General features: G+C 34.2%; 26 protein-coding genes, 1 non-coding gene and 1 pseudogene across 32 annotated transcripts; 19 read left to right on the top strand and 9 right to left on the bottom strand.

Moving 5' to 3' along the window:
* Window positions 1-30530: 30530 nt before the first annotated feature.
* LOC106434297 (E3 ubiquitin-protein ligase RGLG1) lies at window positions 30531-33840 on the bottom strand. 3 transcript variants are annotated; one of them, XM_013875136.3, is made up of 11 exons: window positions 33588-33840; window positions 32626-32993; window positions 32421-32505; window positions 32179-32319; window positions 31961-32074; window positions 31758-31855; window positions 31591-31670; window positions 31393-31498; window positions 31180-31307; window positions 30932-31088; window positions 30531-30845 (listed from the first exon to the last, which is right to left on the bottom strand). In XM_013875136.3, exons 2-11 carry the CDS (start codon window positions 32947-32949, stop codon window positions 30708-30710), a joined length of 1371 nt encoding a protein of 456 aa, XP_013730590.2. In that variant the 5' UTR covers window positions 32950-32993; window positions 33588-33840; the 3' UTR covers window positions 30531-30707. The 3 variants fall into 3 exon arrangements, with proteins under 3 accessions (XP_013730590.2, XP_013730592.2, XP_013730591.2); XM_013875138.3 differs by lacking the exon at window positions 33588-33840 and adding an exon at window positions 33324-33564; XM_013875137.3 differs by lacking the exon at window positions 33588-33840 and adding an exon at window positions 33090-33268.
* A 726-nt stretch (window positions 33841-34566) lies between these two features.
* On the bottom strand, window positions 34567-36387 carry LOC106434304 (protein NUCLEAR FUSION DEFECTIVE 4). Its single transcript, XM_022719976.2, has one exon. It carries the CDS (start codon window positions 36324-36326, stop codon window positions 34653-34655), a length of 1674 nt encoding a protein of 557 aa, XP_022575697.2. The 5' UTR covers window positions 36327-36387; the 3' UTR covers window positions 34567-34652.
* Window positions 36388-36761: 374 nt separating this feature from the next.
* LOC106434305 lies at window positions 36762-37886 on the top strand. Its single transcript, XM_013875144.3, has one exon. The coding sequence runs from the start codon at window positions 36778-36780 to the stop codon at window positions 37855-37857; it is 1080 nt and encodes a 359-aa protein (XP_013730598.2). The 5' UTR covers window positions 36762-36777; the 3' UTR covers window positions 37858-37886.
* A 2663-nt stretch (window positions 37887-40549) lies between these two features.
* Window positions 40550-42258, top strand: LOC106434310 (transcription factor MYB57-like). Its single transcript, XM_013875148.3, has 3 exons — window positions 40550-40793; window positions 41549-41678; window positions 41788-42258. The coding sequence occupies exons 1-3, from the start codon at window positions 40628-40630 to the stop codon at window positions 42095-42097; spliced, it is 606 nt and encodes a 201-aa protein (XP_013730602.2). The 5' UTR covers window positions 40550-40627; the 3' UTR covers window positions 42098-42258.
* A 202-nt stretch (window positions 42259-42460) lies between these two features.
* On the bottom strand, window positions 42461-43776 carry LOC106434294 (universal stress protein A-like protein). Its single transcript, XM_013875131.3, has 3 exons — window positions 43355-43776; window positions 43097-43215; window positions 42461-42788 (listed from the first exon to the last, which is right to left on the bottom strand). Exons 1-3 carry the CDS (start codon window positions 43643-43645, stop codon window positions 42680-42682), a joined length of 519 nt encoding a protein of 172 aa, XP_013730585.1. The 5' UTR covers window positions 43646-43776; the 3' UTR covers window positions 42461-42679.
* Window positions 43777-44055: 279 nt separating this feature from the next.
* BNAA05G33790D lies at window positions 44056-46056 on the bottom strand. Its single transcript, XM_013875134.3, has 2 exons — window positions 45789-46056; window positions 44056-44724 (listed from the first exon to the last, which is right to left on the bottom strand). Exon 2 carries the CDS (start codon window positions 44702-44704, stop codon window positions 44156-44158), a length of 549 nt encoding a protein of 182 aa, XP_013730588.1. The 5' UTR covers window positions 44705-44724; window positions 45789-46056; the 3' UTR covers window positions 44056-44155.
* A 3114-nt stretch (window positions 46057-49170) lies between these two features.
* On the top strand, window positions 49171-50063 carry LOC106434308. Its single transcript, XM_048780310.1, has one exon. It carries the CDS (start codon window positions 49305-49307, stop codon window positions 49659-49661), a length of 357 nt encoding a protein of 118 aa, XP_048636267.1. The 5' UTR covers window positions 49171-49304; the 3' UTR covers window positions 49662-50063.
* Window positions 50064-51916: 1853 nt separating this feature from the next.
* On the top strand, window positions 51917-55534 carry LOC106434319 (beta carbonic anhydrase 1, chloroplastic; the record flags this gene model as incomplete). The annotated part of the gene is given in 9 exon segments (NM_001315587.1): window positions 51917-52132; window positions 53506-53567; window positions 53735-53884; window positions 53978-54026; window positions 54118-54234; window positions 54352-54405; window positions 55032-55117; window positions 55209-55314; window positions 55416-55534. Coding segments are annotated over 9 exon segments (959 nt in total), but the record flags the coding sequence as incomplete, so codon positions are not given.
* A 3648-nt stretch (window positions 55535-59182) lies between these two features.
* LOC125609197 (serine/threonine-protein kinase STY13-like) lies at window positions 59183-61703 on the top strand. Its single transcript, XM_048780309.1, has 6 exons — window positions 59183-59848; window positions 60099-60220; window positions 60546-60742; window positions 60834-61008; window positions 61106-61240; window positions 61318-61703. Exons 1-6 carry the CDS (start codon window positions 59458-59460, stop codon window positions 61522-61524), a joined length of 1227 nt encoding a protein of 408 aa, XP_048636266.1. The 5' UTR covers window positions 59183-59457; the 3' UTR covers window positions 61525-61703.
* Window positions 61704-61736: 33 nt separating this feature from the next.
* On the bottom strand, window positions 61737-63893 carry LOC125609196 (peptidyl-prolyl cis-trans isomerase CYP38, chloroplastic-like). Its single transcript, XM_048780308.1, has 7 exons — window positions 63582-63893; window positions 63236-63514; window positions 62964-63163; window positions 62600-62835; window positions 62386-62528; window positions 62235-62306; window positions 61737-62158 (listed from the first exon to the last, which is right to left on the bottom strand). Exons 1-7 carry the CDS (start codon window positions 63708-63710, stop codon window positions 61931-61933), a joined length of 1287 nt encoding a protein of 428 aa, XP_048636265.1. The 5' UTR covers window positions 63711-63893; the 3' UTR covers window positions 61737-61930.
* Window positions 63894-69466: 5573 nt separating this feature from the next.
* Window positions 69467-71258, top strand: LOC106434312 (homeobox-leucine zipper protein HAT5-like). The gene is made up of 3 exons (XM_013875150.3): window positions 69467-69982; window positions 70059-70435; window positions 70783-71258. The coding sequence occupies exons 1-3, from the start codon at window positions 69898-69900 to the stop codon at window positions 71101-71103; spliced, it is 783 nt and encodes a 260-aa protein (XP_013730604.1). The 5' UTR covers window positions 69467-69897; the 3' UTR covers window positions 71104-71258.
* Window positions 71259-71311: 53 nt separating this feature from the next.
* On the bottom strand, window positions 71312-80704 carry LOC106434311 (methyl-CpG-binding domain-containing protein 9). Of its 3 annotated transcripts, none has more exons than XM_022719974.2 (11): window positions 80029-80704; window positions 79030-79717; window positions 77856-78956; window positions 77260-77756; window positions 77106-77134; window positions 76300-76592; window positions 75776-76111; window positions 75229-75327; window positions 74501-74932; window positions 72128-74140; window positions 71312-72030 (listed from the first exon to the last, which is right to left on the bottom strand). In XM_022719974.2, exons 1-11 carry the CDS (start codon window positions 80532-80534, stop codon window positions 71728-71730), a joined length of 6297 nt encoding a protein of 2098 aa, XP_022575695.2. In that variant the 5' UTR covers window positions 80535-80704; the 3' UTR covers window positions 71312-71727. The 3 variants fall into 3 exon arrangements, with proteins under 3 accessions (XP_022575695.2, XP_022575696.2, XP_013730603.2); XM_022719975.2 differs by having other exon boundaries at window positions 76300-76532; XM_013875149.3 differs by having other exon boundaries at window positions 76300-76602; window positions 77106-77756.
* Window positions 80705-81399: 695 nt separating this feature from the next.
* On the bottom strand, window positions 81400-82447 carry LOC106434320 (photosynthetic NDH subunit of lumenal location 3, chloroplastic). Its single transcript, XM_013875158.3, has 3 exons — window positions 82106-82447; window positions 81734-82020; window positions 81400-81638 (listed from the first exon to the last, which is right to left on the bottom strand). Exons 1-3 carry the CDS (start codon window positions 82389-82391, stop codon window positions 81540-81542), a joined length of 672 nt encoding a protein of 223 aa, XP_013730612.1. The 5' UTR covers window positions 82392-82447; the 3' UTR covers window positions 81400-81539.
* A 29-nt stretch (window positions 82448-82476) lies between these two features.
* LOC106434321 (mediator of RNA polymerase II transcription subunit 11) lies at window positions 82477-84029 on the top strand. Its single transcript, XM_013875159.3, has 3 exons — window positions 82477-82688; window positions 82790-82906; window positions 83620-84029. Exons 1-3 carry the CDS (start codon window positions 82635-82637, stop codon window positions 83794-83796), a joined length of 348 nt encoding a protein of 115 aa, XP_013730613.2. The 5' UTR covers window positions 82477-82634; the 3' UTR covers window positions 83797-84029.
* A 3226-nt stretch (window positions 84030-87255) lies between these two features.
* Window positions 87256-92033, top strand: LOC106434296 (alpha-dioxygenase 1-like). The gene is made up of 10 exons (XM_048780307.1): window positions 87256-87513; window positions 87781-88044; window positions 88447-88596; window positions 89489-89622; window positions 89925-90141; window positions 90255-90400; window positions 90507-90734; window positions 90865-91067; window positions 91172-91415; window positions 91552-92033. The coding sequence occupies exons 1-10, from the start codon at window positions 87406-87408 to the stop codon at window positions 91778-91780; spliced, it is 1923 nt and encodes a 640-aa protein (XP_048636264.1). The 5' UTR covers window positions 87256-87405; the 3' UTR covers window positions 91781-92033.
* A 418-nt stretch (window positions 92034-92451) lies between these two features.
* On the top strand, window positions 92452-93880 carry LOC106345436 (V-type proton ATPase subunit G1-like). 2 transcript variants are annotated; one of them, XM_013784636.3, is made up of 4 exons: window positions 92452-92597; window positions 93036-93137; window positions 93283-93383; window positions 93492-93880. In XM_013784636.3, the coding sequence occupies exons 2-4, from the start codon at window positions 93050-93052 to the stop codon at window positions 93633-93635; spliced, it is 333 nt and encodes a 110-aa protein (XP_013640090.1). In that variant the 5' UTR covers window positions 92452-92597; window positions 93036-93049; the 3' UTR covers window positions 93636-93880. The 2 variants fall into 2 exon arrangements, with proteins under 2 accessions (XP_013640090.1, XP_022576085.1); XM_022720364.2 differs by having other exon boundaries at window positions 92593-92706.
* Window positions 93881-93926: 46 nt separating this feature from the next.
* On the top strand, window positions 93927-99129 carry LOC106434315 (GPI ethanolamine phosphate transferase 1-like). The gene is made up of 16 exons (XM_013875151.3): window positions 93927-94281; window positions 94353-94700; window positions 94948-95459; window positions 95561-95635; window positions 95874-95940; window positions 96127-96452; window positions 96582-96815; window positions 96893-97080; window positions 97310-97451; window positions 97531-97639; window positions 97714-97816; window positions 97909-98098; window positions 98197-98295; window positions 98371-98429; window positions 98548-98653; window positions 98762-99129. The coding sequence occupies exons 1-16, from the start codon at window positions 94017-94019 to the stop codon at window positions 98927-98929; spliced, it is 2991 nt and encodes a 996-aa protein (XP_013730605.1). The 5' UTR covers window positions 93927-94016; the 3' UTR covers window positions 98930-99129.
* Window positions 99130-99143: 14 nt separating this feature from the next.
* LOC106345413 (CRM-domain containing factor CFM2, chloroplastic) lies at window positions 99144-103634 on the bottom strand. The gene is given in 14 exon segments (XM_013784616.3): window positions 99144-99478; window positions 99565-99695; window positions 99901-100096; window positions 100174-100353; window positions 100515-100628; window positions 100719-100775; window positions 100862-100921; window positions 101040-101332; window positions 101412-101568; window positions 101654-101926; window positions 102059-102189; window positions 102268-102778; window positions 102905-103589; window positions 103591-103634. Coding segments are annotated over 14 exon segments (3039 nt in total). The 5' UTR covers window positions 103620-103634; the 3' UTR covers window positions 99144-99256.
* A 121-nt stretch (window positions 103635-103755) lies between these two features.
* On the top strand, window positions 103756-104966 carry LOC106434318. The gene has a single exon (XM_013875156.3). The coding sequence runs from the start codon at window positions 103897-103899 to the stop codon at window positions 104842-104844; it is 948 nt and encodes a 315-aa protein (XP_013730610.1). The 5' UTR covers window positions 103756-103896; the 3' UTR covers window positions 104845-104966.
* Window positions 104937-107822, bottom strand: LOC106345393 (protein NRT1/ PTR FAMILY 5.9). The gene is made up of 4 exons (XM_013784594.3): window positions 107552-107822; window positions 107253-107470; window positions 106064-106611; window positions 104937-105968 (listed from the first exon to the last, which is right to left on the bottom strand). The coding sequence occupies exons 1-4, from the start codon at window positions 107604-107606 to the stop codon at window positions 105077-105079; spliced, it is 1713 nt and encodes a 570-aa protein (XP_013640048.1). The 5' UTR covers window positions 107607-107822; the 3' UTR covers window positions 104937-105076.
* Window positions 107823-113477: 5655 nt separating this feature from the next.
* On the top strand, window positions 113478-115285 carry LOC106345376 (protein transport protein SEC13 homolog A). Its single transcript, XM_013784580.3, has 2 exons — window positions 113478-113633; window positions 114168-115285. Exon 2 carries the CDS (start codon window positions 114174-114176, stop codon window positions 115080-115082), a length of 909 nt encoding a protein of 302 aa, XP_013640034.2. The 5' UTR covers window positions 113478-113633; window positions 114168-114173; the 3' UTR covers window positions 115083-115285.
* A 126-nt stretch (window positions 115286-115411) lies between these two features.
* Window positions 115412-119312, top strand: LOC106434307 (E2F transcription factor-like E2FF). The gene is made up of 11 exons (XM_013875146.3): window positions 115412-115633; window positions 115707-115774; window positions 115861-115913; window positions 115984-116061; window positions 116153-116209; window positions 116303-116381; window positions 116561-116628; window positions 116725-116797; window positions 116900-116961; window positions 117061-117424; window positions 117512-119312. Exons 1-11 carry the CDS (start codon window positions 115533-115535, stop codon window positions 117580-117582), a joined length of 1074 nt encoding a protein of 357 aa, XP_013730600.1. The 5' UTR covers window positions 115412-115532; the 3' UTR covers window positions 117583-119312.
* A 1367-nt stretch (window positions 119313-120679) lies between these two features.
* Window positions 120680-122612, top strand: LOC106365669. Its single transcript, XM_048780305.1, has one exon. The coding sequence runs from the start codon at window positions 120832-120834 to the stop codon at window positions 121144-121146; it is 315 nt and encodes a 104-aa protein (XP_048636262.1). The 5' UTR covers window positions 120680-120831; the 3' UTR covers window positions 121147-122612.
* LOC125609688 lies at window positions 122433-122502 on the top strand (annotated as a pseudogene).
* Window positions 122613-122758: 146 nt separating the features above from the next.
* BNAA05G33980D lies at window positions 122759-125916 on the top strand. Its single transcript, XM_013805118.3, has 4 exons — window positions 122759-123648; window positions 123881-124153; window positions 124229-124526; window positions 124930-125916. Exons 1-4 carry the CDS (start codon window positions 123415-123417, stop codon window positions 124944-124946), a joined length of 822 nt encoding a protein of 273 aa, XP_013660572.2. The 5' UTR covers window positions 122759-123414; the 3' UTR covers window positions 124947-125916.
* Window positions 122774-122868, top strand: LOC125609690. The gene has a single exon (XR_007339841.1). It is a non-coding gene; the product is annotated as a small nucleolar RNA R64/Z200 family (small nucleolar RNA).
* A 158-nt stretch (window positions 125917-126074) lies between the features above and the next one.
* On the top strand, window positions 126075-128745 carry LOC106345365 (serine/threonine-protein kinase PBL35-like). The gene is made up of 6 exons (XM_022720344.2): window positions 126075-126609; window positions 126935-127278; window positions 127351-127486; window positions 127584-127720; window positions 127797-127920; window positions 128009-128745. Exons 1-6 carry the CDS (start codon window positions 126390-126392, stop codon window positions 128512-128514), a joined length of 1467 nt encoding a protein of 488 aa, XP_022576065.2. The 5' UTR covers window positions 126075-126389; the 3' UTR covers window positions 128515-128745.
* Window positions 128746-129946: 1201 nt separating this feature from the next.
* LOC106345353 (hypersensitive-induced response protein 3) lies at window positions 129947-131484 on the top strand. The gene is made up of 4 exons (XM_013784562.3): window positions 129947-130369; window positions 130432-130552; window positions 130626-130814; window positions 130896-131484. Exons 1-4 carry the CDS (start codon window positions 130181-130183, stop codon window positions 131255-131257), a joined length of 861 nt encoding a protein of 286 aa, XP_013640016.1. The 5' UTR covers window positions 129947-130180; the 3' UTR covers window positions 131258-131484.
* Window positions 131485-137809: the final 6325 nt, after the last annotated feature.

Here is a 137809-nt window from a genome sequence, read left to right as displayed (position 1 = left end):
GAGCATCGTTTTAATTTTTTGTCATGTAATTTAGTAAAACTTCATAATTCTTCCAAAATTGGTGGACTAACCACGATAAAATCGCTATTCTCAAGAGAAACGGAGACAACAAAGGTTACAAACCTCTTTGACCTTCATCATATGTTACAGAAGGATGAAAATATGCATTAAAAAAATATTTTCATATTTTTGAATTTTTCTCAAAATCTATGGGTTAACCCCTACGAAAATATTGAGTTTTTCGGTAAATTCTCTATATACTGAAACCTATGATCTTTAGTGTTGTTTTAAATTTTCTAAACACATTCTTCATTTTTATTAATGTATATTAAACTCTCTTTCATGGTTCATGAGCATCGTTTTAATTTTTTGTCATGTAATTTAGTAAAACTTCATAATTCTTCCTAAATTGGTGGACTAACCACGATAAAATCGCTATTCTCAAGAGAAACGGAGACAACAAAGGTTACAAACCTCTTTGACCTTCATCATATGTTACAGAAGGATGAAAATATGCATTAAAAAATATTTTCATATTTTTGAATTTTTCTCAAAATCTATGGGTTAACCCCTACGAAAATATTGAGTTTTTCGGTAAATTCTCTATATACTGAAACCTATGATCTTTAGTGTTGTTTTAAATTTTCTAAACACATTCTTCATTTTTATTAATGTATATTAAACTCTCTTTCATGGTTCATGAGCATCGTTTTAATTTTTTGTCATGTAATTTAGTAAAACTTCATAATTCTTCCAAAATTGGTGGACTAACCACGATAAAATCGCTATTCTCAAGAGAAACGGAGACAACAAAGGTTACAAACCTCTTTGACCTTCATCATATGTTACAGAAGGATGAAAATATGCATTAAAAAAATTTTCATATTTTTGAATTTTTCTCAAAATCTATGGGTTAACCCCTACGAAAATATTGAGTTTTTCGGTAAATTCTCTATATACTGAAACCTATGATCTTTAGTGTTGTTTTAAATTTTCTAAACACATTCTTCATTTTTATTAATGTATATTAAACTCTCTTTCATGGTTCATGAGCATCGTTTTAATTTTTTGTCATGTAATTTAGTAAAACTTCATAATTCTTCCAAAATTGGTGGACTAACCACGATAAAATCGCTATTCTCAAGAGAAACGGAGACAACAAAGGTTACAAACCTCTTTGACCTTCATCATATGTTACAGAAGGATGAAAATATGCATTAAAAAAATATTTTCATATTTTTGAATTTTTCTCAAAATCTATGGGTTAACCCCTACGAAAATATTGAGTTTTTCGGTAAATTCTCTATATACTGAAACCTATGATCTTTAGTGTTGTTTTAAATTTTCTAAACACATTCTTCATTTTTATTAATGTATATTAAACTCTCTTTCATGGTTCATGAGCATCGTTTTAATTTTTTGTCATGTAATTTAGTAAAACTTCATAATTCTTCCTAAATTGGTGGACTAACCACGATAAAATCGCTATTCTCAAGAGAAACGGAGACAACAAAGGTTACAAACCTCTTTGACCTTCATCATATGTTACAGAAGGATGAAAATATGCATTAAAAAAATATTTTCATATTTTTGAATTTTTCTCAAAATCTATGGGTTAACCCCTACGAAAATATTGAGTTTTTCGGTAAATTCTCTATATACTGAAACCTATGATCTTTAGTGTTGTTTTAAATTTTCTAAACACATTCTTCATTTTTATTAATGTATATTAAACTCTCTTTCATGGTTCATGAGCATCGTTTTAATTTTTTGTCATGTAATTTAGTAAAACTTCATAATTCTTCCTAAATTGGTGGACTAACCACGATAAAATCGCTATTCTCAAGAGAAACGGAGACAACAAAAGTTACAAACCTCTTTGACCTTCATCATATGTTACAGAAGGATGAAAATATGCATTAAAAAATATTTTCATATTTTTGAATTTTTCTCAAAATCTATGGGTTAACCCCTACGAAAATATTGAGTTTTTCGGTAAATTCTCTATATACTGAAACCTATGATCTTTAGTGTTGTTTTAAATTTTCTAAACACATTCTTCATTTTTATTAATGTATATTAAACTCTCTTTCATGGTTCATGAGCATCGTTTTAATTTTTTGTCATGTAATTTAGTAAAACTTCATAATTCTTCCTAAATTGGTGGACTAACCACGATAAAATCGCTATTCTCAAGAGAAACGGAGACAACAAAGGTTACAAACCTCTTTGACCTTCATCATATGTTACAGAAGGATGAAAATATGCATTAAAAAATATTTTCATATTTTTGAATTTTTCTCAAAATCTATGGGTTAACCCCTACGAAAATATTGAGTTTTTCGGTAAATTCTCTATATACTGAAACCTATGATCTTTAGTGTTGTTTTAAATTTTCTAAACACATTCTTCATTTTTATTAATGTATATTAAACTCTCTTTCATGGTTCATGAGCATCGTTTTAATTTTTTGTCATGTAATTTAGTAAAACTTCATAATTCTTCCAAAATTGGTGGACTAACCACGATAAAATCGCTATTCTCAAGAGAAACGGAGACAACAAAGGTTACAAACCTCTTTGACCTTCATCATATGTTACAGAAGGATGAAAATATGCATTAAAAAATATTTTCATATTTTTGAATTTTTCTCAAAATCTATGGGTTAACCCCTACGAAAATATTGAGTTTTTCGGTAAATTCTCTATATACTGAAACCTATGATCTTTAGTGTTGTTTTAAATTTTCTAAACACATTCTTCATTTTTATTAATGTATATTAAACTCTCTTTCATGGTTCATGAGCATCGTTTTAATTTTTTGTCATGTAATTTAGTAAAACTTCATAATTCTTCCAAAATTGGTGGACTAACCACGATAAAATCGCTATTCTCAAGAGAAACGGAGACAACAAAGGTTACAAACCTCTTTGACCTTCATCATATGTTACAGAAGGATGAAAATATGCATTAAAAAATATTTTCATATTTTTGAATTTTTCTCAAAATCTATGGGTTAACCCCTACGAAAATATTGAGTTTTTCGGTAAATTCTCTATATACTGAAACCTATGATCTTTAGTGTTGTTTTAAATTTTCTAAACACATTCTTCATTTTTATTAATGTATATTAAACTCTCTTTCATGGTTCATGAGCATCGTTTTAATTTTTTGTCATGTAATTTAGTAAAACTTCATAATTCTTCCAAAATTGGTGGACTAACCACGATAAAATCGCTATTCTCAAGAGAAACGGAGACAACAAAGGTTACAAACCTCTTTGACCTTCATCATATGTTACAGAAGGATGAAAATATGCATTAAAAAAATATTTTCATATTTTTGAATTTTTCTCAAAATCTATGGGTTAACCCCTACGAAAATATTGAGTTTTTCGGTAAATTCTCTATATACTGAAACCTATGATCTTTAGTGTTGTTTTAAATTTTCTAAACACATTCTTCATTTTTATTAATGTATATTAAACTCTCTTTCATGGTTCATGAGCATCGTTTTAATTTTTTGTCATGTAATTTAGTAAAACTTCATAATTCTTCCAAAATTGGTGGACTAACCACGATAAAATCGCTATTCTCAAGAGAAACGGAGACAACAAAGGTTACAAACCTCTTTGACCTTCATCATATGTTACAGAAGGATGAAAATATGCATTAAAAAAATATTTTCATATTTTTGAATTTTTCTCAAAATCTATGGGTTAACCCCTACGAAAATATTGAGTTTTTCGGTAAATTCTCTATATACTGAAACCTATGATCTTTAGTGTTGTTTTAAATTTTCTAAACACATTCTTCATTTTTATTAATGTATATTAAACTCTCTTTCATGGTTCATGAGCATCGTTTTAATTTTTTGTCATGTAATTTAGTAAAACTTCATAATTCTTCCAAAATTGGTGGACTAACCACGATAAAATCGCTATTCTCAAGAGAAACGGAGACAACAAAGGTTACAAACCTCTTTGACCTTCATCATATGTTACAGAAGGATGAAAATATGCATTAAAAAAATATTTTCATATTTTTGAATTTTTCTCAAAATCTATGGGTTAACCCCTACGAAAATATTGAGTTTTTCGGTAAATTCTCTATATACTGAAACCTATGATCTTTAGTGTTGTTTTAAATTTTCTAAACACATTCTTCATTTTTATTAATGTATATTAAACTCTCTTTCATGGTTCATGAGCATCGTTTTAATTTTTTGTCATGTAATTTAGTAAAACTTCATAATTCTTCCAAAATTGGTGGACTAACCACGATAAAATCGCTATTCTCAAGAGAAACGGAGACAACAAAGGTTACAAACCTCTTTGACCTTCATCATATGTTACAGAAGGATGAAAATATGCATTAAAAAAATATTTTCATATTTTTGAATTTTTCTCAAAATCTATGGGTTAACCCCTACGAAAATATTGAGTTTTTCGGTAAATTCTCTATATACTGAAACCTATGATCTTTAGTGTTGTTTTAAATTTTCTAAACACATTCTTCATTTTTATTAATGTATATTAAACTCTCTTTCATGGTTCATGAGCATCGTTTTAATTTTTTGTCATGTAATTTAGTAAAACTTCATAATTCTTCCAAAATTGGTGGACTAACCACGATAAAATCGCTATTCTCAAGAGAAACGGAGACAACAAAGGTTACAAACCTCTTTGACCTTCATCATATGTTACAGAAGGATGAAAATATGCATTAAAAAATATTTTCATATTTTTGAATTTTTCTCAAAATCTATGGGTTAACCCCTACGAAAATATTGAGTTTTTCGGTAAATTCTCTATATACTGAAACCTATGATCTTTAGTGTTGTTTTAAATTTTCTAAACACATTCTTCATTTTTATTAATGTATATTAAACTCTCTTTCATGGTTCATGAGCATCGTTTTAATTTTTTGTCATGTAATTTAGTAAAACTTCATAATTCTTCCAAAATTGGTGGACTAACCACGATAAAATCGCTATTCTCAAGAGAAACGGAGACAACAAAGGTTACAAACCTCTTTGACCTTCATCATATGTTACAGAAGGATGAAAATATGCATTAAAAAAATATTTTCATATTTTTGAATTTTTCTCAAAATCTATGGGTTAACCCCTACGAAAATATTGAGTTTTTCGGTAAATTCTCTATATACTGAAACCTATGATCTTTAGTGTTGTTTTAAATTTTCTAAACACATTCTTCATTTTTATTAATGTATATTAAACTCTCTTTCATGGTTCATGAGCATCGTTTTAATTTTTTGTCATGTAATTTAGTAAAACTTCATAATACTTCCTAAATTGGTGGACTAACCACGATAAAATCGCTATTCTCAAGAGAAACGGAGACAACAAAGGTTACAAACCTCTTTGACCTTCATCATATGTTACAGAAGGATGAAAATATGCATTAAAAAAATATTTTCATATTTTTGAATTTTTCTCAAAATCTATGGGTTAACCCCTACGAAAATATTGAGTTTTTCGGTAAATTCTCTATATACTGAAACCTATGATCTTTAGTGTTGTTTTAAATTTTCTAAACACATTCTTCATTTTTATTAATGTATATTAAACTCTCTTTCATGGTTCATGAGCATCGTTTTAATTTTTTGTCATGTAATTTAGTAAAACTTCATAATTCTTCCAAAATTGGTGGACTAACCACGATAAAATCGCTATTCTCAAGAGAAACGGAGACAACAAAGGTTACAAACCTCTTTGACCTTCATCATATGTTACAGAAGGATGAAAATATGCATTAAAAAAATATTTTCATATTTTTGAATTTTTCTCAAAATCTATGGGTTAACCCCTACGAAAATATTGAGTTTTTCGGTAAATTCTCTATATACTGAAACCTATGATCTTTAGTGTTGTTTTAAATTTTCTAAACACATTCTTCATTTTTATTAATGTATATTAAACTCTCTTTCATGGTTCATGAGCATCGTTTTAATTTTTTGTCATGTAATTTAGTAAAACTTCATAATTCTTCCTAAATTGGTGGACTAACCACGATAAAATCGCTATTCTCAAGAGAAACGGAGACAACAAAAGTTACAAACCTCTTTGACCTTCATCATATGTTACAGAAGGATGAAAATATGCATTAAAAAATATTTTCATATTTTTGAATTTTTCTCAAAATCTATGGGTTAACCCCTACGAAAATATTGAGTTTTTCGGTAAATTCTCTATATACTGAAACCTATGATCTTTAGTGTTGTTTTAAATTTTCTAAACACATTCTTCATTTTTATTAATGTATATTAAACTCTCTTTCATGGTTCATGAGCATCGTTTTAATTTTTTGTCATGTAATTTAGTAAAACTTCATAATTCTTCCTAAATTGGTGGACTAACCACGATAAAATCGCTATTCTCAAGAGAAACGGAGACAACAAAGGTTACAAACCTCTTTGACCTTCATCATATGTTACAGAAGGATGAAAATATGCATTAAAAAATATTTTCATATTTTTGAATTTTTCTCAAAATCTATGGGTTAACCCCTACGAAAATATTGAGTTTTTCGGTAAATTCTCTATATACTGAAACCTATGATCTTTAGTGTTGTTTTAAATTTTCTAAACACATTCTTCATTTTTATTAATGTATATTAAACTCTCTTTCATGGTTCATGAGCATCGTTTTAATTTTTTGTCATGTAATTTAGTAAAACTTCATAATTCTTCCTAAATTGGTGGACTAACCACGATAAAATCGCTATTCTCAAGAGAAACGGAGACAACAAAGGTTACAAACCTCTTTGACCTTCATCATATGTTACAGAAGGATGAAAATATGCATTAAAAAAATATTTTCATATTTTTGAATTTTTCTCAAAATCTATGGGTTAACCCCTACGAAAATATTGAGTTTTTCGGTAAATTCTCTATATACTGAAACCTATGATCTTTAGTGTTGTTTTAAATTTTCTAAACACATTCTTCATTTTTATTAATGTATATTAAACTCTCTTTCATGGTTCATGAGCATCGTTTTAATTTTTTGTCATGTAATTTAGTAAAACTTCATAATTCTTCCTAAATTGGTGGACTAACCACGATAAAATCGCTATTCTCAAGAGAAACGGAGACAACAAAAGTTACAAACCTCTTTGACCTTCATCATATGTTACAGAAGGATGAAAATATGCATTAAAAAATATTTTCATATTTTTGAATTTTTCTCAAAATCTATGGGTTAACCCCTACGAAAATATTGAGTTTTTCGGTAAATTCTCTATATACTGAAACCTATGATCTTTAGTGTTGTTTTAAATTTTCTAAACACATTCTTCATTTTTATTAATGTATATTAAACTCTCTTTCATGGTTCATGAGCATCGTTTTAATTTTTTGTCATGTAATTTAGTAAAACTTCATAATTCTTCCAAAATTGGTGGACTAACCACGATAAAATCGCTATTCTCAAGAGAAACGGAGACAACAAAGGTTACAAACCTCTTTGACCTTCATCATATGTTACAGAAGGATGAAAATATGCATTAAAAAATATTTTCATATTTTTGAATTTTTCTCAAAATCTATGGGTTAACCCCTACGAAAATATTGAGTTTTTCGGTAAATTCTCTATATACTGAAACCTATGATCTTTAGTGTTGTTTTAAATTTTCTAAACACATTCTTCATTTTTATTAATGTATATTAAACTCTCTTTCATGGTTCATGAGCATCGTTTTAATTTTTTGTCATGTAATTTAGTAAAACTTCATAATTCTTCCTAAATTGGTGGACTAACCACGATAAAATCGCTATTCTCAAGAGAAACGGAGACAACAAAAGTTACAAACCTCTTTGACCTTCATCATATGTTACAGAAGGATGAAAATATGCATTAAAAAATATTTTCATATTTTTGAATTTTTCTCAAAATCTATGGGTTAACCCCTACGAAAATATTGAGTTTTTCGGTAAATTCTCTATATACTGAAACCTATGATCTTTAGTGTTGTTTTAAATTTTCTAAACACATTCTTCATTTTTATTAATGTATATTAAACTCTCTTTCATGGTTCATGAGCATCGTTTTAATTTTTTGTCATGTAATTTAGTAAAACTTCATAATTCTTCCAAAATTGGTGGACTAACCACGATAAAATCGCTATTCTCAAGAGAAACGGAGACAACAAAGTTACAAACCTCTTTGACCTTCATCATATGTTACAGAAGGATGAAAATATGCATTAAAAAATATTTTCATATTTTTGAATTTTTCTCAAAATCTATGGGTTAACCCCTACGAAAATATTGAGTTTTTCGGTAAATTCTCTATATACTGAAACCTATGATCTTTAGTGTTGTTTTAAATTTTCTAAACACATTCTTCATTTTTATTAATGTATATTAAACTCTCTTTCATGGTTCATGAGCATCGTTTTAATTTTTTGTCATGTAATTTAGTAAAACTTCATAATTCTTCCAAAATTGGTGGACTAACCACGATAAAATCGCTATTCTCAAGAGAAACGGAGACAACAAAGGTTACAAACCTCTTTGACCTTCATCATATGTTACAGAAGGATGAAAATATGCATTAAAAAAATATTTTCATATTTTTGAATTTTTCTCAAAATCTATGGGTTAACCCCTACGAAAATATTGAGTTTTTCGGTAAATTCTCTATATACTGAAACCTATGATCTTTAGTGTTGTTTTAAATTTTCTAAACACATTCTTCATTTTTATTAATGTATATTAAACTCTCTTTCATGGTTCATGAGCATCGTTTTAATTTTTTGTCATGTAATTTAGTAAAACTTCATAATTCTTCCTAAATTGGTGGACTAACCACGATAAAATCGCTATTCTCAAGAGAAACGGAGACAACAAAGGTTACAAACCTCTTTGACCTTCATCATATGTTACAGAAGGATGAAAATATGCATTAAAAAAATATTTTCATATTTTTGAATTTTTCTCAAAATCTATGGGTTAACCCCTACGAAAATATTGAGTTTTTCGGTAAATTCTCTATATACTGAAACCTATGATCTTTAGTGTTGTTTTAAATTTTCTAAACACATTCTTCATTTTTATTAATGTATATTAAACTCTCTTTCATGGTTCATGAGCATCGTTTTAATTTTTTGTCATGTAATTTAGTAAAACTTCATAATTCTTCCTAAATTGGTGGACTAACCACGATAAAATCGCTATTCTCAAGAGAAACGGAGACAACAAAGGTTACAAACCTCTTTGACCTTCATCATATGTTACAGAAGGATGAAAATATGCATTAAAAAAATATTTTCATATTTTTGAATTTTTCTCAAAATCTATGGGTTAACCCCTACGAAAATATTGAGTTTTTCGGTAAATTCTCTATATACTGAAACCTATGATCTTTAGTGTTGTTTTAAATTTTCTAAACACATTCTTCATTTTTATTAATGTATATTAAACTCTCTTTCATGGTTCATGAGCATCGTTTTAATTTTTTGTCATGTAATTTAGTAAAACTTCATAATTCTTCCTAAATTGGTGGACTAACCACGATAAAATCGCTATTCTCAAGAGAAACGGAGACAACAAAAGTTACAAACCTCTTTGACCTTCATCATATGTTACAGAAGGATGAAAATATGCATTAAAAAAATATTTTCATATTTTTGAATTTTTCTCAAAATCTATGGGTTAACCCCTACGAAAATATTGAGTTTTTCGGTAAATTCTCTATATACTGAAACCTATGATCTTTAGTGTTGTTTTAAATTTTCTAAACACATTCTTCATTTTTATTAATGTATATTAAACTCTCTTTCATGGTTCATGAGCATCGTTTTAATTTTTTGTCATGTAATTTAGTAAAACTTCATAATTCTTCCTAAATTGGTGGACTAACCACGATAAAATCGCTATTCTCAAGAGAAACGGAGACAACAAAGGTTACAAACCTCTTTGACCTTCATCATATGTTACAGAAGGATGAAAATATGCATTAAAAAATATTTTCATATTTTTGAATTTTTCTCAAAATCTATGGGTTAACCCCTACGAAAATATTGAGTTTTTCGGTAAATTCTCTATATACTGAAACCTATGATCTTTAGTGTTGTTTTAAATTTTCTAAACACATTCTTCATTTTTATTAATGTATATTAAACTCTCTTTCATGGTTCATGAGCATCGTTTTAATTTTTTGTCATGTAATTTAGTAAAACTTCATAATTCTTCCTAAATTGGTGGACTAACCACGATAAAATCGCTATTCTCAAGAGAAACGGAGACAACAAAAGTTACAAACCTCTTTGACCTTCATCATATGTTACAGAAGGATGAAAATATGCATTAAAAAAATATTTTCATATTTTTGAATTTTTCTCAAAATCTATGGGTTAACCCCTACGAAAATATTGAGTTTTTCGGTAAATTCTCTATATACTGAAACCTATGATCTTTAGTGTTGTTTTAAATTTTCTAAACACATTCTTCATTTTTATTAATGTATATTAAACTCTCTTTCATGGTTCATGAGCATCGTTTTAATTTTTTGTCATGTAATTTAGTAAAACTTCATAATTCTTCCTAAATTGGTGGACTAACCACGATAAAATCGCTATTCTCAAGAGAAACGGAGACAACAAAGGTTACAAACCTCTTTGACCTTCATCATATGTTACAGAAGGATGAAAATATGCATTAAAAAAATATTTTCATATTTTTGAATTTTTCTCAAAATCTATGGGTTAACCCCTACGAAAATATTGAGTTTTTCGGTAAATTCTCTATATACTGAAACCTATGATCTTTAGTGTTGTTTTAAATTTTCTAAACACATTCTTCATTTTTATTAATGTATATTAAACTCTCTTTCATGGTTCATGAGCATCGTTTTAATTTTTTGTCATGTAATTTAGTAAAACTTCATAATTCTTCCAAAATTGGTGGACTAACCACGATAAAATCGCTATTCTCAAGAGAAACGGAGACAACAAAGGTTACAAACCTCTTTGACCTTCATCATATGTTACAGAAGGATGAAAATATGCATTAAAAAAATATTTTCATATTTTTGAATTTTTCTCAAAATCTATGGGTTAACCCCTACGAAAATATTGAGTTTTTCGGTAAATTCTCTATATACTGAAACCTATGATCTTTAGTGTTGTTTTAAATTTTCTAAACACATTCTTCATTTTTATTAATGTATATTAAACTCTCTTTCATGGTTCATGAGCATCGTTTTAATTTTTTGTCATGTAATTTAGTAAAACTTCATAATTCTTCCAAAATTGGTGGACTAACCACGATAAAATCGCTATTCTCAAGAGAAACGGAGACAACAAAGGTTACAAACCTCTTTGACCTTCATCATATGTTACAGAAGGATGAAAATATGCATTAAAAAAATATTTTCATATTTTTGAATTTTTCTCAAAATCTATGGGTTAACCCCTACGAAAATATTGAGTTTTTCGGTAAATTCTCTATATACTGAAACCTATGATCTTTAGTGTTGTTTTAAATTTTCTAAACACATTCTTCATTTTTATTAATGTATATTAAACTCTCTTTCATGGTTCATGAGCATCGTTTTAATTTTTTGTCATGTAATTTAGTAAAACTTCATAATTCTTCCTAAATTGGTGGACTAACCACGATAAAATCGCTATTCTCAAGAGAAACGGAGACAACAAAAGTTACAAACCTCTTTGACCTTCATCATATGTTACAGAAGGATGAAAATATGCATTAAAAAAATATTTTCATATTTTTGAATTTTTCTCAAAATCTATGGGTTAACCCCTACGAAAATATTGAGTTTTTCGGTAAATTCTCTATATACTGAAACCTATGATCTTTAGTGTTGTTTTAAATTTTCTAAACACATTCTTCATTTTTATTAATGTATATTAAACTCTCTTTCATGGTTCATGAGCATCGTTTTAATTTTTTGTCATGTAATTTAGTAAAACTTCATAATTCTTCCTAAATTGGTGGACTAACCACGATAAAATCGCTATTCTCAAGAGAAACGGAGACAACAAAAGTTACAAACCTCTTTGACCTTCATCATATGTTACAGAAGGATGAAAATATGCATTAAAAAATATTTTCATATTTTTGAATTTTTCTCAAAATCTATGGGTTAACCCCTACGAAAATATTGAGTTTTTCGGTAAATTCTCTATATACTGAAACCTATGATCTTTAGTGTTGTTTTAAATTTTCTAAACACATTCTTCATTTTTATTAATGTATATTAAACTCTCTTTCATGGTTCATGAGCATCGTTTTAATTTTTTGTCATGTAATTTAGTAAAACTTCATAATTCTTCCTAAATTGGTGGACTAACCACGATAAAATCGCTATTCTCAAGAGAAACGGAGACAACAAAGGTTACAAACCTCTTTGACCTTCATCATATGTTACAGAAGGATGAAAATATGCATTAAAAAAATATTTTCATATTTTTGAATTTTTCTCAAAATCTATGGGTTAACCCCTACGAAAATATTGAGTTTTTCGGTAAATTCTCTATATACTGAAACCTATGATCTTTAGTGTTGTTTTAAAATTTCTAAACACATTCTTCATTTTTATTAATGTATATTAAACTCTCTTTCATGGTTCATGAGCATCGTTTTAATTTTTTGTCATGTAATTTAGTAAAACTTCATAATTCTTCCTAAATTGGTGGACTAACCACGATAAAATCGCTATTCTCAAGAGAAACGGAGACAACAAAGGTTACAAACCTCTTTGACCTTCATCATATGTTACAGAAGGATGAAAATATGCATTAAAAAATATTTTCATATTTTTGAATTTTTCTCAAAATCTATGGGTTAACCCCTACGAAAATATTGAGTTTTTCGGTAAATTCTCTATATACTGAAACCTATGATCTTTAGTGTTGTTTTAAATTTTCTAAACACATTCTTCATTTTTATTAATGTATATTAAACTCTCTTTCATGGTTCATGAGCATCGTTTTAATTTTTTGTCATGTAATTTAGTAAAACTTCATAATTCTTCCTAAATTGGTGGACTAACCACGATAAAATCGCTATTCTCAAGAGAAACGGAGACAACAAAAGTTACAAACCTCTTTGACCTTCATCATATGTTACAGAAGGATGAAAATATGCATTAAAAAATATTTTCATATTTTTGAATTTTTCTCAAAATCTATGGGTTAACCCCTACGAAAATATTGAGTTTTTCGGTAAATTCTCTATATACTGAAACCTATGATCTTTAGTGTTGTTTTAAATTTTCTAAACACATTCTTCATTTTTATTAATGTATATTAAACTCTCTTTCATGGTTCATGAGCATCGTTTTAATTTTTTGTCATGTAATTTAGTAAAACTTCATAATTCTTCCTAAATTGGTGGACTAACCACGATAAAATCGCTATTCTCAAGAGAAACGGAGACAACAAAGTTACAAACCTCTTTGACCTTCATCATATGTTACAGAAGGATGAAAATATGCATTAAAAAATATTTTCATATTTTTGAATTTTTCTCAAAATCTATGGGTTAACCCCTACGAAAATATTGAGTTTTTCGGTAAATTCTCTATATACTGAAACCTATGATCTTTAGTGTTGTTTTAAATTTTCTAAACACATTCTTCATTTTTATTAATGTATATTAAACTCTCTTTCATGGTTCATGAGCATCGTTTTAATTTTTTGTCATGTAATTTAGTAAAACTTCATAATTCTTCCAAAATTGGTGGACTAACCACGATAAAATCGCTATTCTCAAGAGAAACGGAGACAACAAAGGTTACAAACCTCTTTGACCTTCATCATATGTTACAGAAGGATGAAAATATGCATTAAAAAAATATTTTCATATTTTTGAATTTTTCTCAAAATCTATGGGTTAACCCCTACGAAAATATTGAGTTTTTCGGTAAATTCTCTATATACTGAAACCTATGATCTTTAGTGTTGTTTTAAATTTCTAAACACATTCTTCATTTTTATTAATGTATATTAAACTCTCTTTCATGGTTCATGAGCATCGTTTTAATTTTTTGTCATGTAATTTAGTAAAACTTCATAATTCTTCCTAAATTGGTGGACTAACCACGATAAAATCGCTATTCTCAAGAGAAACGGAGACAACAAAAGTTACAAACCTCTTTGACCTTCATCATATGTTACAGAAGGATGAAAATATGCATTAAAAAATATTTTCATATTTTTGAATTTTTCTCAAAATCTATGGGTTAACCCCTACGAAAATATTGAGTTTTTCGGTAAATTCTCTATATACTGAAACCTATGATCTTTAGTGTTGTTTTAAATTTTCTAAACACATTCTTCATTTTTATTAATGTATATTAAACTCTCTTTCATGGTTCATGAGCATCGTTTTAATTTTTTGTCATGTAATTTAGTAAAACTTCATAATACTTCCTAAATTGGTGGACTAACCACGATAAAATCGCTATTCTCAAGAGAAACGGAGACAACAAAGTTACAAACCTCTTTGACCTTCATCATATGTTACAGAAGGATGAAAATATGCATTAAAAAATATTTTCATATTTTTGAATTTTTCTCAAAATCTATGGGTTAACCCCTACGAAAATATTGAGTTTTTCGGTAAATTCTCTATATACTGAAACCTATGATCTTTAGTGTTGTTTTAAAATTTCTAAACACATTCTTCATTTTTATTAATGTATATTAAACTCTCTTTCATGGTTCATGAGCATCGTTTTAATTTTTTGTCATGTAATTTAGTAAAACTTCATAATTCTTCCTAAATTGGTGGACTAACCACGATAAAATCGCTATTCTCAAGAGAAACGGAGACAACAAAGGTTACAAACCTCTTTGACCTTCATCATATGTTACAGAAGGATGAAAATATGCATTAAAAAATATTTTCATATTTTTGAATTTTTCTCAAAATCTATGGGTTAACCCCTACGAAAATATTGAGTTTTTCGGTAAATTCTCTATATACTGAAACCTATGATCTTTAGTGTTGTTTTAAATTTTCTAAACACATTCTTCATTTTTATTAATGTATATTAAACTCTCTTTCATGGTTCATGAGCATCGTTTTAATTTTTTGTCATGTAATTTAGTAAAACTTCATAATTCTTCCTAAATTGGTGGACTAACCACGATAAAATCGCTATTCTCAAGAGAAACGGAGACAACAAAGTTACAAACCTCTTTGACCTTCATCATATGTTACAGAAGGATGAAAATATGCATTAAAAAATATTTTCATATTTTTGAATTTTTCTCAAAATCTATGGGTTAACCCCTACGAAAATATTGAGTTTTTCGGTAAATTCTCTATATACTGAAACCTATGATCTTTAGTGTTGTTTTAAAATTTCTAAACACATTCTTCATTTTTATTAATGTATATTAAACTCTCTTTCATGGTTCATGAGCATCGTTTTAATTTTTTGTCATGTAATTTAGTAAAACTTCATAATTCTTCCTAAATTGGTGGACTAACCACGATAAAATCGCTATTCTCAAGAGAAACGGAGACAACAAAAGTTACAAACCTCTTTGACCTTCATCATATGTTACAGAAGGATGAAAATATGCATTAAAAAATATTTTCATATTTTTGAATTTTTCTCAAAATCTATGGGTTAACCCCTACGAAAATATTGAGTTTTTCGGTAAATTCTCTATATACTGAAACCTATGATCTTTAGTGTTGTTTTAAATTTTCTAAACACATTCTTCATTTTTATTAATGTATATTAAACTCTCTTTCATGGTTCATGAGCATCGTTTTAATTTTTTGTCATGTAATTTAGTAAAACTTCATAATTCTTCCTAAATTGGTGGACTAACCACGATAAAATCGCTATTCTCAAGAGAAACGGAGACAACAAAAGTTACAAACCTCTTTGACCTTCATCATATGTTACAGAAGGATGAAAATATGCATTAAAAAATATTTTCATTTTTTTGAATTTTTCTCAAAATCTATGGGTTAACCCCTACGAAAATATTGAGTTTTTCGGTAAATTCTCTATATACTGAAACCTATGATCTTTAGTGTTGTTTTAAAATTTCTAAACACATTCTTTATTTTTATTAATGTATATTAAACTCTCTTTCATGGTTCATGAGCATCGTTTTAATTTTTTGTCAATTAATTTAGTAAAACTACATAATACTTCCTAAATTGGTGGACTAATCACGATAAAATCGATATTCTCAAGAGAAACGGAGACAACAAAAGTTACAAACCTCTTTGACCTTCATCATATGTTACAGAAGGATGAAAATATGCATTAAGAAAATATTTTCATATTTTTGAATTTTTCTCAAATTCTATGGGTTAACCCCTTCGAAAATATTGAGTTTTTCGGTAAATTCTCTATATACTGAAACCTATGATCTTTAGTGTTGTTTTAAAATTTCTAAACACATTCTTCATTTTTATTAATGTATATTAAACTCTCTTTCATGGTTCATGAGCATCGTTTTAATTTTTTGTCATGTAATTTAGTAAAACTTCATAATTCTTCCTAAATTGGTGGACTAACCACGATAAAATCGCTATTCTCAAGAGAAACGGAGACAACAAAAGTTACAAACCTCTTTGACCTTCATCATATGTTACAGAAGGATGAAAATATGCATTAAAAAATATTTTCATATTTTTGAATTTTTCTCAAAATCTATGGGTTAACCCCTACGAAAATATTGAGTTTTTCGGTAAATTCTCTATATACTGAAACCTATGATCTTTAGTGTTGTTTTAAATTTTCTAAACACATTCTTCATTTTTATTAATGTATATTAAACTCTCTTTCATGGTTCATGAGCATCGTTTTAATTTTTTGTCATGTAATTTAGTAAAACTTCATAATACTTCCTAAATTGGTGGACTAACCACGATAAAATCGCTATTCTCAAGAGAAACGGAGACAACAAAGTTACAAACCTCTTTGACCTTCATCATATGTTACAGAAGGATGAAAATATGCATTAAAAAATATTTTCATATTTTTGAATTTTTCTCAAAATCTATGGGTTAACCCCTACGAAAATATTGAGTTTTTCGGTAAATTCTCTATATACTGAAACCTATGATCTTTAGTGTTGTTTTAAAATTTCTAAACACATTCTTCATTTTTATTAATGTATATTAAACTCTCTTTCATGGTTCATGAGCATCGTTTTAATTTTTTGTCATGTAATTTAGTAAAACTTCATAATTCTTCCTAAATTGGTGGACTAACCACGATAAAATCGCTATTCTCAAGAGAAACGGAGACAACAAAGTTACAAACCTCTTTGACCTTCATCATATGTTACAGAAGGATGAAAATATGCATTAAAAAATATTTTCATATTTTTGAATTTTTCTCAAAATCTATGGGTTAACCCCTACGAAAATATTGAGTTTTTCGGTAAATTCTCTATATACTGAAACCTATGATCTTTAGTGTTGTTTTAAATTTTCTAAACACATTCTTCATTTTTATTAATGTATATTAAACTCTCTTTCATGGTTCATGAGCATCGTTTTAATTTTTTGTCATGTAATTTAGTAAAACTTCATAATACTTCCTAAATTGGTGGACTAACCACGATAAAATCGCTATTCTCAAGAGAAACGGAGACAACAAAGGTTACAAACCTCTTTGACCTTCATCATATGTTACAGAAGGATGAAAATATGCATTAAAAAATATTTTCATATTTTTGAATTTTTCTCAAAATCTATGGGTTAACCCCTACGAAAATATTGAGTTTTTCGGTAAATTCTCTATATACTGAAACCTATGATCTTTAGTGTTGTTTTAAATTTTCTAAACACATTCTTCATTTTTATTAATGTATATTAAACTCTCTTTCATGGTTCATGAGCATCGTTTTAATTTTTGTCATGTAATTTAGTAAAACTTCATAATACTTCCTAAATTGGTGGACTAACCACGATAAAATCGCTATTCTCAAGAGAAACGGAGACAACAAAGGTTACAAACCTCTTTGACCTTCATCATATGTTACAGAAGGATGAAAATATGCATTAAAAAAATATTTTCATATTTTTGAATTTTTCTCAAAATCTATGGGTTAACCCCTACGAAAATATTGAGTTTTCGGTAAATTCTCTATATACTGAAACCTATGATCTTTAGTGTTGTTTTAAAATTTCTAAACACATTCTTCATTTTTATTAATGTATATTAAACTCTCTTTCATGGTTCATGAGCATCGTTTTAATTTTTTGTCATGTAATTTAGTAAAACTTCATAATACTTCCTAAATTGGTGGACTAACCACGATAAAATCGCTATTCTCAAGAGAAACGGAGACAACAAAAGTTACAAACCTCTTTGACCTTCATCATATGTTACAGAAGGATGAAAATATGCATTAAAAAAATATTTTCATATTTTTGAATTTTTCTCAAAATCTATGGCTAACCCCTACGAAAATATTGAGTTTTTCGGTAAATTCTCTATATACTGAAACCTATGATCTTTAGTGTTGTTTAAATTTCTAAACACATTCTTCATTTTTATTAATGTATATTAAACTCTCTTTCATGGTTCATGAGCATCGTTTTAATTTTTTGTCAATTAATTTAGTAAAACTTCATAATATTTCCTAAATTGGTGGACTAACCACGATAAAATCGCTATTCTCAAGAGAAACGGAGACAACAAAAGTTACAAACCTCTTTGACCTTCATCATATGTTACAGAAGGATGAAAATATGCATTAAAAAAATATTTTCAAATTTTTGAATTTTTTTCAAAATCTATGGGTAACCCCTACGAAAATATTGAGTTTTTCGGTAAATTCTCTCTATACTGAAACCTATGATATTTAGTGACAACAAAGGTTCCAAACCTCTTTGACATTCATCATATGTTACAAAAGGTTGAAACTATGCATTAAAAAAATATTTTCATATTTTTTTATTTTTCTCAAAATCTATGGGTTAATTCCTACGAAAATATTGAGTTTTCGGTAAATTCTCTATATACTAAAAACCTATGATCTATAGTGTTGTTTTAAAATATCTAAACACATTCTTCATTTTTATTAATGTATATTAAACTCTCATTCATGGTTCATGAGCATCGTTTTAATTTTTTGTCAAGTAATTTGGTCAAACTTCATAATACTCCCTAAATTAGTCGACTAACCACGATAAAATCGATATTCTCTAGAGAAACGGAGACAGCAAAGGTTCCAAACCTCTGTGACCTTCATCATATGTTACAGAAGGATGAAACTATGCATTAAAATAACATTTTCGTATTTTTGAATTTTTCTTAAAATGTATGGGTTAACCCCCCCCCCCCCCCCCCCCCCTCTACGAAAATATTGAGTTTTCGGTATATTCTCAATATCCTGAAACCTATGATCTTTAGTGTTGTTTTAAAATTTCTAAACACATTATTCATTTTTATTAATGTATATTAAACTTTCTTTCATGGTTCATGAGCTCGTTTTAATTTTTTGTCAATTAATTTAGTCAAATTTCGTAATACTTTTTAAATTGGTAGAATACCCGTGATAAAATCGTTATTCTCTAGAGAAACGGAGACAACAAAGCTTCCTAAACCCTACCTAACCCTAAACCCTACTAACACTAAACCCTACCTAACCCTAAACTCTACCTAACCCTAAACCCAACTAACCCTAAACCCTACATAACCCTAAACCCTACTAACCCTAAACCCTACCTAACCCTAAACCCTACTAACTTTAAACCCTATCTAACCCTAAACCCTACCTAACCCTAAACCAAACTAACCCTAAACCTTACCTAACCCTAAACCCTACCTAACCCTAAACCCTACTAACCCTAAACCCTACCTAACCCTGAACCCTACCCAACCCTAAACCTTACCTAACCCTAAACCCTAAACCCTACCTAACCGTAAACCTTACCTAACCCTAAACCCTACTAACCCTAAACCATACCTAATTCTAAACCCTACCTAACCCTAAACCCTACTAACCCTAAACCCTACCTAACCCTAAACCCTACGCACCCTAAACCCTACCTAACCCTAAACCCAGCCTAACTCTAAACCATACCTAACCCTAAACCTTACCTAACCCTAAACCCTACCTAACCATAATCCCTAAACCCTACCTAACCGTAAACCCTACTAACCTTAAACCTTACCCTACTAACACTAAACCCTACTAACCCTAAACTTTCTAACACTAAACCCTACCTAACCCCAACCCCTACTAACCCTAACTAACCCTAAACCCTACTAACCCTAAACCATACCTAATTCTAAACCCTACCTAACCCTAAACCCTACTAACCCTAAACCCTACGTAACCCTAAACCCTACGCACCCTAAACCCTACTTAACCCTAAACCCTACCTAACCCCAAACGCTACTAAACCCTAAACCCTACCAACCCTAAACCCTACCTAACCCCAAACGCTACTAACCCGTAAACCCTACCAACCCTAAACCCTACCTAACCCTAAACCCTACCTAAACCCTAAACCCTACTAACCCTAGCCCTACCTAATTTTAAACCATACCTAACCCTTACCCTACGCACTCTAAACCCTACCTAACCCTAAACCCTACCTAACTCTAAACCCTACGCACCCTAAACCCTACCTAACCCCAAACCCTACTAACTCTAAACCCAACCTAACCCTATACCCTACTAACCCTAAACCCTACATAACCCTAAACCCTACGCACCCTAAACCCTACCTAACCCTAAACCCTATCTAACCCTAAACCCTATCTAACCCTAAACCCTACGCACCCTAAACCCTTCCTAACCCTAAACCCTACCTTACCCTAACCCCTACGCACCCTAAACCCTACCGAACCCTAAACCCTAACTAACCCTAAACCCTACGCACTGTAAACCCTTCCTAACCCTAAACCCTACTTAATCCTAAACCCTTTCAAACCCTAAACCCTTTCTATATTAAACTCTCTTTCATGGTACATGAGCATCGGTTTAATTATTTGTCATGTAATTTAGGAAAACTTCATAATTCTTCCTAAATTGGTGGACTAACCACGATAAAATCGCTATTCTCAAGAGAAACAGAGACAACAAAGGTTCCAAACCTTTTTGACCTTTATCATATGTTACAGAAGGATGAAAATATGCATTAAAAAAATATTTTCATATTTTTGAATTTTTCTCAAAATCTATGGGTTAAGCCCTACGAAAATATTGAGTTTTTCGGTAAATTCTCTCTATACTGAAACCTATGATCTTTTGTATTGTTTTAAATTGTCTAAACACATTGTTCATTTTTGTTAATGTATATTAAACTCTCTTTCATGGTTCATGAGCATCGTTTTAATTTTTTGTCATGTCATTTAGTAAAACTTCATAATTCTTCTTAAATTGGTGGACTAACCACGATAAAATCGCTATTCTCAAGAGAAACGGAGACAATAAAGGTTACAAACCTCTTTGACCTTCATCATATGTTACAGAAGGATGAAAATATACATTAAAAAATATTTTCATATTTTTAAAATTTTCTCAAAATCTATGGGTTAACCCCTACGAAATTATTGAGTTTTTCGGTAAATTCTCTATATACTGAAACCTATGATATTTAGTTTTGTTTTAAATTTTCTAAACACATTCTTCATTTTTATTAATATATATTAAACTCTCTTTCATGGTACATGCGCATCGGTTTAATTTTTTTTCAATTAATTTAGTAAAACTTCATAATACTCCCTAAATTGGTGGACTACCCACGATAAAATCGTTGTTCTCTAGAGAAACGGAGACAACAAAGGTTCAAAACCTCTTTGACCGTCATCATATGTTAGAAAAGGATGCAACTATGCATTAAAACAATATTTTCATATTTATGAATTTTTCTCAAAATCTGTGGGCTAACCCCTTCGAAAATATTGAGTTTTTCACTAAATTCTCTATATACTGAAGCCTATGATCTTTAGTGTTGTTTTAAAATATCTAAACACATTCTACATTTGTATCTACTCTATTAAAATAGAGTCCTAAATTTATCTACCATTAAAGTTATCATTTAAGTTTTGGACTGTTTCAAGTTTATTAGTGTGTTATATAATGTATGGACCATATCCTATTAGTTATAATTAATTATACAATAAAATTAAAACCAAATAACTTAAATTAAACCAATAATATATTATATTATAACAACCAAACGAATTATGTTCTATTGAATTATGTTCTATCTACTCTATTAAACTATACCGATTGTATACTTACAATTATACTAGCAATTCAATAACTCTCACTTGAACCTCTTTTACAATAGATTAAACTTTGCTCTAAGTTGATTTATAATTTTCTCTTATCAACATCATATAATTTTCTCTATACCGAACATGTATATGTTTGGTTCCTCTTTGCTTCTATAATAGACTAGATATGATAACTCTTTTTACACCTCATTTTGTATATATGTTACTTGGCTCTAAGTTGATTGATTTTGTATTAGGCTTAGAGATACATGTCATTATGAACACATGACTTAGAGATTTAGAGATACCTGTCATTATATAAACTTCAATAATATAATTTCAAAAGTGTCAAAATATGATATCTATTTATAAAATCTATTTTAAAAAAAAAATAGAGTATAAGTTAGGAATTACATGTATTATTTATTTAAAAAATATTTGTAACTACTAATTTCGAAAATATAATCCTTATCTACAAGAAAATTACAAAGATATTATTCAGCAAATATTTCAAAAATATAATCCTTATCTACAAGATTCTTAACAAGATATTATTCATACTAACTTGACTTGCACACCAAATAATTGATAACAACTTAATACAATTTATTTATTACGAGATTCTCTCATATTTGAAAGTTTATATTTTTAAAATAAATTAAACAATCACATTAACTATATAATAAAAAAATTAGATTTTTTCTTATATGTTATATTTTGAATTTTTTAAAACGTCTATAAATTACTAAATCTCAGTCGATACAACAAAGATTTACTTAGAAGCTATTGAAATCACCTAGCGAGAATATGGATTGCACAACAAATTTGCTTTCGTGACCTTTACTCCCTTTCTCTTCGTCACAATACCGAAAATGAATAATTTGAAAGTGTCGATTAAAAATCTGAAATGGTAATGTTTTCTTTAGTTCAGTCCATTGTTTTCCTTAACTAGATTGGTCACGTACATTGAAGAATGTATTTTGGCCTAAAAATGATTGCATACCCAAAATCAATACGAATCATCATCAATTTTGTTTAAAATTTTGTTACAATAAAAAATATAGGTTTGGGCAAAAAATCTGAATCCAAAAAATCGTACCAAATATAATCCGAAAGGTAGTAATGAACTTTAATCAAAATTGGTTAGATATCCGAACAGGTTCAAAATTTTGGTATCTAGAGAACCAGAATGGAACCGGATCCGAAACAAACTATTTCGGGTATCCGAATATATTCGAACCATATTTATATACTTCAATATATTAATTATTTTTAAATTTAATATTTAAAGAATACACAAAATATATAAGATGTTTTTAAGTTGTCTAAAATACTTAAAAATATATATAAATAGTTAAAAGTACATGTTTAAAATAGTTAAAGGATACTCAAAATACCAAAATTACTTAAAATATCTATTTATTTCATATCCAAATATTTAAGGTAAACCAAATTTTATTTTAAGTTTAGGTATTTTGGCATACATTATTCAAATTTATATGTTATATATTATTTTTATTTTTAGATTTTGAGATATTTAAAGTATATATGAATTTTATTTTGTTTTTAAAGTTAAATGAGTTATCCGAATCCAAACTCAAAACAAACCCGCAAATATTCAAATTAAATCAAACTCGCAAAGATCATAACAAACCGAACCGAACCAAATCGAACCGAACCAAATGATACCCGAGTGTCCACTCCTAAGATTCAAATGTAAAAAAAAGTTATTCATAGCAAAGTATACTATTTATAATATTTAAATACAACATATTTTTAAAAAATCACTCCGCGCAGAGCGCGGGTTATCATCTAGTTAATATATATTTAACTCTCTTTCATGGTACATGGACATAGTTTTAATTTTTTGTCAATAAATTTAATAAAACTTCATAATACTACTTAAATTGGTGGACTAACCACTATAAAATCGCTATTCTCTAGAGAAACAGAGTCAACAAACCTCTTTGATCTTCATTATATGTTAGTTAAGGATGTAACTATGCATTAAAACAGTATTTTCCTATTTTTGAATTTTTTTCAAAATCTATGGGTTAACCGCTGCGAAAATATTGAGTTTTTTGGTAAATTCTCTATATACTGAAGTCTATGATATTTACTGTTCTTTTAAATTTTCTAAAGACATTCTAGATTTGTATTAATGTATATTAAACTTTCTTTTATGGTACATGAGCATCGGTTTAATTTTTTGTCAATTAATTTAGTAAAACTTCATAGTACTCCCTAAATTGGTGGACTACCCACGATAAAATCGTTGTTCTCTAGAGAAACGGAGACAACAAAGGTTCAAAACCTTATTAAGTTTCATCATATGTTACAGAAGGATGCAACTATGCATTAAAACAATATTTTCATATTTTTGAATTTTTCTCAAAATCTATGGGTTAACCCCCTTCGAAAATATTGAGTTTTTCGGTAAATTCTCTATATAATGAAGCCTATGATCTTTAGTGTTGTTTTAAAACTTCTAAACACATTATATATTTGTATTAATGTATATTAAACTCTCTTTCATGGTACATGGACATTGTTTTAATTTTTTGTCAATAAATATAGTAAAACTTCATAATACCCCTTAAATTGGGGACTAACCACTATAAAATTGCTATTCTCTAGAAAAACAGAGACAACAAAGTTTCCAAACCTCTTAGATCTTCATCATATGTTAGTTAAGGATGCAACTATGCATTAAAACAGTATTTTCATATTTTTAAAATTTCTCAAAATGTATGGGTCTATATACTGAGTTTTTCACTAAATTTATACTGAAGCCTATGATCTTTAGTGTTGTTTTAAAATATCTAAACACATTTTACATTTGTATTAATATATATTTAACTCTCTTTCATGGTACATGGACATCGTTTTGATTTTTTGTCAATAAATTTAATAAAACTTCATAATACTCCTTAAATTGGTAGACTAACTATTATAAAATCGTTATTCTATAGAGAAACGGAGTCAACAAACCCTCTTTTATCTTTATTATGAGGTTGATTGTTTGTAGTTTCTAAAATGGTTTTTGATTTTCTAAAAGCTACTTTTTTGCCAATCAAGATATTTGAAAAATAGATTTCCTAAATTTTAGGGAAACTAGATTTTGAAATAACTACATACTTCTTAGCAAAAACTAAAAACTACATTTTCTTGGATTCCTTGAGCAATGTACGTGATTTGTTTTCTTTTTTTTTTACTTTTTGCTGAATTATTAATATATCTATATCTATGCATTAATAAAGTATAAACAACAAAAATACATTAGTGATAACTATTCCAAAATATAGTAAGAATAACTAAGAAAAAATAAACAAAATTTTTTTTTGTCTATCATGTAAATTTAAATTCTAAAATTACAAAATAAAATTTTTGTCTATCATGTAAATTTAAATTCTAAAATTACAAAATAAAAATCATCCAAACAATCATCACCTAAGTAAAAAGCATTTGTACATATCAATAACATTTTAAAAATTTTCAACAAAATAAAATTAATTATTTAAATTTACTTTATGTAAAGTTTACATGTTTTTTTAATAATCTATAGGTATTATTTGCTAAAATTTATAGTGCATTTTTGCTAATCATAAAAAAAATCTTTAATGTAGTAAGACTACTTTATTATTTAAATGATATTTTATTTAGATTAAAATATTTAAATTACATAAAAAAAAATTTGTAACAAAATTACATAATTTTTTTTATTTTACCATTTTTTAATAAATATACTTTTATTTTTTATAAAATATAATTATTAATTATCTAGAATTAAATGTACTTTAAAATCCAGTTATTGAATATTTATTTTGAATTATTTAAATTTCATAAAATTATTAATATAGGATTTTCTTAATTATCCCTATATATTACATGAAATGTGTTAAAATTATATTAAACATATAAAAAAATAAAACAATATGTAGAAATGATTTTTTAATAATAATAATTATATATTAAATTCAAAAACAAAAAAATTACCATTTAGGTTTTTATAAATCTAAATTCTACAATGATGTTCGTGAATTTGTTTTTGCATTTATATAGATTTATGATAGTTTTATTTGTATTTATAGTTTCTGTTTTGAAATAATTTTATCAAATAAGTTTATGTGTATTTTGATGATAATATTTTATATTTTATTATTTTAGAGTAAAGTGTTAATAATATTTTTATATTAAAATCAAAAACCAAAAACCAAAATCTAAAGCAACCATTCATGATTTTCAAAAAACTAAAAGCTACTGCAAAATCAAAAACCAAAAACTAAAAACTAAAATCCAAAATCTAAAAACCAAAATCCAAAAACTAAAAACTAAAATCCAAAAACCATTAAAACACTTATCACCTATATGTTAGTTAAGGATGTAACTATGCATTAAAACAGTATTTTCCTATTTTTGAATTTTTCTCAAAATCTATGCGTTAACCGCTGCGAAAATATTGAGTTTTTTGGTAAATTCTCTATTTACTGAAGTCTATGATCTTTACTGTTGTTTTAAAAATTTTAAAGACATTCTAGATTTGTATTAATGTATATTAAACTCTCTTTCATGGTACATGAGCATCGGTTTAATTTTTTGTCAATTAATTTAGTAAAACTTCATAATACTCCCAAAATTGGTGGACTACCCACGATGAAATCGTTGTTCTCTAGAGAAACGAAGACAGCAAATGTTCAAAACCTTATTAAGTTTCATCATATGTTACAGAAGGATGCAACTATGCAGTAAAACAATAATTTTCATATTTTTGAATTTTTCTCAATATCTAAGGGTTAACCCCTTCGAAAATATTGAGTTTTTTAGGAAATTATCTATATAATGAAGCCTATGATCTTTAGTGTTGTTTTAAAACTTCTAAACACATTATATATTTGTATTAATGTATATTAAACTCTGTTTCATGGTACATGGACATTGTTTTAATTTTTTGTCAATAAATTTAGTAAAACTTCATAATACTCTTTAAATTGGTAAACTAACCACTATAAAATTGCTATTCTCTAGAGAAACAGAGACAACAAAGTTTCCAAACCTCTTAGATCTTCATCATATGTTAGTTAAGGATGCAACTATGCATTAAAACAGTATTTTCATATTTTTAAAATTTCTCAAAATGTATGGGTCTATATACTGAGTTTTTCACTAAATTATCTATATACTGAAACCTATGATCTTTAGTGTTGTTTTAAAATATCTAAACACATTCTACATTTGTATTAATATATATATTTAACTCTCTTTCATGGTACATAGACATCGTTTTAATTTTTTGTCAATAAATTTAATAAAACTTCATAATACTCCTTAAATTGGTGGACTAACCATTATAAAATCGCTATTCTATAGAGAAACGGAGTCAACAAACCTCTTTGATCTTCATTATATGTTACTTAAGGATGTAACTATGCATTAAAACAGTATTTTCCTATTTTTGAATTTTTCTCAAAATCTATGGGTTATAACCGTTGCGAAAATATTGAGTTTTTTGGTAAATTCTCTATATACTGAAGCCTATGATCTTTACTGTTGTTTTAAAATTTCTAAAGACATTCTAGATTTGTATTAATGTATATTAAACTCTCCTTCATGGTACATGAGCATTGGTTTAATTTTTTGTCAATTAATTTAGTAAAACTTCATAATACTTCCAAAATTGGTGGACTACCCACGCTAAAATCGTTGTTCTCTAGAGAAACGGAGACAACAAAAGTTCAAAACCTTATTAAGTTTCATCATATGTTACAGAAGGATGCAACTATGCATTAAAACAATATTTTCATTTTTTTGAATTTTTCTCAAAATCTATATGTTAACCCCCTTCGAAAATATTGAGTTTTTTGGTAAATTATCTATATAATGAAGCCTATGATCTTTAGTGTTGTTTTAAAACTTCTAAACACATTATATATTTGTATTAATGTATATTAAACTCTATTTCATGGTACATGGACATCGTTTTAATTTTTTGTCAATAAATTTAGTAAAACTTCATAATACTCCTTAAATTGGTGGACTAACCACTATAAAATCGCTATTCTCTAGAGAAACGGAGAAAACAAAGTTTCCAAACCTCTTTGATCTTCATTATATGTTAGTTAAGGATGCAACTATGCATTAAAACATTACTTTCATATTTTTTTAATTTTTCTCAAAATCTATGGGTTAGCCTCTACGAAAATATTGAGTTTTTCGATAAATTTTGTATATAATGAAGCCTATGATCTTTAGTGTTGTTTTAAAATTTCTAAACCCATTCTAAATTTGTATTAATGTATATTAAACTCTCTTTCATGGTACATGGGCATTGTTTCAAATTTTTTGTCAATAAATTTAGTAAAACTTCATAATACTTCTTAAATTGGTGGACTAACCACTATAAAATCGCTATTCTCTAGAGAAACGGAGACAACAAAGTTTCCAAACCTCTCTGACCTTCATCATATGTTAGTTAAGGATGCAACTATGCATTAAAACTGTATTTTTCATAATTTTTAATTTTTCTCAAAATCTATGGATCCCTACGAAAATATTGAGTTTTCGATAAATTCTCTAAATACTGAGGCCTATGATCTTTAGTGTTGTTTTAAAATTTTTAAACACCTTCTACATTTGTATTAATGTATATTTAACTCTATTTCATGGTACATGAGCGCCTTTTTAATTTTTTTGTCAATTAATTTAGTAAAACTTCATAATACTCCCTGAATTGATGGACTAACCATGACAAAATCGCTATACTCTAGAGAAACGGAGACAACAATGTTTCCAAACCTCTTTAACCTTCATCATATGTTAGTTAAGGATGCAACTATGTATTAAAACAGTATTTACATATTTTTGAAATTTTCTCAAAATCTATATACTGAAGCCTATGATCTATGGGTAACCCGTACGAAAATATTGAGTTTTTCGGTAAATTCTCTATATATTGGAGCCTATGATCTTTAGTGTTGTTTTAAAAAATTTAAACACATTCTACATTTGTATTAATGTATATTAAACTCTCTTTCATGGTACATGGGCATCGTTTTAATTTTTTGTCAATAAATTTAGTAAAACTTCGTAATACTCCTTAAATTGGTGGACTAACCACTATAAAATCGCTATTCTCTAGAGAAACGGAGACATCAAAGTTTTTAAACCTCTTTGATTTTCTTTATATGTTAGTTTAAGATACAATAATACAAATTTATAAGGTCGTTCGAAAATTAGAACAACAATAAAAAGTATAAGCCAGTATATCTTCTCTATTAAAAGAGAAGTACCATTTTTATCTACCATAAAAAAGTCATACTAGCCTTATTAGGTCTATTTCATTAATTACATTTATTTAATATTAATCTATTCAATATATAAAGATATTAATAATAAATCAATTTTAACTGTAAATTTAAATTTTATTTTTAGTTATAACAAAATGTTGAGAAAAAATCTAACAAAATCTTTCTAAGAATTTAAAATAATTTATTTAAATTAATACCATTTATTAATTTTGTAATTAATAACATATACTATTATACATTAATTTAAATAAAATTTTATTATAAAAAAAAATAAAATAAAAGTGTATTCTATTTATAATCATATTATATATCTTCTTTATTAAAATAAATACCATAAAAATTTATACTAGGTCTATTTCATCAATTACATTTATTTGACTATTTAAGTTAATCTATTTAATATATAAGATTTCTAAAAAATCTTATAAATTTTGTAGATATTAATAAATAAATTTTAACTGTAAATTTAAATTTTATTTTTACTTATAACAAAATATGTTGAAAAAACTTAACAAAATCTTAATAAATTTTTAAAATATTTTTAAATTAATGGAGAGATTGTTTTCATAATTAATAGTATAGTATTATTATAATGTATTTACTTATAAAATCCCACAATATACTAAAATAAATAACATAGAAATATAAATTATGCTAAGAAAATATCAGTTTTATAGTATAACTAAATAAAATTTTAAAATGAATTGTATTCAGTCTGTAAAAATTAGAAAAAATGAAGGAGATTCTCAATTTTTTTATTTCATACTATGAATTTATTTTACCAAACTCGAAAATATATTAATATATAATAACAATTAATAATAAAGTAAAAATATAAAACAAATCATTATACATTAATAATATCGAATAAAAAACATAACCAAAAATATTATAAATTTACACAATATATAACACTAAAATGTAAATATCTTTTAAAGTTTTGTGATGGTATCCGTTATATATTTATAAAATGAAAATCTACCTGCACGGATGTGCGGGTGAAAAATCTAGTAGAGCATTTAAAGTAAAACTCAATATTTTTATTGTAGGTGTTTACACATAGATGTCAAAAAAAAATCAAAAAATATAACATTTAATGCCAACAAGCTAAGGGTTTCGGAATCCAGTCAAAGAACAAAAGAACACACACATTTGTTTTCTTATTATTATATATTTTACAGAGAGATGGTTGTTGTTAGTAGAGCTTAATTCTTGTCTGGATGGGTGCACGACAAATAGGACACACCTTAAGGCCTGGTCCGCACTCACAACATGTCTGATGGCCGCAACCAAACGCCATGTTTTTGGGATTGCTCAGACATATCGGGCATAGCTGTTGTTGTTCACACAAAAACCAACTTTTTGAAAGTTTATATAAAGAAAACATTTCAAACACATTCGACGTTTCTACTAATTTACCTGATTATCGTCCACGTCCTTGCTTTCCATCGGATAAGTAGGTACACTCGGTTCAAAACTAGGTGTTGGGGAAGCTTTTGATGGGTTGAAGAATGTTGATCCGCCATGCACCGGAGGTGGAAGTGGGATTCTCTCTGGGATATTCCCATTTCTTCGCCTGGCAAAATGTGATGAATAAAGTTGATAAAAACAACTTTCATAACAATACAGCCGTTTCAAAGTTTTTGTGGTTTTGGTTAATTAATTACCCTAAAAGGCCAAGCTCTATGGTGGCTTTGTACTGGGGAGGAATCTCCATGAGAGCAGAGAGTGCGAATTCTGTCTCTTTCCGAGACTGCTCTTTGTTCTTCGACATGATCTCCGTGAAGTTCACAAACTATAAACAGATAAAAGAGAGATGGGGCAAATGTAAGAATCAATCTTTGATGTTACAAGATGTTACAAAAGAAGGAGGAGGTTACTTGGAAGTTATCAAAAGCTCGGGAAGGTATGTTATCATCAAATTCCTGCATCATGTCCCATGGTCCATCCCCCACCCCAACTAACACTATTGACAAAGGAAGTGCACTGCAACACAAAAGAAAATGAAGGAACTGATTACATAACACCTACAAACATAAAATAAAATTGAAACATACTAGTAGTAGATATTCACACACCTTGCTTTCACAATTGCATCGACAGTCTTCTGTTCTTGGGGACTTAACTGCCCATGTTCCGTATCCACACTTCTTGTTACCTGAGATTGATTGATTCCAAATTGATATCCTTAGACACAGAGAGATCAGAGGGATCACACCACAACTTAGGCATCAAAAATACTAACCTGTCCATCGGCTATGATCACTAACACATGATATTGGCCACTACTCTGCTCAACCACTCTCATCGCCATTTCAATGATGGGTGCAAAAGATGTCGGTCCTGAAAAGTACAATACAATACAATACACACCGCTCTAATTACTTAAAGTTTGGGGATAGAGAATGCTAGGGCAGGCGAGAGAGAAGAACAAAAAAAAAAAGAAACCTGCGAGTTTTAGGTGAGGTACAATATCTCTGTAGCGAGCCAAAACTTGTTCAAATCCATTACAGGATCTACCCTCTGGATAGAAACTAAACACGTCTTGATCATGAGTTGATGCTGTAAAAGAGAGATCAGGAGGAGGGCAAAATGTTGATGATATATAAGCCATTAATTATCTGAAATGAAATAACAAAGACCAAGTAAGCAAGTGGGTGATTTACCATCACCAAAACCAAAACAAGGAATCAAGTTGTCCTCGTCAAAGGCGGCTAAGGTCCTTCCAATGATAGTGATAGCTTGCTCGTAAGGATTGAGAGTATTGCTGATATGATGCAAGCTTTTCTTACTGAAGGACTTGGCTCCTGCAGCACGCAAACCAAAATGATGATGATTAGCCTAGCCTAGCCTAGCCTAGCATGTCCTCTCCTTGACCTAGATGAAGAAAGAGAAACTCAAACCAAACCTGTCCACTCATTGCTTTTGGTGAAATCAATACCAAGGATTAGATTAGAAGATTCAAGACCTGCACGCCCTAGAGCCTCTGACACCTGGAATCAGATTCATAATTCAACAATTTTTTTAAGGCACATCCAAAACTGTTTGTGTATCATTCATTTCATTCATTCATTCATTCATTCATCACTTGTTAAAGAGAAAGAAGCTCTCACCTGATCTAAAGAAGCGTAATTATCAGATATTTTGGAATACCTCCGATCAAACTTTTTTCTATCAGAAGGAGCAGCATGAGTCTGTGAAGGCTGTGGTTGTGGCCGTGGGGGAGGATAAGGATAAGCATAGCCCTGCTCTTCTTGACTATAAGAAGGCGGCTGACCACCAAAGCTGGGAGCTGGAGAATAAGAGGGTGGAGGAGGATAGTTGTAGCTGCCTGGTCCAGACTGAGGATAACTTTGATGAGAAGCCCATGATGATGATGATGATGATGATGATGGCGGCTCTTGCCTCCAGTCTTCTTTAGAGTTCCCTCCTCCCATCAAATCTTTATTCAGATTCCAAACTTGAAGCTCAAGATCAGTACCTTGAATAAAAGAAAAAAGAAAGATTCAGAAATTTTGGAATCTTATCCTCTTTTCCAAAGAAAGAAAAAGAGAACTGATTCAACATGCAAATGTACCAATGGCTATCACAATAGAGAGAACTGCAAAAACTTTATGTGGTATCAGAAGAGAATGATTATCAACATGCAGAAAATGTACGTATGTGGGCAACTATAGGTTGGCAGTAAGTTTCGTGAAGCGGTTTACAAGCAAAAGAGTAGGCGGCGGTGTTATCAATCATAACACGTTTAAGAAAGAAGATTAAAGATTCAATCACGTTTCCTGCGATCCACCGACTCCTCCTGACTTACCGTTACCAAAATTTATTATTATGCTCAAAGACAAACTCTTGACGGATCTACCCATCTTTCTATTATACTATTAGTTTTTCCCAGATTTAAATCTCCTTTTTTCCGGCTGTGAATTTCATTGATGAAACAATACAGATACAATAAGCACAAGATACAAAGTTAACCATAAAGAGATACAAAACACTGTATATATATACTTCACTGTAAGATTGACCTTTTTCATAAAAATCAAATATATGGATCACTAAGATAGACATATCCCACCTTTTATGTTGTAACGACAAGGACTCCTGGAGATCAGTGGTTGTTCTTCTTCTTCTTCTCAAGAGGTCAAGGGATCTTCTTTTAAATTTTAATCAATGGCGGATTGAATCCCAACAGGAATATAATGATTTATTTTGCTTTGTTCAAAAAGCAATCTAACCTTTTTTTTTTCTCATCTTTTAAAAAAAATGTCAATCATGAATCAACCCATTAATGTTTGCTTCTAGTTTTGGATCAAATCATTATATTCATCCTTATCACCTTCCTTGCTAAACTATATACTACGTATCCTGGAGGAAATTTCTAAAAGAATCAATTGCTTGTACACTCTTCCAATCACTTGGCCCACCAACCTAACTTCATCAAAATTTAATTTATTTACAAGTACAAAACAAATATCAAATATTTAAATAAAAATCATATACGAATGTTTGGTTTGTTAGTCGTTTTAGTTAATGAGCAGATAATACTTTTAAATCATAGTAAGATAACTTGTTTATATTTTTGTTCCCATAAATATAACACTTATATTTATATAACTATCTTGAAGTTTTTTTCTCTATTATACATTTTTTTTTCTTAGATTTGACGGAAATATAATAAAACAAGAAATTTATTTTTATAAAGAAATAAGCTATATATCCAATGAATTATCAAATAATTTATCAATAGTTATCAAGTAACTTTGAAGTAATTTACATATAACAAATAATAAAATAAGATAAGTACTTGGCAGATTTACTAACTTTAACAAATCAAGTATATATAAGTCCGAAATTTTACTACTCATACAAATCAAATCAAATACCAAAAATACCAAAAATACCAAAAATGACAAGTATTCCACCCATACTTCAAAGACAAGTAGTCCATTCCACTTCTCTAAAAGAAATTTCATCTAGTACTTACTTATTATTCAAATCAACATTCCATCCCTATAATAAAATGTGAAATCTCTCTATTTGTAAGCTAAATTAAATGTAAAAATCTGTTGTCATTCTTTAAGAAAATAGAGCATTTTTACAACATCCCATCAATCTAAAAGCAGCCTGATACTACACCGGTTTAATATCGGTTTTGTGCTAACCGGTGGTAAACTGGTCTGGTTCTAATAAACAGTATCAAGCTACATACTAATCCAACAACAGACAAACAACCCCAAAACAAGAACGTTGCAAAATAACACCTTCTTCCCACGCAAACAAGCGTGTCCGACACGACAGATGGTGTTGCGTGCTTGTCATAGACAGAACCAGCCATGTATCCGTAGAAGAGCGATCCGATGGGAATGTTTGTGATGAGTATGTTCTGGTTTACACCAACGCTGTTGCGTCCAAAGAGGTCGGAAGTTACTGAAACCGCTGCCGCGAAAACAAACCCTGAACTTAACCCTATAAGTGCGGTCGCAACCTGTAGCAGCGCGGTCTTGGATGAATACGCGAGGATGAAGAAGGCCAAAGGTGTTGGAAGCAGCGAAATGGTGAACCAGCCTGTTCTTGTCAGGTAGTCTAGTTTCTTGCGTGTGAAGTCAGGTGCAGAGGAGAGCAACCTTCCCAAAAAGGAGAAGGCAGAGAAGAGTGTCACTAAGGATTTTGCGTTTGAGCTGCTCTGTCCTAGAGACTGAGCGATCTGACCTAAGTTGTTGCTGTAGACAAGACCAATGGTCCCCCCGCAGAAATACGCTAAGTAGTATAGCCAAAACTCCAGGCTACGAACCAACATTCCAAGAGAGTGTTCATCTCCTAAGCGTCCCACTGTATTACATTCATCATATGATTTAATCTCCTCATGGTCCAAGCGCCCGCTTTTTGGGATCTTGGGCTCCTCTATGTTAACCACCGCATAGCCAGAGCTGTGATGGTGGAAATAGGAGGGGAGAGCACGGTAAATATAGTCGAGAAAGGGGACGCACAATGGGAAAAGGAGAAGGCAAATGGCACCGAGGAAATGCCAAAGAGGTGATGAAGCCAAGTAGGTGTCTAAGGAAGGCAAGAGAAGGTAAAAGCATGTGATTAGGGCTAAGACATTGAAGACGATGAAGATTCGGGTTTCATCACGGGTCCGGTTACTAGCATGGGATTCAGAGGAGTTAGGGTTAGTAAGGACAGGCCAGAGGGCTAAAAGAGAGACGAATAAAGGGATGAGAGAGTTAAGGAGAAGGTAGATGTCAGAGCTTGCTGATGATTTCCCACTGATGACTTCATGGCCAAGCGTGTACAAGGCAGCACTGATCCCATTGAAACTCACGACGAGAGACAAGGCGAGGGAATGGTTGGATTCAAAGTGTCGAACGCAGAGGACGAAGCAGACGGTGTTGAACCAGCAGATGCTTAATCCAGCTAACGAGCAGCATACCAGAACCAGAGAGTAGGGGAGATCGATGACGTCGGCCGCGATGGATAACCACTGGACGCCGTAGCCGACAAGACCCATAGCAGCGGCGGAGAATAGGACGGCGGAGACAGGGAAATAGGCAACGGCGAAACCGGAAGACCAGCCCAATGCTTTGCCTAAATCAGAAGCGACAGCCATGTAGTTGAGGCGCGACTGAGAAACGCCCATGGACGACTTCATGTCGGAGGAGTAGGCGGAGAAATCGAAGTTGGTGCCCGTGAAGGCTTGAATCCAGATGGCCGCCACCAACACCGTCCATCTACGCCACCATTGGAGCATAGAAGGCGGCGGAGATTGCACATCATCCTCCTCCTTCGCCCTAGTTGTCCTCTTTGGTGGTTTCATTTGGTCCTAGGCTCACAATCTTTGCCTCCCTTTTTTCAAAAAAAAAAAAGAAACGTCCGGTTTAAAATTTTTTTTACTATTTTTAAAATTCCAGAGATTACTCACAACAGCTAATTATCGATAGGTTAGTTTTTTTTGTTTAAAAGAAAAAATGATAATTACAGCTCCAAGCTAAAAAGCTCACCAAACGTCATTGTTTCTCTAGATCGATTTATTAGGACTTGATCATCTTCCTCCCACCATCTCTCTCGCTTTCTGTAGGGTAATAATCAATTATGTCTGATTGTAGTTCTAAGAAGAGAAATAATAATATCGCACAGGTATTTATTTTTCTCATTCTTCACAAAGGATATTGATCTTCCATTCTTGAAGTAATTGTTACTCTTTGGTTAGTTATACCCTTCTTCTTCTTCTTATTCTTTTACAGGAGGGTTCTCGAGCAGGCAATGCCATGTCACGGCTTCTTGGAGGATATGATTTCAAAACATTTATATATCTATTCATTCTCCTCCCACTCTCCATCTTCTTTATCTATTTGCATGGTCAGAAGCTCACATATTTCTTGAGACCTCTTTGGCAATCCCCTCCCAAACCATTTAACATCCTTCCCCATTACTACCACCCCAACGCTTCCATGGAGTTGCTCTGCACTCTTCACGGCTGGAATATCCGCCATTCTCCTAGAAGAGTCTTCGACGCTGTCTTGTTCAGCAACGAGGTCGATATGCTGACCATCCGTTGGAACGAGTTAAATCCTTACATTACGCAGTTTGTGCTTCTCGAATCCAACTCCACTTTCACCGGTCTCTCAAAACCCTTGGCTTTCGCAGATAACCGCCACAAGAGTTTCGAGTTCGTTGAGCCAACAAGGCTGTCTTATGGGCACGTAGGAGGAGGAGGAAGATGGAAGAAAGGCGAGAACCCGTTTCTGGAAGAATCATTCCAAAGGCTCGCACTGGACCAGCTTATCAAACTCGCGGGTATAAAAGAAGATGATCTTTTGATCATGTCCGATGTTGACGAGATCCCGAGTGGCCACACCATCAATCTGCTTAGATGGTGCGACGGATACCCACCGGTTCTTCACCTTCAGCTGAGAAACTACCTCTACTCATATGAGTACTATCTCGACAGCAAAAGCTGGAGAGCCTCCGTTCATCTCTACAAGCCTGGGAAAACAAGGTACGCTCATTTCCGGCAAAGCAACAGTCTTTTGGCGGACTCAGGATGGCATTGCAGCTTCTGTTTCAGACACATCAGAGATTTTGTGTTCAAGATGAAAGCCTACAGCCATACTGACCGTGTTAGATTCTCACATTACCTCAACCCGAAACGAATCCAAGATGTGATCTGCAAAGGAACTGATCTTTTCGATATGTTTCCTGAAGAACACACTTTCAGAGAGATCATCGGAAAACTAGGTCCGATACCGAGGTCCTACTCAGCTGTTCATCTCCCTAGATATCTGATCCAGAATGCTGATAGTTACAAGTATTTGTTACCCGGGAACTGTGTAAGAGAAACTGCATGATAGTAAGCGCGGCTTTATTGCTTTTGCTCTTTCCTCCTCCTCTGTATATACAAATTTACCATAGTCTCAAATGTCCCATCCCATTCTATCTTATTATTGCATGTCTTAATTTGGAAAACCAGACTAGTGTTTATGTAAGAAATTACTTCTTCTTCTTTTTGGTTACTATGATGATATGGGCCACAAAAGTTATAACTCACAAACAAGACTTCGTTCTATGATGAAACAAACGAGACATCAGTTCTATATATATAGAAAAAGTGATCAAAGATATAAACAGATAGCCTGGCATTTGATTTCAACTAAAGATGAACTTACAAATCACAAACAAGTATTATATATTGATTACCTTGTTAGAGCATAGAGATGAAACCTTAGATGCGGCGAGATCTAAAGCGGAGTGAGACAAATAAACGGTGGGGATAGGACAAACAGGGTGTAAGCCATAGCTGCGGAAAATATCATCTTCTGGTGATGTTCATCGCCATGGTCATGTGAATTGATAGTAGAGGAGGAAAGATCCATGATGATTTTCTGCTGCTGCTGCTGCTTTTCCCATCAAACTACAGACTTTTATGAGTTTCTTAACCCGGATGGGTGGGATTCTTAGCTTCAGTTAAGAACCGTTTCTTAACTTTTAAGTTTTAACTAAAAAAAACTAAAAACCCTTTCTTAAATAAGAGATATGAGCAGGTTCTTAGCCGAAAAGTAAAAAAAAAAAGTGTCAAATCATGAGTTAAGAATCCGAAATTAAGAGTCCGGGTTAATCATGCTCTAAGGCGGTTGAGGCTGAGACTGAGTCCAACTTCATGGACCTAATTTTGTATTTTATAAAATTCTAGAGCCCAAATTGATCTTTCCAGCAGCCCCTCTCTCTCTGTCTATCAAAGAAAAGCCTAATGGAAGCTGTTAATTCATGTGTGATATTACTAGAAGTTGTACTTTTTCATTTCACTATATTTCATACTCTCTCCTTATTTGAATAATTGATATTTTGTATTTGAAAAATTAATGTCTTTTAGTATAATCAACATATTTACTTTAGAAATTAAATCATAGATTAAAATTTAAAATCTGAGTGATGAAATTTTGTCGGTAAAACCAAAAAATAAAAAATATATTTAAATTTTTCAATACGTGTGGAAATCTTAAAACATTAATCTTTTGTTTTCCCCCCAACTGGTTTTAACTTTTTTACTGTATGCAATAATTAATTAGCACTTGCAATATTCATACACAGTAATATTTGTGTTAGAATCACTTTGATATAAATAAATCTGAAATTATACAAGGGACTTGAAAATGAAGTGGTTCATTAAAGGTGATGTTTCATAATTCTAATATTGATTTCTTTTAGAAAGAAAAAAACTTAGGAAAAAGAAGTTTGGTGCATCTATGGCTCAGCCTATTAATCTCCAATTAAACTCTAGTTTTTTTTGTGGTTACAGATTGATTTTCCTTTTATAGCTAAACGAATCATGGACTCCTAAAATCTAAAATCAGAGCTCACTACATGTTCACACATAGTTTATTTTCCACTACCATTATTTATCATTAGTTATGTTGCATCTGTGTGTCTTAAATCTCTGTGCATCAGTACGGTATACCTTTTAGGTTTAGAAAAATTTACTTTTTCTAGATAAGTTTGTATTCCTAAAGGATAAAGAAAATCGAATTTTGAGGCTGTTATAAATATGGATCTAAAGATTTATAAAATTATTCATTCATATAATAATAAAAAACCCTAAACAGATATTTGCGTCCATACGTTTTGTTCTCTATTATCTTTTTGCTTAATTCGTGGTTGTTCTACTAGGAGATAACCTTATTATCTTATACAATCCAAGAACAAACTACGAGTATTAATTTCAATTATTAGAATGATAGTTCAAAATTTCTATATGTAAATATACAGGAAAACTAATAGGTTATAATTTTCACTGTTTAAAAATATTAGCGATCCAGTTTTATATTCTCTTACAATAAGTGAATTGAATCGTGAGCTGACTCATCATTTGAATTTTCAGCCACAAAACTTCACTTACTAAATTTGGCATATGGATTACACCAAACTGATTCCAATTAATTGCGCCCATAAGCAAACGCTATCACAACTTCCAGTGTATTTTATTTTTCTCACTTTCAGGACTTTTTTTATAAAATGTAAAATCTAAATCATACACACAAAAACGTTTTTATCAAGTGAAAATATACTAGTAGTATTTAAGAATGTGTAACCTACATGATCCAAAAAATGGGTTAATCGAATTAAGTTTCACTGGTTTCGAATACTAATTAAATATTGGCTAATATAAATATAGTAGTGATGGAGAGAGGGTTAGGAAGTAGTCGTTATTCAACATAAGCTTTGTGTCATGTTTCTTCTTTCTCACTGTTTACGATTTGTGTGGACGTGAACTAATCCGCCAAGATTTTCATTTAACTATTTATTTATTATTGGTAAGCTTTGTAATTAAGTATTACATATGTTTCATATAGTATGTATCATGCTAACCAACTGGACCATAGTCGCAAGTCACAACAACCCTATAAAAGGAAACAGTCGTTTGATCAATCTTCCCGCCTCTGAGTAAACTATATCCCTCTCTCTCTCTCTCTCTCTCTCTCTCTCTCTCTCTCTCTCTCTCTCTCTCTCTCTCTCTCTCTCTCTCTCTCTCTCTCTCTCTCTCTCTCTGTATCCTCGTATCTTCTCTGTTCTATCTCTATTTCACATACAAAAATACAAAACAAAATAACTAGAAAGAAGAAGATGGATACGAAGAAGACAGGGATAAAGAAAGAGAGAATACCATCACAGAAAGAAGAAGAAGGAACAGTGAGGAAAGGACCATGGACTATGGAAGAAGATTTGATCCTATTTAATTACATCCTTAATCATGGTGAAGGTCTTTGGAACTCCGTCGCCAAAGCATCTGGTAAATTAAAACATATTTTTTAGACCATGATTAATTATAGTCTCTTAACTGGAGTTCTAGCTTCGGCTAAGAGATGGTTCTTAGTTTTTCCTAGATTTTAACTAAGGAAAGCTAAGAACCGTCTCTTAATAAGAGATATAAGACCATGATTAATCCGGGTTCTTAGGGTGGAGTTCTTAGCTTCGGCTAAGAACCGTTTCGTAACTTTAACTAAGAAAAACTAAGAATCATCTCTTAAATAAGAGTTATAGGAGTCGATTCTTGGCCGAAAAGTGTAAAAAAAGTGTCAAATCATGAGTTAAGAATTCCAAATTAAGAGTCTGGGTTAATCAGGCTCTAAGAACGGTCTCTTAGCCGAATATATGTAGAAAAACAAAAAAAAAAAATATCAAATCATGAGTTAAAACCCCCGGCTAAGAGACCGGAGTTAATCATGAATTAGTCTTCTTTTTCTTCTTGTTGTATATATATGAATTTTACTAATGTCTTTTATTTTATTTTCTCTATAAAAATGTATTTTATTTTTCTTAAAATATCAATTGATTTATGTTTTTTGTGTGCAAATATCAATTGATTGATTTATGTTTTCTTTAACATTCACGTAGAATGATTCAAATTAGATCGGGATAGTTGTGAATATATAGCAATATTACCCACATGGTATCTTGTTGGTTATTTATTTATTTATTTTGCTTAAATTTGGATCTTGTTGGTTATGTTTCTGATAATAAATATTTATGATTTCATGTAATCAGGTCTAAAACGTACGGGAAAAAGTTGTCGGCTCCGGTGGCTGAACTATCTCCGGCCAGATGTGCGGCGAGGGAACATAACAGCAGAAGAACATCTTTTGATCATTCAACTTCATGCTAAGCTTGGAAACAGGTATCTTATTAGTTATATAATATTGTTTCATGACTGCATGCTCATTCAACTTCATGACAAGTTCGATTTGATTAGAAAACTTCCGTACGGTGTTAAAAAATATTAACAGGTGGTCGAAGATTGCGAAATATCTTCCAGGGAGAACGGACAACGAGATAAAGAATTTCTGGAGGACAAAGATTCAGAGACACGTGAAAATGTCTTCGTCGAAAAATACTAATAATATTCGTCATTGTTTGGGAAACTCGCAGAGCTCGGTGATAACGGCGACGGACCAAGGAAGCTCCAGCAAAGGCTTAATCTCGCCGGCGACGACAACGACATCGTTTCATGTGATGGAACAGTCAAACGACAGTTACTGGAACGTTGAAGATATATGGCCCCTTCAGTTGCTTAATGATGACCACCAAGTGATTTAATTTTGGTCACAGTAGTTTAAATGACTATGCATTTGCTAGCCCTACATATGATGCCCGATCTGATTTTTTTTTTTTTTTTGTATGTTACGTTCTTTGGTTTTCCTATATTGCTGAATCTTGTTTCATTTACCTATCATTTGTAATGTTTTAATGCAATCATATTATTTTTCAGATCATGTGAAGGCGGTGTGGTGTGTAAGTAACTACTTCTGTTCGTTTATATAATTTTTTATATATCAGTATATCACTCTTTTTTGTTTCAGTTTCGAGCTTATTGGAGTTGGAACAAAGTTGTGTTAATTGGTAAAAGTGAGAAACGGTCTTAAGCTTTCGTTCGTTCAGATTCATTAATTGTCTGATCAATATATATAACACCTTTTTATTCAATTTAGAAATGATTAAAAGAAATTGAAAGTTTAGTTGCATTATCAGTATCACTGACAACAGAAACATAGCAGACTTCACACACATACTAATATTATTAATCATAAACTTGGACACACAAAAGCACACAATGGGATAGGATCAATGAAGAGTTTATTTATCATTTTGGAAGGAAGGAATGTTTAGAATGTAGTTGGTTTAGTCATCAGCAAGATCACTGGGAGTTTCATCGGCGTTGCGTTTGATCGTGAGGACTGGACACTCAGCATGTTTCACACAGAACCCACTCACGGTCCCAACAAAGACCCTGCAATGCAATGCAAAGAGAGTAACCAGGAAAAAGACTCAGAAGTATGATTTAAAAAAAGAACAGACCAATGTTTCAAAAACAACAACACTAACTGAGTATATGAATTCAAGCGCTCAATGCTAGTCTAACATTACATTTCCTTGTTGGGCTCTGATCATGTCCAGTTTTAAAGTAATCAACCTACTCTCTATTTAAACTCGAAGACTTGTGTCACAGTAGAAAATCCTATCCAACAGATAACTAGAGCTTGGCATATAATAAAACAATTCAAGATGTAGGCGGCGAGTGAGAGAGTTTGAACATACTTTTGGAAGCGGCCAAGACCACGGCTTCCCAAAACAAGAAGATCTGGTCGGACCCGGCTGACTTCTTGGCAGATCACATCCTTGGGATCACCTTTCTTGATCCATGCCTCGCAACTAACCTACACACAAGAAGCATAATTTAGTTTATTAAAACATATATCACACAAGTGCACAAGTTAATTATTATGAGATTGACAATTATGTAAAGGGATCGGAAGATGAAGATAAGTTGAAGAGAGGGGAGGGTGTTTTATTTACCCCAATCTCATGACATTTTTTAACGAAAAACTCGAGAAGGTGAAGACCTTTAGACTTGTTAGACTCTTTGAAATCATCGGGAGAGGCATATATGCTGTCTACCTCATCAAAACCGTCTTCGTCGACAACATGTACATGGAGCAAGAGAATCTTGAAATCGGATGTGTTGGATCGGATCATCTTCTCCAGAGTCCATTCGAAAGCTCTTTTGCTGCTTATCGAAGGGTGGGGCTTCCCTTTGATCGTCGATTCATTCACAGCCACCATCACTCTTGTCGGCTCCCTCTCCATCTCTTCTTCTTCTTCTCGAAATATCTGACACTTGAACAAGTCCTGTTTATGTTTAAGACAAATGATCTGGTCAGAAGATGGACAACTAGGCTCTGGGTCGTGCGCCTTGTGTATAGAGCGTATTTTACCAAACAATCGCATGAACCTGCTATAGTGCGCTTCTTTTTTATGTTACGTGGGGTGGGGCCGACTACAACTTTTTTAAAAACTATCTTCTTCAAAACTACCCTTTCTGATAATCATTCACAACAAGCCCTACAATGATGGCCCATGTCTAGGGTCATAATAATATTCTTACAAAATTTATACATCAACTTTTCTTTTCTTTTTTTTTTCTTTTCTTTTCTTTGATAAACAGCCAAGTGTTTCAAGTTACAATAGGTTTCAAAGTGATTCTATCATTTAGTATGAGTGTAATCGTGGAGCTTTTATTTTATTTTCTATACTATGGAATTTTACAAGACATAAGTACTTACTACTCTTTTGGAAGTTACTCAAGATTTTTTTTTATTACTGATGAATACCAGTGAAAGAGACTCTACCGAAGCCAAGATGTCCAATCTGATACAATTCCAACCAAACTCTCTCAGCTTCAGCTCTCGCACTGATCCTCGCCTCATCTTCTCCCCTAAACGTCGCCGTTTTCTCCTCCTCCTCCTCCTTCGTTAGACTTCCATCTCTCTCCACCACAAACCGGTGGTCATCCAACTCTCCATATCCTCCCCCGCAACATCCACTACTCACGCCTTTCACCGGCTCCGACCTCTGGTTGTGATGAAAACGATCCTCACGCTCCATCTTTTTCTTTCTCTTCTTTCTCCTGCCGATACATTTCCGCCCAATCATCCACGGGACCTTGACGAATGCAAGAGTGATGAGGTTCACGACGGCGCAGGGACAACAGCAAAGCGCCACACAGTCTGCTATCGCCGCCGCAGCCCACGACGACCGGCACCTTTCACCGGAGCATTTGTCTCCTGGCGCCGCTTCTTCACCGGCTCCACTACTCCTGTCTTTACGTGAAACTGATCGATGTGTTTTTTGGTTTTCCTCTTCCATTTATATTAAATGTTATATTCCTGCAAGCAAAAACAAAAACGCTTAAATAACTAGCTGGTATAAACTATATATTACCAAACTTTACATAAGTGATACACATATCCGGATTTTGTTCCATATATGAGTGTGCATATGTTTTGGTTCATTGTTCCTTTTAGCTAATATTGTTCTTTGAGACTCTGTTTTTAATTTCATCTTTGCTTTGTAATAAGCAACATGTAAAACTCAGAAAATAGTTACAAATTTTAACATTATGTAAAACTCAGAAAATGTTTATAAATTTTAACATTTGACCCAAAAAAAAACTTATTGACTAGACAGTTTCAGGTGGATCCTTAACTGCTGCCTTCACTTTGCGGTGATTCCCAAAAATAAAAATTATTGGTCGGTAACATTTCGATGTTACGAGTAATCATGAGTGTTAAGATCCTATATACGTGATACATCTACATATGCATTCATATATACACCAAACCAACCTTAATGAAGGAAGTACTGAGTCATGTTAAGATCCGGGCTTTTGATATTACAAAATTTGGATTGATACAGCGAAGATCCTATCTCATATGGGTTACCGGATCTAAGCAGGTCTAGTTACGCGACCCGTTACAAAAGTACAAGTAACACAATATAATACTATTACTTGACATACAAAAATTGTTTTAAAAAAAAAGTAGAATTGTATTTGTTTGTTTTAGTTTCCGTGATTAGCGTTTAAATATAATCCTTCTTACTATTGTTAGTTGTAAAATTATTTATTGTATATTTTATAAGTGAAATTTCATATAAAAAGGGAAAATTTCAAATGTAGGTTTGTAAAACTGCTAACTAGGTGATTTATCCAAGTTTTGACTTTAAAAAAAAAAACTACTTCCTTGTTTGTCCTGTGACAACATTTCTAGCCACTTTTTCATTTTTAAATGTCTTGATAAACGATTTCAATCGGTGAACACTATATATATATAGAGTATATGTTTAAGACCAAAAATGAAACAACATTAATTCACTATTTGTTAAAAAAAAAGGAGAAGCAATAAGGTCAGTAGTGTGAAAAAGAATGGAGAATGATCAAATGATTACATACCTTTGGTTCTTTTCGAGTAGTTATCCTACTCAAGAGCCACTGATCCTTATTAAACCCCTTCCCTCATTGAAGACATCAATAACAACAAAAACTCAGTTTTGTTGTTTTGTTCTTACGAGTCTGGAAGAGAAAGAGAAGAAGGGGAAGAAGAAAAAGAAAGATGTGATCTGATATATAAATACACACATATATCTTCGATTAGAACTTCTCTTTTTCTATGGTTATTTCTTAAACTAATCTCTCTCTCTCTCGCCTGATCTTTTTTATTTTACTCATCTGTGTAAGGGTCTTGAATATTAAAATTTGAATTCATTTAGCAGATAATATATGTATATATAACTATCTTCTAAAATTCAAATTCTATTTTTTACTTGACATATGGTAATTGTACCTTTAACTATTAAGTTGTAATTTTGTGAAATTTAAATTTTAAATTCGTACAAATGAATAAACTAATTTTGTATACTTGATTTCGTAATGTATAACATTTAGCTTAGATCTATGACAATTACTTTTGAATGTAGCTATTATCAAAGGAAAAGAATGTTAATGGACGCTTATCGTGAATGTATTACTTTGGGTGACGATAATTTTATCGAAAATCTTGTGATAATTATATTAAATATAAGAGATTCAAACATACCCTATTTATACAAATATATTTGAACTCATGTCAGCAATACTCAATTGGTTTCAAGTCTCAGTCGTCATATTTTTTATCAAAAGGTTTTAGTCTCAGTCACATTTGCTTATGGAAAAAGCGCAATCCGATATTATTCAACCTAGCAAAGAGATTCAAACATATTACATACTAAAAAAGGGTTTTAGCAAAGATTTAGGTCCATTGTAGAAAGTAAATTTGTGTTATTTATTTTAGCTTGAGGCGACGAGAATCAAGAGAAAATATCACAAGGGAGACTGAATTTAGGGTATAGTTGGTGTTGGAACCAGTTAGGTTTAGTCTAGTTGATACGGATTTAGAGGAACTTTGTGTTGTCCCGAAGACAGAGAGAATCAAATTATGGGAACTCGGCCCCTCACGTGCATTCATATGCAACTCGTGTCTTTTATTGATTATATTTCTTGATTAAAACGAACTACATTCTAAAATTTAGAACAGCTAATACAATTTACGGAACCTATTCATGATAGATCAAAATTTCGTATAGAATAGTCTTCCACTTAAAAACATGGTACACAATCTTCTAGTTGAATACGTTTGATGCATTGTTTTCGATCCCTTTTTTAATAAGTATCTAAAAAATGAAGTCCCTGAGCACTTCGATGTTTCTAGTATAATAGTACTAATTTTCATTTACCATATGTAAACGAAATTAATTGGAGTATATAGTATTTTTTTATTAACATTTAATGGATTAAGTACTGTCGTAATTGCGTAAAACTTTAGGTAGACTAAATTAATAGTTGTATTTTTATATATTTGTTCGTGGATTTCAAGATCTAATAAGCAGCGTCGTTGACGCCTTTTTCTCTTTGTGTGCTGTCTATATAAGCACAATGCTTTAAGCCATGCACGTGCTATGCTGTGAATAATCACGTGCGTCGGGTTCTTAACCCGTCAAGGTCAGAAACTGAGATGCTCTTTTAATTCTTTATGTAAGAAAATTTTTCACCGGCCAACTGTCAGTCTTCAGTGACACGCACACACCCAACGGTCTCCTTTCCTCTACCCTCACCGCTATTGCGACACGTTAGGTATCAGGAAAACAAAAAGAATCAAAGCAAACATCACTTGAATACTGTTCACATCTTTAATAAAAACAACTCGTTATAAGGAAATTAACGTAACTACGTTATAGCTCTTTCTGTAGTTGACAACAAAAAGTCTGTGACATGAGCTATATGTATTTGTTGTACATGGACCACGTATGAACATATGAATACAGAATACTACTACCATGCATAATAAGATTACGGATAATAAAATGCGCAAATATTCGATGTTTGTCAAACTAGTGGCTTCATATGTGTGGGATATATTAATATATATGTTCATATATTCTATGTTTGACATAACAAATTAACGAGGAGGAACAAGCCCATTTCGCTACTTCCGCTCAAGTCCAGATCGCTTACTCAAATATGGAAAGCATGTGTCGAGAGATCTTAAATATCTAAAACTGGTACGAACAAGGTCTGCAGGAGACGAACCCTGAGTTTGTTCGAATTTGGGCTCAAGGCTACAGATAATCATATATAGCAGCATGTTCTTGGAAATCTAATCGATATAGTGAAAAGATTGTCCAATGGGCTAATGATGATCATTTTATTGTTGGGATGTGGACCCGTGGAGGGCCTGATCGATCCTCTCAAAAGTCAATACTGAAAATCACACATTTCTGAAAAAAAATACTTAATATTGGATCAAAAGTTTTTGTTTTCCATGATTGGGTGGAAAGTGCAGGGACATTATATCATTATATACACAAAATAAAGTTCACTTATAATATAGCAACAATAATAGTAATACCAACACGCAAACTCCTTAGAGCAACATTATTGGTGGGATGAAGAAAAAAAAGGAGAGAGTCCCTTGTTTTGTTTTTTCTTTTTTTTTTGTCATTGGAGAGTAAGGGACAGTCCTTAATTAAATGCTTTTCCCTTCTCTTTTTTTCTCGGTTCCCAGCCCCTTCTCCTAAGGGATGCCTTAAGGGATTCCCAATAATATTGTCCTTAGTTTATTGGTTATGAACTTATGGTCGAGGCTTCCAACTCATTGCTCATGTATTTGAAAATAGTAACATGGAGAACAATCTTTTAGAGAATATTTCTTGTTAGGTGAAAAGCAAAATTTGAATATTTTAAGAAATATTAACAGACTATATATCTAACAGCAATGTATAATTTATATTGCAGATCAGGCCAAGATGGACTTCAATGGTGCTATTCGTTAAGGATTGCTTGTTTTGTTTTTATCCCAAATTTCAAATAAGAATTCTTGGCCTTGACATATATAGATTTTAGTGCCGACGGCATACACGAATATACATTGCAAAGTTGTTAGAGTCCGGTTTAAAAGAATTAATCTAGAATTCGCTAGACGTTCAGTATCTTTGATTCAAAACTATTGTTTTAAAGTGATAGAGAATAGCAATGATTGGGCTCCTAGTGAAATATATAAACTATTTGTTGTAGTTATCTTTGACTTGTCAATTGCTGAATAATTTAGTACGGGTGCATGGAAATACCATCAAGGAACAAATTTTAACTTATTAGTTGTAAAGTTTAACTGTGGCTTGTAATTTTCTAGTAGAATCGCGATATGATTCTCTCAAATAGGGTTATTATAATAGTTAGTTCGTCTAAACAGTGGGTTAATAAAACGTAACCTAGGTTGCCGCTAAAATCGTAAGCATTGACGTGTATAATTTAAATTCTCCATTAAACAAAGACCACGTTTAATTTATCGCCTACTCTTGACGAACAAGTAAAACTAAACCACTCACATGTGTTATATAGTGAGAAACATACACGATTTGTTAAAGCAAAAAAAAAATGGAGGAGTTTTCCTCAACAACGGTATCGTACAGCCCAAGCTTCAGTGTCTACGCTTCCAGCGAATGCGCCGCCGCGGCCGTTAAAGTTTCCCGCGAAAACCAGAATTACAATATAACAGATCAATATTCCGTTAAAGTTGAAGAAGACGATGACTTCCAGTTCGAAACATCACGATCACCCGTACATGAAGAGACCTTCTTCCACTTCCCGACGTTCAGACCTCATGTGTCCAGCGACACCGTTTCGATGAGTAAAAAGAAAGACGATGATGACTTGTCACTCGACGCTAGAATATATTGTCCCGGAGGAAGCAAGATGGAGCATTCCGCCTTCGCCTCTATGGTCGGAATCTGAAGATTTCGATATAAATTCTCCGAAAATTGTCTATGGAGTCCCCTAAGACCTCCGGCGACTGGAGGCGGACACTCGAAGGTCAGTAAACGGTGCCGTTTAACGAAGTTCCTAACGAGAAGCCACAGCGACGCAACCAAGACTTGCTTGCCGGACATGAAACGGAAGGACAAATCGGCGTCGGACATCAGCGAAGGAGATAAGAGAAGAAAGTCTTATTTGCCTTACAGGCAAGATTTGATCGGAGTTTTTGCCGAGATGCGAAGATTACGTCATTAAATAATTTACTTCAGTATCTATAAACTTTACAAATACAGCAATTAGGTCCTTGTTTATTTTTGTGTTTATGTTTAATATGCATGTAGCTTTTTTCTGGTGATATTGAAACCCTATTCAATTCGTTGACGATTGGGATTTATATGGTATGCAATGATAGATAGTATTGAAGTTTGGTTTTAATTGGTCAAGAGCTTTTCTGTTTTATGGAATTACGTACTGCTATGCTGATTTTTTTTAAGGTGGAACTGGAAAAGCTCAAAACGGGGGGAGTTGATTCACTAAAAAATCAACAATACGCGAAGGTGTTCTAGGTAAATTGGAAATTTATGAAAAATGAGTTAGTGAAATGGTGATCGTTGACAATATGGCAGATACTACTGCAAGTACATAATCAACGGTGATGAAAGGATGTGATCGAGGAACTACTAAGAATATAATAGGGGTTGGAGATGTTTCTATCGTCAGGCCTACAATTCAACAACCAAGAAAGAATGCTAATTAATTACTACTATGAAGTAGTCGCTTCTTGATACCAAGAATTATGAAAAACGTGGGATAAGTGTGTTCCACAATATGTCTTCCTAATTGGTTTAGACATTTATCAGAAGCAACTATTACTATGTTTTGTAGGATGCAAATATCAAAAAAAAATGATCGAGAGAGTACTGACAGAGAGAAGGTTCAGGTTGGCAAAAGCAGCTAGGTGTCTTTCCATTCACAGTCTGTCCAATCAGACTCTGCCCAAAATAGATTTTTAATTTTTGTTTATTTATAATGGCATAAGTTAAATATTACTAATTCAACAAACACCTCTCCTCTATCCAGTCCCCAAGGTATATTCTTCCTAATGTTTTTGTGAAATTCAGTGCTTTATACTCCAAATCAATAAATAAAAGCCACGTTCGACACACTCTATGACAAGAGAATGTTGACATTATGTTGTGTGTGCTTGCATGAAAATGTCGACATAGTTTTGCCATTTCTCCAAATTCTACATATAAAGTCTTCAGACCAGCCCTAATGCATTTCTCGTCTCTCTTCTTCAGTTTTCCTCCTTTTTAAAATTTGTAACACTAAAGAGCAACTCCATCGGCTTGATACTAGGAAAGTGTCTAACATTTAAAAAAAAAATAGTATCGTAAATGCATAATTTTGTTTGATTTTTTTTTTAATAGATGAAATGTTAGTTGAATGTGTTATCTCAGATTTTTAATGAGTTTTAAGAACTTTTCATCTTTTTTTTCTTGTTTTAATTGTTTTTCCATTTTCTTTAATTACGAGAACTCCATCTAGAACCTATGGATAGAGTTGCTCTAATAGTTTTCACTTGGGTCCCTTGCTTCATAGAATGGAATAGTCCATGCATGAGTCTCTCTCTCTGTAATTTTATTTTTTTTGTGTGTGTGTGGTCATGTGGCTCTTTTTACCTCATCATGATATGCATCTTCTGGATTTGAGAATACAAGAGCACTCTGTGGCCCTTGGAGCGCTTAGAGAAGTTAAGGCTCTCTCATATATTATGGACCATAAACAATGGCCTAGGATCTTAAGTGGGTGGTGCTCATTTAAGATGAGAGCCTGAGAGGGTAAGTGAAAGAGGCTGATCCTTGTTTTGGTGATAAGGGATCTTATCCATTTCAACCTCTTGAGACCTTTCCTTTTCTACAATTTAAAATAATAATAATAATAATAAACAATGTGAAAGAACAAGAGCACGTAAAATCTTCAAACAGATGTCAAGCTAATATTCCTCATCCACAAAAAGAGAAGAAATTTTGTTATTCACCTCACCCATCGCTTTCATTATCCTCGTTCCACAACCTCACCATGCCATGACAATGAGACACCCTTCTTTTATACGCTCAAAATCGTTCACCAAAATTCACTGAAGTAGCCTATATATCCCTTACATCTACAAAGTCTTATTATACTATATTATAAACTACATCTCACTCTCACTACCTTCTCTTCACCCGCAAATGGCGACCGCTCCTCTCTCCGGCTTCTTCCTCACCTCTCTTTCTCCTTCTCAGCCTTCTCTCCAAAAACAGACTCTTCGTTCTTCTCCCACCGTGGCTTGCCTTCCCTCATCCTCTTCTTCCTCCTCCTCCTCCTCCTCCTCTCGTTCCGTTCCAACACTTATCCGTAACGAGCCCGTTTTTGCCGCTCCTGCTCCTATCATCACCCCTTACTGGGTATACATTTTACATTCATCTCTCTTTTCTAAACCTCTACATTCTTTGTTACTTGCTTATATTAGTTACATTGTCTTATACGTATTATAGGGATAATAGCTAGATAAAACAGATATGAAACTAAATTATCCTTCCTCTGGATCCTCATTAATAATGATACGGAAACAGCCCTACAATTTCACAATTTTCTTGTTAATTAATGTTCACCATCTCATTTGATGACTTCCTTAGGTTTTTATTAGGTTTTTATTATTACAAAAAAAAGACTATGATTTATTCAGTCGAACCAAAATATAATTAAAAAGGACTCCAGGACACTTAAAATACTAATGTTTTATTAGTTTAATTATTTATTTTTTGCGAAAACATTAAATAACCAGTTGAGTTTGTTTAAAAAAAAAAATCAGTTGAGTGACAAATGTACATTGAGTTTCTCAAACTTTTTGAAAGTCTTCCATATAAGATATTTTACACTTCTCCCTTCTTTCCTAATTAATCTAATACGAAACTATATGAAATATCCATTGATGTGGGTGCTCTTATTAGTTAACCTATATCCCTTCAAAGGCATGTCTTTTTGGTACGCATAACTGTATAAATTAATTACCTTCAGAAACTTTCACAAATCCAGTAAACTCTCACGTGTGTTTCACATGTCCTTTTATTATTTTTACTATTGTAAGCAGTGTTTTATTTTGAACTTTAATATATAGTAGTTTAGTAAATCACAAGGGAATAGTTCATTTTCAGCGACTCAAACTTCATAAGCATCCTTGTGTAATTTATGAATTTAAGTATCATTATATGTTTCAGACATGTTTAAAACACCTACAATCTAAATCAAATATTGGTTGAATGATGTAATGAGTAATGCGATAATGACCTCCAAATTTTAAAGGCGTTATGACAATTCTACTCAAAATGGGACAATGTTAAATTGGAAGTTGGGACGTACGTAGCGTAGGATCCACGTGATAAAAGAGAGAACTTACCAGTAGCCTTAACAAAGCGATTTATATGTAACCGAGACGTGTGTATGTGCATATACCATACGTGAGCGTGTGGAACATACTAGTGATGGAGTCGCCATCTATCATTTATTTATTCAGCCCACCGATTTCTCTCCTAACCACACTGCCGAGCTTCTCACCCCAATAATAAAATCATACTACCAAGTACTACACAATCGTTTCTTTGTCGTGTGATGTTGTTTTTTTTTTAATAGGCTGATTTTGACCCAAAAAAAAGCATAGGTTGATTATAGTTTTCTTTTTTGGACGAAGGCATAGGTTGATTATAGTTTCAACTTTAACACTTCTGTGACATTTTAATTATACTCTTTCTTACAATTTATTTGGTCAACAAACTTGCAGAGCGAAGAGATGGGTAGCGAAGCATACGAAGAGGCCATTGAAGCTCTCAAGAAGCTTATTATGTAAATAAATATCGTCCTTATTCCCATACATTTATATATATATATATATATTTATATATAATCTGAATAGTTTTGGTGGATTAAAAACGGCTGTAAATCGGGTGTCATGTATAACAATCTTGTTTAATCAATCGTAAAAATATGTATAAATTAACATGCATGGGCAGCGAGAAGGAGGAGCTAAAGACTGTTGCGGCCGCTAAGGTGGAGCAGGCCACGGCAGCACTTCAGACAGGTACTTCCTCCGACAAGAAAGCTTTCGACCCCGTCGAAAACATTAAGCAAGGCTTCATCACTTTCAAGAAGGAGAAATACGAGTAATCATTTATATTTTGTATTGTCTTAATTTTTATAACACCATTACATATAGCTAGATTTTAACTAGTTCATAATTATATTTTAATTTGCAGAACCAACCCTGCTTTGTACGGTGAGCTCGCCAAGGGTCAAAGTCCTAAGGTAGAAAATGATAAGAAAAGTATAACAATAACAGTGTATAAATTAGAGATGGAAAAATAAGTAATATATATGTGTGAATGGTGCGGTGCAGTATATGGTGTTTGCTTGTTCCGACTCGCGTGTGTGTCCATCGCACGTTCTCAACTTTCAGCCAGGAGAGGCCTTCGTTGTCCGTAACATAGCCAACATGGTTCCTCCTTTTGACAAGGTTTCACAACTTCATTGCTTTTGTCTCTTCTAACTAAAACCTTCTGAGGTGCTTGACTTTAGTCTTAAGGAGATGTAACGTTCACCGTATTTTTGTACTTTCTGCTAAAATTTACAGGTCAAATACGGTGGAGTTGGAGCAGCCATCGAATACGCTGTTTTGCACCTTAAGGTGAACCGCTTCCTTTATAACTACAGATTTTCCTGCATCATACCCATACATAATAATATTGATATAATACTATTTTAAATGAAATTTTCAGTTTATATTTTGATATTATTATTTTTATGTTTAACTTCATCGGTTCAAAAATAAAATAGATATAATTATATGTAACTTTTTCTTTTAAGTTTGGTTTAACTATATTAATTTAATTTAATTTAATTAAACATCATTTGAAGAAAATTTACTAATATAAAATTTATAAGTCATTACCATATTTTAAAAAGCTTACCAAAATCAAAACTTTTGTAAAGGAAATTATACAGTTCATAAATAAAATAATGTTTTGTCGTATTTTTAAAAGTTCATATTACTTTTTATAATGAATACGGTGATGACACATAAAAAAAGAACTTATCCGCCTAATTATATGAGTTTACCTACCATATATACATACAATTAACACTTTACCGGAAATGTATTTGTAAAAAGATTACAGAATGTCATTATATTTGTAAAAAGAAATTAAATTAAATCGTAGAAAATAGATGAAACTAGAAATGTTAACTTGCAAAACTAAATAGTGTTAATTTTGATAAAATTTAAGTAGATGTAACAGAATTTTACTGATGTAGGTGGAGAACATTGTGGTGATAGGACACAGCGCTTGTGGTGGGATCAAGGGACTTATGTCTTTTCCTTTGGATGGAAACAACTCCACGTATAATCTCTTTATATCTTATATATTTGATTTAATATCATTTTTAAATTAAATGAGATTTAACTTTTTCCATGAGTTACATTAATTGCAGTGATTTCATAGAGGACTGGGTCAAAATCTGTTTACCAGCCAAGTCAAAAGTCATATCAGAACTTGGAGATTCAGCCTTTGAGGACCAGTGTGGCCGATGTGAAAGGGTATGTATATATATATATATATATATGTTCATAACTATCTTTGTCTTCCCATGCACAGATATGAACAAATTTTTATTAATATACTGTTTAAACTAACGCAGGAGGCAGTGAATGTTTCACTAGCAAACTTGTTGACATATCCATTCGTGAGAGAAGGACTTGTGAAAGGAACCCTTGCTTTGAAGGGAGGTTACTATGATTTTATAAAGGGTGCTTTTGAGCTTTGGGGACTTGAGTTTGGCCTCTCCGAAACTAGCTCAGTATGAACCAATCCACCATCATCATCATGAGCATCCATCATCATCATATATCTCTATTCCATATGTAATTTGTAATGTGCTGAGTTGTTTTCCTATCTTCATGGTATCCAACTTTCATATAAATAAAAAAGAAAATCCAGATGATATATAGATCTTTTTCTTTGGGGGGGAGGGGGTTAATGAAGAATTGTATTTATATTATGTGTATCGAGTCGGTTGTATCTACGGTTTGATTTTATTTTCTATGTTGTTTGATAGGTTAAAGATGTGGCTACCATACTACATTGGAAGCTGTAGGAACTCTTTCAAGCCTTTATCCCGTTCACATTTCAATTCAGCCACACCAACTTGTTGTTTCTATGTACCTCATCAGAAAACCCTTGGCATTCTATTTAATAATCGAACATGAAGAATGCATGCATATGGTCTTTTGATTTTATTAAAATAAGAAAGCTAAATCTTGGGGACAATAATTAAAAAGAAAAAAAAAGAAAGATATAACTAAATTGATTTCTATCTCTTTCTGGGATAATATTGTTCTTTTCTTTCAGGAGCATCTTCAAAACGTCTCTTGCTAGACAGACTTCCGACAAATTTTATTGCCAACTAATTCTGAGTCTATACCATCATTTGTTCCCTTGCCGTTTTGAGCTCTATATGTGAAGCCTTGCCCCTAGCTAGTCCATGTTTACTCCACCTCCCATGGTCCACCTTTTAAAATTATTCTCTAATATACATGCAGTATAATAAGGAACTTTTAATAGTACATGTTAGCACCAAGAAGCGGTTGAACTGTCGCCCCACAAAAACTTTTGGTGAGAAACTCTAGGATCTTGGGCAACACCGAGAAGAAGACGTCCTATATGATTTGATTTGACAATTAAGTTGGCATGGTCAGTTCTAAACTCAACAAAGATTCTCAACGAGACTAGGTAAAATTCAAAAGCTAGCTTAACCTTGATAGGGAAGAACAAAGAGAGTTAATTAACATAGGTTATTTTCCATTTGATATTAACTAGTTTGTGTGATAAATGATTAACGTATAGGTATGGCATAAGATGATATGACAGCTTATTTTTTCGGATCAAAAGAACGAGCATCTCTGCTTGGAAAATTCTCGTAAATTTACATAGTGACCTTTTTTCTTTTACACCAGCATTAATATATCGGTCGCATTAGCTCAAGCACCAAAGAGAAAAAGCACCTAAATTCATAAAAGACAACAAAATTATACGTCCAAGATAATATCTATTTATGCTTGAAAATGGGATACAATATATGCTTAAACCACCAACGTACTTAATAACTGAAACGAATATATCCATACTATAATATTTTAGGGGTTTTAGTAATAAATCCGATCAACTATTTCTGAATTTTTTTTTTATTAATTTATTAATATTTTAAATTTTTAAATTATGAACCTTCTTAGCAAAAACATTTGTGAACCTTTAACGTGTATCACCATCTGTCTACATTTTTTTCTATTATAGACAAAATAATAATAAAACAAAATGCAATATGTTAGTTTAGAAACTATACTACTAAACTATGTGAATCATACACTTTTTATCTATAAACTGAAATTTTTATTAACAAACTTTTAACATTTGAACTTTTAATTAAATTTATTAATTAAATTTACAGTTATTGTTACCAAAATATTATGGAGAATAACTATATAATGTTAACCATTTACAGTTTAAAAATATCTCTTAGACAGTTCTATATTTTCTAGTCTCATTTATTTTTAAGAAAATGGTGTGATTGGAAAAAATAAACTGTTAATTTTATTGATTTATGTAAAAATATAACAAATAAATTAGTGGTTTGTGTTTGATAAATAAGACTGGTATCTAAATTTCATAGTAGTCATACATTCTATTATTTAAAAGTGAATCGTATCAAAAATAAATTGATTTTTTTATAAAATTTTCAGATAAATGTTTATTTTGTTTTTCCATTTTTTATGTTTCCACATAAAAACAAAAATTAGATGTTTATTTTCAACAAAACTGAGTAAAATATGGAAATATGAAAACATACATATATAGGACTGTCGAAAACATATGTTTAAACTTTAATTGTTTAATATTATAAAATGATTTTTCATTATATTTTAGGTAAAACGACTGTAAACTTTTATTAATAAAACTGATGTTAAAGTTTTATTAATAAAGTGTAAGATTATAAACATGTAATATTTTAATATGTAAAAGTGTAAGATTCACATAGTTTAGTGATAAAACTCTTCGACCAACAATTACATTTTATTTTAATTGTTTTCTATCCAAAATAAAAAGAATTTGAGATAAAGGAAATCATACATTAAATGTTTCTAAGTTTAGGATTTAAAATCTTGATAAGTTTTTTTTTGTAACACAGTTTCATTAAATCAACTAAACACCGGTACGTGGAGTCATAATGGTTAGCACACCAGACATGTTCAATTTTGCTAAGCCATCAAATACAAAGTTCCTCTTTCGAGGTATCCAAACAAAAGAGATTACTTCAAAAGAAAAAGCAATTGCTAAAATATCGCCAAAGATTCCATTCTGCTCAGGAGAGCTCCATGTGTTAAGACTCTGATGAGTCGGATTCAGCCACCCTCATCAAAACCTTGATAAGTTATTTGATGTATTTTCTTCTGATTAATAGGATAAAGTTTTATCAATAAAACCTAATATCTTACTAAATAAATATATTTTTTGATATTCAAAAGTTTTCTAAGATCAAAGACTAATTTCATGAAACTTTACATCCGATAAGTGTAGACGATTTAAATCTATTTAAACCGAGGCTAGATGGCCAATGCTACTCGAACCTAGGGCGAAAATTTCAATCGAAACTTCGTTACCACTAAACCAAAGTGACTTGCTTACTAAATAAATATCTTACAAATTTGAAAACTGCACAATAATTAAACAATTAAAAACACGAAAAAGGTAATAATTCAACGGAAATGTGGCAAAGTGACCATGAATCCCATGATAGTTCATGAACAATATATATTCACTCACTGATTTTATATATCTATATGTGTATGCTATATTTGATGTTAGATATTCTTCAATTAGATCAATTTTTTTTATATATATATATATATATATATATATATTCAAAAACGATAATTTATTGGTTGACTTAACATCTCAAGTTGTTTTTTCATAAACTTTTGTCTAAACTGAAGGCGAAATATATTTTGTAATAATAATAATAGCTAGTAGACTTAATGTGTTGAATAAGATTACAGCAAACTAAATTGAAGTAATAAAAGGGTTATTAGACTTTTTCACAATGTATATTAACTGAAATAAGTTTTAAGATTAGTTTGATGAGATTGGTCCGGATTTAAGGGTAATTGCACCCAGTAGCTAAGAAAAAAAACAAAATTCAATATCTAACTAAAATCCCATCATTTTTCCTCTTTTCTCTTCTTATCTCTATCTTCTCTCTCTAAAAATCTAATTTCTTTTTTTTTTTGGTTATTCCCTAAATAAGCCCATAAAAATAAGAGGACGTTTATCCATTAAAAATAATTGTGAGAAGTGGAGCCGACACACGTCGAGCTTTATGGACATCCCATGTGGTCACGTGTAAACGTTTGTTTGTCTTAAAAGAACGCTGAGTATGAAGTATTCCGAGAAGTCTCATCACAGATAAGAAGAGAGCAAGAGAGAGTGGTGAGTCTCTTCTTTAGTTGTTTGTTGCAATAAACACAAACACAACTTCCCCGTTTTCTACCTTTTTTGGGTTCAACTCCTTAGCAGTCCAATCATAATTCACAACCCATGCATCCATGAAATACAATAAAATAATCTGAAGCAGACAAAAAAAAAATCGAATCTCTTGTAAATTAGGATTTGGTTTTGCCGGAAAAAAAATGAAAGAAAAGGAGGAGAGTGGCGGAGGAGGATACCTGAGAGCGGATCAGATAGATTTAAAGAGTTTGGACGAGCAATTGCAGAGACACTTAAGCAGAGCAAGGACGATGGAGAAGAGGAAGAGCTTGAGTGATGGTGAAGATAACGCTGATAATAAATATAACCAAAACAACTTTGGACATCGTCAGCTTGTGTTTCAGAGACCGCTTCTCGGTGGTGGTGGTGGATACAATAACAACTACAACAACAATCACAAGTTAACGACAGAGGTGGGGAGGTCGAGGAGAGAGTGGGAGATTGATCCTTCGAAACTTATTGTCAAAAGTGTGATTGCTCGAGGTACTTTTGGTTCTGTTCACCGTGGTATCTATGATGGTCAAGATGTCGCCGGTACAATCTCTCTCTCTCACTATCGATTTATAATTTTTGTTTATATTATATATATATAACTCTTTAGATTTATTAATCAAGCGATTAAGTAAAATAAAACATGCACTAGTGTCACTGAAATTAAACTCTGTAGTTCTTCCCCTCCCTTTTTCTCATCACACAATTAAAATAGGAAAACAAAGAAAGGAACTTATGTGTGAAATTAAATACCGGTAACAAATACTAAAAATATTATTATTAAAAAAAACAGTGAAGCTATTAGACTGGGGAGAAGAGGGACACAGGTCAGACGCGGAGATAGCTTCGCTAAGAGCTGCTTTCACTCAAGAAGTTGCTGTTTGGCATAAGCTTGACCATCCTAATATCACCAAGGTACCACTAACGATATTAAGCCCTATATATGTCTGGTTACAATTAATGGTGGACACTTGAACCAATAATGCAAAATATCAGATTGAAACTAATACTAAAACCGGAGCGTAATATTGAGTTGCTAATATATAATCTTTCAATTTAACCGAACCCAAGTAAATATTCACTCCAAGCTCCTACTCACATGCACATATAAATATAAAGTAGGTATACGTTTATGTCTCTGTTTTAATACTACAAAGGTTACGTCAGCAATGAATTAAACTAAGAAAGTAATAATTGGCGTGCGTAATTTGTTTTGTATGTGGATGGGAATATTTAACAGTTCATAGGAGCGGCGATGGGGACATCGGAGCTGAGCATACAGACGGAAAACGGTCACATGGGAATGCCGAGTAACGTTTGCTGCGTCGTCGTTGAGTATTGCCCGGGCGGTGCTCTCAAGTCATTCCTCATCAAAAGTCGCCGCCGCAAACTCGCCTTCAAAGTCGTTATCCAACTCTCCCTTGATCTAGCTCGAGGGTATATTTAATATTATTACATAGTATTGGTTTATGATATTATTGCATAGTTCTCTTAAATATTTATCTATTTATTTGATTACTATTATTAGGTTGAGTTACTTGCACTCGCAGAAGATAGTGCATAGAGACGTGAAAACGGAGAACATGCTTTTAGACAAGACTCGCACGTTAAAGATTGCAGACTTTGGGGTGGCGCGTCTGGAGGCCTCCAACCCTAATGACATGACCGGTGAGACCGGAACCTTGGGCTACATGGCTCCCGAGGTATATTATACGTAGTACCCTAATTAATTATATCTTTATGATTTTTATGCATTTTATGATGATATATATTAATATGATGATGAACTAACTGAAACAGGTGTTAAATGGGAGTCCTTACAACAGAAAGTGCGATGTGTATAGCTTCGGGATCTGTCTTTGGGAGATTTACTGCTGCGACATGCCTTATCCCGACCTCAGTTTCTCCGAAGTTACCTCCGCCGTCGTCCGTCAGGTCCTTTCAAATTACGTTTCTGTCTTTTATTTTTTTTTAATCATAGTATTATTATCTAAAATATGTGGATCTTTTAGAATTTGAGACCGGAGATACCGAGATGTTGTCCGAGTGCGCTGGCGAACGTGATGAAAAGATGTTGGGATGCGAATCCGGATAAGCGGCCGGAGATGGAGGAAGCGGTGGCGATGTTGGAGGCTATCGATACTTCAAAGGGCGGAGGAATGATTCCTCCCGATCAGCAACAAGGCTGTTTCTGTTTCCGGCGACACCGAGGCCCATGATATGCTAGATATATATGATATTCAAGTACACGTCTCATGTTCTTTATATTGGAAGTAGAGAGATTTTTACTAGTTAATTAAGGGATAATTATTTAGTTATACTATGTGGAGCTAGCTAGCTGTGTGTGTTGTTTTATTTCCCCATTTTGGAGGATGAATGTCGTACTTATTTGAATCCATCATTTCATACGTTAAGAAACACACAAAACACATGCACACAAACCGTATTATACATACGTAACTATTGCTCTTCCTTTGTTTAAAATATAGTAATACATATCAGCTCATACAATAATTCAAAGCTTAAAAAAATAGACAAGTTACATTTGTTGATAAGTAAACAATAGTAACCTTTATAATTTTTCTCTCACAAAGATAAAAAGGGAAACGATAAAGTTGTAAAGAACTATCCGGCGATTTTGTAACTGGGGTTGACGAGGTTGTCTAAACCGGAGACAACTTGGATGGACTCAATGACATCACCGACTTTAAGATCAGCAAGAAAGTCTTCATTCTGAGTAACGTAACCGAAGACAGCGTAACGACCGTCCAAGATGTTGGAATTGCTTGGCGTCAGCTCACTCTCTTTCAGCAGCCAAAACACTTGGCTCGATCCCGAGTCATTCTCAAACTCCTGTTTTGCATTACATATATATAATTAGAACATATATTAAATTGTGAAGAAAGGAAGGAAGTGAAAGAAGTCTCACTTCTCTAGCCATAGCCATTGTCCCAAATGCGTTGAATGGAAGCATCACCTGAGCCTTGTACAGACCCAATTCCTGTCCAACCAAATCAACAAATGTTAACATTATGATAGTGATTATTATAATACTTAGGAGAAGGGTGTGAGCTTTTTACTTCAAGGGTAGAGCCGTAAAATGGAGTCTTGTTCCCTTCCACCATAATCTCAAGAGGAACAGTCCTCACTTTCTCTGTGCTTGGATCTATAAATCCTTCCGCAGGACCCTCTGGATCTCCCGTTTGTACCACAAACCCATCAGCTGCCAAAAAAACCCAATCCAGTGATCAGCAAACATGGTCCCATAATAGTAAGGCAAGTTTGATGTCTTACATCTCTGGATCTCCATGCCATCGTAGAAATGGCGCTCCACCAAGTCGACAAAGTTCCCGGCGGTGACAGGGGCGTTGTAGCCATCGAGGACAATGCGGAAAACACAATCCTCGAGGTTGGGGTTGTCCTTGATCTTGACCTTCATGTCGACAGTGGCTCTTCCCTTGAGAAGAGGCATGTTCCGGTACTCCTCGGGGACTTGATAAGGGAAGCCATCAACCATGTCCTCTTCAATTCTGCAGACAGAGAGCGCCACAGGACAGGAAGATCTCAGCTGCAGGCAGGCAGTCAATCAACAAGGGGTCTAAAATGAGCAAAGTATCTCTCAGCTAACCATTTTGATTGGCTTTGTGTATAAACTCACCCGCCAACATATTGGAGAATCTCTTTCTGTTTAGGAGCAACCGCGTCTCTCTTCCGATCTTCCACGATCTGTAGCATGTCTTGCATACCAGCTTCCAGTTTCCCAATCAGTTCGTTACCATGATCCTTCTTCGACTCAGCGAAGCCCGCAACGATCATGCTTTTCCCTTGCTGCAGTGATCTACTGGCTTGCCTCACATTCTGCAAATAGCCAACAACAATTAAGTAAAAAAAAAAAAGAGCAATCAATCAATCAATCAATCAATAGCTTACACGTTCAACAGAGTCGAGAGCCTTAACGCCAGCGATCTTGAGGCTGTCAGTGATGTCCTCGAGAGGCTTCTGAACATCTCTGATGGGTTTGTTGTCGATGGGCAATGCGTATCTCAACAAAGCTCCAGGGTCTTTGATGGGAGGACCGGAGATCAACACTGAGACTTGTGGAATCGCTGGGTTCGCCGCCACTGCCGCGTAAGGTGCTCCTCCTCCAGCTATCAGACCCAACGATAAAGCTAATGTAATCGCACATTCTTTCAATGCCCCTCCTCCTCTCTGCACCCACAAAATGGTGATTATTAGAATGGTGATTATTCCGTTGACAAGGGGGAAGAAACCGAACCTGCTTATATTCGCCGGAACAACAACGAAGAACTCCGACGCGCTTTTTGGAGCAATAAGCATCGATTCTCCTTCTCGAGGAGGAATTGGCGAAGCTTAATGTAGGGAGAGTGGCAAACGATGCCGCCATTTCCAGATTTTAAAAAAAAAAAATTTGAAAAAGGGGGTTTGAAGAGAGATAGATAGATAGATAATGATTTTCAGTGACAGCCCCGATGAATCGACATTGGATTTTTGTTGTCTAGTATCTGTGGGATTATTATTTTGAATAAGAGAAGGAGAAGAGGATAAGGGGTTTATGACTCTACTTCTCCGGATAAGATTACGCTCCTCATTCTTTCTTATCTTTGCCTTTGTGTCTATGGGCCTCTATTTGGACCTTTTTATCTGATCCCTTATTTATATCGGCCCATGCATTTGCATTTTCTTTACTAACCACATCCTTTTTATCATTTTTCTTTAACTTTATAACCTAATATGTAGTATGTACCCATAACCCGAAATCATATGATTTTAAGGAAAACACTGTGCTTATATTTTTTCTTTTGTTTGCAAATTTGTGCAGCTATCTATTTGGACTTGGGGGACTCTCATGCACCTTCTTACCTCCAATATTAATTTTAATGAATATCTTTCAATTAGGTCAGTACCAACCCAAACAATATTTGTTTCATTCTTCTACGTAATACAACTGATTACGTAGCTACTATATCTCGTCATGCTATAATTAAATACGCTATATTTTATGAGTTGATGATGATACTCTACCTTAAAGATGCATCCTCCCTTCTTCTTCCCACACATCAGGTTTCCCGCAAATACAATACAACAAAGCCCATGCTTAATCATCATTCTAAAAAGACATGGCTATAATCCGTGATTATCGAAAATACCCAAAAAAATTAAGAGAGAGAGAGAGAGGTGAAAAAATCTTCTCTCTTCTCCCAAATTTCTTCGTTTTCAGAAGTTCATTTGTCTCTAATTTTGGTGGTCGATGAGGGTGGTTATTTCACCGCAGATCGCCCACCCCTTTTGTTCATGTTTGTTTCAGCCTTATCATTTTTGTTGTTTTGATCTTTCTTCTTTTTTCATCATTTCTGGTTTTCGTTGGGATACCAGCCGGATCCGGTGAATCAAATCAGGAGTTGGATGTGCACTCACTTTCCTTGGAATGATGGCGAGGACATAGCTAATCGTCTGCTTGAAGAAAGCACAGTTCAGGAGTTAGATCAAAATTTTGATTTGGGTAGATATGGGTTAGATTTACACAGGAGGCATCACCGGAAAAGCATAGCTTCGCTGCCTTTTCTTCTTCGGTATGTTTCGTCGTCTCACTTGTCTTCCTTTGTCTCCTCCGCCTGATGCTCGGGAAATATATTTTAGAGCATTTTTAATGGAGGATTCTTAGGATGAGATTTTTAGCGGAATATAAAAACCCGTCTCTTAATTTTTAACTAAAAAGCTAAAAACCAATTTTTAAATATCTTATTTAAGAATGAGTTCTTAGCTTTTTTAGTTTAAAATTAAGAGACGAATTCTTATATTCTATTAAGAACTTCACCTTAAGAATCTCCTTCCCCCTCAATTAAGCATGCTCTTAGTCTTCGACGAAAAGGCGATGTTAAGGCTTTTGTTGGAGACTTTATGAAAATACTTTTAAAAAATTATATTTGATAATATAAATGTATAGGATCAAAAAAGTTAGTGATCCCTTTGCCAAATTATAATTTGCTATGACCATTAATAATTTGTCTACGATCCATTCTCCCAATTTGTTCATTACGAAACTAACAACTAATACATGCTCTAGTAAAAAATGTTACGTATCGATCGTACATATATGGAACGTACGTGTTGTCATGTACTGTTGTACTATATAAAATGTATATATTTATTTATAAACCTTTCTCTTCTCTCTATTAATATGTGTATACGTGTGTGGCTTGAGATAAAAAGTTGAATATCACACTATTCGCATACAGCGAAATGTGAAAACCCATAACATAATCAATGGACCTTCTCAAACGAAAAGACTGAATATACTTTGTTTTATAAATTTAATATTATATCCTTTCTCTTTCTGAAGATGACATTTTCGCCCTGAAAGAGAAAGCTAATATGAATACCATGAGTGACAGATTGTAACGATTTCGATTAAAGTTTTTTATATATATCTTTAACTTTATTTGTTTGTTTTATAAATTTTAATGAGAAGAAAGAAACAGATAGTGGAGGAAACTATTAAAACTACGAATGGTGCTAAAACCTTTATAGATTGATTGTCTTTTCACAGAACCACACACATGGCGACGATCGAAACTAATCCACTACAAATACTTATGACCAAAAGTCTCAGGTGTTTTGCTTCTTTCCTTTTTCTTTTCTATCTCTACAAGATTATCTTTTCCAAATCTAAATTTGTTTAAACGTTTGTTTCACGCAGAAATGGAAAAGTAAATAGTTTCATCGGATATTCTCGAAGAAAAATGTTGAAATAGATTATTCATAGACGAACCATTGCTACAAAATTGATGTAGTGAGTATTCCTCCAATATGTATTCTTGTTTTATGGTCTATATAATTTTATTTGGACTATTTATACCAATCATCTTTTCCGTAAAGCAAACAAAAGAGAGATAAAGAAAAAGTCCCCTATTTTTGGAAATATAGAAAGGAAAAACTTATAAGACACTATCCAACGAAAAAGATGCCACCATATTTATGGCCTCTTAACTTAGTTGTGAAGAACAAAAAAAGGAAAGTCGATCCTTATTTGTGTTTTTTTTTAATTCCTTATGTGTTCTTTTAGTAAGATGAAGGTTTTAATAATAATATATAAACTTATTAATGATTTATTTATGTATCAAATATACATTCCACATAAATTCCATTACAGTATATGTTAACTGTACGTTTCAAAGATTCTAGTAATAACTAAAAATCTTTGGGTAACATATAATATGTAAGGAGTCAACTTACTAGATAAAATATGCACGTTATTATAAATTTTTTAACTAAATAAGCACGTTCTTTTTTTAAGAACGTTATTTCTTTAACATATACATTGTTTTGCACCCATTGATCACATAATATATATGTGTTTTACACATACACAAGATGATATTAATACGCACAGAAAACATGAATTAATCTGTTATCGCTGAAAATGAATATATATCGTTCTAAGAATGAAAGTGCTGTACGTAGTTTGTTTTCTTGTCATTTTTACCACCTTAGGAATAACAGTTTAGATTCTGTGATAGATAGACTTAATTAATGTATTTATATAGACAAGCTCACATGCATGCACTATTTAAAATAAACAACCAAATCCGCAACATACTACTCCCTCCGTTTTTTAATATAAGTCGTTGTAGAGAAATTTTTTTGTTCTAAATTATATGTCGTTTTCGGTTTTCTATGTAAAATTTATTAGTAATTAATGTTGTATGACCAATGGTAATATATCTTTTATTTTTCTATTGGTTGAATTGTGGTTAGGTAAATAATTAATGATGTTTTTGTTTAGAAAATATAAGAAATTAATGATTTTCTTAATCTACGTGCATAGCTATAAAACGACTTATATAAAAAAACAGAGGGAGTACTAAACTATCGAAACGATCTAATCTGTAGGATTTTAGAGATTATGAAAAAGAAACGTAATTATATTAAAGCATATATATATATATATATATATATATATTATAAGAGTTTAAATAACTAATACTATATTGAATACGATTTTGCCCACTATAGCTTGTTTTGATGTGTTGTTGTAAGACTGTTATCTTTTGAGGAGAAGTGAGAAACCCAATTCTTCGTAGATTGGCAAATTCGTTATCTTTTAAAGCTAAGGTTGTTCCCTTTTTTTGGGTGCTGGAAGATATTTCTTTATCGGTAATGTCCATTAATTGATATCCAACTGACTAACACATGGAACGAGACTATATCGTAACTAATCATATTAATTTTCGCACGTAGCTTTTCCATGGATTTGGGATTACCCAGAAGATTTAAAAGAAATGTAGATATAAATCCACATTGAAGGAGTCAATAACGGCTATATATGGAATTTCTAACCATGACAAGTGAAAGCAAATCGCATTTATAAGAGCATCTCTAATGTAAAACTCCATTTTTTCCTCCAAAATGGAATAAAAGTGAAAATGAAATAAAATTGCTCTAACCCTACTCTATTTTCCACTCTATAATGGAATGATAAACAAACAAAAAAATAGATTATTCCATTTATAGAGTAAATTTCATTATAGAGTGAGATATAAAGTTGGGTTGGAGCATTTCTTACTCTATATTCACTTTTACTCCATTTTAAAGGAAAAAATGGAGATGCCCTAAGATATATTATGAAGCTCATATTACATTAACCTAACTATTTTAAACTCGAAAGGCTTTGTTCTTCATCAACTATACATGCATGCCTATTAAGAAAATCCATACCCACATATATATATATGAGTATATGTATGTAACCATGTATATATTAATAAAGTCATATATATAAGCATATTCATACAGAGATCATTTTGCATTTTGGGAAGCTGAAGAGTCGAGAAGAAATGAATGAGAATGAAAGGAGGAATATTAAATTAATGTACATAAGTTTAAGTGTCAAATATAAACCAGCACACATAGTACGTTACATCATTGAAAACAAGACCCCGGAATAGTTTTCTGTAAAACGAGGAGAATCTTCAAAACGAAAGAAATTATAGAAAACAAAAGAGGGACTTGTGTTATGTAATAAAGGAATTTTCTAGGATATCACTTTTTAATTTATTTTTACAAAAATATTTTTTAAATAATAAAATGATCAAAATAAATTTTATTAAAGAATAAATTAATATATACGTATATCTTATGGTTAATTAATATAGACATAAGGTTTATACTTAAAAGATAGAATTCTGAAGATAATGTTTTAAATTTTAAAAAAAATATTAAAAAATTCAAAAAAAACTATTTTATCATTATTTTAAAGGTATTTTGATGATAATTTCTTTTTTAAATTGCTATTTGATAAAATTGTCCTATGTAATAAGCTAAAATGTATTTGTTATATAAAAACGACATCCTATGTTTAAAATAATGGCATGTGGCCATAGCAATTCCATTGCCCCTAGCCTGTTTTTTTTTTCTTTTCCGTAAGGTGACATGAAATCGGTAGTCGCCAAAATATAGGCTGTTGCCTACCTTTTCTTTTGCGTCGTGACTTCATTTTGAACCTTAACTTGACTCGACGGTATACAAAATTAACTGCACTGCAATGCTTATTGCTTAACCTTAACTGTAATATAAGTATGAATGAGTTAGCTAAATATTTGAAAAGTAATAGACAGAAAAGGTCAGAGAGATTTAGAAACAAATTATAAAAAAAAACAGGAGTGACGTGAATACGATTAACTACTGAATTTTATAAGGGATGGATGATACTGTGACAAGGCGGTGAATGAATAAAAAGCCACAGGAAGATGAGGACCGTTAGATGCATGCGGATGAAGCGCAGATACGACACTGACCCGACCGTGGAGCATGAACACACAGTCTGGCCGAACCACCACAGGCCACAGCTGAATATAAAAGAAAAGTGTCCTATTTTTTATAATTTATAAAATAGCTTACAAAGATGAATATTATTCAGATCCAAGGGTGAAGATGTGTTGCGGAGTCCACTACGCTAAAGAAAGTGGACCCCATAAAAGCTAAGAAAGTCCACTTGAAAATGTTAAAAGATCCAATGACATAAACGCCCCGCAGTGAATTTGAATATAGATGAATTCGCAGAGAGATCTGGTTCTCAGAGAGGGTAGTAAAGTAAATTTAACAAGGACGCATATATTGTGGTATAAAAAGAGCGCGCTTCGTGAAGCTGTGAGATTGAGAGCAAAGCCAAAGGCTAAGGGGAAACTCTCTCTTTCTTTCTGTAATTTGAATTTCATCCTTGGATAACTAACTACTAAGATGATGATCTGATAATTCTAAAATCGAAATAAATAAATAAAAGGTCTTTTGCCTTTCTTTTATATAGATCGTAGTTCCCTCTGGTTCAGGAGGGGGTATTGCGGTTGATGATGGGATTTTGCATGTGTCAGTTGAAGTCTCCGGCAAGACTACTGTGGAGTACTAGCTTCTTCCGCCATAAGATCATGATCTTCTAATCCGCCCTTTTTCTTTTTTTTGTTTTTAACTTCATCCATCCATCTTTCTCTTTCTCTTTCTTGCAACCCAATCCTCTCTCTCTCTCTCTCTGTTTCTTAAGTTCCTTTTTTTTCTTCTTCTGCTGGTAAATCGAATCGATGGAATCGAATAAGTTTTTCTTCAATCCGTCTACTTCTCATGGCAACATGTTCTTCCTCGGCAATCTCAATCCCGTCGTCCAAGGTCACTTCTCTGTTTTCTGCAACTTTGACTTTTGGTTTTATGTGAAGTTATATAACTTTTTTTGGTCTCTGAGCAGGATCGATGATGAACATGGAGGAATCATCATCAAAGCGAAGACCCTTCTTTTGCTCCCCCGACGATCTTCTCTACGACGACGTCGACTATTACGACGACCAAACACCCGACAAAAAGCGTCGCCTTACTCATGAACAGGTGCATCTGCTGGAGAAGAGCTTCGAGAAGGAGAACAAGCTGGAGCCAGAGCGCAAGACTCAGCTCGCCAACAAGCTTGGTCTTCAGCCCAGGCAAGTCTCCGTCTGGTTTCAAAACCGCCGCGCTCGTTGGAAAACAAAGCAGCTCGAGAGAGACTTCAATCTCCTCAAGTCCTCTTACGACCAGCTCCTCTCTAACTACGACTCCATCCTCAAGGACAACCATCTCCTCCGATCCCAGGTCTTTTTTTTTTAATTTCGAATTAAGTTCAGATTAACATGATTGATTGGTGAATCTATGTCCTATGCCTTATTGGTCCAAAGTAGAAAAGCATCTAGTGAAAATAAAGATATATATGCTTTTCCCTCTTTCTTTTTTTCCTTTTCAAATACAATCAGAAAGAGCATAATATTAGTATTAACTAAAAAGAAACAACATCGGGAATCAAATCAATCAACGGATTTACCTTTTTAATATCTTCTTCTTCTTCTTCTTATGGGAGGGAGGTTGCTTGTGTTGACTATTGTGGTTTTTTTTTAAAGTTGTAAGAATCTTTTTCTTTTCTTTTTTTGACGTTTTCTCCACAGGTGACTTCCCTCGCCGGCAAGGTCCAAGCCAAAGAAGAGACAGCTCCTTGTCAAGTACCCGAATCAAACCAGCTCGATCCGGTGAACTTGAACCGGTTCGAACCGGCAATCAAAACAGAGGACCGGTTAAGTTCAGGGAGTGCGGTACTAGACGAAGACGCACCTCATCAACTAAGAGACAGCTGCGACTCTTACTTCCCAACCATTGTACCCATCCACCACTCGGCGGAGGAAGATAACAACGGCAGTGGTAATGACACTGGCTGTTTCGCTGACGTCTTTGTGCAAGGTGAATCATTTGGATTCTGGGGCTGGACTTGAAAGTTATAAAGCAATCCGTATCTTTTTTTAATGTTTTGTTCATGTTGTTCGTTTATCAAGTACAGTCATGTTGACGCAACTCTGCATAAATTTGTGGAGTAATTCCGCAATCCACGGTGTTTTATCAGTTATATATATATATGGTTTTTTATGAACTCAGGATCCAGAATAGTCAGATAATTCCTATTAGAACCACTACCAAGAGGAAGATTAAAGCCCCTCTCACAGTTTTATAAGTGAGAGAGAGATAGATTTATAAAGAACCGAAGTTTGCGTTCCTACCATCAGTTAATGTCTAAGGAGCGGCTTTAATACTAAAAATTAATTCTATCCACATTAGTTAGTCTTCTACATTATATAGATGTATGGGTACACAATTCTCTCCTAGCTGTTAAACCACCTTCAACTGCTATTCCATTGCAAGACATATCTAAACCGGACTTCTCTTTGATGAACCACCAAACCAGTTCTCAACATCCTGGTAGTTCCAGGTCCCCTTCCAGATTAACACATTGCCCCCCATATCTCTTCACACACACACGCATTGGCTCCACTTTTAAAAAAAAACACCCCTTCATTTCATGTTCTTGCGGGCTGAAGCTTTTCTACTAGTGTAGTAAGTTATTATGATCCCTCTGGTTCTTTCCTCTTCTTACCAGATCTTCTGTTTGCTCTGCTGCTCCTTTCTTGTGTATCTGAAACAGCTTGTGACTTTTGGTCCGGTAAGGGATTTGTCTCATCCATCGGATCTGATTGAGTTACGCTTTTGTCGTACATAATAGCTGCATCCAGGGAGAAGAGACGTACGGATAACGCAGATAGCGTCGAGATTTGAGCAGCCGCTGAAAGAGAAGACCAGTACCACCATTCATTTTTTAAGTACTCTGTCTTAATCATGTCTTCTACCACAATTGCTGCCTGAACCAACTGAAACAAAACAACATCAAAGGCGTAGACATTAGAAATTCCAGCTTGTGCTTTATTAGATAGAGAGGTGAAAGAGGTACGTATATAAGAAATAAACCTCGAAAATGCTTTGTGCGGATTTAACAAATGCACGCCAAGCTCGTCTACGGTCTGGATGTGATTTCGATGGTCTTAAAGCTTCTTCAGGTAGTGCCACATCCATATCAAGCAATATGGTTTTAAGGAACCTGAAAACCGGCAAAGCATTGCCCGTAATACGTTTCAACGAAGCCTGTGGAACCACACAGCAGCCTTTTAACCTACTACCTGAAGTTTTCTCGTTCTTTTGCTCTGAGAAGCCAAAATCCATTCCACTCGGTTTATTCAGCGGACCGCGGATATCATTTGTGACAAATCTATCGACACACATGCTAGATTCAGAATTCAAGTCTTCCCCATTGGCTTCAGAACCAGTAAAAATCACCCGACCCCCTGAATTACCACCATCTAGCTTGCTGGAAGTGGCAGATATGAGCACTGAGTCGTTAAAATGAGTAGATGGCACCGGAAGAAATGTTGGAATTCCATTTGAACCGATCAGACCAATCTCTTTAACCAAATCTCTGTTAGAATCCTTTGTCACAAACTTAGAACAGATCTCCTCAAAATGGTATGGGGAAATAGATTCTTCTCCATGATATCTTATCAACCCAGAATCAAGTTCAGAAACATTGGATGTTTCAGCTACTTCTTTGCCAGCGTTAGACTTTAAACTAAGATGATCAGATTTCAGGCTCTCTTTTGCTTTCGAAGAATCATAAATTTCCCTGCCTTCTTCAGTTGCTAATGAATAAGGAATACACTTATTCTCGGCGTGCTCCTCAAATTCATCATCACTTGCAAATGTTTTGTGGCATATGAGGCAGTGAATCATGGATGGCAAAATGGATTCCAAGCATTCGCATTTACACAGTTTCTCTAGCTCTGCAACCTTAGTCTTCTTCCCCCGTTTTTTTATGGTTTCGGTCTCTAGTTTAATGCATGGACCATATCTCTTCTCCATTGACATGGCAGCCTTCGTCACAAGATTCCCAGCCAACTTTGGAGAGGACGAATTCTGAGCTTGTTTTATTTTCGTATGCAGATTCCCAAATCGTAACCTTTTCCAGCACAAAATAGACTCTCTCAGGTCTCTTTCTTTCAGGTCGTCATCATGAAGCCATAGGACAAGCTCGCTGATCTCCGCTTCAGTTTCATAACAGGTCCAGGGTGAAACCATTAGTCTTCCATGGTCAATGTCACGGAGAAATGGGGAGGAAACTTTTGAACCTGTCGGGTCAACTTGTACAGGTTTCTGCAAAGACATGCATCCATCAACCAAAATACGAGGATGTTCTTCTGGGAAGCTGCAACCCCAATATAAACGACCACTAGCATCACTTCCTAGAAACTCTCTTCGTATAGATTGCCTTAGAAGTTGTGCTTCTATGCTTCTTATTGATTGCTGCACATTCTCTATTTCATTGCTAGCGGCATTCAAATCCCGTTGACAAGCCTGCAATTCTTGGAAAGCCACAGAAGATGCATCATTAGCTGTCTGCAATTCCACTGCATCGGGTTTTAGACACTGTGTTTCATCGTTCCTTCCAACTGATGTTTGCAAGGTCTCTGTGGTATCTTCTTCTTCACAAGACATATTATCCGTTACTTCTATTGGCAACTCATGCCTCCCAGGGGACGTAGCTTTTTCTGGGCTGGAAATATTGCTCGCACAAGAAATGACATTTGACACTCCGGTTTGAGCATCAGTCTCAAGCAGAGCTTTCCCCTGATTATTGTTAAGAAATGCGGCACGGGAAGAGTCATCATCATGAGTAACCCGGTCTCCATTGTGGTCTGCAAAGCTACTTGAATTTTGTGGTTCGCCCATTGCCTTTATAATACTAGGTTCAACCTTTGCGAGTTTAGCCCTCAAAAATTCTTGCCGCATTTTCGTGTTTTTCCATTCTGAAGAAAGAGAGCGCAACTTCTGCTGCATTTCAATTATCGCTTCGGCACACTGCTCGAGATGTTGATGAACAAGGGAGGAGCTAAGCAGTTCATCGCATAGAAACTTAAGCAGCTGAATTCTCTGCATCAGAAACCCCCAAATAATTAAACCAGATTACCAACAGCAACAGGCATTATATGCTGTACTAATTATAAGACGCAGAGAGCTACAAAAATAATTTTTACGCAGTACTCTTTATTCATTCGACTCAATCTAACCAGCACTCTGTACGGTAGAAAAATAAATATCTAAAGACTTCCTTCCTTTCAAAGATACCTTAATCCACAGCATGTGCAAGTGTCAAATATAATCATTGGCACAACACACAAGCTAAAGATCACAACATGAAAATATAATCTTGGTCTTCATCTCCAAAATGAAAATGAAAAGGTGGCACTTCGAATGAATGAGCAAAAATGGGAGAAAAGGTTCAAAACTTACCTCCTCGGCACTGAACTCCCAGTAGTCTTTTTCTTTCATCACATCTGCCAGGTGAGCCGTCTGTTCCATATAAGCTCGGGTAAGTTCCCCCTGATACTTTCTACCTTTCCGCTGTCTGACTAGTTTGTAAGATTCCAACGCATCTTGAGCCATGCGCTTGGCAATGACACATGAGGGACAATACCAATTTCCATCCGGAATTCTAATAAGAGGTGGATTCAAACAATATGTGTGATACCCCGCATCGCATGTATCACACAAGAGAACACTGTCATCATCTTTGTCAACACCACATATTTTACACACCCCCTCATCCCACGGGGCCTTGGGAAGCTTACTTATTGAAACAACTATGTCCTTAATTTCCTTTGTCATCTCTGTAGTGCATTCCAATTTTCTGTAGTCCATAAGTTTCTGAACAAGTGGTAGAACCTATACCATCAAACATATAAAGACTTCAAACTTGAGAAAATAATTGCACCCGACACCGCAACTATGTTCAAAGAAAAAAAGAAGAACATGCATACAACTTCTGAAAAATGAAAGACACAACAGGAAAAAACCTTCTAAAGCATCTAACTTTGATCTCATAGACCTATAAATTTAAAAAGGTAAGTCTTAACAAAATTTGTTTGATGGGACTGTCTCGACCATTTGATTTCAAGATGCTACTAACAAGTGAACATATCATGTGCAGAGCTTAGCAGAAAAGGGAGAAAAAGACAAACCTCAGCTTCGTATAATGACTTAAACTTTTCAGACAATGTTTCAACCAGTTCTAAACAATCAGGCTGATCTGCATACATAGCACGTATACAACTCCACAGCTGCAAATCAGAAAGTGAAAATTAGCATGTCATCCATAACAACAAAGAAGATAAAGCTGCATGCATAATCAAAACAATGTCTAGGAGTATACCATCAAAATGAAAAATTAAAAATAAGCCTAGTGTACTGTCAGAATCAACTGGATTGATTTCTAAGCATAGTTAAAACGTTATCCAACAGCTGAGCAGCTAAATATTTAGTGTTAAACAGCAAGTTAAACCCCATATTGCTGTGACAGAAAAAGAAGGGAAAATGTTCCAAATATAAAGCTGGCTCTTTCAATCCTTTTACATTCGTGCATCTAAACGAATAGTGTGAAACTAAAAGCACGAAGATGCAATGCCCCAAAAAGAATGTATAGCACTTTTAAAAGCAATTCTTAGATCGCACAAAAAGCAATCAAGCATCATTCGCACAGAAAATCAGACAAAAGAGGGAGAATCCCACCTCAAGAACATCCTCAAGAAAAGCTTCAGTTGATCCGTCATATGCACCAGTAGCCAACCTCAAATCTATAGTTCTGAAGTCTAGGGAACGTGAAACCATTGCAGGTGATCCCAGGAGTCCGTCATCATCATTATCACTGGAATTCAGTAACTTTCGCCCCAGTAAAGTGCAAAATACTTTGTCCTCGTCTGCAGCTGCAACATCACGCAACACAGCACGACATTTCTTCATAATGACATCAGATACACCAATAGACGTCCTCTTTCTGGTTCCTTTAACAGAACTCTGCACCAAATCTCCACCTCGAACATCCGCTAGCAATGAGAGGACAGCTTTCTGTATACAGTAAGAGCGAAATAAATTTTCTTCAAAAGATAGCATACATCACTAGATTGAGTGAGACTACATCACCGCAAGAACAAAAACCAAAAAAGGGAATTTGAGAAAACAAGAAATACTTAGTTTACGCGGTTCAAAATTGCAAGTATTTTAGGAGGGAAGACAATTGGTTTCAGAGATCGGACCTTTGTTGGTCCGGATGCATTGCCTTTATATACTTCTTTACTGATGGAATGCTCCAATATCTTCTTTGCCCACTCTGGTGGATTTCTCTCTAAAGCCTCGTAGACACACTTTCTGATTCTAGTCCCAACATTTGTTGGAAGTTTTCTCACAGGTTCCAGTACCAGTGCCCACTCTGGAATATCACCATTGCAAGCGTTTGTCTCAGTAGCACCAAGGTCGTCAGAATCATCATCTTCCACATAAATAACATCATTTTCTCTTGTCAAAGAACCAAATATTTTTTTAGAAGCCTCTGCAAGTAACTGAAGATAAAGAGTTAATATTTTAATTTTTTTTTTTTTTGAACACCATAAAGAGTTAATATCTACACGCAAATCCAATGATTATTCTCTTTCAGTGAGAGTGCTTTAGGAACTTAAGTATTCTAACACTTCTTCTATAGCAATCAAAGATTTATTGCCCCAAAGATAATACTCATTAATAACACAGAATAATCGATTCTCCAGACTGTGTAATAAAAGAGGACCTTCACGATATTCACGAGTAACACAAAAAATGTCAAAAATATAGAGGTGGAGAGTAACTTAACTACTCTAGACTGCCCTACGAATGGAACATAGCTTCAATAAACTTGAGAAAGATCAACCTGACTAAGTTCGTGGAAGGTAAATGATAAAACATTGGAAGGACAAGAATAACAGCACATAGGTGACCCGAAGAGAAACTAAATTTCTGATCCCGTCATTCAGTAATACAAGCAAGACACTGTAACCCAGTAAATGAAAGGAAAATAACAAAAACATACCATTGAATCGGCTTCCATCCCAGCCACTCCTGTAAGTGAACCACAAAGCAAACCACCATCCCCTTGTAAGCAACGGAATACCTTACCACTTTCACGGGCAGCAATCTCTGCTGATTCGTGATTCCCATCCATTGATAAAAGAGACAAGATGTACCTACGGGCCAATTCAGGCCAAGTGAGCTCGTTAACAGGAAGCATATGCAGCTTATTTCTCTTATCAGAAAGTGTACTGTCATCCTTTTTCCGTCCTCGTCTGGATCGCGATTCTCCAGAATCAAAGTTTGGATCAACAAATGTAGCTACCTTGGATTGCAGCTCACATATTAGCACTTGCAGAACCGAAATGTGAGTCCTTGTTAGAAGTGCACCCAAGCACGGCCAACGAGAATCTCCTACTTTTGTCTCCTTTAGTACAGAAGCAGAGGTATTTTCCGAAGAAAAGGGTTGACTATCATCGAACACAGAAAAAATTTCAGTAACTCTACAATCCTTATCACTAAGGTTCATCTCACTTCTGTTGGCTTCTTTCCCAGATTTGTCAAGAAGCAAACCATCGAGCACTGGATTGACAAGCTCCTTTTCAAGCTTCTCAGGTAAGAAAGACTCTCCCAAACCCAAAATTTCACGGAAACGCCATAAAACTTCAGATAGCTGATTAGGCAAGCATAAAAATGACTATTATATATGTGTGGTAGGACTTAGTGAATGGAGGAGTACGTTATACAATATAAGGAAAAAACATGTCCGCACCTGAAGGAAGTCACCAACACGCCCAGGAGGAAGCCTCAAACACATAGGCCTACCGGGAGGAGGGTGTGGATTTCTGAAACCATGACCACCATTTAGTTTAGGCCTCTTCGCTTTCCGAGTAATCTCACCAAAAACTTCTCCCTTTATATTTTCTCCACCTTTTGGTTCGACAACTAGCGCACCTTCTGCTACAGTTACAGAAGATATTCTACTCTTCAGAAAACTATAATCTGAACATGATTCGGCACCAGGCATACGTTCAATCAATTCTTGTACAAAATCAGCATCAAGTCCAAATCTACTTTGATCCAGCCACGTTGACAAAGCACTAGCTAGAGTTGCAATCTTGCTATTATCCTTTTCACCACATATAGCAATGCGAGGAGCCAAAGAACAGAAAAACCTTGACAAATATAAAACTACACTGTCTTGCTCATTTATCATATCCCAGTTGATTTCCCTTGTTTCTCTGTCAACATGCTTGCAACGGAAGCTCATGGTTCCCTTATGCTTCAGGACATTGGAACATGCATCAACAAGTTTTTGAGAAACCTTTTTCCATGCAACAGACAATGAATCTTCTTCCACAACAATATCGCCAATATCAACCTCACTCTCCTGATTATAGGATGAAGTTTTATGAAAGTCTACTTGAGAAGAACCAACTTCCGAGCGCAGGCACTTTAATGTCTTGGATAAGTTCTTCTCACGTAAACAAGACAATATATCATCTTCAAGAGGTGGGGACAGATCTGAAAGAAGGATCTCAACAGTGTCTTCGTCATGCTCTTGAGGACTATCTCTGCGATTACTTCGGTTGCCAATGTTCTGTTCCACCATTTCATCAATCTTTGGGCAGGATAAGACAAGTGATCCAATTGGAATAAATGATTTAGAGCATGGTGACCGTGTAACCTTGAAGACAGGTCCAGAACTGCCATCAGATACCTCGCTTGTAAATAAAGACCCTGTGATCTTATCATGCCAGCAGGACTTATATCCTATAGGATAAATCATGTTGACATTGTGGTAAGACTGTCTTGTGTCAATTCGTCCAAGCGACAGCACAAAGAAATCTCCAAACTGCATCGGAAGTCCTTTCTGAAAGTCAAAATACACAAACATGAGGATAAAGTAAAAGAGTAACCAGTAGAGATTTGAAGTTAACACTTACATTAGCTTCTTCACAACCGCATCCATTATTCTCAGAGCTAAGCGATTCACCAGCCTGAAAAAGAGTACCAGGTGAAACGTCGAAAGTGGTCCTCGTCTGACCACAGAATGGAAAACGCCTGCGCTGAGCATTCCTTGAACTACCCTTTTGCTCGGGGAAACCATTGTTTGGCCATCTCGAAGTCTTTCTTCTCTTGGACATATGCAATTTTCCTTGAAGAAGAGAACTCCCATTCCTGATTTCAGCATCCATACAGCTATAGTTATCATTAACTGCCAAGCCCAGATAACAAGCAACATCTTGTATTGAACCAAATGTGTTTCCATTCGGAGCACAATACACAGCACACAGATGATAGTCATTTAAAGGTTGTTTAAATTCGACATGCCAACCATCTTCTAATACTCCGTGCCTTTCAGATATGAAACGCCTGAGATTGTGCAGCAAGAGCTCGCTTGGATCCACGGATGGAAATCTAATGGGGAAACTACTGTTGCTCAGGCTTAATGGAAAACCAAAACCTAAAGAACGCGAATCCAATGCATCCACAGTCATTTTAATATTGCGAGACATCATCCCTGAAGCTTCGAGAGTAGCATGTCCTCTACCAGGGTTCAAAGAGCTTGAATGCGTCATTGAATACTCAAGAGAGTTGTCCATGCAAGAAGTGCTGGCCAGCATATGCCTTCTGGAGAAGAAGAAACAAGGAAGCACATGACCCAGCAGTGGTTGAGAAGAAAAAACAAAAACAAAATACAAGACCAGAACAGAGTCCTATCAAATATTATCAAACACTATCATATATGTATAGAAAGCATCTTCGTGCATATCAAAGAACTATCATGAACGGAAAATCTAATATGCTACACCAAAGTTCTGATGCATGTAACAAACAGCTTACTCAAGTTTACTTCTAGCTTCTCGAACTCAACCAATATTCAATTCCTAAATAAACCCTAACGCATAGTCCTCTCGGTAAACAAAACCACGGCTACGTACCTCGAATCTGATGTATCCTCGCCTCCGTATCCCTCGGCATCACTAGGCGGCGAGGCGTTCATATCAAGGATGAGCTTGGACTTCACCCCCAACGGCCACAGCTTGCTCCTCTCGCCGCCGGTAACACAGTCTCTGCACATCCAATCAACGGAAGGAGCCGCCTCCACTCCGTCGTTAACACAGCAGAGATGAAAGCCTCGCTCACAAGCGTCGCAGACAGCAACGAGCTCAATCGACTCGGGCCTTCCACAGGCGCCGCACGCGGCATCCCGATCGGGGCCAGGGACGTCGGCAGGGGCGCCGGGAGCAGGGTCGGGGTTATCGTGAATCGACCTAACGACTTCAACAGGCTCATAGTCTCCGTCGTCATGGTGGACAGAGGTGCAACCAGCGCCGGTAGGGATTTCGTTGAGATCGATGCCGAGAAAAGAGGGATGATGATCTTCGTCGAGAGCGGCGGTTGTGGAAGCTCCGAGTTGGTGTTTGGAAGAATCAGTGGGTTCCATTATGCGCAATTAGGTTATTTGGAATCGAGCATTACTCACTCACATTGAAGACGAAGAAGAAATAAGATTTAGCCAGAAAGCGAGCGAAGAAAGAGCTATTTTCTTATTAGTTTTATTTTCTCTCCACTTTTCCCGAAGTTCTGTTTAGAGAGAGAGAGAGAGAGAGAGAGAGAGAAAACGTGAATTATCTTAGATTCGTTTTTTTGTTTTCTAATGATACATACACATACTGCTAGATTATTGTTAAGCTAATTTTACGGAATCACATGATACTTAGAGAAACTTGTTGTTACTTTTATGTTGTTGTTGTTCTGTGGGAAACGATAAAGATAAAGTAGAAAGCAGTGGTGAAGCTCTTGCTATCAGAGCTGCCCTCACTCACACCATTCATCTTGGCTTCATCAAAATCTCGTTTATATCACATTCATTAGGACTAGTAGTCAGAACTATTAATTCGATCTCAAAACCGAAGAATCTCTACTCGGATATCGGATTTCTATCAGCAAGTTTCAATTTCTGTCGTTTTTCTTTCATCCATAGGGAACAGAATGGGCTAACTGACTTTTTGGCAAAGGCCTTTTTTTGTAACATGAACTCTCTTTAAGTCTTCGCCTAAGTTTTCTAATTTATAGAAGTTTTTCTCGGTTGTTAAAAAAGAAGAAGTAGAAAGCAGTGGAGCTGAGTAGTCAAAAATGTGACTTGTCAGAAGGAAGTTGAAGAATTAAAAACCATTGGCATCACAAACAAGGAAGAAGGTGTAATTTACACGTTAATGATACTACTACTTTATCTACAATATCGTCTTCTTTTTCTACAATCTAAAGCAGTCTTGAAGTTGTTGTTGTTGTATTCTTTTTGATATATATTTACTCAACTTAAGCACTTGTATTAGTGAACGCAAGCAAAACATAAGACAAATATTATGACCAATTAAAGAGTTATGAACATGAATGATCTCTTCATTAGCAGCAAGTAAAACGGTGTTTAGAACCGAACTAGGCTTCTTCAAGCCATTCTGATCATAACCTCTTGAAGAATTAACTTTGTATCTTTATAACACGCTTCTGTCTCAGCTAAGCTCTTCCTTTTAGCTGCATCTTCAAGCTGTGTCAGAGAAAATAAAATAAAAAAGGGGAAGAACCTAAGGATTTGTTACAAACAGAACAAGACACCTTCTTCGAGAGTTCGAGTACAGATACCTTTTCAAAGTTGTCGAACAATCTGTTGGCCAAATCAGTGAGAGGCTGCTTGTCTTGGGAGGCAGCAACAGAGATGAGATTGTCGAAATCGTAGAACAAGAAGGTGGATTTAAGCCTCAAGTACTTTTTAACATAGTTTAAAGTGTCTGGTCCGATCAAATCCTCCATAGCTAAGAGATCGAAAGCATACTTTTTAACTCTATACGTTCTTCCTTTGGTCCCGATGTCAGCTACATACACTCCTTTCTTCAAGAACGATCTCGTTCCTGTCTGCTCGTTCACGATGTCTGAGAGGAATAAAACAAAACCGAAATGATGTAAACTGAGCTAACTAAACCGAGTAAGTTTGATATATAGAAGAAGAGTGCTTACTGTTGTAAATAGGAGGAGTTGGAAGAGGACCATCGATCCAAAAGCCATTGTCTTTTGCCAAGGAAACATTGCTTTCGCCGAAAGCTCCAGTTAGAGCTATGGAGACAGCAAATCCCAGTGACATCCGTCTTGTGAGCTCCTGTACTGAACCCTGTTCCTGAACTTTGTCGGCTTTCCTGCAAACAAACACGCTGAATTTTCCGGTTTTACTCCTCTCGGGTAGTTTAGGGATCGACGGTAGAGTGGAGCTGGTGGTGAGAGTGTTAAGGTCAAGGAAGTGAGCCATTGTAGCTAACAGAGAAAGAAGTCTCAGTATCTCTTCTTTCTTTTTGTATTAAGAGAGAAAAACGGCCATCACAAAGATTTTATCTAAAACAAGGGGGCTGTTTCGTAATTCTAACATTTTAACTACGCGCTGTTCTACGATTAGTGAAGCAAAATACGCGCCGTGTTTTATGGCAAAACAATTAAACCTTCATTGCGTTGAGTCTCTCTCGATTAGCTGATCTGATCTTCAACCCGCCGTCTAATGGATCCGCAGACGCAGAACACATCGTTGCAGCGACTCCAGAACGTGGAGAGGGTGAGATTTCACGGAACAACAATCTCTCTACTTATAATATAAGATTTAAATCTCGGGGATAATTTGATGTGAATCTTCTCTTCTGTTTTTGGTGGGGGAAGAGAGTGGTAAGGGTGTTGGATATAGCGGGAGGAGTAATGGAAGAACTGACGAACCCTTCTGGGCCCAGGAGAGATTTGGTCAAGTCTCTTTGCGGAGAGTTCATGCAATCCATCAAGGTCAGCTTAGCGTGTGTGTATGATTGGATTTGAGATTAGGGGTCGTTTACATACTCTGTAGATTAAAGTGAAGGGCTTTATTTTAGAGCAAGGTTAATGATCTCAATGCAATGTTTCATCTTTGATTGTGTGGTTTCATGTCTCACACTCTCTCTCCCTTTAATGCATACTATTTTAAGAACCTCATTGATCAACTAACATTTGGTTGGGGTTCTTATTTGACACTAGTTTATCTTAGAGCATCTCCAATGTATGTCTCTATATTTTTCTCTAAAATAGAGATCTCTATTATAGAGATGGATTTGCTCCAATGTATGCCTCTATAATAGAGTTCCTCTATTTTAGAGGAAAATATAGAGGAATCCTACTTTTTACCTCTATATTTAGAGATGAAAATAGCAAATCTCTATATTTTCCCCTATAAATAGAGGAACTCTATTATAGAGGCATACATTAGAGCAAATCCACCTCTATAATAAAGTTTCTCTATTTTAGAGGAAAATATAGAGATAAAAATAGAGGTGGGTTGGAGATGGTCTTAGGGGATCATGAACAAGTAAAAAAATGACTTTTCTTTTGAGTTTTTATTCCTGGTTTGGTTTCTAGTTGATCACAAAGTTTAAAGATTTCAGCTAACGTTATAACTTTGTCTCATTCGTGAACTCGGTCATCTTTGAAGAATCTGTACATATATGCTTTTACATGTATCGCAGGATATACAAGTGACACTAAGGGAAGAGATCAAAAGCGCCTGCGAGTACCGTCCCTTTGAGAAATGCGACTACAATTCAAGGATAGCTAATGAGATCTGCTTCCAGAAGCTTCAATACGTTCTCTCTCAGCTTGATCATCTTAAAATAACTGTTGACCGCTATCCTTCTTCGGATTGATCTCTTATGAAAGTAGTTTGTAGAGGTTTTAACTAAATATCCTCTATGTTGGTTGTATTGATATTAAAAGGCTATGCAAAACCATTACGGTGTAGTTTCTACCCTTCTACTTATCGTAAGTGGAATTTTCTTTCTTTCTGATTGCAGGCGGGGTTGACTTGTAATCAAAAGTGAAACTTTTCTTTCTTCGTATGAGTTTCATGGGCAAAGAGAGAGAGCCTGACTTGTTGGTCTTTCAAAGCCACACACGTTTTTAGTAGAATAGTTGCCATGTCTAGAAATGAATATACAAAGAAGAATATTTTCATTTTTGGTTCTAGATGACTTGTTCCAAACCACTTATTTTGACCATAAACAGGCGCATGATTTTGTAGCTTCCATTAAATTTAAACAAATCACACTTGGTATATAATATATATGACTTAAATTCCTTTACCCAAATGTTTGACAATCCTCAACTTACAAACTATCGAAAAGCAGTTTAATCTTTTTCTTGTGATTAAAAAAACATTAATATTTTAAAAAATTGATATATCACTTTCAACTTGATCTCGGTCCATTTACGGGGAAGATTTTCTACACAAAAGGCCTGAATTTTCGTATTAGAATTTTACTACTAGCTAAGATAATGCAGCAGTACTCCACGTACGTGATGAAACTTGCGTCGTTTGAGTTCCTTCCCTAAAACTTGCCGACGGCTAGAATATACAGTATGCAACTTAGACCTAAGAATATTGTAACATATATATACATACAGATTCTTTGCGCCTTGCCATTCGTAATCATATATATAATAGTGAAATCAGCATTGTATGCACTCATGAACTCTGTTTAAGCTCTAATGAAAGTATAGTTTGTTCAAAATATATATATATATAATATATATATCGGAACATTTTCGCCAGGAAAAAAGGACATGAAACTTTAGAGAAGCTTTATGTACGCCAGAAAATTAGACGAAACAGAGAAAATGTATCAGATCATTCAAAGAAAGATAATTCATGTTCTCGCCAGCCCTAGCTAAGATTTCCTTAGGAAAATTAAAGCTCACACCACTCGTATACAAACGTACGTACATGTATCTATTTTTAGTTTTTTTTTATCAACTGTTTCTATTTTTAGTTATAATGTGCGCCATGTATTTACAGTTCGATTGTAGAAAGGATCAAGTGCCCCATCGACCAAATTGATTAAAATATATGAACCCGGCCAGCTGAAGTTTCCTCAATAAAGAAAGGACAACTATCCTTTTTTCGCTTAAAAAACGACACAAGTTTCATCTAGTACGTGGACTACTGCTGGATTATCTAGTAGTAAAATTCTAATACGAAACCTCATGTCTTTTTTCTTGAACTAAAAAATCCAGGTCTTTTGTGTAGAAAATCTCCCCGTGAACAGACCGAGATCAAGTTGAAAATGATATATGAATTTAAAAAAATATTATTTATTGAATTTAATAACCACAAGAAAAATACTACACTGGTTTGTTCAAGCAACTATCCTGAGGGTTACGATCTGCCACGATCCTTCTTAAAAAGAAGAATGAAGAAGGTGACGATGAAAATTACTCAATAATTTAATATAATAATTATAACGATTCTCCAGTCCATAATTCTATAATAATTATTCGCCAAATATCTAGAGCAAACTTTACAAATGTTCGCCTTGTGTACATAAAGATTGATTTTATTTCGTTCTTGAAAAGCCTGGCGTATATACGTGTGGTGCTTGAAGATTGTTTTATTATTTGACAACACAAGTTGGTTTTCTTTTTCTGATCGAAAATCAACTATACACCTATTTTGAAAAGCAAGAGAGGAAAAACCTATTTGAAGAAACTGTGTACACGTTACTATTGTCATCATGGAAATAGTAAGCATTATAGATTTATGATTCTGAACAGGATTAGTTGGATAAGTTGAGCAAAGGAAACAAATATGTGAACGCTATTGACAAATTTATTTAAACATTTAACTGGATTCAACGCATTTTTTTTTGGCCGAAGGATTCAACGCATTTATTAGTCCATGTTTCATCATAGAGCAAATATAACTCAAACCTATTTTTTTTCTCTATAATTTCCATAAAAATAGAGTTACTTTATTTTTGTGGGAATTATAAAGGAAAAAGTAAGTTTGAATTGGAAATGCCCTAAGGGATATATCTGATGACATACTGGTAGGATATCTGATGATGAACGTGGCAACGTGCCCCAAATTGTTAATGCGGAGGACTAATATATATGGAACAATTTTTTTATTTTTTGTTATTAATCTAATCAGATCTTATTTTTTATCTATCATTAACTAGAAACTTAACTAAATACCGTAAAAAAATTTATATATGATATTTTTCTAATAGAAACAAATAAACAATATACATCTAAACAATAACGTTTCAAAAAAACCACATATATTTCCATTATGCAATTATTTTTTATTTTTTATCATACTTAATCTAGATTAAATTTTATATATATTTCAGTAATTAATTGTAAAATTAAATAGTATATCCTAATTCTTTTTGAAATTATCGTATTAACTTTTTTTAATAAAAAAAAATAAATAATAATTTATTTGTTGTAACTTGTAACATTTTATGTTTGATTTTTGTAGTAAAAATAAAAACATCAAACTGAAATATAATATATTAAATAAAATAATATTTTTATAATATAATATTAAATACTTAAAATTGATATTAAATATATATCAATATTTTATTGTTTAAATATTTTTTTAAAATAAACATATATCCGCATGTACATACAGATTCAAATCTAGTTCTTAATGGAAAGAAAGTACTTTAATTTGTGAAGGATTCCGGAAATTTTGATCATAAATTTTTTAAAATAATTTGCATCGTACATTCCATAAACTGAAAATTAAAAGAAAAAAAACCTATAATCTAAAATCTACAAGCAACCTGGACATTTTTTTCATGATACTACAAAAGTTAAATGCAATGATAGAACTTTATCTTTGCTGTTTCAAAATTTAAACAAAAGTAAACATTTTTATCAAAAATTTAAATTAATTTAGCATGTGATAATTCTTGTAACGTTTTCTTTCAACTCGTATATTTAAAAGCTATAAAATAAATTAATATAAAAATTGTACAATCAGCTTCTTTTTGAGGTCATTCTAAAAATATGCAGGGACAAATATAAATCATAATGAGACAAAACGAGTCACATACTGACATATAGAGGCGGCTCTAGATTAGATGGGTGATATACTGACATATAGAGGCGGCTCTAAACCATATAATGCTGCAAAATTAAGTTTCAATATAATACGATTAGATGGACAAATAATACTATTTTGAAAAACTACTATTTATAAAATATGGGTAGTGTACGTAAGTTGTTAAAGAAAAGGTAGTGTACGTATCTCTCTGAAATTTGAACAGTATTCTCTTTTTTCTCATGGTTTTGCCTTATATAAATAGGCAGCACACCGAGGATTTCTTACACCATTCACAATTATATATTCTCAAGCAAATTTCTGTCTGTTTCCTTGCTGCTTAAGAACAACGATTCTCGTGTTACATTTGATTTTCCCACAACCGTTTGATATAGATATATATTAACCTCAGAAACTTAAGAAGATGAAAGTAATAAGTTCTTTAATCTCTTCTGTTTTTCTCAAATTCATCCACAAAGACTTCCACGAGGTTTACTCAAGAATGCCCGTCTTGGATCGTATCATACTTCTCGTGAGTAATTAATTTTTCTTTTTGTAAACTAAAATCAAAAATTATTTCACAAAGGAAAGTATTTCTTTCATAAACCGATTATGTTACCATTAACTAAGTGTCAGAAAACTCTATGCAAAATTCTTTGTAATAAATAATATTCTCTTTCCGGAGGTTTTATGTACCATATTTTCACCATTAAGCTTGGATGGTCTATAATGTTTCTTATATACACATTCATTCATTCGAAAAATAGTTATGATGATTGGATATTACATGGTCATGCAGATCGTGCATGCAGTGGATAAGATGGTTCCGTGGCACAAGCTTCCGGTGTTCTTGGGTATGGCCTACCTAGGGTTGCGCAGACATCTTCACCAAGAATACAATCTCATCAATGTTGGTCAAACTCCGGTTGGGACCCGGTTTAATCCTGCTGACTATCCGTACCGGACTGCTGACGGAAAATTTAATGATCCGTTCAACGAAGGCGTCGGCAGCCAATATAGCTTCATCGGAAGAAATTGTCCTCCTGTTGATCAGAAGACCAAGGTAAGATTGCCTACATGCATATTTGTAAGTATAAAAAAGTCTTTAACACGGCTTCAGATTTGATCTTGGTTCGAATTTTGGGTATGAAGATTTATTTGTCAGTTTGTAAACGTATATAATAGACTAATTTGAATAACTTTTGCCCGACTTTTTTATATGGAGATCGATTGAGGATACAAATAATTTCGCTTTTTTCTTCAGTTGAATATCGAACTTCCGAATAAGGAATGACTTGCTAATATTACTGATCTGAAACGTTATTATAAAAGTGACATCTTCTTGAGAATTTTCTATATTGTAGTATGTTTTCCAGTTTTCCAAGTCTTGAATATTACGTCTTCTTTTTTTTTTAATTTAGAATATTACTTGAAAAATATAAAGCGATGTGTTTTTTTTTTCAAGTTGCTGAAGCCAGACCCCATGGTAGTGGCGACAAAACTATTAGCAAGAAGAAAGTTGATCGACACGGGAAAACAGTTTAATATGATTGCAGCTTCTTGGATACAATTCATGATTCATGACTGGGTTGATCATCTTGAAGAAACTAATCAGGTTCGTTAATTAATCTTCCATATCCCACATTTATACGATGATCAGTCATGGTTTAGGTGATGATTGTTTTCCTAATTTTTAGTTTTTGATTTTGGATTTTAGTGTTTGATTTTTGGTTTTTAATTTCTCAGTATTTGATTTTGGATTTTAGTGTTTGATTTTTTGTTTTTAATTTTTCAGCAGATTTTTGTTTTTGAACAACATAAATGGTTTGTTTTAGATTTTGGTTTTTAGTTTTCGTTTTTTGCTTTTAAAATTAATAAAATGAAAATTATTTTTAATGGTAAAATGTTTATCTGAAAATTAAAAAATATATATATTGTCATCAAAACACACATAAATTTATTTAATAAAATTATTTTTAAACAAAAACCGTAAATACAAAATAAAAAATTAATATCATACATTTTATGAAAAATATTGCCAAGATAATTTTTACAAATTTATTCTATGCTTATTTCTTTTCTGTATAGATAATTTCTATAACAATGAATTAAAATAGTAACTTTTAAATAAAATTTCTTTTTGAAATATTTTTTGAACTTCTTTTAGTTTACAAGCACAAGAACTTTGTTCTTATATATAAATTTTCATTTTGTTAAATGCTGATTAAGGGAGTAACAATATCTACTTAACAAAGAATAAAAAAATATTGAAAAATTAACGTGATGTTTGTGAAGAAGCTGCTTGACCAAAGTAAAGTGGTGGTTGGCTTTTTTTAGAAAGTTGCCGTTTATTTAAAAAAAAAAACAGTTTTCCTAGATTATAAGGAATTTATTTGTCCAAAAACTTGATTGATTAAAAAGTGGTTTTTTGAAAACAAAAACTAAAAACCACTGCAAAATATGAAAGCAATCATCCTCTTAATCTTGTTATTAATGGGTAAACTTAGATTGAGCTCGTGGCTCCAAAAGAAGTAGCGAACGAGTGTCCCTTAAGCTCCTTCAGATTCTTCAAGACAAAGGAAGTTCCTACTGGTTTCTTCGAGATCAAGACCGGTTCGCTTAATTCCCGTACACCCTGGTGGTAAGTTATGCTATATTCTATAACTTGTAAAGTAAAACACCCTTATTAGTACTGGTAGTTAATTCTTAGCCTAGCTTGTATTGAGATCGTACATACTAGCACCTTAGTGTCAAGTAATTGATTCTCAATCTAACATATACATTACATTACCTATATTCTATTCCCAATTAAGTACACCTTAGTGCTAGTTAAGTAAGTCTAACATGTACATAGATCACAAGTGAATTATTGGGTCTACACTAAGCCACCAAAGAATCAAATGTCAGAATAAACATGAATACGTGTGGGTATTATGAAATTAGGGATTCGAGCGCCATCTATGGAAGCAACTCAAAAGCAATGGACAGAGTGAGAACTTACAAAGACGGGAAACTAAAGTTATCGGAGGAGACGGGTCTCTTACTCCAAGACCAAGACGGTTTAGCCATTTCTGGCGACGTACGTAACAGTTGGGTCGGTGTCTCCGCCTTGCAAGCTCTCTTCATCAAAGAGCACAACGCCGTATGCGACGCCCTCAAGGTAAATATATGTTTTCATTTTTTGTGTGTAAATTCGGACCTTTTTTCATACGCAAATAGAGTGAATGATTGTATATAAACTAGTTCAGTATTATATTTTTATGCATCATATAGAAGGAGTACGATGATTTGGAAGACGAGGATTTGTACCGCCATGCTAGGCTAGTGACGTCAGCAGTGATTGCCAAGATTCACACCATAGATTGGACCGTTGAGCTTCTTAAAACCGACACTTTACTTGCCGGGATGCGAACAAATTGGTGAGTAATTGTACATTTTTTGACGATCTGTAATCACGTCACACAATTTTTTTTATTAATACACGTTTAACATATGTGTATGGTTATAAATGGTGTGTGTTTTTAGGTACGGAATTTTAGGAAAGAAGTTTAAAGATTCGTTCGGACATGTAGGGAGTTCCATCTTGGGAGGTCTCGTGGGTATGAAGAAACCTCAAAATCATGGAGTCCCATATTCTATAACCGAAGATTTCACCAGCGTCTATCGAATGCACTCGCTCTTACCTGATCAGCTCGAACTACGTGACATCGACGTTGTACCAGGAACTAATAAATCACTACCATTGATTGAAGAGTATATAACTTACTTTAGAGCTCTCTATTTTTGAAACTTCCAAATCAAATTTTTTTGGAAGCTAAGGTTTTTCTTTTAATTTCTCTCTTGTTTTTTTTTTTTTTATATAACTTGATTATATGGATTTTAGGGTTTCTTTCGGAAAATTGCTTGGTCCTAAGGGAGAACAAACCATGTCTCATATTGGATTCACTAAGCTAATGGTCTCAATGGGTCATCAAGCAAGTGGGGCTCTTGAACTGATGAATTATCCATTGTGGCTTAGGGATCTTGTTCCCCACGACCCCAATGGCTACGATCGTCCGGACCACATCGACTTGGCTGCTTTAGAAAGTAAGTCAATCCGATCCAAGCCGTTCGTTTTGTGTTTGTATTTATATATGTACAGTATTGTGGTTTGACTTGATGAGTGATGTGTTCTTCGTCATTTGATATAGTCTATAGGGACAGGGAGAGGAATGTTGCACGGTACAATGAATTTAGGAGATCTATGTTTATGATTCCGATAAAGAAGTGGGAAGATCTAACGGACGATAAGGAAGCAATTGAAGCACTAGAAGACGTGTACGGTGGTAATGTGGACGAGCTCGATCTTCTGGTGGGACTTATGGCCGAGAAGAAAATCAAAGGATTCGCTATTAGCGAGACTGCCTTTAACATTTTCGTCCTCATGGCTACAAGGTATGTATATTTACTTTAGCATTTTGTTTGTATAATTTTATTTAAATTTCTCAGGATAAAAAAATGGACAGCTGAATTTAAATTTCATGGATGGACAATAATAATATGTTATATATCAAATTAAATATATTTTCAGGAGATTAGAAGCGGATAGATTCTTCACGAGTGATTTCAACGAAATGACTTATACAAAGAAAGGACTTGAATGGGTGAATACTACAGAGAATCTCAAAGAGGTTTTCGATCGCCATTATCCTGAAATGACCGAGAGATGGATGAACTCTGAAAGTGCATTTTCAGTATGGGATTCACCACCGGTTGCCAAAAACCCAATCCCTCTGTATCTCCGAGTACCACCATCTTAAATCAGATCGATTATGTCAGATGTGACGCACTTTGAATGATTTGAATTTTATTTTATTGGTATTGTTGGTTACTGGGAGCTGCGAATGTGTGTTGCTGGGAGCTCTCAGCATTATTCATCTACTACAATTATGTGTAATATTTGAAATAATGCATGATATATATACATGTATCATTTGTTTGTTCGTTCAACAAAGTCGTTTGTAATCAATCTTGTTTTGTCATCACATAAATGATTATTGAGGAGTTTGATCATCTCTCGGTGGCGGGAATAAGCGAGGGAGAGATTGATTTTGTACCATAGCGAGTGTATCCAAGCTTATTTTCTTGCCACTTTAACTTAGAGAAGAAAAGTTGAAATCGAGATGACCTCAAACAACTATGGTTATGTGGATTACTATTCCGCTGATCACGTTGAGAATGTTGTCACGTTGTAATTTGATTACATTCTTCTTTGACACACAATAGATATATACGTTCAAAAACATTTTTTGTTCCTTATTTATTTTTACTAATTAAATAGATATTGGTTGATTAGGAACATTGATATGCTGTGATATCTCTTTTACTAATTAATGATGAAGCTAGTATATTAATTTGGGAGGCCTTTTTCTTCCATACGTGGGCTCAATCTGAGAGTTTAAGCCTATAATTCAAAACGGCCAATTAAAAAGTGGGCTATTATTACAGTAAAACGTGGGCCCACTACTTTTGATTCTTCTTATATTAGATAGACGTGTGTGTGATCAGATCAGATTGATTGATTAATTGATTTTGATTGTCTCTCTCTCCGCTGTCGGAACAAGCCAAAAGCAAAAGGTATGCCTTCTCTACTTGGGATGAGATTCAATCGGAAGTCGAAAAATTGACACCGTGTTGTTGTTCTGTCTACTTGTGGAAAAGGGGATTAAACGTGTTAGGATCTTTGGTAGGATAAAGATGAGTTAGATTAGATTCTACATTTGACTTGGTGATACTCAATCCTCTCCTCATTCAGCAGCGAGCTTAGATCTGATCTGATTCTGATCCTAATTTCTAGTCATGGATTGGCTAGATTTTAGCAAGATCTGCTGCTCTTGGATCATGTGAAGGAGGAGGCTTGTTGTTTGTTACTCATTTTATCTACTACTAGCTTGTCTTGTTAAATGCTTTGACTTTAGGGAACTTGATAATTTTCGGGCTTTCTTGATCCACAAACCTGCGAGTGATAATTGAGACGTTTTAACTATAAAAAAGACTCTCTTTTCTGTTTTGTAGGATAAGAAAAAACAATGGAGTCCAGCAGAGGTCAAGGTGGGATCCAGCAGTTGCTTGCTGCTGAACAGGAAGCTCAACACATTGTCAATGCTGCCAGGACCGGTACTAGTCTGAATCTTATACATAATGATGTTGTCTGATCTGGCTAAATAATTAGTAAAATTTAAACTGTGGATTGCATTTATAGCAGTTGGAGATTGAGTATTATGTGTAATTGAAAATTGATTTGGTTATATATGTGTTGCAGCAAAGATGGCAAGGCTGAAGCAAGCAAAGGAAGAGGCTGAGAAGGAGATTGCTGAATACAAAGCTAAAATTGAGCAAGACTTCCAGAGGAAACTTGAGGAGGTAAAACAACAAGACTCTCTTGTCAGACAGAGAATCTCTATAATAGCGTCCTTTTTTTTCTAATAAAAACCATATGTATACTATTTTGGGGGGTTGAAAACAAAACAGACAAGTGGAGACTCGGGTGCGAATGTGAAGAGGCTGGAGCAGGAGACTGATGCCAAAATCGAACAGCTGAAGAACGAAGCATCCAGGATCTCCGAAGATGTTGTGGCGATGCTCCTCAAACATGTCACCACTGTCAAGAACTGAGAGAGATTCCTCTGTAATAATCAAAAAGCCATTTATGAGTTTATGCTCCTCTGTTACTGCATTGAATCTCAGAGACTCAGTCTCATATGAAATGTGTTTATTGTAATTTATTCTCTACCATCTTCTTCTTGTTGTTGTATTCATCATTTCCTTTTGAGGATTGTAATAAAATTGAGAGCAGATCTGCTGGTATATCCTTTTTTTCTCTCTTTTTTAATTAATAATAAAAAAACATTGAAAGCTCAGATTACTTACCATTATTAGAGGGTTTACGCTTTCTTTTAGTTATATCACAACAACTCTAACGAACGAGAGTGAACAGTGAAAAAAGAAGAAGATCGAGATTTAAGAAAAGTCTTTTCACTTTGGAGAAAATAAAGGATGAGAAGCGACGGGATCTTGGGAGCCCGAGGAGGAGGAGGAGGTTCGGATCAGAATCGAGCAACAGCATCCGTAGCCGTGGAGAGTAGAAGGAGATGGCTAAAGAGGAGAGAGACATGGCTGGTCCTGCTGGGGGTGGCACTTCACGCAGTATACATGCTCAGCATATTCGACATTTACTTCAAAACTCCCATAGTCCACGGCATGGATCCTGTCCCTCCCAGATTCTCTCAACCACCTGCCAAGCGACTCATTCTTCTCATCTGTACCTCCTTTTTCACTCTCTTACCTCTTTTTGTTTTTCCCTCCTCATTGGTTTCTGATTTCTATTATCAGCGGATGGCTTACGAGCTGACAAGTTCTACGAGCCTGACGTTGACGGCAATTACAGAGCTCCCTTCTTGAGGAATATCATCAAGAATCAGGGTCGTTGGGGCGTCTCTCACGCTCGTCCTCCCACTGAGTCTCGACCTGGCCATGTTGCCATCATTGCTGGCTTCTATGAAGATCCCAGTGCTGTCACCAAAGGATGGAAAGCCAATCCTGTTGAATTTGATTCTGTCTTCAACCAAAGCAGACACACGTTTGCTTATGGGAGTCCAGATATCATTCCTATATTCTGCAGTGCTTTACCTCACTCCACTTGGAACTCTTATCCCCACGAATATGAAGACTTCGCTACAGGTTCGTTTCCTTGTAACCAACTAGTGGCACTTGAGGAATAACTCCAATACGGTGAACCCGCAGTTTGATCCCCGTTGGCCACCAGATAATTTAACATTGCACTTCTGGAGCCACAGAATAGTCGGTTGATCTCGGCTGGACACTGTGGTTAATTCAAAAAATAAATTTGATTTGTGCGGTCATTTTGCTTACTGCTTGAGATGCAAACACTATTTGTTGTTAATGTGCATTCGTTTCTTTGGTGTAGATGCCTCTTTTTTGGACGAGTGGTCTTTTGATCAATTCGAGAGCCTTCTCAACAGGTCTCACCATGACCCCAAGTTGAAAGAGCTTCTCCACCAGGACAAACTTGTTTTCTTTCTCCACCTTCTTGGCTGCGATTCCAACGGTCATGCTCATCGCCCTTTCTCTTCCATCTACCTCAACAATGTCAAAGTTGTTGATAAGATCGCTGAAAGGGTCTACCATCTCCTGGAGGATTACTACCGAGACAACCGCACTTCTTACATCTTTACTGCTGATCATGGGATGAGCGACAAAGGAAGTCATGGAGATGGGCATCCTACAAATACTGATACTCCCTTAGTTGCTTGGGGAGCTGGGATAAAGTATCCCAGACCAGCAACTGGACACAGTCACTCTGATTCTGTTACTAGCTTTGTGGACAAGCACGCTCATGATATGCCCACACCTTATGATTGGGGTCTTAATCGTGTTGAGAGAGTTGATGTCAACCAAGCTGACATTGCACCTCTTATGGTTGGACTCTCCTTTCATTTGTTTTCCCCTCAATCAAACAAAGTCGCTATAAATTTGTTTTTCTAATTCTTTAGTCTCACACTTTTTGTTACTATCTGTAGTCAACGCTCTTGGGTTTGCCAGGCCCAGTGAACTCTGTTGGAAACCTACCACTTGGTTACATGAAGTTGAACGAGGTATGTTTATGTGAACTTTTCGCTAGTTGTGTCTCGTCAAAAAAGATTAGGTGTTTGGTAGTGGTGCATTTATTAAAGTACCAATTTCTTATTGAATGTTCATAGCTGAGAGAGAGAGGTCGAAACTCACTAAGGAACTGGTTTATAATAGGAAGAGGAATATAAATAGTTTAAAGAAGTACATAGTTGGGAGGTTCAGACTTATGGTGCTTTATTATTTTTTTTTTGGTATATTCAGGCAGAAGAAGTTGAAGCTGTGCTAGCTAATACCAAACAAATCCTCAATCAGCTTCTTCGTAAATCACGTATCCTTTTGCTCACAATCTAATCATAGCTTTGACACCTGCACTACAGTACGGTATTCTTGTACTGGTGGAAATAAATATCGTTATTTAAACTCATAGTTCAAATGGTTTTCTTTCATTTGTTTATGAGCATAGCTTATAATCTGCCATTTATGTATTGTGTATGGTCATCCTTGACAAAATCAGATATAAAAATGTCAAACTCCTTATTTTTCAAGCCATTCAAGCCGTTGGTCGACCATTCCTCATCGCTGAGTCAGATTGATGAGTTAATTTCTGCCAAGCGTTATGAAGCTGCAATGAAATTGGCTGTAGACCTCAGAAACTTGTCACTAGAGGGCGTTCACTACTTTCAAACGTATGACTGGCTAATGCTGATGACTGTAATTACCCTTGGATACACTGGATGGATGATCGTACTCGCCCTGCATGTCCTGCAATGTTATAGTTCACTATCAGGAGACTTGTCCAGGAAAGGGCATTTATCTGTGCAGAAAAGACACTCCACAAAAGTAATGCAAATACTTCACTTTGACAAGCTTTATACTTTTATTTTTTTAGCTGTTTGGTTATAGTTAAATATATGTACTATCTATGTGAAATTTCCACTTTTCTCAGATAGATTGATCATTCTGACGCAGGTATATCTATCAGGCTGTCTGCTTATGGCGATCCTCACTGTGTTAAATTTGATGGAACACTCTCCCCCTCTTTACCATGCATACATTGGAATGACAGTATTTCTGTGGACACAGATTTTTAGTGAATATCGATTAATAAGAGGACTGTGGATATATTTGAGGGAAAGGAAGGCTGGCTACTTCATCAAACTTCTATTTGCCGCAGCTGTGTCAATTGTCATTGTGGAATTATTGGTATGTGTAGTTGAATTGTCCAGTACGTTTTTTCTGGTGATATTGTCCTGATCATCTGTTCTTTCAATCTCCTGCAGGTCCATAGCTTCACTGAGAGAAAGCTTTACACTTGGTTTTTCTTGATAGCTGGTTTTGTGTCTTCGGTTTTGCTGCACATTTCAATACCCTGGAGATCTGGGATACCAGTTTTTGTATGTATTTCCTGTTGGTTCCTCTCTGTCTTCACTCTGATGCCAGCGGAAATTCCTGATAATAATAACCTCGTGTAAGTCCCTTTCCCTCCCTTGCCTGAAGGTTTCTCTGTTTTACGGTATACATGGCATGGAAACAGAATTTATTACTTAGCAGATTTGGTAACCCTTTGAGGCGAAACTCATCTAGAACAACGCTTCACTCCCTTATTCAGTAGAGTTTAAAGAATATGAATTATGTTGAACACAATATAAGCTGTGAAATAGTCACTGTTTCATGTTGGTACCATCTCTTGGTTGCAGAGTTATGAGTGGAGCTATCATAATAGTAATAAGCCTTGCTGCAAAGTGGCTAGACACACATGCAGAAGGGAACAAATTTTGGCAGAGTATCACTTTTCATGAAAGCAGGAAGCCGATGTGGTCCAAGCTCTATTTCATACAGGTATAGGAGGACCTTTTCAACTTTTAAAACTGAAGATTTTGGTTCTACGTCTAGTAGTTCACTTTTTCATGGTAAACAGATTGTTTTGGTTGGAGTTTCGTCGGTGATGGTGTCTCTGTCAACAAAGCACCGAACACAGAACCAAGAACTACATTCGTCACACCAGTTCATTAACTGGCTAGTTGCCGGTATATCCTCAGACCTGTTTGCATAATGTGTTTATTTGTGTAACTTGGTTTGTGACCGTCTTCTGTCATTGCAGGTTCTTCGATGGTTCTTCCGTTGTTTTCAGGAAATGGCATCCTTTCACGTTTAAGCTCAATATTTCTTGGTTTTGCGCCTCCATTTCTTCTTCTGTCTATTGGGTTTGTCTCGCTACACGACTTGGCTATAAATGAGAGTTCACTGGTTATGTGGATCATTGTTCTGTTCTCATGTCTTCGATATTTGATTGCAGATATGAAGCTGTCTTTTACAGTGCTCTTGCCGTTGTACTAATGGCATGGATATTATTTGAGAACGCTTCTCATCATTCTAGCAAAGCAAAAGATTCATCTCTATCAGAAGAAAACAGAGAGGAGCATGTCACTATTGGAAGTGAGGAGAGATACTTGCAGCTATCAGATGTGCGGATCCCTTTGATTTTTGTAAGTCATCTTCTCTTTTTCCCTTGGTCCTTCTGTTGCATTTGGACAATATAGCAGGTATATAAAGTTTTTTGGTATTTTGGATTGTGTGTTTGTAGATGGTTTTGTTCAATGTGGCTTTCTTTGGAACTGGAAATTTTGCAAGTATAGCAAGTTTTGAGATCTCATCTGTCTACCGGTTTATCACAATCTTCAGTGTGAGTATCTGCAACATCTAGAATATATATATGAAAACAAAGAAGAATCTCATTATTGCCTCTTTTTCTGGACAGCCCTTTCTGATGGCAGCACTTCTTATATTTAAGCTCTTCATACCGTTCATGCTTGTCATGTGAGTGAACCAAACTCATTAACAATGACTGTGCTATGAAAACGCTACACTCTTGTTTTTAATCTTGTATCTACTAACTTTCTTGTTTCCCTTTGACTACTTGCTTGTAAACTGGCAGATGTGCGTTCAGTGCAATAACGAAATTAGTGAGAGTGCCAAGACTGGGATGTTACTTCCTTGTGATCTTATTTTCAGACATAATGACAATACATTTCTTCTTCCTGGTAAGTAACACACTTGTTATGATTTGTGATCTATGTCAAAAAGCATGTATATATATATATGAGTTTGTGGGTTAATAAAAGCGTCTTCACCTGACATTTGAATTGCAGGTGAAAAACACAGGAAGCTGGATGGAGATAGGGAATAGTATAAGCCACTTTGGAATAGTGAGTGCGCAAGTGGTCTTTGTGCTTTTACTCTTTGCGCTCACAAACCTCTACACCAGAACCATCCGAGTTAAGCCGCTCTCTACCTCCCCTTCTCTCAAAACGCTCTGAGATATGCTAAACTTTCTGTGGCAGAAGATTGTAGCAAATCAAATCTTAGTTCGATCAGGAGATTAGTTCTATGAATATGAAGTTTTGTTTCAATCCACTTCGAGTTGTAGGGGAAACTTATAGAATATTTTCGTCATTCAGTTTTTAGAGTATTTTGATAAACTAACATTTGATAAATTTATTCAAATATTTTTTTCTTTTGTGATGGAATGAATGATGACAAATATTTCCCTGACTGATTATATCATCTGGAGTGATTTAGCTAAGAAAATAATCAATAAGTAAAGAGTAAGCTATATTAATTTATGAATAAATAGAATAAAAACGTTACTCCAATCCACACTCAAGTCTAATGGCTTCAATGAGGGCAGGAGATACAGGAGGAGGATCATTAACAAGGCTTCTCTGTGAAGATGTTGTTGTTAGATTTATGGAGTTTTTGACATTGCTATTTGGGTAGAAGCTTTTCATTTCTTCTTCTGCTCCCCAACCTCTGTAAAGGATCACTTTACTTGGCTCCTGCGACACCAGAAGAGCTCCTGTTTCTTCCTGCACAATATCATTCACCAACACCCCTTTTTTTTTAAGACGATCACGAACTAATGATGATTGGTTTGTGCATATATGAATCAGACCTTGAGCTTTGCGATGACTTCTTGCACAGATGTCCCCTTGGCTCTGCCTTTGACATTTACGATTGCTAGAGGGTTCCTCTGAAAATGCGTCTTTAGTGTTTTAGCCAAACCTGTTACAACGTTGCTTCTTCCTACAAAATTGAAAATTTGAAGTCTCATTCGGAGCACTCGTAACTGCAAGGTTCCACGTAAGTGAGTCTACCTAAAAGTTACTAACCGCTGATTATACGCGGTGCTTCATCCAAAAAAAAAGAGAAGAATGACAAAGTATAGGATTCAAGATACGAATCAGGTGGTTTCTTAGCAGTGAAGAGTAATGAAAATTGTGAAACTCACCTACTGCAAAGGGTGGGCGCTTCTTCATCTTGAGAGCTTGTTTTCTCAGGATGAGTCTTTCTCTATTGGACAGATCTGCGACCAACTCATGATTTTCTCTTTTGCTCTCTGTCAGAGCTGAGCCACTTCTAGTTGATGATCCCAGTTCTTGTCCAGTTGGTACCTTTCGCTCAGCATTCAGGAAGCTGTTGTGCGGCTAAAATCCGCAGAAAAAATGGTAAATCGCTACACATATGTGCCAAAGAGGAAAGATAAAAGAGTTCTAGACATTACCATGGATCTATCAAGAAATGACGAAGCCTCGGCAAAACCAGTTTCTGTAAGTACAGATATATTTGCAGTTGAATCGAGAGAGTTACCCTCATGTCTCCGAGAAGAGCCAGAGCCAGACTCATCTTCTTGATATGCATGACTGCTCGTAGTAGATTGGTTAACTTCATCTTCGCTGTCATCCTTACAAAATATACACCAACAACTGTCTCAGATAGATTTTGGTAGTCCAGGAATATATTAATATATTCAAATTCACTTGATGATGCCACGCTACTAAACATATAAAAATATATGCACTGGAGCTATATGCAAGAAACTTTGAGAAGGAGCTGAGATCTTACCCCCCAGTTCTCTTCGCCAGAGGAAGGAACTGTTGAGTCAGAAGAATAGCTGAGTTCAGTTTCTCCTCTTGATTTCTCAGGTTCAACATTCTGATTTTCTGTTTCTTCTTGGACCTACAACGATATGGAGAAATGAGAAAATCACAGAAGCATAAATGTAGCATCAAGCGCTGACGTGAGTCTACAAAACTGTAAATAAATTACCATTCTGCTACTTGGTTCCCCATCTGAACACGTATCGTTGGTCGCACTGTCCTCAACCTGCCCTCGACCAGCATTTCAAATGTTACGACCATCTTCCAGGATTGTTTAAGCAAATCAAGCTGAGCAAAACACATATGACTTACCAACTGACGGTTCAATTCATCAATGTTGTTGGAAAGTTTCAGCACATGCAGCTTTAATGACTGCGTTAGTTTGAGCAGAAAAGTAATTAGAAATTCCCGTGAGGAATTCACAAAATCAATTCGAAGTTTCTTAATGAAAATATTCTATCAGATCAAGGATTTTATGATTTTTTCTTACCCTTCGACGTTGTGCTTCCACAGATCGCTTCAGAGCCTCTCTCTTACTAAGAAGTGTTTGAGGTCGTAGACATGAAGGCCTCTCATAATTCTTGCCACGATACACAATAATTGCATAGCCCTTACTTACCATCTCCACAGCAACTAGTATGCCACCACTTTCTGCTTCCAAGATTTCTGCTACTTCGTATGCAGCTTCAATGCTATGTTCATGACAAATAATCTTCACAAGTTCCCTATACTTCCAGTGAAGATGCATGTTCTCTATTGTTCCATCAAAAACACCTCGTCTACCTTGAGAGATGCCAGAATGGGATACTTTAACATATGACATTTCAAAGAGATGAAATAAAGGAGGAAAACAATGACCTACCTAGTAAAAGGAAAGGCTTCATTTTCAAGCCAATTTTCCGTAGCATGTACTTTTCGTCTTCAGTAATACCCTCCTTATCGATATCAGACTGTTGAGGGCTCTCTCTACTCTCCAGCTCCGCCAGAATTCTTTCTGCGTTTGCTTTCTTTTCTAACGCCTAAAAGAGAAAACTAATGATTGACATCTAGAAAAAGAGCAGCAATCCCCCAATGAATTCAATAGAGAAAGCTGTTAGGGCATACCATGGACAACTTGATACTAGTTCTTTCAAGGATCGCCTCAGGAGATTTCCGCTGTCTTGGTTTCATTTGACGATCCTTTGTAATAGCCTGAGCTTCTATTCCCACTTCGTTTTCAGTCAGGTTATTACCATGCACACTTGATTTATCCATGATCATTGTTTGCCTCCTCCTTTCTTCTATTGCAGAAGACACTGCGGATGGTAGGAAATCTTTTCCTCTGTACAAGACAATGAAATCCTTATCCCGAGAAATCAGAGTCCCTCCAGTCAACCACTGCAACAGACGTATATTCCCGTCTCATCAGTAGATATCTTCAGTCATAGGGGCTCCAAATTGCACAATTTGCTAAGCTAACAAAGCCACACTTAGTTTAATACTTTAATCTATTTAAAGTAAAGCAGCAACCTTTAACTCTTCGGCCATCAGCTCGCTATTAGTGTTCTGCGCTCCTCTCTTCACTGCTATCTTAGCAACCTCACATTTCTCCCAGAGCTTGACAATTGCAACAGCTAGTCCCTGCAAATTTCTATTTCTACCTGGAAGTCGCAGAAAAGTAATAAGTCAACAATCTTCAGTGTCTAAAACAGAAGATATATAATCAGGTAAGAGCTTACCCAAAGCAAAATGACAAGGGAGCGGTCTACCAAGTCTCCTTAAAATGGTCATTTCGTCATCGGTTAGTTTTGGACTCACACCATATGGGAGAAGACGAAATGGTCTCCTGTACTCAGGGACTATGGCAGGCAGAAGATCACCATCTACTGGAAGGGGATCATACGCCCACCAGTCAGTGAATCTTGGACCCAGTCCTTCCAGCAAGCGGTCTGCTTCTTCAACTAGCTGTACTTCCCCAGGTAGTTGAAACCGAACCTTATCCGGAGAACCAACGCCTTGTATTAACAAGGGCTTATTAACCATTTTATTATTAACACTCGTGGCAGAAGATTCTGCAGTAGTCTGTTTCTCTCTACTATCACCCACAGATGATGCCTCTGAAGAAGTTTCCAGAGAAGAAGCTTGTGGCAAATTCCCATCAGACACGAAATAAGGGTAGTGATAGTTTACCCCTCTATACAACAAAATCTTGCTTCCAGATCTCCAAATCACCAATCCTCCAGTTTTCGTCTGGCAATAGAGATATGATGAACACTATCAGTCTAACATAATCCTCCAAATATTAAACACTAGAGCTAGCCATAAGCTTCCACAGAAACAATAAGAACTTGTAAGCTAGTAAACACCATTACGAACCTCCAAAACGTCATGGGTGCGTTTCATGTTCATTCCGGAGATATCCTCGCAGAAAATCTTGACAACCTCCGTTGTCCTCCATCTCTCGTGTATCCCATTCACTATCCCTTCCGTTACCCCTGCCTTTCCTATCTTTATCTTCTTCGTCAGCCTTATCCCTTCCGACCTCAGCCTCCTCAGCTCCCCCGCCGGCAATGTCAACTCCGCCAACGACGGGACCTTCTCCTCGTTCTTCCTCTCACTCTGCTTTTCCTTCTTCCACACTCTCTTCAGCTCGTGGAACCTGGAGATGGCAGTACCCGACCCGGGCTTCGGAACCGGGTAGCTGGGCGTGCTCCAGCTCGTGTCAATCGTGTGCCCCACCCGGTGTATCGGAAGCTGGTCAGGCAACGGTACGAATATCTCTCCGGGGGAGTTTTGACCAGACGTAGTGGGAGAATCGTGATTAGTCTCTTCCGCGAAGCCAAGGGTACGGAGCTTATCAGCGATTCTCTGGATTGCGGATTGGGGAAGAGTCTTTCGGTCGGAGGAAGAGCTACAGACGACGAAGCTCGCTCTACGTAGAGAAATTACAGTTCTGGGAATCAGAAATGGTGGGAAAATTCGATCGGGTAAGGCTTTGGGAGGTAACAATGGTTGCTGGTGACACACAGGAAGCAACATTTCTCCCACAGCGCCGAAGCAGCAGCACAGAGCAGAAATGAGGAAGAAGCATATCCACAGGGGCACGTGATTGTCACGTGTGTTTTATATTATTGTGGCCCAATAAGGCTAACTGGATCTCCACAAACATCTCTATTATACAAAGCACGTTCCCGTACTGAAGAGCCCATAATAGGTTATTGGGCCATCAGTCTACCACACATTTGGTTATTCGGGTCGGGTCTTTCCGGTTTACCCGGAGGATCGAGGTCGAGTTTTTTCTGTTAAGCCGTCAATGGCGGAAACTTCATCGAAAGAGATCAAAAAAAGCAACTCGGAGATTTCAATTCATGGGTATATTGAGTTACGCCGTCGCCGGCGGCGGGTTTGCGGTGATCGGCGCGTGGGAGTCACTGGACTCTTCGAACCTCGATCCGAATCCAACTTCCCCTACGGCGGATCAGATCACTCCGTCTCCGCCCAAATCTACTGGATCGTCTTCCACCCCCGTAGCTCTGCTTTCGTCTCTGTTCATAGCCAACTCGATTTACTCCTTCTTCAGCTCAATCGGATCCAGCGACCGGGTCGGATCGATGCTCCAGTTACAGATCCTGGCGGTCGCAGTTTTATTCCTAGTGTACGCCGTCGTAACCCATCTGGTCAACTCCAAAAACGGAGCCTTTGCTTCTCTTCCGTCTTCGATCACGAGCCTGTTGCTTCTCTTCGGCTTCATCGAGGAGTTTCTCATGTTCTACCTCCAGAAGAAGGACACATCCGGAATCGAGAACCGCTACTACGATCTCATGCTCGTCCCCATCGCCGTCTGCGTCTTCTCCACGGTCTTCGAGCTCAAATCCGACTCAACCACGCATCGATTCGCGAAGCTAGGGCGCGGGATCGGGTTGATTCTGCAAGGAACGTGGTTTCTGCAGATGGGTATATCGTTCTTCACGGGGTTGATCACTAATAACTGCTCGTTTCACGAGAAGAGCAGAGGCAATTTCACCGTCAAGTGCAAAGGACACGGTGATTATCACAGGGCTAAAGCTATAGCTACGCTTCAGTTTAACTGTCATTTGGCTCTTATGGTGGTTTTAGCTACTGCGTTGTTCTCCGTCGTTGCGAACAAGAAAGGTTTTCTCCGTGAGGATCATTCAAAGTATCGCCCTCTCGGAGCTGAGATGGAAAATTTAAGCAACTTCACTCTCGACTCTGATGAAGAAGAAGACGAGGTTCGACAAGATAGCCACGTAGCTAAGGAAACTGCTCTTAATGGAATCATCAGCTCACACGCTTAAAGGTATTAGATCAAAGTTTCAGACTTTTTTTCTGTTGATTTTCTAGAAATGTTGTTGATGAAATGATATGTAATGTAACCAAACACACGAAATAATAAAGTTGAAATCTTTTGCGTTTGTAACAGAGAAAAAAAGTGTCTTCTTGCTAGTTACTTCTTAAGCTATTACAGTTAGATCACTCATGTAGTATTGTGGCAAACGGTTAGTTTTTAAGTCAGAGAAATCGAAACTCTTATTTAGGGGCTTTTTCTTCTTCACTGCCTTGATCACTACTACTCTTGAAATACTTGCATAGAACTATGTAGACCACAAAGCTTATAGTACTTGTAAGAGCAAGCAGCCAGTAGTATTTGTCTAGCCTAGCTTCCGACATATCATCTGCAAACCAGTTTTGCCCTTCACCTGTTGAGGTTGAGTATGCCTCCACGACTGAGATCAGCCCTGCACTGACAAAGCTTCCAACGCCAAAGACACTTGTGTAGAGAGCAAACCCCATTGTTCTCATTCTAACCGGAACCTCGCTGTAGAAAAACTCTTGCATCCCAACCACTGTGAATATATCCGAGATTCCCAGGAGGATGTACTGAGGTAGCAGCCAGAAGATGCTGAACGGGACGGTCTCTGGATCGTAGTCAGTTAACGTCTTCACCTTTTGGCTAATGTCTAGTCTTTTCCTTTCGACTAGCGCCGCAATGACAATGGCGATGACCGATAGGAACATTCCAACTCCCATTCTCTCCATCACAGAGATGCCTTGACCGTTGTTCTTGATTCTTTTGGTGACAGGGATCAAGATCTTCTCGTACAGCGGCATGAGAAGGATTATGGATAGAGTAATGGTGCTTTGCAGGGTCGCAGGGGGGATTTTGAAGCTGGGACCGATGTTTCGCTTCATGGTCATGCCTTGTTTGGTGAAAAAGGTCGCTGGTAGCTGGAAGATAACCGCAAACATGAGAAGCATCGTCCATATGGGCAAAAGGCGAAGCACTAACTTGATTGTATCAACTCCAGAGAAACCCGTTTTTGAACTTTCATCATCCATTTTCTGTGGGGTTGTTGAAGCTTTTTCAATGTCTTCAGGCTCAGCGTCATCATCGCATTCACAGAGAGGCCTCTCTTGTAACCTACACAGACAAAAAAAAACAGAGAGTAAGAACCGGTCATCATTATAAGTCGCACTTGAAAGAAACTTTTTTTGAGTAGTGAAAAAAAAACTCACTCTAGCTCCATAGCATCCAAATCTTCCTCATCCGCAAGTGTATATGTGCTTCTCTGCTTTTTCTTCTTCTTCGCTACTCTCCCTTTGATGAACTTAAGGATCTTCTCAAAAGGTGTAGGAGTTGTTTTCGTCTTCAAACCGGCACCAGCACCATAAACATAGATTCCGCAACCCGACAAGAACAACAAGATCAACAGGAACATGGCTATTCCGGGTATGGCAAAACCGAGGACCCAACCAAAAGTGTCTTGGATGTAAGCCATGACTGTGACACCCATAAGGCTTCCAGCGCAGACGCCAAAGTACCACCATTGAAAAAACTGAGTCTTTCGGGTAGCTTTAGCGTCTTTTTGATCACCGGAGAGAAGCTCAAATTCCTTATCAAGGTCGTGGTCAAGCTGGTCCGCACCAAAGGCTTGAAGAGAAGGGTTTAAGACACCTAACCCGATTGAGACAAGGCATAGTGAAGAGTAGAGAAAATAGGTGGAGATTGTCTTCGTAGCTGAGCGTGACCCAGCAAATGCCGTCCATGTCAGTCCCACTAGCCCCTTTACAATAATAAAGATTATTAATATTCAAATTTGTATCAAAAGGGAAAGAAAAAAATCGAATTTCCCACTAAGCTAGCTTTTTGCCAATAAGATCCGATAAGACCCATTATGAGCACTATCATCATTTATAATCGAAATTCCATTATCAAGCAAATTATAAAAGGGAAACATATATATAAACACCATTAGTGGTTAAAGAGAATTATAATCTGATGGTGACCCATTACTATTTAAGACAGTCTTGACCATTTTTTTCAAACACTACTTAGCACATATAGTCACTTTCTAATTTTTAGGTTAGACCGTCTAAAACCATTAGTTCTAATACTACCCAGTGCATATCATCACTTGGTCACTGCATGACCGATTAAGCATATCCATACAGGAATATAAGACCAAATATTATCAGCATACATCAGTTTATTAACAAACCCGTTTCAATACGCGAATATTAAAAATAAAAAAAAAACGATAATGGATCATAAGATGGCCAAGTAGCTACATCTCATTGCATAAACAGCATATTCTACGGTGGAAAGAGAGTTTCAACATGTATATACATCATGAGTATTTCAAGTTTTCAACTTATACTGATACAAATAAGTACATAGATATAGTTTAATGTAAAAGATTCGTACCACAAAGTAGACAGAAGAAGAAGCAAGGATAGTGAAGAATCTATCCCAATACGCATCAGCCAAAGGAGCAGAGAAGAGAGGCAACATAGAAGTGAAACCCGCCCAAGTGTTAACTGTCTTGGCTGCTCTTGAGTTACTCATCTTCACTACATCTGTTAGATATGTCACTAAGTTTGATGCAACTCCTTTAAACGCATATCTCTCCATTCCCGCAATCACTATACACAAAAACATCATTAATTTCACAGAAGTTTTGAATCTATGAAAGAAACAAAATATGGCAGAGATGAATTATTAACCTATGAGAAGAGCACATGACTTGCCAAGTCCTCTTGTCTTCTGTTCCATATCCATTAGAGGCTGTCTTTATGTGTTTATTGTCTGTGTGGAGAAAGAGAGAGAAAGAGAGGTTGATTATTTGTATGTAGAAGAGTGGAGAAAAGGTTGATGATTAGTGAGATGTAATTCCCTATTTATAAGTTTTAAAATCAGTCTTTCCGGTGTTTGGAAATTTCCGCTAATGGCAGAGATTAATTTCCATATGTGGAAACTTAATATATTGTGCCTTCCACCTACATGTATGTATATATACGTACGTATATGGGTGAAAGTGTGTATTCACATGTGTACATAATTGCATAGAATGTTTAAATACTTATTCTATTAACTTGAAACGATATGGGAAAATGAAAATCCAACGACGGAGGGTAAGAATTACAAAAAAAATTACTAAAAAGATGGAGTTTTTTTTGTAGAATTTGAATCTAAGATGTCGACATTGTCGAGAAAAAGAAACTGATTTAATAGAAATACGTGAAACCGGCAACTTGGTTGAAGTAGATTAGGAAACTCAATATGTACTCTAGTTGATTCATATATTCACAACCGTTACGCTAACTCTTTTTGTCTTTTTTTTTTGCTAACATTTGGTAACTCTTTTTTGTCAACACGAGAACTTTTATTCTGCTAACAAAACTGAAATTTAGCAGCATAAGCACAATATGTGTGTGTGTGTGTGACATAGAAAAAAACACCATAATAAAATACAAAACGTTAAATAAATATTTGGAAAACAGCCATGTAAGTGGTCTCTATAAATCTTTGCCAAAAAAGTCTCTAAAAATACTATAAAACATAACATTTATGATTTTGTTGGAACGTCGTAACTATATACATAGAGGACGACTAACGGAGTTCGTTAAATAAACATCTAATATATTATGAAAATTTAGGCCATAATCTTCATTTAAGTCGAGGACCTTGATAATACCACGGTCTAAAAAACAATTTTTAAAATAATTGTGATAGATTAATTTTAATGATTTGTTTATATATAACTAAACACTAATAAGTCTACTAGGTCTTATCCCTTTGTTCTTTTTTTCTTTTTTGTCGATGACACCCTTTTAGTTATATATAGAGTGGATCACGTAAATACCAAAAGGAAATGTGGATGATTCTTTTTTTTTCTGGCCATGTGGATGCTATACATCAATATGTCGAAATAATGCAACACGATGCGGTATGTAATCACTATAAATGGATCTATCATCTACTTTACTATATTTCATCCTTATACGTATATACTGATTCGTAAAAGAAACAACAAAGTTATTTTCCTTTCATTTTTATTAGGTCTATCGGTTCCATATGTACATTTTACGTCTTTTATGTTTTACTTTGTATTTCTTTTATTAAAACTTGTTTCTGTACATTTCATTTTCCAATATATCGCAGTTTTCTTTTCTATTTATGCATTTTTGTGTATTTTTACACCAAATGCTTATATTAGTTTAAAAATTTTAATGGATGTAGACATAACCAGTAATAAACGAAGAAAAGTACACAACAATGAATAATAGATATGGTAAAAGAAAAAAAAAATCCGTTGAAAAGTTTACTTCAAATTCTAAAGTTTGTGCTCGAAAAAAATACATTAATATATATATATATATATAAGCTTCATATTTTGTGTGCTAATGTTTCCTTTTTCAAGTTGATATTTTATTTATGTGTTTCTAATTTATATAACTTTCCTTTCACGTATTGTTAGTTTTATCAAAAACATCTGTAACGGAAGGTTTGTAGTGAAATTTCATTTTCGTGATTAGTATTTGCTTAGTCTAGTGTTTGAGCTAATTTATTGCGGAGCGACACATATTAAATTTATTTTAGATAAAAAGCCCCAAACAAACTTTGATTTTTCTAACTAAGGTATCACTAAGAATATACTACATACAATAAGTGTGTCGTTAGGTAGGTCTCATGTGGCACGTATAATGAATAGCGAATACATGAACAAAACACGTGTTCTCTCAATATGCCAAGTGTCATGTATTACAGCGGATGCATATCTATACACTTGTGGCTTCTTAATCCAAGGAATGTTATAAATAATAAGATAAAGAGTACGTTGTATAATTGTGAAGTTGATTGTAGTATGACGTTAGTATCACTTACGATGTCTTACATGTCTAAATTACGTCAAAAAGTGAGATAAATTAAAAGCGATCGTGGAAAAAAACAAAGATTTGAAAGTGTTCTATACTTTTGTCCATTTTTTACACAACTTTTTAGTTTCATTGACTGACTTTGTGGGAATTATATATGTCTTTGTCTTTTGAGATTAAATCTAATCTACAAACATTTGCAGAGATGCAACGTTGATGGTGATTGGTCATCTGCCAATCGCCATTAGATTGGAGTTCTTCATTGCCAGAGCTAGATGAGGGATTAGATAACAAATGGTCTAAAGAAAACGCAGTATACCGATCGAGACTTGTTTCAACGCTCGATGATACAGAAATACAGAGGCACAGTGAACTATGATTCGCAATTGATGGAAACAAAGCTTTATTGGTTATAAGATCAAAACTCTAATATGGTATGCATGGTTTTTAGAGCCATATGTCCGGAATGTTTGGAGACTTTACACTACATGCATATATAAGATAAAATTTCAGTTAAGTACGAAATTGCTTACTACAGATTTTTGGCTACGATAAGTGTTATTTTCGATGTTAAATTTCTACTTAGATATCAATAATGCGATAATGGTTGGAAAAGCAAAAGCTTTTCTTGAGAAAAAGAATGATAGAATCAACTTTAGGGTTCGCCTTTGGAGAAAGGTGGTGTCGTGAGTGCCACAATATGGCGACTCGCACCAAATTGTTAAAGAGCAGCTTCCGTGCATCAATCTTCTCTATTCTCTGATGTGTATATTGCCACGTGGATCATGTCTTTGTCGACGTGGATTTATCTACGTCACTTCTGCCGATATTCCATTAGATCCTATTCTTTTTCATCTTTTTTTTTCACAAACAAATCATTGATTATTCTATAAGGTTATTGAAAATATTATTTGTACGTAAATGTTTTTCATTAACATGGCCGAATAATGTTGAAGACACAGAAAGTGAAGGTGGTTCATCGTCCAATAGTTTTATTTTTATAAATTATAATATTACAAAATACCACTGGAGAGTGCAGTCAGGCTCAATTTGGGGTTTTATATATAAGTTATCTATACTTGTTAAATACATAGATTATATCAATATGATTATCTTCGTTAACATTTATGATTACATGTATTAGCTTTTTACAAAACAAAACTAGAACAAGTAAACAAAAACTAGCTTTGTTTCTGTATTAAGTGGTTTATGCAGATCATATCATTTAGATTGATAACTCTTACAATATACAAAATATCACCATGATATACTACTAGCATATGTTCGTGTAGATTGAATGTCGTATTAATTAAATAAAGGGCTTTTTACATAACTAAAAGCTTATATCAAAATTATAATGGAAACTATATATAGGCTCCACTGTTGAGAATACTTGAGAACCTGGGAGAAACACGTGCTACGTTCGTTGAGCACGTGACTTGCGAAAGCTATTGAGATGTAAATGTACGTTCGTGTTTGAAGTTAATGAACAATTTAAAAGAAAAAAATATTGCAACAAAGTTAAAGACTGTTGATGAGAAAACATATATCACTAGTTTGTAGAAAACATGACTGCTTAACAACCAGAAAACTCACTATGAAGTTATGATGTAGATTATGACAAATATATTGAATTTGTGAGTTATAGAAAATTATTCTAGACACCGTAACTGTTTATTTTAATAAGTGCGTATTAACTTAAAAAATTATTTATTAGAATATAAATAGATCATCTGACTATACATTTAGCTTTCGATATCATATTCTTTGCTACCTTATGTATTTTAATTTCTCGCTCTTTTGTCTTTGTTCCTTCTCCTTTTCTTATAATAAGTTGTTTGCCACAATTCTAAAAAACTGAAAAAATTGGTCTAGATTTTAACATTTACACACAAAAAAATATAATTTCAAACAACGGTGATATAAAATATATCCAGTAGCGGACCCACTTGAGATGATGGGGTTGCAGATGACACACGTTAAATTTGGATAAATTTATGTTTTATATGGATGGACATTAAAATACCAACAGCTCTGTTGGTTAAATTCCCTCTGTGACATCCCTAAAGATTTAGACCTGGTTTCGAATCCAACAATTTACACCTTTGATTTCTTTTTTACATGGTTTGATCCAGGTAAAATTTAGTCCTGGGTCCGCCACTGAATATATCTGGAAGTTGTAAATCGTACTATGTATAAATAAAACTCTAATTGAAATTTAAACTATATTTTCAGTAAATAACGTAACCACTGATTACAAAAATATGAATTGCAGTATATGGTGTAGCGTACCCCACCTATGGTGGTTTAGTGAGATGGATATCATTTTGGACTACACAGGAGAAGCGGGAACATATAGCACTGTATCTACATGGGAAAACATCAATTCATGAATAGAAGCTTTTTTACTTAATAAGCGGAGTTTTATTTTGGGTGCAATTCATAAGCGGAGTTGCTAAAGACGATAGAATAAAAACAAATATTCTCAACTGCAGTCAGTCAGAAAGCGATCAAAACCAGTTGCAAACAAATAATAATAAAAAATAACTAAACCTCAAGAAGTTGCTGTTTAAAATTATAAACGTAATCTTTGCGCGCGTTCCTAATCCTTACCTACATGCTACGTAAACTCGCACTTAACGAGCCCATGTTTCTTTCACAAGACAAGATATAAGGTGACTACACCTGCATAAGCACTTACAAATTTGTATTTTTATATATCAATGTGATATAAAAGTTACAAGGTTGTATTGGTTTGGTGCTACCAAATTAATTATCACTGGCATATATAATATATAGTTTAATGCTTGTGTTATTCACTAACATTTAAAGATAATATAGTATTCTTATGGTGCCTGTCTACACAACATTATAGTCTCCAAGTAAGTATTTAAATATGACTAAAACAATACTTTGTTAAACCGTTTTACTTATTTTTTCTTTTTTTTTAAGACCATATCAAATGGACTCTTGATTATACTAGTATTATCATATATGTTAATGTTTGGTTTCGTCAGACGTTTTCTGCTAAATTGCTATACGACGCCTGTCTCAGGATAAAAAGTTTTGAAGAATACATTAAAAGACCTTAGTAGTGTAAGACCAACTTTCTTAGTTTTTAACCATATAATTTGGACTTATATATGTCTCTATCTTAAATGCACTAATGTCGACATACGCATATACTAGGTTTCTTTCTTCTATATCTAATTCTAATAAAATAAAAAAATTGGGTGGATCATCTCCAATCAATAATGAGATAGCTAGGAAATCTTTGGGAATTAAGTTTGATCCATTCTGCACACTATTATCACAATTGTTTTTACGAATACTAGAATATGACCATAATAACTTTATTTATTAACCTATTTACTTTCAAAATTTTGTTTTGTTTATTATTGCAGGGTAAATAAAGTAGTAGGGATTACCAAAAAAAAAAAAAAAAATAGTAGGTAATAATAGTATTGGCTTTCCAGGATTCAAACAACATGGGCAGTTGAATGTATTGATTTGACGCTATTGTCTCCCAAGTCGCAACACTGACGCCTCACCCCAATGGTGTCATTCAAATGCTCCAACCAAGATAACTAACCAGCTCTTTATCAGCAGATGGAATCGAAAACAGTGTCATATTTTGGGATTCGAGATAACCGGGAAAAGACCGGTGCTGGTACGACCGACCGACCGAAACGAAAGATCGTGTGACGAGAGCAGTTCCCAATTGGTTGGTTTTGGGGGCTAGTTCCGTAAATACAAGTAAGCAAGATGCGGTGGTAGTATTGTCATTTCAACAAGCAGGGGTAGAATCGGTAATAAGGGAAACAGTAGTAGCTCTACGATTTACTCTCCGCTTCATTCTCTCAATCTCGCTCGCTCGCTCTCCTTTGGCAGATCTGAGAGTTTTGGACAAGAATAAAAACTTGGAAACGAGGTTCGTATCTCTTCCTTTGATTCACTCATCCCTTTTATCTCTCGTTTGAGTTTGAGCTTGAGCTTGAACTTGAGCTTCCGATGATTATCCTTAGGATTCGCTAGATTTAGATCCACAGCTTGTCTCATGAATGGATTTTGACAACATCGACTTCTCTTTGCTGATTTTGTTACCAATTTTCTGGAACTTTATTGTATGATTTAGTCATTGAGATGCTGAATTGGTCATTGACTTTATGGTGATTGTGTTGGTAGATAGATTCATGCTTTCATCTCTGTCTATGACTTATTGATGAAACATGTTTTTTTTCTTTTGTCTTGTTCACGTTGATCTCCATGCACGCCTCGGCTGTAATAATTAGTTGAATTCTTGTGCTTATTAAAAGTGTGTGTGTTGTATCATATCTGATCGGAGTGGCTTGTGTTCCCTCTTTGATTTGAATTGCATACTTCTGTTTCTATCATAAGATATGTTTGGTCTCAATTTTTATGTTATTTTGTTGAAACTTTTCTTAATTAATCCACATTATAACAGGGAAACATGCCTCCGCAGAAGATCGAGACTGGTCACAGCGACATTGTCCATGATGTCGTCATGGATTACTACGGAAAGAGAATAGCAACTGCCTCATCAGACGGCACCATCAAGATTACCGGAGTAAGCAACAGCGGCGGATCTCAGCAGCTAGCTACCTTAACCGGCCACCGAGGCCCCGTCTGGCAAGTCGCCTGGGCCCACCCGAAGTACGATTCGCTCCTCGCTTCGTGCTCCTACGATGGGCAAATCATAATATGGAAAGAAGGAAACAATAACGAATGGACGCAGTCTCACGTCTTCACAGACCACAAAGTATCAGTCAACTCCATCGCTTGGGCTCCTCACGAGCTCGGTCTCTCCTTAGCTTGCGGAGCATCCGACGGAAACATCTCTGTCTTCTCAGCTAGAGCCGATGGCGGTTGGGACACGACGAAGATAGACCAAGCTCACCCGGTCGGAGTCACTTCGGTGTCGTGGGCACCAGCGACGGAGCCAGGGGCGCTGGTTAGCTCCGGTATGCACGAGCCGGTTTACAAACTAGCGTCGGGAGGGTGTGATAGTACGGTGAAGGTGTGGAAATTCGCAAACGGGTCGTGGAAGATGGACTGTTTCCCGGCGCTACACAAGCACAGGGACTGGGTGAGGGACGTGGCGTGGGCACCGAACTTGGGTCTGCCGAAGTCGACGATAGCGAGTGGGTCGGAGGATGGGAGTGTGATCATATGGACGGTGGGGAAAGAAGGAGAGCAGTGGGAAGGGAAGGTATTGAAAGATTTCAAGACGCCGGTGTGGAGGGTGACGTGGTCGATGACGGGTAACTTGCTGGCGGTGTCGGATGGGAACAATAACGTAACGGTGTGGAAAGAGGCTGTGGATGGAGAGTGGGAACAAGTGACCGTCGTTGAGCCTTAGATTGTGTTGTTCCTGTTTGTTTCATTGTGATTTATTTTGTTGTAGTAAGTATCAAATGTGGTTGCTTTATACATTTTTTGTTTCTTACCATCCTCTAGATGCTTTCTCTGCTTACGTTTCTCGTAAAAACATGTGTTATGTATTTTATTATCAGACACCGAAAGATTGCAAAATATTTGAAAGAAATTAATTTGATTTACAAACCTTCTTTTTTATTTGGGATTTGGCGATGGCGCTGAATGACTGCAACCATTTACAATGTTAGGTAGTTACTATTCAGAAGAAGAGTTAAAAAAGAGGAGGAGGGAATGGGTGTTTTGGTAATTGAAGAGATGGCAAAAAAGCGCTAGTTTACATAATTCGAAAACTCCTTTCCCCCGCCTCCTCCTCCTTGCTTTGGTAAAAAAGTCACGCCAAAAGCTCTGAGAGAAAGAGATCTACAATCTCCAGATGGAGAAAATGCCATGGATTGTGTCGTCTCAAGATGTGGATGCTCTCGCTCTCCAATCGTATAGCCGCAAGGAGAAATCTCTAGGCGTTCTCGTCTCCAAGTATTTTTACATCTCTCTCTCGATAATTTGTTTCCACCAGATTTGGTTTCTAATGTGTGTACGTACGATCCAGTTTCGTGAGGATATATAATCGAGACGATGTTGATTTGTTTGGCATCGATGAGGCCGCTGCCAAATTAGGTGAGAGATTCAGAAATTCTTTGAGATCTTAAAAGCTTTTTTTTTTTATTGGGTGGGATTCCATAAGAACAATTGTTGTGTGGCAGGAGTTGAACGACGGCGTATATATGATGTAGTCAATATACTGGAGAGCATTGAGGTACACTCTCACTCACTCATTTCACTCTGTCTTAGGAGCTGAGATTCCTATGTCTCTCTCTCTCACTCAGGTTGTGTCTAGAAAAGGCAAGAATCTTTACTCTTGGAATGGTTTTCTCCACATTCCTCGCTCTCTTCATCATCTCAAGGTATAATACTACTTCAAATAGAGCTACTCAATACTATCTGTTTTCAGGGAGAATGTTTTTTTTTTTTTTAATCTTTGCTTTTTGTTTACAGGAAGAAGGTTTGAGAGAGGGTTTTGGTACCTCAAGCATCTGCATCAACTCCCAGAAGGTATACAAAGCATTTTATGTTGCAGATTCTGTAATCATTAACAAGAGTTTCATACACCATTTAGCTTTGATAAACGCAAATTCTCTTTCATAGGTTTCACTTGATGATGAAAGTGAAGAGTCCTTCAGTTTAACGCCTGATGATCAAGACAACTCATCACTCTCTAAATTGGGTATCTCTTCTCTTTCTACTCTTTTTTTTTCTTTTTTATGTTGTTGGAATCAATAAATACATCTTCTTTCCTAGCAGATCATAAAACCAACATGTGCTCTTCACTATTGGCATTTGATAAAATTTTCCTAGAATAAGATTTGTGTTAAAAGAGCTAACTTTATTATATATTCTTTTCAGACCACAAGAAGGAGAGTTCTCTCTGGTTACTCTCCCAAAACTTTGTTAAGATGTTTCTTTGCTCTCATGTGAGTTATTTATTCCACTACACACCTCTCTCTGGCTTTTTCTTTCACACACTTTGTGAAATTGTCTTATAATCATGTCTTCTGCTTTCACTTTAGGATGATCTCATCACACTGGATAGTGCTGCAAAAGCCTTGCTGAGCGACTCTCAAGATCCAATGCATATGAGAAGTAATCTCTCTCTTTCCTTATCTTTTCCCATCTCTGGTTATTTCATAAATAGTTGATACTACCATGAACCAACCACACCAATATCTGAACATGATCAAACAGCTAAAGTTAGGCGGCTTTACGACATTGCAAATGTGTTATCATCCATGGAGTTAATCGAGAAGGTAAGAGTTTTGCTCTTTAACCAGATACATTTTACCCTGCAAATACTAATTTCCATTGTTTCATCTTTGACTCTCTCTCGTTTGTTGCTTTGACCACAGACTCATATACCAGGGACTAGGAAACCAGCATACAAGTGGTTGGGGTCCAAAAGCTTAACCGAAAAAGGATCAAGCTTGTTTAACTCCACCACTGAATCCAAGAAGCGGGTCTTTGGAACAGAGATCACCAACTTTAGTACAAAGAGAAACAAAACAGATTGTTCATCAAACTACGTACAGAACGGATATAATAAACATGTCGAGGAGGAAAAGAAACCAGCTGCAAAGAGCTATGTGTTTGGACCATTCTCGCCAACAGGTGCATCTAAGAAGAATAACAACAATGCTGGAACCAATAATAGCGGAAGGTTGCAAGATCTCGAGGCCCTTTCTTCTACCTACAAACCTCAGTATTGCAATCAAGGTAACAACCACAGTTAGAGAAGCATGTTAAAAAATAATAATCCTGCATTCTTGATTCCATTATATTTAATTGTTGTGGTTAAAACAGATGTAACTGGTCTTCTTGGGCATTACACGGAGGCATGGAACAAATGGTTTGCAGAGCTTGATCGCAAATAAAACATTACTCTGCGCCCCCAAAGGTAGATCGTTTTCACCGGGTTGGGTACATGATGAGAGCACATAAACTCACAGAACATCATAGTTTTCTAGTCTTCCTTTAATCAAGAATCAACGTATTGTTGTTATTTGTTAATAAAAGTCACACCCCAACAAAAAAAAACCATGTAATTTTTTTGCCCCAGTGACTTTGTCTAGTGGACTAGCTCCTTCCGTCCATCTAGATTCGAATTCGTACTCTCCTGAACTTACTATAAATGTTTATTCTTATATTTGGTTTGGCATCATTAGATTTTTTTCAGGTTCTACAAAGCATTTATTTATGTTTTTCTTTGACTTTGCACCTTCTGTCACAAGTAAACTATGCAAAAAGGATCGTCTAATGATAGCACATTTGACTGTGAATCTCTTAATACTCAAATGTTTCATAGGTCAAAACTTTCATGACTCATACAGATGTTTCGATGCTTTAGATTGCTCGGAGATTGATCTAAGCTCAAGCTTCAAGATGCCCCCCATTAAGAAAACAAATATTTGTTCAATTTATAGTTTCTTCGAAGCTGAAGATAATGTCTCCACATTAATATTGTTTCTGTTTTATTAAAACGCGAGTGTACTAACATACAAAAGTGAACCTCGAATTTCCTAGACGATTAACAGTAGTATATAGTAGGCATTATTAACTTATGAGAAATATATGAATTGTATTATTGATACGATGAGAGTTACATAGCTTTATATAGTATAGCTATATATGAATCAAATAATAAATGAGAGGATCATACAATTACTAAGGATAATATATGATGGAGTGGTTATTGTGATTGAGTAAATCATGAGTTATGACTGATACTCTTTCTTTGATAGGCATTATATAAGAATGATTTTTTTTTCTTTTGAAGAATGCTTTTCTTTTGAATAAAAATGGAGAATATTTTTTTTTTGAAACATGATATCTACATAGAATGATTTCTACATAGAATGATTTTTTTTAATTTCATTTCTACTTAGAATGATATCTACATAGAATGATATTCATTTCTACTTTCTTCCTACTCTATGATATCTACGTAGAATGATTTTTTTTTGAAACATAATATGATATCTACTTTATTCATTTCTTAAGTTGGTTGAATTTTATTTCTTCAAAGATGGGATAATATATTATAATATTTGGTCAAACAAAAGTATTTCAAACTTTCCAAAACGGTTAAACTTTCTTCACCACACAACACTCTAATACAAATTATTTTTCCTATTTATTCACCGTAACGAAGATCTAAACTCCACACACAATCCAACCCTTTCAAACAATTTTTTGTTTTTGTTTTCTGAAGAATCTTTTTTTTTTTTAATGATGAAACTAAAGCAAACCAACGTAATGTTTATTGTGTTAGCCCTAGTCTCGGCATTGGTTTTCCTACAATCAGAAGCTGGTAATTATTGTCCGCTGGAAAATATAAATAGCATACCAGGATGTTTCGATGCGTTGAAATTAGCAACAGGCAAAGATATCAGTAAGCTAACAAGAGCTTGTTGCAGAGCAGTCTTTTCAGTAAGCTCTGATACTTGCTACTTGCTTCTCTTTCCTGGCAAAGCTTACCCTATTAAGATATTCAGAGACATTTGTCTTAATGTTAATTATGTTTCTGCTGCTTCACCTTTTTAATGTTTTATGTATCTATTAATGATAATAATATAATTAAAATGAATCGAACTTTCCTTTTCTATTTTCTCATTCATATTTTATATCACTAATTGATACACAAATACATACTAATATACTATCCTTGATAGTATCCACATAACTGATACACAAATCAATTTCTTTAGTCACAAACCTTCTTCACACATCTCTGTAGGTCATATATATAAGAAATTCAAGTGCACTACGCACACAGCTAATTCTAATCAATACATACTGATCAGTTTCATCAGTTCTTCTAGTTAGCGATTCGAAGTTCTCACTAGCGTCTACGCAATACAAAGATCTCATTAGCGTCTACGCACTAACGGCGTTAGATTAAGTGGCGAGGATGTTTTGATGCGGCGAGATTAGTGGCGGATAAAGATATCAGATGGCTACCAAGAGATTGATTACAAAGCAGTGAAAACACTTGCCTCTTGATTTGTTTATCCTGATAAAAGGATTACAATACTAATATCTTCAAAAACATTTATGTTAATTATTTAACTTTGGTGTTCAAAAAAAAAATTATTTAACTTTGGCGTACCCTAAAGATATAATCAAAATGGTGCTTCGCTGTGCTTGAAGTCCCATGTCCATCTTGTTTCTCTGGTCTTAAATGCCTTATGTTTCATGTCCAGAAGATGATCAAGTAAAATTAAATATTTGAAAAATAGATCTTCGGTCCAAAACATAAAGAAATTAATAATCAAGTCTCCTTGGCCTTTCTATCAAGTATTAACCAAAAGCATCTTCAAGCCTCCTCAAGGAAACACTTGATCTGCCGCTGACTTGTTTGTATCATTGATATAATGAGAGTTACATAGCTCTATATAGTAGAGCTATATGAATCAAATAATAAATAAGAGCATCATACAATTATTAAGGAGAATATACGATGGAGTGATTATTGTGATTGAGTAAATCAAGTATAAATGAGTTATGACTGATATTCTTTCTTTGATAGGCATTATATAAGAATGATTTTGTTTTTTAAAGATTGGCTTTCTTTTGAATAAAAATGGAGATATGATATCTAATATATTCATTTCTTAAGTTGGATGATTTTTATTTCTTCAAAGATGGGATAATACTCCATATTTTTTTTCATAATAAATGTCATTATAATTTTTTTTTCTTATTATAAAAAAGTTTCACTTTACATTTTCAATGCAAATTATACTTAATTTCAGCTGAAAATTAATTGAAACCTCCATTAACTTTATAAATAATATTATTTATCTCAAATATTATTGATCAGTGATGTATAATTAATAACAACTTATATATATTTTCGCCATTTTTTTAAATCTATGTAAGAAATATCAAAGTAACACTATTTAGAAAAGGAAATTACGGAATAAGTATATTATAATATTTGGTCAAAAAAAACTGTCAAACTTTCCAAAACTGTCAAACTTTCTTCACCGCACAACACTCTAATACAAATTATTATTTTCTATTTATTCACCGAACGAAGATCTCAACTCCACAAACAATCCAACCCTTTCAAACAATTTTTTGTTTTTGTTTTCTGAAGAATCTTTTTTTTTTTGTTTTAAATGATGAAACTAAAGCAAACCAACGTGATGTTTATGGTGTTAGCCCTAGTCTCGGCATTGGTTTTCCTACAATCAGAAGCTGGTAATTATTGTCCGACAGAAAATATAAATAGCATACCAGGATGTTTCGATGCGTTGAAATTAGCATCAGGCAAAGATTACAGAAGGCTAACAAGAGGTTGTTGCAGAGCAGTCTTTTCAGTAATCCCTGATACTTGCTTCTTGCTTCTCTTTCCTGGCAAAGCTTACCCTATTAAGATGTTCAGAAACATTTGTCTTAATGTTAATTATGTTTCTGCTGCTTCACCTTTTTAATGTTTTATGTATCTATTTATTAATGATAATAATATATTTATAATGAATCAAACTTTCTTTTTAATATTCTCATTCATATTTTATTTCACTAATTTATACACAAATACATACTATCCTTGATAGTATCCACATAACTGATGCACAAATCAATTTCTTTAGTCACAAACCTTCTTCACACATCTCTGTAAGTCATATATATAAGAAAATCAAGTGCAATACGCACACAGCTAATTCTAATCAATACATACTAACGGCGCTAGATTAAGTGGCGAGGATGTATTGATGCGGTGAGATTAGTGGCGGATAAAGATATCAGATGAGCTACCAAGATACTGTTACAGAGCAGTGAAAACACTTGCCTCTTGATTTGTTTATCCAGATAAAAGGCTTACACTACTATTATCTTCAAAAACATTTGTGTTAGTTATATATCTTTGGCGTACCTAATGATATAACTAATCAAAATGGTATCTGTGTGTTTCAATGTACTGTGGTGCTTCGCTGTTGCTTAAAGTCCCATGTCCATCTTGTTTCTCTGGTCTTAAATGGCTATCATGTTTCATGGGCAGACAATGAATCAGGAAACCATATTATCCGATTTTTTTAAACCATATTATCCGATTTAGTTCGGGTATTTTGTATCCAAACTATCCAAATATACCAAGAAATAATCAAAAATATTCATTAGATACAGTTTTGTTTGAGTATTTCTATTAAAACTATCTTATTTTATCTGAAAATACATAAAGTAGTGAAAATAACTAATATATTTAATTTATCATTTTAATTTAAATTATTATAAGTATAATTATAACTAATATTTTACATATATATATTTACCTTTCGAATATTTTCGGATGGTCCGAGTTGGGTTCGGTATGGATTCTTCATATATAGCAATTTAGAACCGATCCGTTTTTTTTTCCCCAGCCGTAACCAAAACATTAAGCCTCCTAAACAACAGTTATATCCCTTAATAGGCCTTTTACTAAAGAAAACCCGTTTTAACATAAAGTTGAGTAGGTTTCTTCTTACATGCATGCTTACTAGAATTGGGCCTTCTGAAAGACCATATAGGACCCCCAGTAATCGCTAGGGCTTCCTCGTTAAAACGGACGTCGCCGCTTGCAAGAGACCTTTAAATACGAACCATCTCTCCTCTGTTTCATCAAGTACTACTCAATAACTGGTTCTCCGTTCAGTTCTCTTTATTCGTGTTCAGTATGTTTAGTGTTTACTTCTGTTCTTTGGTTTGAATTCTCTCTTTTAGTATAAATTGAAAAACAGATCAGATGATGAGCTAATACTGCAACAATATGATCTTCATGATTCTTAGTATTTAAGTCTCTGATGATCTATCAACATTTTTTCTCTCTCTCCCTTTTGCTAATCTTTTTCTTCTTTGATCTTGTCAGATTGTGTATCTTCTTAATTTGATTTTCCTTGTTTTCGATATATATATATATCTGGATAAGAGAAAGAAAAGTGATATGATGAGCAACTAAATTGGTCCGTGTTTCAGATTAACCGTGACCGAAAACTTTCTTAACCAAACTCTGATCTCTCAAAATCTTTTTTGCGAAATTTACTTTATTTTAATATTTTCTTTTCTTTTTATTGATCTTTTATCCAGCGGTGATGATTTTATGAAAAATTCACATGTCAGACTTCAGAGATTCTTAACGAATCAGTGAGAATGAATTCATATTTTCTGAGCAGAAGACGAGTGTTTTTGCTCCATAAGAGCGATTTCAAATGTTGAATTATTTGACCAAAGGATCTGGAGAATAACCAAGTATTAATGAATTGAACATAATTTAAAGTAAAATGAATAACCAAGTATTAATGAATTAAACATAAATTCAAGTTAAAAATACAAATTATGATGAGTCGTGCCCGGAAGCTGGATCCATCGTTAAAAAGATGTATTTTTGCCGTTCATTATAAATTTGTGGACAAAATAATTATTAATGTTGAATCCAGTTAACCATAACTCATATTTTACACTGGTAATAAGAAAGCTTACCAAAGGACAATGTAATCTGATGCAAAGCTGTAATAATGATACGTAAATCTCTGTCCAAGCGAGTTCTTAAAAGTACAGATTCGTGTTGTTAGTAAGCGCCTAAAAAACCGTCGTCAAGGAAAAAATGATGTCGAGTATATTTGCCAACGTGGCGAAACATCAACCAAAGTTTCTGTTTAGATCCCATTTTGTCTCATAATAAGTTTTTCTTAGATTTTCCTTTTGTGTAAATCGATTCGAGAATGGAGATACTTCGAAAGGCAGCGATTGTACGGCTCCATAGCCACAACGGAAAGTACCTAACCGCTGACGTAGATCAAGAATCCGTTCATCAAGACCGTCGCGGTACAACTAAAAACACCCGATGGACCGTTGAGATTGTTTGTGGGTCTAATGTCATTCGTCTTCAAAGCTGTTACGGCAAATACCTAACCGCCTCTAATAATCATTTCCTCCTCGGAGCCACCGGTAAAAAGGTATTACCAAGGGGGTTTTCTTGTTTCACCCGCAATAAATTACCTAAAATGTAATTAGGTCTTTTTAAAAGATATCTTGAATGACAAGGCATCCCAATAATTTACCTCAAGTTGCAAAACACAATGGAATGGTTATGTTTGCTGTAATGCAAAACAAAGCGCAATGGAAATTTATCCTTTAAATCATTATTAGGTTTTTTGCGTGTGATTTGATAATAACTTGTGAAACAAGGTACTTCAAACCTTACCGGCAAAGTTGGATTCGTCGGCAGAGTGGGAACCAATATCGGACAATGGCAAACACGTACGGTTCAAGAGTCGGTATGGACAGTATCTAAGAGCTAACAAAGGTTTACCGCCTTGGAGAAACTCTATCACACACGATATCCCTAGCCGTACAGTCACACAAGATTGGGTCTTGTGGAGTGTTGATGTTCTCCAAGTTCGAGTTATCAACGACGATGCTGAATCTACCCATAGTTCTTCGGCATTTTCACGGGTCGAGGTACTATACATAGATACCAACTCTAGTAGTACATTTCAAATGTTATTTTTGTTGATGTTATATGTACTTGACCAGTCAGGTGATTCATTTACTGTGAGCTTACCACCAAAATCTGAAGGAAGACTGATATATTACCAGACTAGAGATGATTGTGGGAACATGAATGATGACGACGACATAGGAGAAAAATCATTGATATTCCATGGAAGCGAGTTGACAGAATTGAAGAAGAAACTAGAGGAAGAAACAGGGATCCAAGATCTTATTGTTTGCTCTAGAAACCCTTTGCATGATGCGAAGCTTTGTCCTCTTCAGTTGCATCTCCCTCCCAATAACGCAACAATGCACATCATCATCGTTCCTCCTTCACTCGGTACGAAACTTCTCCTTTGATTACACTAATTGCTTTTCAAATATGTTTTTTTTTTTGAACAAATCAAATATGTTGTTAAAAAATATATTGTTAAGAGTTATATATATATATATAATTAGATCTTAGCTAGCTAATATTTTAAGTTTTATTTTACCATATGAGAACAATATTTATAAGAAAGTATATGATACATTTGAGACATGAGTGGCCAAAGTTCTTGTTTTCCAAATTTTTGTTTCGAATCTAAAAAATGAAAGTTTACTACACGACATACTTTTTCCTTAAAAGTCTCGTTACGTCTCGTAACATGACAAATCTGCATCATCCCTAGTTTAATTAGTTTTTTTTATATGTAATTTTGTCATTGAATTTTGTTTTGTTTGTTTTCCTTTTTGTCTTGCAGATACTGACAAACGATAAGAGTAATATATGTGAAACAACCAACTTGGAGGAGAATAAACTAGAGAGTTATTATTTCATGTTGTTTCTTTACTAATAAACAATGTGAAAGAATAGTTTCAGAAATTCAAAACCTTTTGTTAATCCAAAAACAAAGCCTCAATACGTATTCCTTTATATGTATTCATTTGTATTACTGTATTAGATACATAGAATCGAAGTATAAACTTTCTCTTCCGTTCGACTGAATTTTGTTAATGTTTTTGTTATTATTGTACATGTTTCAGATTAACTTTCTCCCAAAGTTCCTATTAAATAAACTTAAGTGTAGGCGTAGCTATTTCGATTCTCCAAGATGATTGTAAATTCTGATTTTTTTGGGTATACTATATATTTGTGAAAGGGACTCTTGCAGTTGAGTAGTTTGCATTAGGATAGTATATAAACGAGTCACCCGTGACGTACTCTAGAGCTTGATAACATTCTCTCCTTTGTGATTGTTAAATGTTAATAATCATTAACAATATTTACGCAGTTGTGAGTTTTTTATTCATTAGGTCAACAATGTTTTATAGTCTATCAATTCATAGAGTAGTTGGAAATTCAAACTTTAAATTACTAATTATTGGCCGATCAGAGAATAAAAAGTTTATCATTTAAGAGTAAAGCTAAATTTAGACGTAATGTACTAGTGTTAATCAAATCTCATTTTTCTCCTTGGTTTCTCACTGGGTTAATTAGCTTCACTTAAATCGAAAAAGTGAAAGTGAAAAGCAATATGATTAGGAGCTTCTTTTTCCTTCCAAAGAAGCACAGAACATCTTAAATGTCTACAGATTTTTCTTCTTTTTTGTTTTGTTGGCAAAATCTCAAGAGAGATTAGACTATTAAATGGATTGACCAAAAAAGAAGTGTGAATTGGAATACAAATTTGAATAGGTGATAGGTCAAGTAAGTGGATAGTTTAATTGTAAATTGTTGAATGACTTATTCAAAAATCGAAGAATAATAAAAGTATTAGTTATCACAATACAAAAAAAAACTTCTGGTTTGATTATAAAATTATGAGTTTTGATTATAATAATTGTCCTTCAATAGTTTTTTAAATAAAAAAATATAAATATTGGGGTGGGAAGGGGAGGAGGAGGGGAATACGAAAAAAGCGTTTTGTAACTGTTGAGGAGTAAGCAAACAAACACATGCCAAATCGCTCTCTCTCTCTCTCTCTCTCTCTCTCTCACATCTCTGCAGACATCAATTCCCTTTTTTGACTAAAATTCTCTCTCTCTCTATCTGCTTTTTAATCCATTTTTCAAAGTGATTCTTCTTCTTCTCTCTTCACCAAAAATCTCTCCTTTCTTCTTCTTCCGCAGCTCGGAACTCTCTAATCTCATTTGGATTTTGAAGTTTTTTTCTTTTCTCTCTATCTCGTGCTCTGGTCAAGTTCTGTTCATTTTCCTGCGGATGAGTTTAGATTCCGTCAAAGTAATGGAGCAATCGAACAAACCCAACGAGAGCGAGAAGAAGAAGAAGAGGAAGAAGCAGAAGAAGAACAATGTCAGGAACAACGAAGAAGAAGAAGAAGAAGCAAATGGGTGCTGGGTCAAATTTAGGGTTATGGTTTGTTGCCTACCTTCAACAACAGACGTCGATAGCTCCTCTCCCACTCTCTCTACCACCACTCGTATGCCTTCCTTCCTCCCTTCTCTCTGCTCCATTTGGTTCTGCAATTAATAAAAAAAAACCTTTCCTTTTTGTGATGAATTTGGTTTCTAAAAAAAAAGACTTAATATTTTTCCATCTAAGGCTTCTTTCCCCATATGTAGTTGGTTTACCTAACTTTGAGAATCAATTCCAGCTTAACTACTTTCATCCTAATCCATATTATTATTAATAATCTAACTAATCATATCATGTCCTCCATTTTAGTGTATAAGTAAAGCTTTATCCTTTCTTACTAGTTAGTTAGTAGTGAATGTGTTTTGTAATGATGTATTTGGTTTTAACAGTGGGGAGTAAGTCTGCAACAACTGTGAAATCAAATGAGCAACCAGCTGGCCCTGTTTCTTCTTCTACAACCGCAACTAGCAATGCTGAAAGCTCTCTGTCCACTCCTATGATCAGTGAAGAGCTTAAGATCTATTCTCACCTCAAGAAGTTTTCTTTCCTTGATCTCAAGTTAGCTACTAGAAATTTCAGACCCGAGAGTCTCCTCGGGGAAGGCGGCTTTGGTTGTGTCTTTAAAGGATGGGTGGAGGAGAATGGAACTGCTCCTGTTAAGCCTGGCACTGGCCTTACTGTCGCCGTCAAAACCTTAAATCTTGATGGTCTTCAGGGTCATAAAGAGTGGCTTGTAAGATATCCTTTCTTTTTTTCAAATGTTGAAAGCTTAAAAAAAAAACAACTAAAAGGTTTCTGTTTGCAGGCTGAGATTAACTATCTTGGTAATCTTCTGCATCCGAACCTTGTTAAACTGGTGGGTTATTGTATCGAAGATGACCAAAGGCTGCTGGTTTATGAGTTTATGCCTCGAGGAAGTTTGGAGAATCATCTCTTCAGAAGTAAGTAGTGTAAATCAATTCTCAAACCTTCATTATTGTACGTACAGTAAAGCTTTAAATCTTTCTCCTACTTGTTGTGTGTGTTGGAACTTGGAAGGGTCGTTGCCTCTTCCATGGTCGATTCGGATGAGGATTGCATTAGGTGCTGCCAAGGGTCTCAGTTTCCTTCACGAAGAAGCTCTGAAGCCTGTCATATATCGTGATTTCAAAACCTCCAACATTTTACTAGATTCAGTATGTTTCCTTTCTTACTTATGTATGTATGTATCATCCCGTCCTTGCTTCTAAACTTTGTTACCAATACTCTCAGGACTACAATGCCAAACTATCAGATTTTGGGCTTGCTAAAGATGCTCCTGATGAAGGCAAAACCCATGTCTCTACTCGAGTCATGGGCACTTATGGTTACGCTGCTCCTGAGTATGTTATGACTGGTTTGTCTCTCATTCACTCTCTCCTCTCATTATTTCCTTTTTCTCCATTAGCAGCACTGATATAATTGTATATTACTACTGCTTATAGGTCACTTGACATCAATGAGCGATGTTTACAGTTTCGGTGTGGTTCTACTCGAAATGCTGACTGGTAGAAGATCCATGGATAAAAACCGACCAAGCGGTGAGCAAAACCTCGTTGAATGGGCAAGACCGCATCTCCTTGACAGAAGAAGATTCTACCGGCTGCTTGATCCGAGGCTGGAAGGTCATTTTTCCATCAAAGGAGCTCAGAAAGTGACTCAGCTTGCAGCTCAATGTCTTAGCCGTGACTCCAAGATCAGACCTAAAATGAGTGAAGTGGTTGAAGTCCTTAAACCACTACCGCTTCTCAAAGACATGGCTAGCTCTTCCTACTACTTCCAGACAATGCAAGCCGAACGTTTGAAAGCTGGGTCTGGGTCTGGTCGTGGGTTGGGGTCGAGAAACGGACAACCTGTGCTTAGGACACTGTCTAGTCCTCATGGACAAGCTGGTTCTTCACCTTATCGTCATCAGATTCCGTCTCCTAAGCCCAAAGGTGCAACTACTTAGCTGTATCTCATTTCCTTTAGAGGCTCTTTCTTGTAAAGCAAGGAAACTGTCTGTTTTTAACCAATATTCTTAACCGATTTAGAGAAAGGCAAATTTATGGTGTATAAGACTGATCTGAAAGAAGATCCAACGTTGTTGATTTACCCTTTGTAACCGCCTGTTTCTTCTTATATTGTACTCTTCGACTTGTCTTAGTGTTTATCTGCTAGGCGCATAATATTGTCTCATTCATTCACTACTAGTCATTTTCGCAATTTCTCAGTTGCTTGACCGAGCCAGTACGCAACCTAAGCCGAACCTAACCTTTGATATAAATGTGGATGACGTTTTAGCTTATAATATGTTTGAATATTTTCCTCTTTTTGATATTTGGACTTATCCACTTGCTGCTTTTAACATGTCACAATGACTGCATCATCTCTTTCAAAATTTCATCGTCACCCACTTATATAACTGCATTTGAGAGCTATTAGGGGAAATGTTATCAATGGCCCCCGTAAGTTCTTTTCACACTTCACTGTCGCTTCACCAGCACTCAACCATATAAAACTATCAACAAAGGGGGGGTATTGGAAAGTGTTGGGGTTGAAATTTCGCTTTTACTAGAGTTTTGAATCTTTTCCTCTTTTGAATTTGCTACTCATCCGCCGCTTGTTGCTTTATATAAGATTAATCGAATAGTTATCTGACTAAAAAGTAATAATATGGCACAGGATGACACCATTTCTTACGTGAAGTTATTGTTTATTCAAATGTACTCAAAAGCAAGTTATCCATCTTAGTACTTGTTAAACATGCATGCCGCAAGGACCAACGACTTAAACTCAGAAAACTAACTTTAATTTGATTACTTTTTGCTGTAATTTGATTTATCTTTATTGAAACTTGATCATTGTTTATAATAAAAAATACATAATTTAATGACTAAATCCAAAATTACGAAACATTCAACTATTCAAAAACAATGGACCGTTCCAAACTCCCAAGTTTCAAAAATCCGGAAATCCCCTCCCACCTTTTTCCAGCAAACATAAACAAATATTTAAAAACACATTCATCTTGTAATATTTTACTTTTGAAACCCTACACATAGCTGCAGATTATTAATATAAATAGAGTCCGGTCAACGTTCTATGTATTGAAACATATAAAATGAATGTAGTTCTTGGTTATAGTCGTCATCCGACAAGGCTATCCGTGTACGTGTATATACCCCTTCTTAAACAAATATCCAAGATAAAGAACTAGTAAAATGAATGGTTCACGCGTAAACAAGACAAGGTTTATCTGGTGGCTAAACCACTTATCGAAGTTTTGTCAAATATAAAAAAAACGAATCGAAAAAGCATATGTCTTCTTCGTCCAGAACTGACAAATATTAACAAGTTTGATCATTTATTTCTATCTCCAAAAACCAAGATAATGCCATTCTATTTAGACTTTTCAAAAAAAAAAGTCACTTCCGAATAAAATAAGTACGAAATTTCCGAGGAGTAATCACATGACATCATGACACGATCGTCATCTTCTTCCTCTTATCTATATAACTACTCATGCGGCTTTCCTCTCCTCCACTAACTATTTTACAGAGCAATACAGAGGGAAAAGACAGAGACATATATATACAATTCATTCTTGTTCTAAATCTCAACAAGACTAGGAGGTAATGGGGAACCTTTTGTGCTGCGTGCTGGTGAAGCAATCAGATGTGGCCATCAAGGAGAGATTTGGCAAATTTCAAAAAGTTCTTAACCCAGGTCTCCAGTTTGTGCCCTGGGTCATAGGTGATTATGTCGCCGGTCATCTCACCCTTCGTCTCCAGCAGCTCGACGTTCAATGCGAAACCAAAACAAAGGTAAGCAGCATTGAACACATATATACATATCTCCTCCTTCTAACGTATCATTTATGTATCAGGACAATGTGTTTGTGACAGTGGTTGCATCCATTCAATACAGAGTCTTGGTTGACAAGGCAAGTGATGCTTTCTACAGACTTAGCAATCCTACTTCCCAAATCAAAGCCTATGTCTTCGATGGTAACTACTCCTTCATCATCTACTTCCTTTCCCAGTAGTGCAAAGATTCTGATGCTGGTTCTGTTTCTCTCAGTGATCAGAGCATGTGTACCCAAGCTGAACTTGGACGATGTCTTCGAGCAGAAGAATGAAATAGCCAAATCCGTGGAAGAAGAGCTAGACAAAGCCATGACTGCTTATGGTTATGAGATCCTTCAAACCCTTATCATCGACATCGAGCCTGACCAACAGGTTAAACGTGCCATGAACGAAATCAACGCCGGTAAGGAGACATAATCTCCCAAACCTTAGAAACCACATAATCAAAGTTATGTCTCTGATCTTGAAATTAATTTTTTTACAGCGGCGAGGATGAGAGTGGCGGCGAACGAGAAAGCAGAGGCGGAGAAAATCATTCAGATAAAGAGAGCAGAAGGAGAAGCTGAGTCCAAGTACCTGTCTGGACTCGGTATCGCTCGTCAGAGACAAGCTATCGTGGACGGTCTCAGAGACAGTGTTCTCGGCTTCGCTGGAAACGTGCCGGGGACGTCAGCTAAGGATGTGTTGGACATGGTGATGATGACTCAGTACTTTGACACTATGAGAGATATCGGAGCTAGCTCCAAATCTTCGTCGGTGTTTATTCCTCACGGTCCCGGCGCCGTCGCAGACGTGGCGGCACAAATTCGAAATGGATTATTGCAGGCCCACCAGACCAATGCCTAAATGGCTCAGTCAAGAGTCAACTGTCTGAAAGCCGTCTCCACCCTGTTTTTTGGTGATATTTTTAAAAGATATAAAATGATATGTTGATTGTTGTTTTATATTTTTCTTTTTCCATGTGATCATTTTTTCTTGTGTGGTTTATCTTTTTTTTTTATCTGCCCTTGTTATTTTGTATTAATTTCTGTTAATTCAGTTTGAATGTGAAAATTAAAAGTATAACTATCTCTTTTCTTTTGTGCACCAAATTATAACTATCTCTAAATACATTAATACAAATGTAGAATGTGGTTAGTTATTTTAAAGGGAAAATTGACAAAATAACCCTCAACTTTTAAAAATAAGCCAAAAAAATCACCAACTCACAAATACGCCATTTTAACCTTCAACTTCTAGTCAAACACGAATAAATCTCATACTTTCGTTGACCAAATCATTTCATTCTCGTCAAAAGTCAACCGTTTAGTGATGTTAGTTATATATTTAACGGTTGACTTTTAATGAGACCAAAATGGCTTGGTCAACATAACTATGAGATTTTTTTTTGTTATAATTTTAAAAGTTGAAAATTAAAATTGCTTATTGAAGAACATTTTAATTAAAAATTATTGTTTTTCTTCTTCTTTTTTGACAAAAAAATTGTAGTTTTTCATATCGATAAGAACTACTAACTTACTAAATTGTAGTTTTTCATATCTTGATTTTTAAAAATGAATTAAACACTAAAAATTGTTTAACAAAATAACTTAATTAAAAATAAAATCATAATGTAAATTCAGATATAACATAAAATAGTTAAGTGCTTATGTTCAAAACAATTTTAAGAATAAAAACATAAAAGTTAAAGGTAAAACCTAAATGTAGATCCTAAAATCTACGCTAAATATTTTGTAGTGGTTAAGAGTTAAATATGGAGAAGAAAAGATGATGCAGATAACAATATCTTTAGAACACAACGATGTAATCAGATTCCGATAGGCAAAAATAGATTTTATTGATGAATAAGACTCAATACAATAAGATAAATGAGATCCAATATTACAAATGAGATCGATAAAGGAAAATACTTAAAGCGAAGTGAAATGAGGTCGATATGTGTGTTAAACTCTCTCTAGGATTTTCTCGATGTCCCTCCTTTGATTTCGTCGATCTCCTTTTATAGTCGATCGGCCTTGAATTCTTCTTCAACTCCCCGCGATCTCCGGACGTCGATATCGGTCTGTTAGGGGTGTTCTAACTGAATTGGGCCCTATCCTCACAACGGGCCTCACAAATCTTATTTGAACATATTTTATTAAGTTAGTGATTAGAATCGATATGAAAAGCTATAATTTTTGTTGTAAAAAAACAATTTTTCTTATTAATATATAGTGCGTTTAACGTAAAACTCAATATATTCATAGCAAATTATACATAGATTTGGAGAAAAATTCAAAAAATATGACAATATTTTTTAATGGATAGTTCCATCCTTCATCAACAAAAGTTCCAAAACTCTTTGACCTCCATCATATGTTAGTGAAGGATGCGACTATGCAGTAAAACAGAATTTTCATATTTTTGAATTTTTCTCAAAATCTATGGACTAACCCCTACGAAAATACTGAATTTTTCGGTAAATGCTCTAATAATGAAGCATATGATCTTTTGGGTTGTTTTAAAATTTCTAAACACATTCTACATTTGTATTAATGTATATTAAACTCATTTTCATGGTACATAGGCATCGTTTTAATTTTTTGTCAATTAAATTAGTAAAACTTCATAATACTCTCTAAATTGGTGAACTAACCACTATAAAATCGCTACTTTCTAGGGAAATGGAGACAACAAAAGTTCCAAACCTCTTTGACCTTCATCATATGTTAGTGAAGGATGCAACTATGCATTAAACCAGAATTTTCATATTTTTGAATTTTTCTCTAAATCTATGGGCTAATAACCCCTACGAAAATACTGAATTTTTCGGTAAATGCTATAATAATGAAGCATATGATCTTTGGGGTTGTTTTTAAATTTCTAAACATATTTTACATTTGTATTAATGTATATTAAACTTATTTTCATGGTACATGGGCATCGTTTTAATTTTTTGTCACTTAATTTAGTAAAATTTCATAATACTCCCTAAATTGGTGGACTAACCACTATAAAATCGCTATTCTCTAGAAAAACAGAGACAAAAAAGGTTCCAAACCTCTTTGAACTTCATGATATGTTAGTGAAGGAAGCAACTATGCATTAAAATAAAATTTTAATATTTTTAAATTTTTCTCAAAATCTATGGGTTAACCCCTACGAAAATACTGATTTTCTCGGTAAATGCTCTAATACTGAAGCATATAATCTTTGGGGTTGTTTTAAAATTTCTAAACACGTTCTACATTTGTATTAATGTATATTAAACTCATTTTCATGGTACAAGGGCATCATTTTAATTTTTTGTCACTTAGTTTAGTAAAACTTCATAATACTCCCTAAATTGGTGGATTAACCACTATAAAATCGCTATTCTCTAGAAAAACGGAGACAAAAATGGTTCCAAACCTCTTTGACCTTCATCATATGTTGGTGAAGGATGCAACTATGCATTAAAACAGATTTTTCATATTTTTGAATTTTTCTCAAAATCTATGGGCTAACTAACCCCTACGAAAATACTGAATTTTTCGGTAAATGCTCTAATAATGAAGCATATGATCTTTGGGGTTGTTTTAAAATTTCTAAACACATTCTACATTTTTATTAATGAATATTAAACTCATTTTCATGGTACATGGGTATCGTTTTAATCTTTTTGTCAATTAAATTAGCAAAATTTCATAATACTCCCTAAATTGGTGGACTAACCACTATAAAATCGCTATTTTCTAGGGAAAGGGAGACAACAAAAGTTCCAAACTGCTTTGACCTTCAGCATATGTTAGTGAAGGATGCAACTATGCATTAAACCAGAATTTTCATATTTTTGAATTTTTCTCAAAATCTATGGGCTAACCCCTACGAAAATACTGATTTTTTCGGTAAATGTACTAATAATGAAGCATATAATCTTTGGGGTTGTTTTAAAATTTCTAAACACATTCTACATTTGTATTAATGTATATTAAACTCATTTTCATGGTACATGGGCATCGTTTTAATTTTTTGTCAATTAATTTAGTAAAACTTCATAATACTCCCTAAATTAGTGGACTAACCACTATAAAATCGCTATTTTCTAGGGAAAGGGAGACAACAAAAGTTCCAAACTGCTTTGACCTTCATCATATGTTATTTAAGGATGCAAGTATGCATTAAACCAAAATTTTCATATTTTTGAATTTTTCTCAAAATCTATGGGCTAACTGAATTTTTCGGTAAATGCTCTAATAATGAAGCATATGATCTTTGGGGTTGTTTTAAAAATTTTAAACCCATTCGACATTTGTATTAATGTATATTAAACCCACTTTCATGGTACATGAGCATCGTTTTAATTTTTTATCAATTAATTTTGTAAAACTTCATAATACTCTATAAATTGGTGGACTAACCACTATGAAATAGCTATTCTCTAGAAACACGGAGACAAAAAAGGTTCCAAACCTCTTTGACCTTCATCATATGTTAGCGAAGGATGCAACTATGCATTAAAACAAAATTTTCATATTTTTGAATTTTTCTCAAAATCTATGGGCTAACCCCTACAAAAATACTGAATTTTTCGGTAAATGCTCTAATAATGAAGCATATGATCTTTGGGGTTGTTTTAAAATTTCTAAACACATTCTACATTTGTATTAATGTATATTAAACTCACTTTCATGGTACATGGGCATCGTTTTAATTTTTGGACAATTAATTTAGTAAAACTTCATAATACTCCCTAAATTGGTAGACTAATCACTATAAAATCGTAATTTTCTTGGGAAAGGGTGGAAACAAAAGTTCCAAACCTCTTTGACCTAAATCATATGTTATTAAAGGATGCAAGTATGCATTAAAACAGAAATTTCATATTTTTGAATTTTTCTCAAAATATATGTGCTAAACCCTACGAAAATAATGAATTTTTTGGTAAATGCTATAATAATGAAGCATATGATCTTTGGGGTTGTTTTAAAATTTTTAAACATATTCTACATTTGTATTAATGTATATTAAACTCATTTTCATGGTACAAGGGCATCATTTTAATTTTTTGTCACTTAATTTAGTAAAACTTCATAATACTCCCTAAATTGGTGGATTATCCACTATAAAATCGCTATTCTCTAGAAAAACGGAGACAAAAATGGTTCCAAACCTCTTTGACCTTCATCATATGTTGGTGAAGGATGCAACTATGCATTAAAACAGATTTTTCATATTTTTCAATTTTTCTCAAAATCTATGGGCTAACTAACCCCTACGAAAATACTGATTTTTTCGGTAAATGCTCTAATAATGAAGCATATGATCTTTGGGGTTGTTTTAAAATTTCTAAACACATTCTACATTTGTATTAATGTATATTAAACTTATTTTCATGGTACATGGGCATCGTTTTAATTTTTTGTCAATTAAATTAGTAAAACTTCATAATACTCCCTAAATTGGTGGACTAACCACTATAAAATCATTATTTTCTAGGGAAAAAGAGATAACAAAAGTTCCAAACCTCTTTGACCTTCATCATATGTTAGTGAAGGATGAAACTATGCATTAAAACAGAATTTTCATATTTTTGAATTTTTCTCAAAATCTATAGGCTAACCCCTACGAAAATACTGAATCTTTCTGTAAATGCTCTAATAATGAAGCATATGATCTTTGGGGTTGTTTTAAAATTTCTAAACACATTCTACATTTGTATTAATGTATATTAAACTTATTTTCATGGTACATGGGCATCGTTTTAAATTCTGGTCACTTAATTTAGTAAAACTTCATAATACTCCCTAAATTGGTGGACTAACCACTATAAAATCGCTATTCTCTAGAAAAACGGAGACAAAAAAGGTTCCAAACTTCTTTGACCTTCATCATATCTTAGTGAAGGATGCAATTATGTATTAAAATAGATTTTTTCATATTTTTGAATATTTCTCAAAATCTATGGGGTAACCCCTACGAAAATAATGAATTTTTCGGTAAATGCTCTAATAATGAAGCATATGATATTTGGGGTTGTTTTTAAATTTCTAAACACATTATACATTTGTATTAATACTTATTAAACTCATTTTCATGGGACATGGGCATCGTTTTAATTTTTTGTCAATTAATTTAGTAAAACTTCATAATACTCTCTAAATTGGTGGACTAACCACTATAAAATTGCTATTCTCTAGAAACACGGATACAAAAAAGGTTCCAGACCTCTTTAACCTTCATCATATGTTAGTGAAGGATGCAACTATGCATTAAAACAAAATTTTCATATTTTTGAATTTTTTTCAAAATCTATGGGCTAACCCCTACGAAAATACTGATTTTTTCGGTAAATGCACTAATAATGAAGCATATGATCTTTGGCGTTTTTTTTAAATTTCTAAACACATTCTACATTTGTATTAATGTATATTAAACTCATTTTCATGGTACAGGGGCATCGTTTTATTTTTTTGTCAATTAGTAAAACTTCATAATACTCCCTAAATTGGTGGACTAACCACTATAAAATCATTATTTTCTAGGGAAATAGAGATAACAAAAGTTCCAAACCTCTTTGACCTTCATCATATGTTAGTGAAGGATGAAACTATGCATTAAAACAGAATTTTCATATTTTTGAATTTTTCTCAAAATCTATGGGCTAACCCCTACGAAAATACCGAATCTTTTGGTAAATGCTCTAATAATGAAGCATATGATCTTTGGGGTTGTTTTAAAATTTCTAAACACATTATACATTTGTATCAATGTATATTAAACTTATTTTCATGGTACATGGGCATCGTTTTAAATTCTGGTCACTTAATTTAGTAAAACTTCATAATACTCCCTAAATTAGTGGACTAACCACTATAAAATCGCTATTCTCTAGAAAAACGGAGACAAAAAAGGTTCCAAACCTCTTTGACCTTCATCATATGTTAGTGAAGGATGCAACTATGTATTCAAATAGATTTTTCATATTTTTGAATTTTTCTCAAAATCTATGGGCTAACCCTACGAAAATAATGAATTTTTCGGTAAATGCTCTAATAATGAAGCATATGATCTTTGGGGTTGTTTTAAAAATTTTAAACCCATTCGACATTTGTATTAATGTATAATAAACCCACTTTCATGGTACATGAGCATCATTTTAATTTTTTTGTCAATTAATTTAGTAAAACTTCATAATACTCTATAAATTGGTGGACTAATCACTATAAAATAGCTATTCTCTAGAAACACGGAGACAAAAAAGGTTCCAAACCTCTTTGACCTTCATCATATGTTAGCGAAGGATGCAACTATGCATTAAAACAAAATTTTCATATTTTTGAATTTTTCTCAAAATCTATGGGCTAACCCCTACGAAAATACTGAATTTTTCGGTAAATGCTCTAATAATGAAGCATATGATCTTTGGGGTTGTTTTAA

The sequence above is a fragment of the Brassica napus genome, chromosome A5 (assembly GCF_020379485.1).
Source record: "Brassica napus cultivar Da-Ae chromosome A5, Da-Ae, whole genome shotgun sequence".
Classification (NCBI taxonomy): domain Eukaryota; kingdom Viridiplantae; phylum Streptophyta; class Magnoliopsida; order Brassicales; family Brassicaceae; genus Brassica; species Brassica napus.
This window is presented reverse-complemented; position numbering and strand designations above follow the sequence as displayed.

Coding starts and splice junctions, on each gene's coding strand:
- LOC106434297 (XM_013875138.3), bottom strand. CDS start 33,378: ATGGGTAGATCCGTCAAGAGTTTGTCTTTGAGCATAATAATAAATTTT. Junction 32,506..32,625: donor ATTACGCTTCTTTAGATCAG/GTGAGAGCTTCT, acceptor ATCTGATTCCAG/GTGTCAGAGGCTCTAGGGCG. Junction 32,075..32,178: donor TTGTTTTGGTTTTGGTGATG/GTAAATCACCCA, acceptor TCTCTTTTACAG/CATCAACTCATGATCAAGAC.
- LOC106434304 (XM_022719976.2), bottom strand. CDS start 36,326: ATGAAACCACCAAAGAGGACAACTAGGGCGAAGGAGGAGGATGATGTG.
- LOC106434305 (XM_013875144.3), top strand. CDS start 36,778: ATGTCACGGCTTCTTGGAGGATATGATTTCAAAACATTTATATATCTA.
- LOC106434310 (XM_013875148.3), top strand. CDS start 40,628: ATGGATACGAAGAAGACAGGGATAAAGAAAGAGAGAATACCATCACAG. Junction 40,794..41,548: donor CTCCGTCGCCAAAGCATCTG/GTAAATTAAAAC, acceptor TCATGTAATCAG/GTCTAAAACGTACGGGAAAA. Junction 41,679..41,787: donor CATGCTAAGCTTGGAAACAG/GTATCTTATTAG, acceptor AAATATTAACAG/GTGGTCGAAGATTGCGAAAT.
- LOC106434294 (XM_013875131.3), bottom strand. CDS start 43,645: ATGGAGAGGGAGCCGACAAGAGTGATGGTGGCTGTGAATGAATCGACG. Junction 43,216..43,354: donor AAAAATGTCATGAGATTGGG/GTAAATAAAACA, acceptor TCTTGTGTGTAG/GTTAGTTGCGAGGCATGGAT. Junction 42,789..43,096: donor GGTCTTGGCCGCTTCCAAAA/GTATGTTCAAAC, acceptor ATTGCATTGCAG/GGTCTTTGTTGGGACCGTGA.
- BNAA05G33790D (XM_013875134.3), bottom strand. CDS start 44,704: ATGGAAGAGGAAAACCAAAAAACACATCGATCAGTTTCACGTAAAGAC.
- LOC106434308 (XM_048780310.1), top strand. CDS start 49,305: ATGGAGGAGTTTTCCTCAACAACGGTATCGTACAGCCCAAGCTTCAGT.
- LOC125609197 (XM_048780309.1), top strand. CDS start 59,458: ATGAAAGAAAAGGAGGAGAGTGGCGGAGGAGGATACCTGAGAGCGGAT. Junction 59,849..60,098: donor TGATGGTCAAGATGTCGCCG/GTACAATCTCTC, acceptor TAAAAAAAACAG/TGAAGCTATTAGACTGGGGA. Junction 61,009..61,105: donor TGGGCTACATGGCTCCCGAG/GTATATTATACG, acceptor TAACTGAAACAG/GTGTTAAATGGGAGTCCTTA.
- LOC125609196 (XM_048780308.1), bottom strand. CDS start 63,710: ATGGCGGCATCGTTTGCCACTCTCCCTACATTAAGCTTCGCCAATTCC. Junction 63,515..63,581: donor GTTCCGGCGAATATAAGCAG/GTTCGGTTTCTT, acceptor TTGTGGGTGCAG/AGAGGAGGAGGGGCATTGAA. Junction 62,307..62,385: donor TTTACGGCTCTACCCTTGAA/GTAAAAAGCTCA, acceptor TTGGTTGGACAG/GAATTGGGTCTGTACAAGGC.
- LOC106434312 (XM_013875150.3), top strand. CDS start 69,898: ATGGAATCGAATAAGTTTTTCTTCAATCCGTCTACTTCTCATGGCAAC. Junction 69,983..70,058: donor TCTCAATCCCGTCGTCCAAG/GTCACTTCTCTG, acceptor GTCTCTGAGCAG/GATCGATGATGAACATGGAG. Junction 70,436..70,782: donor ACCATCTCCTCCGATCCCAG/GTCTTTTTTTTT, acceptor TTTTCTCCACAG/GTGACTTCCCTCGCCGGCAA.
- LOC106434311 (XM_013875149.3), bottom strand. CDS start 80,534: ATGGAACCCACTGATTCTTCCAAACACCAACTCGGAGCTTCCACAACC. Junction 76,112..76,299: donor ATGCATCCGGACCAACAAAG/GTCCGATCTCTG, acceptor TACTGTATACAG/AAAGCTGTCCTCTCATTGCT. Junction 74,933..75,228: donor AGTCATTATACGAAGCTGAG/GTTTGTCTTTTT, acceptor TTGATGGTATAG/GTTCTACCACTTGTTCAGAA.
- LOC106434320 (XM_013875158.3), bottom strand. CDS start 82,391: ATGGCTCACTTCCTTGACCTTAACACTCTCACCACCAGCTCCACTCTA. Junction 82,021..82,105: donor AACTCCTCCTATTTACAACA/GTAAGCACTCTT, acceptor TATTCCTCTCAG/ACATCGTGAACGAGCAGACA. Junction 81,639..81,733: donor TGTTCGACAACTTTGAAAAG/GTATCTGTACTC, acceptor TCTCTGACACAG/CTTGAAGATGCAGCTAAAAG.
- LOC106434321 (XM_013875159.3), top strand. CDS start 82,635: ATGGATCCGCAGACGCAGAACACATCGTTGCAGCGACTCCAGAACGTG. Junction 82,689..82,789: donor GACTCCAGAACGTGGAGAGG/GTGAGATTTCAC, acceptor TGGTGGGGGAAG/AGAGTGGTAAGGGTGTTGGA. Junction 82,907..83,619: donor AGTTCATGCAATCCATCAAG/GTCAGCTTAGCG, acceptor CATGTATCGCAG/GATATACAAGTGACACTAAG.
- LOC106434296 (XM_048780307.1), top strand. CDS start 87,406: ATGAAAGTAATAAGTTCTTTAATCTCTTCTGTTTTTCTCAAATTCATC. Junction 90,735..90,864: donor TCACTACCATTGATTGAAGA/GTATATAACTTA, acceptor TATGGATTTTAG/GGTTTCTTTCGGAAAATTGC. Junction 91,416..91,551: donor TTCGTCCTCATGGCTACAAG/GTATGTATATTT, acceptor ATATATTTTCAG/GAGATTAGAAGCGGATAGAT.
- LOC106345436 (XM_013784636.3), top strand. CDS start 93,050: ATGGAGTCCAGCAGAGGTCAAGGTGGGATCCAGCAGTTGCTTGCTGCT. Junction 93,138..93,282: donor TGTCAATGCTGCCAGGACCG/GTACTAGTCTGA, acceptor TATGTGTTGCAG/CAAAGATGGCAAGGCTGAAG. Junction 93,384..93,491: donor TCCAGAGGAAACTTGAGGAG/GTAAAACAACAA, acceptor AAAACAAAACAG/ACAAGTGGAGACTCGGGTGC.
- LOC106434315 (XM_013875151.3), top strand. CDS start 94,017: ATGAGAAGCGACGGGATCTTGGGAGCCCGAGGAGGAGGAGGAGGTTCG. Junction 94,282..94,352: donor GCGACTCATTCTTCTCATCT/GTACCTCCTTTT, acceptor TTCTATTATCAG/CGGATGGCTTACGAGCTGAC. Junction 94,701..94,947: donor ATATGAAGACTTCGCTACAG/GTTCGTTTCCTT, acceptor TCTTTGGTGTAG/ATGCCTCTTTTTTGGACGAG.
- LOC106434318 (XM_013875156.3), top strand. CDS start 103,897: ATGGGTATATTGAGTTACGCCGTCGCCGGCGGCGGGTTTGCGGTGATC.
- LOC106345393 (XM_013784594.3), bottom strand. CDS start 107,606: ATGGATATGGAACAGAAGACAAGAGGACTTGGCAAGTCATGTGCTCTT. Junction 107,471..107,551: donor GTCATGTGCTCTTCTCATAG/GTTAATAATTCA, acceptor TTTTGTGTATAG/TGATTGCGGGAATGGAGAGA. Junction 106,612..107,252: donor CTTCTTCTGTCTACTTTGTG/GTACGAATCTTT, acceptor ATTATTGTAAAG/GGGCTAGTGGGACTGACATG.
- LOC106345376 (XM_013784580.3), top strand. CDS start 114,174: ATGCCTCCGCAGAAGATCGAGACTGGTCACAGCGACATTGTCCATGAT.
- LOC106434307 (XM_013875146.3), top strand. CDS start 115,533: ATGGAGAAAATGCCATGGATTGTGTCGTCTCAAGATGTGGATGCTCTC. Junction 116,210..116,302: donor TCTGCATCAACTCCCAGAAG/GTATACAAAGCA, acceptor TCTCTTTCATAG/GTTTCACTTGATGATGAAAG. Junction 116,629..116,724: donor AGATGTTTCTTTGCTCTCAT/GTGAGTTATTTA, acceptor CTTTCACTTTAG/GATGATCTCATCACACTGGA.
- LOC106365669 (XM_048780305.1), top strand. CDS start 120,832: ATGATGAAACTAAAGCAAACCAACGTGATGTTTATGGTGTTAGCCCTA.
- BNAA05G33980D (XM_013805118.3), top strand. CDS start 123,415: ATGGAGATACTTCGAAAGGCAGCGATTGTACGGCTCCATAGCCACAAC. Junction 123,649..123,880: donor TCGGAGCCACCGGTAAAAAG/GTATTACCAAGG, acceptor TTGTGAAACAAG/GTACTTCAAACCTTACCGGC. Junction 124,154..124,228: donor CGGCATTTTCACGGGTCGAG/GTACTATACATA, acceptor GTACTTGACCAG/TCAGGTGATTCATTTACTGT.
- LOC106345365 (XM_022720344.2), top strand. CDS start 126,390: ATGAGTTTAGATTCCGTCAAAGTAATGGAGCAATCGAACAAACCCAAC. Junction 126,610..126,934: donor CACTCTCTCTACCACCACTC/GTATGCCTTCCT, acceptor TGGTTTTAACAG/TGGGGAGTAAGTCTGCAACA. Junction 127,721..127,796: donor CCAACATTTTACTAGATTCA/GTATGTTTCCTT, acceptor CAATACTCTCAG/GACTACAATGCCAAACTATC.
- LOC106345353 (XM_013784562.3), top strand. CDS start 130,181: ATGGGGAACCTTTTGTGCTGCGTGCTGGTGAAGCAATCAGATGTGGCC. Junction 130,370..130,431: donor AATGCGAAACCAAAACAAAG/GTAAGCAGCATT, acceptor TTTATGTATCAG/GACAATGTGTTTGTGACAGT. Junction 130,815..130,895: donor CATGAACGAAATCAACGCCG/GTAAGGAGACAT, acceptor ATTTTTTTACAG/CGGCGAGGATGAGAGTGGCG.